This window comes from Odontesthes bonariensis, chromosome 19 (genome assembly GCF_027942865.1).
Source record: "Odontesthes bonariensis isolate fOdoBon6 chromosome 19, fOdoBon6.hap1, whole genome shotgun sequence".
NCBI lineage: Eukaryota > Metazoa > Chordata > Actinopteri > Atheriniformes > Atherinopsidae > Odontesthes > Odontesthes bonariensis.
Window position 1 is genome coordinate 4,219,351 of NC_134524.1, and position 144,179 is coordinate 4,363,529.

Here is a 144,179-nt window from a genome sequence, read left to right on the forward strand (position 1 = left end):
AGTTTTCCATCTCTGACCAGCTTTAAGCTGCAGCCTTTTGAAACCTTGATGTCAAAATGTGAAGTTTTCTAAGGGTTAAAGCAGCCAGAAACACTCTCAGTTTGATGGAAAACTCTGTGAGAGTCGGCGTGTTAGCGGATGAACCCCGAAGCCAGATATTCACACTTGGCTGGTGGCCCTGACGTGCAATCAGTCTTCTCACGAGCAAACTCGGGCTGGGAAACGTACGCACCGTGGTCGGCTGCCCACACACCTCATCAGTATGGACCCAGCTCATTTTCACTCCCCTCACAACCCGCCTCACTCCCAGTTTTTCACCACAGACCTATTCATAATGTATAAACGGCCCATCTAATATTGATAAATGGGTGATTAGAACTCAATGAATATTTCAGAGGGAGTGTATTTTTCATCTTCAGAGGTTTATGAAGAGAAAAACATCGCCTGTCAAACTAAATCATGCCACATTTCACTAAAAAGGTTACGATTGCATATCTTGTTGCGTTTTTGTTTAAATAGCAAAAACACTGTTGGTTTTATTGCTGGTAACTCTAATTGCATCTAAAGTTGTTTAAACACCGTCCTCACCCCTAAATCACAGATTAACTCATCATAATTATCTCTATTAACTATTGATTCAATATCAACTGTAGAACTCCAACAGAATTCCCAAAAAGGTGACTAAAAACAAGATACAATGATTTTCAAATCTCATAAACCAACATTTTAATCACATAAAACATATTTACAACACATAGAACAGTGATACTCACTATTTTTTTCACAAGAGCCACATCGGCAGAGCAAAATCAAGGGAAGAGCCACTTTTACGACAACATACTAAAGTCCGCTGTTGCAAATATGTAGTTCTACATATAAAAAAGAAACAACGCAGTCAATACATTTTCAATTCAGACCACATTTACTTTAATACTGGGATGAGTGGAAGCTGGCGTGCATGTCCTTGACTTTCTTCATGTTGTATTTGTAGTTTGTTGTTGTAATCATAGTGAGACATTCAGGATGAGCATGGTTTTTGTGCTGGTTTTTGCCCTTTTTTAATTAAAAACCGATCCATTGTGCCTGCGTCTCGCGCTGGCTAAAGGAGCTAGCGTGCTCTGCGGTCAAGTGTGAGGTGGTTTAGCAATTGTTAATAGAAAAAAAAGGACACTTAAATTGGAAGGTCGTAAATCTGATTCTCTATTTTGCATGCGATGACATCACTGCGTGGTATCACCTTGGACTCAACAAGTCCAAGTGAACATGGGATTTTGAAGACATTTCCAGGTGGTTTTATTCTATTTTTTCCAACCTAATAAGCACAAAACAGTCTCAGGAATCCTTCTGACCCTGGAAATCATCTGTTTGAACTGCTGTGGACGCTTTAGATCGCTAAAAGCAAAAATAAACATCCATCAACGCGCTTAACAAACCAAAATCAGTGTGTGATATCATTTACAGTTACAGCACCTGAGTGTCTGTGTAATGGGTGTTTGACTGATTTTTATAAGAGGCTAATCATTCGACATACTTATTTTATCTTAATTATTTAATTAATTTCCTTTCACTCGATATTTTGTTTACTTTTAGTGTGATTGTTGCGATTCAAAATTTCTGATGTTGCGCCAACTTTAGTGAAAACTGTCGCAGTCCCTGGGAAAGTGTCGCAGTCCCTGGGAAAGTGTCGCAGTCCTGGGAAAGTGTCGCAGTCCCTGGGAAAGTGTCGCAGTCCCTGGGAAAGTGTCGCAGTCCTGGGAAAGTGTCGCAGTCCTGGGAAAGTGTCGCAGTCCCTGGGAAAGTGTCGCAGTCCTGGGAAACTGTAGCAGTCCTGGGAAACTGTTGCAGTCCCTGGGAAAATGTCGCAGTCCTGGGAAAGTGTCGCAGTCCCTGGGAAAGTGTCGCAGTCCCTGGGAAAGTGTCGCAGTCCCTGGGAAAGTGTCGCAGTCCTGGGAAACTGTAGCAGTCCTGGGAAACTGTTGCAGTCCCTGGGAAAGTGTTGCAGTCCTGGGAAAGTGTCGCAGTCCTGGGAAAGTGTCGCAGTCCCTGGGAAAGTGTCGCAGTCCTGGGAAAGTGTCGCAGTCCCTGGGAAAGTGTCGCAGTCCCTGGGAAAGTGTCGCAGTCCTGGGAAAGTGTCGCAGTCCTGGGAAAGTGTCGCAGTCCTGGGAAAGTGTCGCAGTCCCTGGGAAAGTGTCGCAGTCCTGGGAAAGTGTCGCAGTCCTGGGAAAGTGTCGCAGTCCTGGGAAAGTGTCGCAGTCCCTGGGAAAGTGTCGCAGTCCTGGGAAAGTGTCGCAGTCCCTGGGAAAGTGTCGCAGTCCCTGGGAAAGTGTCGCAGTCCTGGGAAACTGTAGCAGTCCTGGGAAACTGTAGCAGTCCTGGGAAACTGTTGCAGTCCCTGGGAAACTGTTGCAGTCCCTGGGAAAGTGTTGCAGTCCTGGGAAACTGTAGCAGTCCTGGGAAACTGTTGCAGTCCCTGGGAAAGTGTTGCAGTCCTGGGAAAGTGTCGCAGTCCCTGGGAAAGTGTCGCAGTCCCTGGGAAAGTGTCGCAGTCCTGGGAAAGTGTCGCAGTCCTGGGAAAGTGTCGCAGTCCCTGGGAAAGTGTCGCAGTCCCTGGGAAAGTGTCGCAGTCCCTGGGAAAGTGTCGCAGTCCTGGGAAAGTGTCGCAGTCCCTGGGAAAGTGTCGCAGTCCCTGGGAAAGTGTTGCAGTCCCTGGGAAAGTGTCGCAGTCGAAACTATCGCAGTCCCTGGGAAAGTGTCGCAGTCCCTGGGAAACTGTAGCAGTCCTGGGAAAGTGTCGCTGTCCCTGGGAAAGTGTCGCAGTCGAAACTATCGCAGTCCCTGGGAAAGTGTCGCAGTCCCTGGGAAACTGTAGCAGTCCTGGGAAAGTGTCGCAGTCCCTGGGAAAGTGTCGCAGTCCTGGGAAAGTGTCGCAGTCGAAACTATCGCAGTCCCTGGGAAAGTGTCGCAGTCCCTGGGAAACTGTAGCAGTCCTGGGAAAGTGTCGCAGTCCCTGGGAAAGTGTCGCAGTCCCTGGGAAAGTGTCGCAGTCGAAACTATCGCAGTCCCTGGGAAAGTGTCGCAGTCCCTGGGAAACTGTAGCAGTCCTGGGAAAGTGTCGCAGTCCCTGGGAAAGTGTCGCAGTCCCTGGGAAAGTGTTGCAGTCCCTGGGAAACTGTTGCAGTCCCTGGGAAACTGTTGCAGTCCCTGGGAAAGTGTTGCAGTCCTGGGAAAGTGTCGCAGTCCTGGGAAAGTGTCGCAGTCCCTGGGAAAGTGTCGCAGTCCCTGGGAAAGTGTCGCAGTCCTGGGAAAGTGTCGCAGTCCTGGGAAAGTGTCGCAGTCCCTGGGAAAGTGTCGCAGTCCCTGGGAAAGTGTCGCAGTCCTGGGAAAGTGTCGCAGTCCCTGGGAAAGTGTCGCAGTCCTGGGAAAGTGTCGCAGTCCCTGGGAAAGTGTTGCAGTCCCTGGGAAAGTGTCGCAGTCGAAACTATCGCAGTCCCTGGGAAACTGTTGCAGTCCCTGGGAAACTGTTGCAGTCCCTGGGAAAGTGTCGCAGTCCCTGGGAAAGTGTCGCAGTCCCTGGGAAACTGTAGCAGTCCTGGGAAAGTGTCGCAGTCCCTGGGAAAGTGTCGCAGTCCCTGGGAAAGTGTCGCAGTCCCTGGGAAAGTGTCGCAGTCCTGGGAAAGTGTCGCAGTCCCTGGGAAAGTGTCGCAGTCCCTGGGAAAGTGTCGCAGTCCCTGGGAAAGTGTTGCAGTCGAAACTATCGCAGTCCTGGGAAACTGGGACTGGCTAAAGTTGCGTTGATAGTTCGCAGCATCACAAACTGATTCATATGATGACGAATAAAGATCTAATTCTATGAGCTGGTTGGGTTCTTCGACCATAATGTGGCACGTGTCAGCTGAAGCCATTTTTCGAGGCACGTTTCCGCCTCAGTCAACATATTTAAATTCATCGTGGTAATTCCAGATGGACAAAAGTCTATCTTATCATACCAATGTCAGTTGGGAAAACATGTGCATTCAAAAGTGAATTCAGACAAACCCGAGCGGAATACAAATGCACAGGAAGGCTTCGGTTGGCACAGCCTTTAATTGTGACCGTGCCTGAGTGTGTGCACGTCCCTAATTAATTATGCACAACTCTGACAAAAAGCAGCGAGGCGAATGCACCTAATAGGCCTTTGAATGAGGTCAACCTACAAAAACTCTTCAACAATCGATTGCAGTGCAACCATTTGGACGGATGTCCTGGCTGCATGAAGACAGAGTGTGTTTCTGTGGCTTTACAGGATGAGTAATGGCTGGGTTCAGTGACTAAAAACACCAACGCCTTGTTGTTCTGCTGATGCAGGTGTGTTTGCAACTTCACACACTGTCGATCTTTTATGCAACAACTCGTAAAAATGGTGCCAACAGGCCCCGAATCCCACTGTGCCAAGCTGTTATTCCCCAGACTGCTTTGTAAACTGAACTCCAAAGCTCCAATTCCAAAAAAAAGTTGGGACGCTGTGGAAAATGTGAATGAAATCTGAATAATGCAACAGTTTGCCAATCTCATAAACCAGTATTCTAGTCACAATAGATCCTAGAAAACTCTACAAATGTTTAGAGTTTTTTTTTTCCCCATTTCATGAACTATAGTAGCTCAGTGATTTCCAGGACAGAGAGCTGCCTGAGGGCCTGAGGGTCACAGAGATGTCTCCGGATCCTCTGAATATTCATTATGCAATATTCAACTTCTTCAAGGTTTTACATTATTCCGAAGTTTCCAAAATGCAGATGAGTGAAAGAGAAGATGTCAAGGGTTCAGAGCTGGAACAAAAATGGACAACAAGGAGGAGGAAGTGTGAGATCCCTGGTGGATAAAATTGGATGAGCTTGGACTCCTGATGAGGACGCAGCAGGAATAACAGCTCGACCATCTCAGCTGTAAGACTAAAGCCTCGTTTCCACTGTGCAGTCCGGTACGGGTCGGTTCAGAACGGCATCCATGAGACCGGTCCTGTGTGCTCGGTACCCCAAGCAAAAGGGTTACAACAATGGTAACGGGTTCCATGGGACCGGTACGCTTTGGTGGTGGTGGAAACACTGAAATAAGCGAACCGTTCCGACCCGACCCGTACCGGACTGCATAGTGGAAACACGCCGTATACGTGCAGCCATGCTTCCGTGACCGAATCTGATCTGTTTCTGATCAATGGCAACAATCATTTCTGATCCAGATTCTATGAATCTTTTGCAGATTGCTGACCCTCTGCCCATCTTTACTCCTGAGGGACTCTGCCTCTCTGAGGTGCTCTTTTCCTACCCAATCATGCCACTGACCCGTTGCTGATTAACCTCCTTAGTTTCCACATGTTTTCCAGCCTTTTTTCGCTCATGTTCCAAACTCCTTTTAAACATGTCGTCAGATTCAAAATGAGCTCAAATTTCTAAGATGGTCTTTTCTTCGTTTTTTACGTTCTATTTTGCACTTAATGTTGGTTTATGAAATATGCAAATCTTCTGGGTTATATAACGATGAGCAGTCGTGAACACTCATTCCTTATTTTTTACAACCAGAGAAGTATTAAATAAAACCTCAGACGGTGAGAGGCGTGCTGAGAGTGTTGATCCCGAACTCTCGGCTCAGTTCAACTTCAGAGCTGCTTCTTCATAACTGCCATGCAAGCGCCACACTTCACTTCACTTTGAATTAACGCTTTTCCAACACACACACACTCACACACACACTCTCCGGCCTGAGAAAACCTAACTCACACAAGCCACACCGTCATCACATCGCAGCAGAAACGCGCCGGGCCTCCCACAACGCTCACGCACGACTGCCCGATGTGAACCGTGACCGCTGGCGCCCGGCGGACACCACATTCCTAAAATTTCTCAACTCGCTCGCTTTTCAAGTGTCGCTCCGAGTTTCATCAGCAGCGGGGAGTTTTTCTGATGAAAAGGCAGCAGAAAGCAGCTCGTTCTTCTGTTAACTGCTTTATTAAAGTTCCTGCTGCTGTGTCTCGTTGCCTTGTTCTGGTGTCGAGGTGTCCCTTCGCCACGGCCTGTCTTCTCCTGTTCTGGTTTAATGGTTCCTGTGTTATGTTCTGTTTAGGGCTGGGCGAGTTAACTCGTTATTATTGCGTTATTATCGAGGTCCCCACCTGATGAGCCCAATGATATGTTGGTCAGCACTGCTCACTGGTCTATATAGGGAGTATAGGGAATTACTCACTGAGTCTGGTCCTTTTATTATTTTTTTCTTTAGCACAAGTTTCTTGTGTTTACCTTGAATTTATTTTACTATTGTAAAACTGTTGCTCACAGGATTTTATTATTGTAAAAGTCTGTTGCTCGAAGGCTTTTATTATTGTAAAAGTCTGTTGCTCACAGGCTTTTATTTTGTTAAAGTCTGCTGCTGTCTGCTGTGGAACAGGAAAAGAAAGTAATCTTTGGATCCACCAAACATGGAGAAGGGTACGGAACTTTTACTCGGCCATTTTAATTTTAAAGTTCTTCCAGACGGCGGAGTCGACAGAACCAAAGTCATCTGTAAACACTGCCAAGTTGAATTGTCTTCTCAGCGTAGTAGTTCCAGTCTAAAATATCACTTAAAGGCAAAACACACAACTGATAGCAGCAAGTCATTCAAGGAAACAGACAGTGGAGCGAGGCTTCTACATAAAAACTATAGAAAGATGCTGATGTTAAAAGTGTGTTTGCACAACAAATGTTATGGCACTTTCATTCATATGGCAGCACATTTAAAATAAAGCTAAATGCTAAAAGCTATACACTACTTTTGGATTCGTGTTTGGATTTTGCGTACAAATGCGATTAATCGTGATTAATCAGGGAAATCATGAGATTAATTAGATTAAACATGTTAATCGTTGCCCAGCCCTAGCTCTGTTTTCCAGTTCATTTCTGCCAGTTACTCATAATCTTGTGCATCAGTTTCCTCACTTCCTGCTTTATTTTGCCACCTGGTTGTCATCACTGATTAGCACTCACCTGTCTGAGCTTCGCTCCCTCGGTATATTCACGCCTTGGTTTCAGTTGTTCTCTGTCAGCTCGTTGCTATGTTTCACACACGTTTAAGTCTTCAGCCACGAGCTGCTTGTTTTTGGGTGAATAAAACATGATGATCTGCCAGCTGTGTTCAGCTCTCCTCTGTCTGCACCTTTCTTCCTGACATATTTGTTTGAAACTTGGGGCCTGAACCAGGGAACTTCAGCTTCAGCTGTGGAAGCTCAGTTTCGATAGAGCTAGTTCGCCTCACCTGGAAACCTGACCTACTCTGAAGCTTTTTCAGATTTCAGATAAGAGCTCAGCTGATGGAAAAGTGCCGCCTGCTGACCAGCCACTTCTCTTCCAACATGAAGAAATAAAACAGACGCTGGTGAGTTTACAGACGGAGGCCGTGTTCGAAACCGCATACTACATACTAGCATACTGCATACTCATCGATCAGACAGTATGTAGCGTTTACCCACAATGCATTTCGCTCCTGCCCGAGACGAAATCAGCCGATTTCGCTTAAGCTCTAAACTCTGTAAACTTTAGCAACATTTGAAACATTTTCAGGAGAGAAAGTAGTCCTTTAGATCCCCAACGTGTTGAAAACCTGACAAAATACCGGCTGTTTACAATTTTGTTCCCAAAAATTCGGCGCTACTAAAGCTAGCCGCAGTGAGCTAACGCACTTCCGGTTATTTTCACAAAATAAAATACCCGTTGTCTTTTATCATAGGGAAAGCCATTACGATACAATTGGTGCTTTTGTTTTGAAAACAGGAAGTGAACCTACCCTCGTTGTAGCTAGCTTGAAACTGCCGTTTTGACAGGAAATGACGATCGGCGACGTCACGTTACGTTGCATCTTGGGTAGTTTGAGTATGAGTAGTAACCTCATGATGCATACCCAACATTTCAGAGAATCTAGTATGCATCCGGGAACTTCTGCTTACTCAAACTCGCATACTAACTCAAAAAGTTAGTAGGAGTAGTAGGAGAAGTATGCGGTTTGGAACACAGCCAGAGTCTCGGTCCAACTCCGCCTGGAGTTAAAGACCAAAAACGCTGTTCCACTTCCACTCTTTACTTCGCTTTGGAACGCAGGCACATCCAGGGTTGGAACGTCTGGGTTAACTTCGCGTGTTGATAACCAGCATCGCAGTTACCGCTGAGCGAGATCTGCATTCTTCGGGTCAAGGTTCCCGTATGCTACTCCGTCGCTATCCGCCATTCCGTCTCCGTGGTCACGCAGAGGCTCATAAACCTTTCGAAGTTCTCCGTCGGGCTGTCGGATACTCAAGGCAGTTCACCTCCCGATCAGTAGGCGTCGCTACGCTAGACGATCCAATCTCGCGACGTCTATGGTGAAAGTCGTGGATTGATTGTTCACCTTCCGGCCAATCTCTCGCCAAGAATTGTTGGTCATTTGAGCGTTCTTTAGCCTTTACGGGACGTCACATAGAGGTTGTCTTACTTCTTCGATCAGTCGTTCCTTGATTTACTCCATTCTTTGAAATGTTGACCGGCACACAGTAGACTCTTTCAAAAATGGCGGTGTTGTTGTTCTGAGAGGAAGGAGCTAAACTGGAAAAGTTATTCAGGGAAATGATGTTGTTAGCCAACCAATCACAACTCTTGCGGTCTCCGCGAGTCTCCGTCTCCTTGGTGGATAGATAGGAATTTTGGCCGACTGAGAGCGTCTCCGGTAGGGTTTCCGACGACGGAGGAGGCTCTCCGTGGCCTTTCCTGGACGACTGAAAATTAGGCTTTGGTTAAACCACCCAAATAAATTCTGGATGTGTTGCACTTCTGCATTAGTTCCCTCAGTGTTTGTCCTCACTGGTTACTTTTTGCCTCTTTTGACATGAAGCTGTATGACATCCCATACTTGTTTTTAAATTAATTTGAATTATTTTATTTGTTTCTCTTTATATTCTTTTATGTATTTTAATGCTTCTTCCACTCCCTGCTCCAATGCTTTTATTCTATGTGAAGCACTTTAAATTGTTTGTACATGAAATGTGCTATACAAATAAATTTGACTTTGATTTAATATTAGCAACATCATTTCTGAACATCTTCTTACCCCCTGCTGTGTCCTGTGAGCAGAGTTCCAGCCTCGTTTTGTTGTTGATGAAGGTAGTCCGGCTAGTTGGCTGGGGTTTAAAAAATAAAGCGTTTTGCTTCTCAAAACAATATGCGTTCAACAGAGTAATACATTTACATCACAAAATGGTTCTCCAGGAAAAAGTCAGACCTCACAATCTCTTGGCCCGATTTTCTATCCCTTCGGGAGGGGGTAAGTCAATGTTCATAAATGATGTTGCTAATATGGGATGTCATACAGCTTCATGTCAAAAGAGGCGAACTGTCCCTTTAAGGATGCTGCCTGTTCATAAATATAAGGCGAGTTACACAGAATGATTTCTAATGAATGTTTGACAGTGAAGAAAAAGCCAGGCGTTCCTACCAAAGAACATGCAGCTCAGATACAACCAGTGGGCTTCATCTATTTCATCTTTATCTTCACCTCCTTTTAATTTGGCTGTCAGAAGCCAGGTGAGTCCTCAAAGCCTTTCAAAGCAAAGGTTGGAAATATATATAAAAAAAAAATCTACATTAAAAAGCTTTAACACAGACGCGGAATGTCTTTACTGTGTGAAAGCACTTCCAAAAGAAATGAAAAGTCCAGCTGAAGCACCATTTCACATCATAAATGTGTGCCTGAAAGACATTAACGCTGCCACTTTAATTAAACCAGCCAATCTAGCAGAACCTTCGCGTAACAGCGGACAAAAAAAACGAATAAAATGGAATATGTGCAAAGAAAAGGAAATTATTCAATTATTCCTCTTAATGAAATATGATTCGATAACTGCTTTAAACCATTTGGGAAATTTGTGAATTAATACAATCTCCAAAAATGCATATTTAATTAAATACTTTCAACAATATGACGTTAAACAGAAGGCTCCCAAGGACAAAGTAAACTTATATGCACATCAGTCTGAAACAATGCTTCATACGTGTGAAAGGAGGTCAGTTTTACATCTGTGCTATGAAAAGGATCTTTAAATTAAAGGTCAGTTTTACATCTATGCTATGAAAAGGATCTTTAAGTAAAAGGAGGACAAGTCTTGGAATGAAATGTGGAGAAATGGAAGATGGCGGCTGAAATTAGGGCTAAAAAACGATCTTACTCTCCATCACAGCGTGTAAAATGGGTAAAAGAGGGTATTTAAAGTGTCTTTCAGTTTGGGCTTTTTGTGCTTTCCTGCCTCTTTGGAGCTAAAACTCACAGTTTTCAGTTGTAATGAACAACAGAAAGATTTTACAGGAGTGTGAATCCATTTTCTAGTGAAACTCTCTGAATTAAACGGAACATTTGGCCTTCATCTCAATCTTTTTCTGAACTGCTGAACAAGATTTCTGTATTATAAAAGGCCCTCTTTTGTTTTTCTTTAAAGACATCATCACACACAGGCCAGTTTATTCGTAGAGCACAACTCAAAGAGCTTTACAGCTGCATGAAATCACAAGAAGGCAAATAAAATCATTCCATAAAACATGAAAATGATCATAAATTAATTAAATTAAAAGCAAAGAGTGCAGATAAACACTTTCGGCTGTTATATGCACAGCTAAATACAACTGTAAAAACTGTACATAGAACTAAAAAGTGGACTGATGTGGCCGTATTTCCCGGTTCTCGTCTAATGAATGTAAAACAAAAGAAGTTCTTTGAAAACAACACGGAGGTACAGATATTTCCTGAGCAGAGTGGCTCTGTGAGCTGCAGCAGACTTATTAAACATGACTGACAGCTTGTTAGTTAACCTGCTGCTTAGCATTTGGTTCAATGTGCCTGTCGGTAAATTTGCTGCTTGGCATGATGTCTTCATCCTGGCTTCCCCGCATGATGAGCAAAGATTACCTTCATGGATGAGTGACAGTTGTTGTACTGCACAGAAAAATGTACCCACTCAAGCTGAAAAAGGTTTATTTTATATCCACGAGTGGTATTAACTGGGGTATACTGTAGTGTGATGCTGCTGCTGCTGCTGCTGAGGTGAATAAGTAACTCGGGCATGAATTATAACAGAGTGCTTCTTCTTTTAGATTATAAACTCTTATTTTATGGATGTGCTCAGAGGCATATTTCATTGAGTCGCAGCAGCAACCATGGCTAAGTCGGTTTAGGACTTCGGACCAGAATGGTGGTGAACATCGGCAGCTTTTTGAGGTACTCGGAGTTCTCTTAAGGTTCTCCACATTGTAAATGGAAACATTTAATCTTTTACTTCTCTGCGTTTGAGAAGTAAACAGTAGACAGTTTGTCTGCTGAATCTGCTAGTGTGTCTTGTCTTGCCTCCACCTCTGGCACCCTCTATACTTTCATTACCCCCTACCCGAACCAGGGTTTGTATCCCACTCCTACTTATCTTTACCTCTTCTATTTCTACCCCCTACCCGAACCAGGGTTTGAATCCCATTCCTACTGATCTTTACCTCTTCTATTTCTACCCCCTACCCGAACCAGGGTTTGAATCCCATTCCTACTGATCTTTACCTCTTCTATTTCTACCCCCTACCCGAACCAGGGTCTGAATCCCATTCCTACTTATCTTTACCTCTTCTATTTCTACCCCCTACCCGAACCAGGGTTTGAATCCCATTCCTACTGATCTTTACCTCTTCTATTTCTACCCCCTACCCAAACCAGGGTCTGAATCCCATTCCTACTTATCTTTACCTCTTCTATTTCTACCCCCTACCCGAACCAGGGTTTGAATCCCCACCCCGCTGGGACTGGTGTGCAGTTTGTGAGGGGCTGAGGTAGCTTATGGTTGTGGAAAGATGTGAAAGATGGCTGTTGTGGTGTGAGGAGCAGTGATGGCTGGCATTAGGGGGGTGACTCTGGGACGCCAGTGATCACTCTCTAGCCTCCTGGAGGTGTCGTCGGCCCAACCAGACGAAATGCTGATGAAAGGAGGTTCCCACCTGATGACCCCAATGACATGTTGGTCAGCACTGCTCATTGATCTATATTATAGGGAATTATTCACTGAGTCTGGTCCATTTTTTTTTTCTTTAGCACAAGTTTTTTGTGTTTACCTTAAATCGTTTATCTGAAAGCTTTAGATTGTTCAGAAAAGGAAAGATTTTTGCACCGAGCCAGTAAAAGGGCGAAACTTCAGCGGACATCCAAACTGCTGCCACTGCTGTTCTGATTGGTCACCCAACCAATCAGCAGAAAGCGTCATGGTGATGTTCGACCAATCAGCGGAGGCCCGTGTAGCTCCAAACTTCAGTGTGCCTCCGAAATCCAAAAAACTGACAGCTTTTAGCTAACGATGAGTCGGCAGCGGCATAGGCCGAGCAGCCCACCAAACCCAGGAAGTCTGCACCAGGGCCAATTACCTGGAGCTAAACTTACCTGGAAAAGGCAGCTCTGACCAAGTCCCGGCACTCCTGCCGACATTGAAACCCCTTTTGTGTTATTTACAACAGACTTCACGACCTCAAAGGCCAAATATTTATGATGTATGAAATGTAGAGGCAGGTTTGATAAGTGAAATGTTCTAAAATAAGGTGTCTTTTTATTCATTTGTGTTTTTCTTGTATATTCTTCTATACAGTCTTTTTTTTAATCACAGGAACCACATATTCACTTTTTCCAATGTTTTCTTTAGCTTTCGCCACTTTGTGCCATTACGTGATGTTGAGCACTCCTTCTTTGGTTTGTGCACAAACTATTTCCACCAAAGGAGAATTTACTCACCGGCTGTGTTCGAAACCGCATACTTCTCCTACTTCTCCTACTAACTTTTTGAGTTAGTATGCGAGTTTGAGTAAGCGAGAAGTTCCCGGATGCATAATAGATTCTCCTAAATGTTGGGTATGCATCATGAGGTTACTACTCATACTCAAACTACCCAAGATGCAACGTAACGTGACGTCGCCGACCGTCATTTCCTGTCAAAACGGCAGTTTCAAGCTAGCTACAACGAGGGTAGGTTCACTTCCTGTTTTCAAAACAAAAGCACCAATTGTATGGTAATGGCTTTCCCTATGATAAAAGGCAACGGGTATTTTATTTTGTGAAAATAACCGGAAGTGCGTTGCTCACTGCGGCTAGCTTTAGTAGCGCCGAATTCGTGGGAACAAAATTGTAGATAGCCGGTATTTTGTCAGGTTTTCAACACGTTGGGGATCTAAACGACTACTTTCTCACCTGAAAATGTTTCAAATGTTGCTAAAGTTTACAGAGTTTGGAGCTTAAGGGAATTCAGCTTCAGGCCGGCTGATTTGGGCTCGGGCAGGAGCGAAATGCATTGTGGGTAAACAGTCTGCATACCGTCTGATCGATGAGTATGCAGTATGGAAGTATGTAGTATGCAGTATTTAGTGTGCGGTTTCGAACACAGGCACTGACCACGTTCACAGTGTTCTTCTTCTGTTTTCTTTAAACATGACGTTAATGTAGTTTTATCGCCACCTACAGGCCATGGTTATTTCAAGTTCTCCCCTGGATGGAAGTATACTTTTCATACGGAGGGAAAATTATCCATTTGAAGAAATATCTGGAGTTGCGTAGTTGAGGCTGAATTGAGCCAAAGTGATTTCACTCTGTTTCCTCAAGTCGTTTGTGCAGCAAAACTGATAATTTCCTTTAAAAGAAATACGTCTCAGTCAGGAGTCGATTTCTTTCATCATTTTAATCTCTGAATTTATCGGCATCTTTTCTCCGTTGGTCTTCTGCTTAAAGTTTGTTTTTAAAAAAAATATTTCTTAAAAATCTTCGCACTCATTTTCCTGCAAAGCTTTCTTTGACATCTCAGTGTAAAGATATCTTCAAAGCCTTAGTCAGGTTTTACAGAGTTTGTGGATTTTTGAACCCCTCTCATTGTTTCTTTTGTTTTGACTTTCTTGACCTTCGGGTTTCCAGTTTTTTCCCTGTAATCGTTTCTGAGTCTTTTGGTTCAGTGTTCTTGGTTAAGCGAACTCTTTCCCTGCTTTCAGTGCCGTTTTCAGATCTCATCATTAATCCTAATATCCTCAGTTTCCCAGTTTGGTCCTCAGCTCCACTTCCACACGTTACCAACTCAATCAACCACAGCTGCAGGCACTCCCTCAATTAGTTCCCTTCAGTATTTAAACTCCTTTGTTCAATTCAATTCAATTCAATTCAGTTTTATTTATTTATATAGCACCAAATTACAACAAATGTCATCTCAAGGCACTTAAATAATATAGTCCAATTCAAGCCAATTGGAGTTCAATTCATTGAAATTGTAATAATTTGTTGGGGGAGTGACTTATCCTGAAGGTCATTCTCTGTAGGCTGTTGTATTTGTACATGGAGAGTAAAAACAGCAGAGTGAGAGCTTCCCCTGTTCAAGTTTGAGCTTTAATTGTATCTCTTCCTCTCTGAAATGTACGGAGCCCGTCTGGTGACATGCGTGGAAAAAAAATAAGGTGTGGGTATGATTTGTTTAATTCGTGGGAAAGACTTGTATAATTCGTGGGAAAGACTTGTATAATCCGTGGGAACGATGTGTATATTTCGTGGGAACGATGTGTATAATTCGTGGGAACGATGTGTATAATTCGTGGGAACGATGTGTTTAATTCGTGGGAACGATGTGTTTAATTCGTTGGAATTGCTTGTTTAATTCGTGGGAATGATTTGTTTAATTCGTGGGAATGATTTGTTTAATTCGTGGGAATGACTTGTTTAATTCATGGGAACGAGATGATTACAAGAGTGCGACTGTTTGTTGCTTGGCAGTTGTTACCTCAGTAGCGTCAGCCGCTTGCAAACATAGATAATTCTGATCTAATTTTGGCTACAGGTGAAATGTTACATCTAACAGAATCAAACCAACATCTTCCTTTTTTTTTTTTTTGCACCGACGCCATTTTTCCAGCATTTGTTGAACATCCACCTGTAGACTTCCAGGTAGAGATGCTTAACTCGAATCTTTTGGGCAATCCGGGCTGATCGGATCATTTCGAGGAGGGGATCCGAGTTATACGGATCACTTGAATCACTTATTTAAAAAAAAAAAAAAAAAAAAGCCGTTTAGTGGCTAGGCTATGCGCCTCGCCTTTTTTTGTCCCATTTATCAATTCATTTTGATAAATCAAAGAGTAGCCTAGCCAACGGCTACAAGTTCATTCATTTATTTTTGTCAAGTAATAATTCAATGCCATTTTATCTGAAAGCCAGACACAACAGCTAGTGTGTGCATTTACACAGCGACAAATGTGGTAGCATTAGGTGAGGCAATGCTGAGTTTAGACCTACAAGTAAACAACATGGAATGATCTTGCCCTCCCTATATCACTAAATGATTATTTTTCAACGACTGTACAAGATGCATGAAGCCACGCTAACCGAGCCTGTAGCGAGCTACAGAGGCTTCAGCAGTCAGATGGGTTAACGAGTCGACAATCCTTGCTGCCGGCAGAATCGAAACTTAAAAAGATCCGAGTTGGCATGGATCCGCCACTTGCCCGTCTGACCGCTGAATCGCGGGCTCTGGGTGACTCAGCGGTCAGACGGGCAAGTAGCGAATCCCTGCCAACTCGGATCTTTTTAAGTTTCGATTATGTCTCGTGACTTGACGAGCGAGCGCCCGGTCGCGGCAGCAAGGATTTTCGCTGTCGGGCCGTGAGTCACCCAGGTGGTACGAGTCAGCGGGGATTCGTCCCTCAATGTAAGTAACGGACGGATCGCAAGTCAGGACGGATCAGTAGGGGGCATGGCTCACTCACGGGCTCGTGACAAACGGGGCGGGAGTTAGGTTTTGATTCACTCAGTGTGTGACTGTGTGTGACTGAACACCATGCTAGAGAATGACTGTAGCCTAGTAGGCAACTAAAGAGGGATATATATTCCGGTTTCATCATTTCTCTCACGACTAAGGTGCAAGAGCGCTGTAACTGCCATTTGTTGACATAATGAAATGCTGCCCGGGTGACGTATTTATCCGGGTTGAAAACCGGATAACCCGGATTTTGTTACAGCTCTACTTCCAGGTCCTTCTTCCAGCTGCTGCATGATGAAATGTATTGGAGCTTTTTGAGCAGCCAAATTAAGTATCTAACTAAGAATCACTCCACGCCAAACCGAAAGTGCCTGAACAATGTAATTGTAATTCATTCCTGGATTAAAATAAAACTAAATTAGATCAGAATCGTCCATGTTTGCAAGCGGCTGACACCGAGTCAAACAGTCTCACTCATGAAATCGTGTAGTTCCCACGAATTAAACAAATCGTTACCACGCCTTATTTTTTTTCCACTCGTCACCAGACGGGCTCCGTAGCATTACACCCTGATCTCTTAGTCTTCTTTTTTTCTCTTCACCTCTATTCCTTAATCATCTTTTTCTCGTTTTTATTCTCTCTCTCTATTTCGTTTTTTTATTGGCGGTTGGCAAACAACTTATAGAAGCATTACCGCCACCGACTGGTAAGGAGTGTGGATCACATGACAATTATATATTATATATACCTATATTTATATTTATATATATATATATATATATATATATATATATATATATATATATATATATATATACACCCATACACTCATATATACACCCTTATATCTACATATGCCTACACTTTTACATAGTCCCTACTCATATACACTCATTTATATACTTTATATAAATTCTATTATACAACCTACACTGTTTTAAATAATAAAAAATAACCCGATATCCTCTGTTTCCTGATTCTTTTTGCAATAAATCTACTATGTCCAATTTCATTTTCATCCTACTAAGATTTCTAATTAAATTATTTCTCTGAGCCTGATAATTCCTACAATATAAAATAATAATATGTTCAATTGTCTCATCTTCCCCACACTCACATTTCCCTGACTGATGTTTTCCTATCATATATAGGTTTTTATTTAATCTTGTTAAGTCTTGTTATAATCGTCTCTTCTCTTAACTCTGACAATGTTTAAATCCAGGCTGAAAACAGTTCTATTTAGCCGTGCATATGACACCTGAAAGTATTTTATCTTCACTTTTTAATTAATAAATGATTATTTTAATGTTTTTTTAATTTTAATTTTAATTTAATTTAATTTTTTTTAATGATTTTATTGCCTTCTTGTGATTTTATGTAGCTGTGAAGCACTTTGAATTGCCCTGTGTATGAATTGTGATCTATAAATAAAATTGCCTTGCCTTACTTCTTTCTGATCTTCTCATTTTCCCTATTTTCCTTTTGTATTTTATACAACCAACGTCCTTTTGTTCCTCCCATAACTTTTGCCATCTCTCCTCGTTTTTACTGACCACTCTTCTCCCATAAAAACTATTCCCACCTCCACCTCCCTCCCCCAGCGCCCCCTCCCTCCTCCGGTGCTCCGCTCGGCTCTGACGCGCCGTGCGTAAAGCTCCTCACTCCGGTGTCTGTGTCCGGAGCGCACGGACGGAACGGAGCCCGACGGAGCGGAGAAACTCTGAGATTAAACCCGCTTCTTTCCAGTTTCGCTCATTTGTCAGTTTGCGATGACCTCTGCTTGGATGTCAGCGCGATTCAGAGGCGAAACGGAGTGTTTTTCAACTCAGATTTCAGTTATTTTTCTGAAATGAAATAGACTTTGAGCCAGAAGCGCAGAAACCGGAGGATCCAGAGGATGTGGATTTAAACTCGCGGAAATCACCTCAACACCTCACTCGTTTTTATTCTAATTTCCTCCCCCATTTCCTGTCGTCCTTTGTATTTAATGGCAGCGGAGCCCCGTGCGGCTGTCCGCGGGGCTTCAGTCCGCGTTGCGGGGGAACCAGAGCGCAGAGCGCCGGGATCTGCGAGCGCCGCCGGGACCCGAGCTCCGCGCTGATCGCCCGGAGAGACGCTGAGGTCAGTGTGTCAGTCTCCCCACACGCACGCGCTATCTGTCTCCCTCGCGCAGTTTGCACGAACACGCGCACACGCGTGCCACTAAGCATTTATGGAATTATTAATATATGTTATTTGAAATATTTTTAATATCACACCTCAAACTTTGATCAAATTAGATTCACATTTCTCTGTATATTTATGTTTTTCCTCCAAATTAACTCTCTATATCACTTTTAAAATGGAGAAATTATTAGAATTTGAATGAATTGCCACGAAGTCAACATAAAGACCGAAAAAAGTGAGATAAAGTTATTAATTTTTACTGTTTAAATATGGTGATATTGGTGCTGTTGCGCTGTATTTTTTTTTATCAAATTAGATTCACATTTCTCTGTATATTTATGTTTTTCCTCCAAATTAACTCTTTATATTACTTTTAAAATGGAGAAATTATTAGAATTTGAAAGAATTGCCGCCAAGTCAACATTAAGACCCAAAAAAGTGTGATAAAGTTATTCATTTTCGACTGTTTAAATATGGTTTTATTGGTGCTGTTGCGCTTTGTTTTTGAGCTTAACAACAAAAAGCCTGTTAGAAAGTCTGTTTTAGTGCAACATGTGACTGTGAGGATGCTTCGTGGTGAAACTGAGCAACAATCCAACTGGTTTTTGTTCAGTTTCACCGCACGCTGTAAACTTTACGCTCCAGTTTCTACGCTCTCTTACCATCAAGCTCCAAAGACAAACAAACGGGCCCGTCCGGGATGCTTCACCCTCAGTGCTGATATGCTGTTAAATGAGAGAGAAACAACAGCCCGTGATTGCCTGAGATGTTTGCCTCGGCTCTTATCCACCCGACGATAAGAAGAGGCTGCGGGTTTAATTACTAAACCACCACTTACAGCCCAAATCTCTCCTCCCGACTTCTTCCGTGTTGCTCTGCTCATTCACCCACAATCGCACGAGATGGATGCTCGGATTATAAAGGTTCAGTTTGTCTGTGGCTGCTGGATTCGGCCCCTTATCTGATGAACATCCTGGCATCACGGGCCTAATGAGGCGCGGCGTTTCCCTCCCAGCTCACAGCTGGTGCTAATAACACACTCGGGCCAAAGTTTAACATGTTGAGCTGTCAAACGGCGTCCTTTTTCTTTCAAGTCGCAGCTCAGAGAAGAGGCGACGTTACGAACGAGGTCACGTTTTTTCACACGTGGGAAAATCTGCTCTGGAAAATGATTGATTGGGTCTGCTGATATCTGCACACAAGTTTAAAGGGACAGTTCGCCTCTTTTGACATGAAGCTGTGTAACATCCCATATCAGCAGCATCATTTCTGAACATCTTCTTACCCCCTGCTGCGTCCTGTGAGCAGAGTTCCAGCCTCGTTTTGGTGTTGATGAAAGTAGTTGCAGTAGTAGCAGGGGGTAAGAAGATGTTCATAAATGATGCTGCTGATATGGGATGTCATACAGCTTCATGTCTAAAGAGGCGAACTGTCCCTTTAAAAACTCCAAAGAGCAACATGTACACCGTGCAGAAGTGAGCTCAGTTTGGCTTTAATATGTTTGTCCTGCAGCAGCCGGGGAGTTAATTATTAAAAAAATTTTATTAACTGTCGTCTCGATGGTTTTATGGTTGCAGATGCACCGGGAGGGCAGATGTTTTTTATTTCTCGGCTGGATTTACAGGCTTTGGACTAATTTCCGTGATCCACAGATTATTTGGATGATTGCAAAGTTCCCCCGTTGAGACCAAAATCCTTTAATTTTAGACGCTATTCGCTTGTTCTACAGCTGCGGTAACGTTTTCCCAAGCATACCTTCAGTATGTGTCACACAAACCAGCATCTGGACCAACAATCTGACTTTTTTCATTTAGTATTTTTTTACAGTCTTATCCTGTATGTCAACCGTTGTCCAATTAAATTGAGTTCATGGTCTAATCAGGCCACTGAAGCTGACCAATCAGAGCAGAGGGGCTTATTTAAATCTTTACTGGTGGTGCTGAAATGTGAGTGATGGAGTGGCAGTACACTGTTTGGTAGAGATCTCACAATAAATCCTTTAAGTTTTGTAGTTATGTGTCAGGACAAGTGTGGATAATGTTGCTTGAAGAGATTTTAAGAAGAGGAATGTTAATGAAAATGAATGCTCATTGAAAGAAGCCACATTTATAGGTTATAGGGGAAGTTTTTTTTGGTCCCTAAAAGCCTCCCGTACACTAGACCAACGTTTTAGGTCAGAATAAAGATTCTGCAAAGACTTTGGCTGTGTTCGAAACCGCATACTACATACTGCATACTTCCATACTACATACTACATACTGCATACTGCAGAAGCGTTTACCCACAATGCATTTCGCTCCTGCCCGAGCCGAAATCAGCCGGCCTGAAGCTGATTTCTCTTAAGCTCTAAACTCTGTAAACTTTAGCAACATTTGAAACATTTTCAGGTGAGAAAGTAGTCGTTTAGATCCCCAACGTGTTGAAAACCTGACAAAATACCGGCTATTTACAATTTTGTTCCCACGAATTCGGCGCTACTAAAGCTAGCCGCAGTTAGCTACGCACTTCCAGTTATTTTCACAAAATAAAATACCCGTTGCCTTTTATCATAGGGAAAGCCATTACGGTACAATTGGTGCTTTTGTTTTGAAAACAGGAAGTGAAACTACCCTCGTTGTAGCTAGCTTGAAACTGCCGCTTTGACAGGAAATGACGATCGATGACGTCACGTTACGTTGCATCTTGGGTAGTTTGTGTATGAGTAGTAACCTCATGATGCATACCCAACGTTTCGGGGAATCTAGTATGCATCCAGGAACTTCTCGCATACTCAAACTCGCATACCAACTCAAAAAGTTAGTATGAGTAGTAGGAGAAGTATGCGGTTTCGAACACAGCCTTTGAGTCACTAGATTTATCTAAGATTTGCCGTATATCACCTGACGGAAGTCGACCAATAAGCAGCTTTTATCCACAGCTACAAGTGCTGAAAAAAACGTCCCAACGCAGCACAGTAGTCAGTATAATTATTTAAGCGTTCGTGGGGCTTTTTGCTTGTTTGTGCAGCAAAAACTGTGAGATCCAAAACGACTACACGGCCGAATTACTTGTAATTAATTTGAAGTTTTAAGAATTGACTTAAAAAATAAAAACGTAACTTCTTGAAAACCTTTCTTCTACGTTTAAAGGCCGATTTATGCCCTACGGAACCGGACGAAATTCGTCTGTCCGGTCCATACGTTGCTCCCGGAGCTTCTGTTTATGCCTCCGTCCGTATTGCGCACGTCCGTAAGAAATCCTCTAGAGGGCGGTATATATTGAGTCATTGTCGGCCGCGGGTTTGAGAAACATGGCGTCAATAGAGGAAGTTGCAGTTCTCTATCTATTATGGCAGACCATCTCACATCTCACATCTCCTCTCCTCCATCACCGCCATTTTTTAATCTCCTACTCTTCGTTCTTCTTCCTCCTCCATAACTTCCGCAGCCAACACGGTCCTGACTCTCTACTGCCCCCACGAATTCCTCTGGTATTGCTCCGTTTTGCCCGGAGCTCACCGGACTAAGCTCTTGACCTACGGACAAACTGACGGATGAAACGACCCCCGGAACCGGGTGAAAGCGTCCGTTTCCGTAATAGGAGGGTTTCACGTGACGTCACAGTGCTGCATCGCGAACGCGCGTAATCCAGATGGATGTCAGGAAGTGAATTCTGCTCTCGTTGAAGAGATGCCTCGGATTTCGGCTTAGTGGTTTCATAACCGAGCTTGACCGTCGGAGCCCAGTCTACCGACTCAGTGTCACCCCAAGTGCTACGGACGCCTAAAAATTCACAATGAAGCCCATATTAGACTACCGGAAACTTAATAATCATTACTAAGTAAATGAGTATTTAACAACACCCCAATGCTATATAAACAGAGCCACAAAAACAAAGTTAGCAGTTAGCTAACATACCTCTGACGAAGTGGTCGCTGCAGACATGAGTAAACAGACTCTGCTCCTCCCGACTGCAGACGGAGGTTTAAAATCCATTTTTTACGGCGTTGTTCTGTTAGCTTTTTATATTTCTCACCTTTGTGTACGACCACCTTTGGTATTCTAAAAAAACTTTGTCCTTTTCACGGGTAGAACGGTTGGAGCAGCCGTAAACAGCACAAAACACGGGCATCTTGCTTGCAGTTCTATGGGCAGAATTCACTTCCTGACAACCATCTGAAAACCGCGCCCCCTTACGACCACGTGACTGAAACCAAGCTATTACCGTAGGGCATAAATGGGCCTTTAGTCGGGTTTTACTCTGTCAGCCCATTTAGATTTCCATAGCCAATAATAAGGGTTTGTACGTTCTGTCACAGTAACGTAAATGCAGTTGGATGCTCCTCCTTTTGTTCGGTCAAATTGAACCGTACGTTATTTATTTATTTGCCTCATCGCCATGGTTACTCCCGAACACAGCTTCCCCTGTTTCGAATTTCAAAGTGACAACAGCGCACGTATTGGTGTAAAACGCAGAATGGATCACTGAACGACACAACTTGCATGAAACGAGACTAAAGACATACGATGATTTTAAAGACCCCCAGATGTGAGGCTTCCTTGGAACAGCCTGGATTGAGTTTTATGACCACCTTACACCAAAAGCGCGAGATCACGGGAGCACGCGGCAACTCTTGTTGACTCTGTCGAAGCTTATTTTGAGTAAAGCATCAGCTTATGTTGCCACTTCTTCCATGAAAGTTTTAGAAAAAAACAGTTATTTGTAGGATTAACGGCCTCGGCTGTGCAGCGATTTCTTGTTCCTCAAACCAACGACGTGTTTTATTAAAATTTGCACCTGAGGGATTTCTTTATTTCTACATGTGAATAATACCTTTAATCCCAGCTGGATCGCCCTCCTGGGACTCCTCAGGGGAGGAAAAAAATTGCTCTGAGGCCACGACTGGCTGCTGTTACGGGTTGCATTATTTCCCCAGAGACCCAGAAACAAACCAGGGGTGCGGAGATGAAGTCATTCATCACTTTTAAATGATCCAGCAGTAGGGAATGAAATGCTAAAATTAATTTATAAGCCTCTCAGATGTTAATATCTGTTAGTTTCCAACGTCTGTAAGTATTGCAGTGTTTTAAATTACACTTCAGTCTTTTTATTTTCACTGATTAATTTAAAGAAATGTACGCCGTTTCTTTGCTTGTGACTGGGTTTCAGTTCCAGCTTATTGGCTTTTGGGGCTTAGTTTGTCAACATCGATGAAAATACCACAAAAAAGATCGACACGTTTAGATTCTTATCTAAATTAGATTCCTTCCACGAGAAGGATTAATGACTGAACCTATCTGATCTCGTTCAGTGGAGCAAATTTTTACTGATAAATCAGACGTCGCAGCAACGGTATTATTCGTGCTTAGCATTAATGTTGATCAGCAGGCTGTAAGTTCACGCATCAGCAGGAAGCATGATTATTTACTCTGAAAAGTAAATAATACTACGCTGTGATGAGCTGCGGTGGATTTACGGTTCATTTAAACCGTAAATGTAAGTAATATAAAACAGTCAGTAAACCAATAACAGCGGAATGCTGTAATTTACCTGCATAAAGACACAATTTTATGACAAAGCCATGGCACGATGGGGAATGTCGTTTTAATGGAGAGTTAATCGTATTATTTTAGATTTCTTTTGTTTGAAATGTGACAATTGTTAAGAAAAAACTAGGTCTGGGCAACGATTACAATTTTTTATCTAATTAATCACATGATTTCCCTGACTAATCGCAATTAATCGCTTTTGTACGCAAAATCCAAAAATGAATCCAAAAGTAGCGTATAGCTTTTAGCATTTAGCTTTATTTTAAATGTGCTGCCATATGAATGAAAGTGCCATAACATTTGTTGTGCAAACACACTTTTAACATCAGCATCTTTCTGTAGTTCTTATGTAGAAGCCTCGCTCCACTGTCTGTTTCCTTGAATGACTTGCTGCTATCAGTTGTGTGTTTTGCCTTTAAGTGATATTTTAGACTGGAACTACTACGCTGAGAAGACAATTCAACTTGGCAGTGTTTACAGATGACTTTGGTTCTGTCGACTCCGCCGTCTGGAAGAACTTTAACATGAAAATGGCCGAGTAAAAGTTCCGTACCCTTCTCCATGTTTGGTGGATCCGCCGATTACTTTCTTTTCCTGTTCCACAGCAGACAGCAACAGACTTTTACAAAATAAAAGCCTGTGAGCAGCAGACTTTTACAAAATAAAAGCCTGTGAGCGACAGACTGTTACAAAAGCCAAAATAAAAACCCGGTTTGAGTCCCGCATCGGACGGCCCTGTGCTGCATGTCGTTCCCCCTCTTTCTGCCCCCTGCTTCCTGTCTTCCTACTTTCCTATCCATTTGAGGCACAAAAGCCTCAAAAAATAATAAATTAAAAAAACCTGCGTTAATACGCGATAAGATATTTATCGGCGTTAAATAATTAACGAGTTAACGCAATAATAACGAGTTAACTCGCCCAGTCCTAGAAAAAACCCACAAAGCATATTAAAAGCCATGTTACAAGTACTGTGCTGTTATATAAAACCTAAATCTACATTTTAGATGTGCTGTAAACCAAAGTAACGTTAAAAGACTGTTAAAATAAGACGTTTGTATCACAAGGTGTGAAATCCGTGCTCTGGATGACGGCGGGAGCTGAGCGTGGGACTGGAAACTTCCCGTCCTCCCAACTCTGCTGTCAGCTTGGTTCCCTGCTGGGATGGAAAGTTTTCAGTCAGACACAGCTGAGCTATTCGGACGATGACTGGAGACTTCGGGATATTTCCGTTTTCCCAAAGTGAAAACTTCCAGGGTTTAGATTTATTGATGTTTTAAGTCTTCAGAAGGAAATCAGCAGGGCTAAACATCGGAAAGCTTTTGGCTCCTTTTGTCCGTTGGACTGAACTCGTTAGCAGCGACACATGCAGGTATTCAGCCTGGTAAAATGTGGAAAAAAGATGGAAATCTTTGGCTGTGTTCAACACCGCATACTACATACTACATACTTATCGAGACAGTATGCAGAGCGTTTACCCACAATGCATTTCGCTCCTGCCCAAGCCGAAATCAGCCGGCCTGAAGCTGATTTCTCTTAAGCTCTAAACTCTGTAAACTTTAGCAACATTTGAAACATTTTCAGGTGAGAAAGTAGTCGTTTAGATCCCCAACGTGTTGAAAATCTGACAAAATACCGGCTATTTACAATTTTGTTCCTACGAATTCGGCGCTACTAAAGCTAGCCGCAGTGAGCAACGCACTTCCTGTTATTTTCACAAAATAAAATACCCGTTGCCTTTTATCATAGGGAAAGCCATTAGGATACAATTGGTGCTTTTGTTTTGAAAACAGGAAGTAGAGCTACCCTCGTTTTAGCTAGCTTGAAACTGCCGTTTTGACAGGTAATGACGATCGGCGACGTCACGTTACGTTGCATCTTGGGTAGTTTGAGTATGAGTAGTAACCTCATGATGCATACCCAACATTTCGGAGAATCTAGTATGCATCCGGGAACTTCTCGCTTACTCAAACTCGCATACTAACTCAAAAAGTTAGTATGAGTAGTAGGAGAAGTATGCGGTTTGGAACACAGCCAGAGACTTTTTCTGTGTTCCCCAGCACAGCTGTTGTGTCCAGCATCTTGCTGCTGTGAAATTAGTTTTTTCGAAGGCTTTAGTTGTTTTGGATGACTCTAGTCTAAGCTTCAGCTTTATGCACCATCACAAATCCTTTCTTATTTTCTGTGAGAGGAAATGTGATGATTGCTGTCTGCTGCAGTCAAAGATGCAGATGGCTTAGAAGTACTTCACAAAACCCCATTTCAAGAGGAAATATCCCTTTAAGCAAGTCATTTTTTATGACACCTCTCTCATTTCAAACCTGACCAAAAGGATCAAATCATATCATTAATGACAGAAAACACTGGATACTGTTCATTCAAACCTGCTGGACAGTACTGTGCAAAAGTCTGCCAGGAAAACAGGAGAATTATGAGCTCATTTACCCAACTTCTGCATCTGAAGATGCTCAGGTACGAGGACTGGACTGAAGATGAGTGAAGAAGCAGAAAATGTCCAAAGAGAAACTCTGAGAGAGCTTCAGGAAGCTGCAGAACTGCTGATCAGGACACTTTAAAGGTCACAGGAAGGAAACAGGAAGGACTGAAGGTTGATCAGGAGTTTAACTCAGAACTGATGATCAGAAATTACTCCTAAACTTTTGGCTTTTTGCTTCTGACAGTTTTTACGCCACCAGTTGTGCTCCCCCGAGGAGGAATCCGGCAGACTTTGGTGACCCATGTAATTTTCCTCACGTCACTTTGATTTATGTGTTTTTCAGAATAATCCGTTAGCGTAGCTTCGGAAAGTGAAATGAAGTCTGAAGGCTTTTTAAAGGAGGCGTCCACCATTTTCAGCTGTTTGTGACTTTAATTTTTTTAAATTTTCACAAAGAAGGAAAAGAACTGATGAGGAATCCAGGTGTTTCACCACCGCGGATCCAACAGTTAAACCATCAGACGCTGTCAAAGAGCGCGGCCGGCGTCGCGCTGGCGTACGGGAGCGGCGTCCTCTCTCTGAGCAGACACCCGTGAGCGACGAGTGCATCTGTTCCCATGCTTACATAACGGGAAAACGCCCGCAGTGCTTCTGCTGTGCCGGGGTCTCGCCGCCTCTAACATCCCCCCCGACTGCGGGTGCACGCTGTCAGATACCAGCGCACACACACGTCTGCACACATCTGCACACTGGAAAAAATGCCCCTCCAAAAATAAGTAAAAAAACAACAAATACAAGACGTTTTTGCTTGAAATAAGCAAAAAATCTGCCAATGGAACTAGTGAAAATCGGCTTGTCAAGATTTCTTGAAATACACTGGAAAAAATCTAAGTCTTACCAAGTATATCTGTCTCATTTCTAGTCCAAATATCTCATTACACTTAATATAAGACACAACTGCCTAACAAGTACTATTTCAGCCAGATATAGGGACTTGTTTGAAGACAATACATCTGGAATATATTGTTAAATGAAAAAGTCTTGAAAACTTCTTATTTCGAGTCATATTTCACATGAAACAAGCTTTTTTTTTCATTTGAAGAGGTTTTTAAACTAATTTCAAGATCACTTTTATCTCAAAAGTCCTAAATATCACATCTTATTTCAAGAAATCTTGAAATAACTTCTTCAAATGAAAAAAAAAGCTTGTTTCATGTGAAATATGACTCAAAACAAGATGTTTCCAAGACTTTCATATAACAAGATATTCAAGATGTATTGTCTTCAAACCAGTCCCTATATCTGGCTGAAATAGTACTTGTTAGGCAGTTGTGTCTTATATTAAGTGTAATGAGATCTTTGGACTAGAAATGAGACAAATATACTTGGTAAGACTTTGATTTTTTCCAGTGTGTTACACTGGAATAAATGCCCCTCCAAAAATAAGTAAAAAAACAACAAATACAAGATGTTTTTGCTTGAAATAAGCAAAAAAAAAAATCTGCCAATGGAACCAGTGAAAATCGGCTTGTTCATATTTCTTGAAATAAGATGTGATATTTAGGACTTTTGAGTTAAAAGTGATCTTGAAATTAGCTTAAAAACCTCTTCAAATGAAAAAAAAAGCTTGTTTCATGTGAAATCCGACTCAAAACAATTTGTTTTCAAGACTTTTTCATTTAACAAGATATTCCAGATGTCCAGATTGTTAGGCAGTTGTGTCTTATATCAAGTGTAATGAGATACTCAATGAGACAAATATACTTGGTAAGATTTAGATTTTTTCCAGTGCACACATCTGCACGCCATCGGAAACGTGGAGTCCACGGCGCTCTACGTTTCCCATCACCGTCTCTCCTTTCTAATGAATGAAACAGGGCTACAGATGTCGGGCAGTTAAAGTTGCAGGAGGCGGTGTGAGCGGTTCATCACCAGCCGTGCACACGTGCACATGCACACGTGCACACGCACACACACACAAACAGAGCCAGGGTGATCTAATGATTACTGGCAGCTGAGCCTCAACATGCAGCGCTTCCCCTTGAGGCAGCAAACGTTCCACTTTGGCCCCGCCCCCCCATCGCATTTTAGCTCCTGTCAATCATCCCGACGGTCGGCCTCGCTCCCCCGCCACGTCCTCCCCCCACATGTGTGTCAAACAGGCTGACGGCGAAGTCATGTCCCCCCGTCGGCCTGTGAGGGAAGGAAGTGTCATCAAAGTGTGAGTGAATTAGGTCTGAACAAACCTTCCTCCTGTTCTTGGATGTTTTATCCGACGGGCTGATTTGTGCACCGGATATTCGTGTTGTTGGGCGTTTCAGCCTTCAGTTTCACTGCTGTAGCTAAAGTGGACGTGACGCCATCATTTCCATTCATTTCATTCACCGGATCAATACAACAGTGAAACTGTCCCTATTGTATCTGTAGGAGTTCTTCTTTCTTTCTTTCTTATTCTTTGCAAAAGGTGCTCAAAGAATCTAAACTTTATATTTTTGGGAGTCGCTCATTGACTCTGTAGCGCCCCCTACGATGCTTAAAAATGGTCCTCGCAATGGGGTTAGTTTCGTGTGGGACAACAAAATTCGGTACACTCATTCATCGTGCCCAGACGCACAAAAAAGTCTCAGGCAGCCATGGTCCCACGTCCACAGGAAGGCGGCCATTTTGGATGGAAAGTGCGTTTTGGTGCCATTTTTGCCTGATTCCACGCCTTGCATAAGATCGAACTCGTCCTACAGATTTAATGCTACAAGCTTCAAACTTGGCCAGGTTACTCTTAAGACATGGTGGGAAAAATTCATGGAGAAACTTTTTCAAAACTTAAAGGGCGTGGCCGTGGCGACGCCTCAAAGTTTGATGACTCGCCATCACTCGCCACAAAAAATGAAGTCGCCTATAACTCCCACATACATTATCCAATCTGTCCCAAACTCCATACGGTGAATGCTGGACCCAGCCTGAACGCGTACATATTATCATAGTGACATCCACCTATAGCGCCACCTGCTGGGGGTTGGAAACGTCTTTTTTTTCCCACACCTCGCATTTGATCAAAGTCCTCCTACATATTTAATGGAAACAGCTTCAAACTTTGCCAGGTTACTCTTAAGACATGGGGGGAAAAATCATGGAGAAACTTTTCCAAACGGCGGTGAAAATCGTGTGATGGCGTTTGTGATTTGAAAGCCTTATCATCATCGCAAGGTCATGAAACTTGGCACACACGTCCATCCTGTCGACCTCGTACGTATGGAAAGGGTATCGTGTGTGGGCGGAGCCAAATGGCTCCTCCTAGAAGTATAATTTCTTCAAAAACTTACTCAGGTAAATGTAACTCGTTACTAACCCGCCTCTGCCTACGAATAAATGTTGCTGGAAAGTAATTTCGTCTGTAAACAGCCCGAGCTGCACTTTAAAATGGGAGCGTTGTTGTTGTTGTAAAATGGCATTTCTGTCCAGGAAGCGACCACTGAAAATGTGCAAAGTCGGGACTTTTTTTTCTTTGCATATGTCGATGAGAACATTAGCATTTTTATTTGGCAGCGATGAAGACGTTTCTTTCCAGTAATGAAAATCTATCCGTGTCAGAGAGGCTTTGACATGTTCGACCTTTTTCGTGTAATCCAGTTTATGGGAGAGCACATTTGATTAAATACAGGATGCACAGATTTATTTGTGCTCGCTGACATGGTTTTGACTGTTTGTTGTGCTCGTTGGAGCATGTTGTCAGTCTGAGCGAGGGGGAAAGAGGCAGACGGGTTCATTAAGGTCTCATTTAATATGTCGACTATCACAAAGCACACAGTTTCCTCACGCTCTGCTGCCTCTGCTTGTTGACGGATACATTTAGCCTCGTCTTTTTCATTACTGTAATAATTAAGTCTTTGATTTCTGTTTTTTTTTGTATGAATGACGGAACCAGAGGCCTAAAAGAGGATCAGTAATCCTCCCAATTGAGTTTTTTCAACCAGAATAGGTTGAACATTCAGCTTCTCGTTCACGTGACTCATCATTTCAGCTCTAAAAATTCTGGTCATTGTGAGTGGAAGACCGCACCTCCTTCCCCTCTTTTTGGATTTTTACATTAATCCTCTCTCCCTCACTGGCGCTATCGGGGGAATTAATTAAAGCTGACTTTATCATTTAGGTTACAGCGATTTGGTTGGAACATCCAGCCATAAAATGCAGTGTTTGTCTCTTATCAACAGCCCATTAACAGACTCAAAGGGACTGTGAGCGCTCTATTAGCCACATGCACACTGGCCTTATCTTACGTATTAATAAGTCTACATGTATTGAGCCTATTTTCATGTGTGTGAATGTTACTTAGAGCACTTTTCTCATGATTACAGCGGATATTATTCCACTTTTTCTGTTTTTTTTCCTTCTTGGGTTGTGAGCTGGGTGATCAATCGATCAATCATAAACTCAATAATTTGTGGTTCGGAATAGATATATTTGGATATTTTTAGAAGAAGATCAATTTTATCTCTCAACTTACACCGCACGTTGGTACAAAAGCCGTCTTTTATTTGCCAAAATGATCAGTTTGATCAAAGTTTATGTTCACAAACGTTGAGATTATCTATTTTTTTTAATGGCATCCAATGTACCTTGTTAACTTTAAGAAAACTTTAACATTTTGACAAGATTTCCAAAAGTTGCAGCTTAAAAATGGTCAGAGATAAAGATAAACAGTAGATGGGGGGGGAAAATACTTAATGTAGAGAAAAAATACGGTGTAGATTCAGATACAAAATGAACACAAATGATCAAAATCAGACACAAAACTGTTTGGAAGAGTCCTAGTTTTAAGAGCTGAGGCTTAATCGCAGGGTGCTGGAGCATTTTTCTTCTATGGTTGTTGTTTTCTAAAGCAGAAAATAAACTTTAATGGTCATATATGCATACATTGAAGAACAGGGGACCAATGATTGAGCCTTGGGGAACACCAGACACAACGTTTCCCATAATTTCCTCTTTGTTTGTGTACTTGTAGCTATTTCAACATTTATAAAAACACAGCTCATTTGTACCTTTTAAGCTAAGCTAACCAATTCTCACAGGTTGATTTATTTTTGTATTCTCATCAGTATTTTTACAGATGAGTTGAACAGATGTTCCAGAACATGGATCAACTCCCTCTGGTCATATGGGAGACTTGTAGAGTTTCTTGATGCAAATAGACTTTGGCTGTGTTCGAAACCGCATACTTCTCCCACTACTCATACTAACTTTTTGAGTTAGTATGCGAGTTTGAGTAAGCGAGAAGTTCCCGGATGCATACTAGATTCTCCGAAATGTTGGGTATGCATCATGAGGTTACTACTCATACTCAAACTACCCAAGATGCAACATAACGTGACATCGCCGATCGTCATTTCCTGTCAAAACGGCAGTTTCAAGCTAGCTACAACGAGGGTAGGTTCACTTCCTGTTTTCAAAACAAAAGCACCAATTGTACCGTAATGGCTTTCCCTATGACAAAAGGCAACGGGTATTTTATTTTGTGAAAATAACCGGAAGTGCGTTGCTCACTGCGGCTAGCTTTAGTAGCGCCGAATTCGTGGGAACAAAATTGTAAATAGCCGATATTTTGTCAGGTTTTCAACACGTTGGGGATCTAAACGACTACTTTCTCACCTGAAAATGTTTCAAATGTTGCTAAAGTTTACAGAGTTTAGAGCTTAAGAGAAATCAGCTTCAGGCCGGCTGATTTCAGCTCGGGCAGGAGCGAAATGCATTGTGGGTAAACAGTCTGCATACTGTCTGATCGATGAGTATGCAGGATGTAGTATGGAAGTATGCAATAATTAGGTATGGAAGTATGTAGTATGGAAGTATGTAGTATGGAAGTGTGGAAGTATGTAGTATGGAAGTATGTAGTATAGAAGTATGCAAGTATGTAGTATGGAAGTGTGGAAGTATGCAGTATGGAAGTATGTAGTATGGAAGTATGTAGTATAGCGGTATGTAGTATGGAAGAATGTAGTATGGAAGTGTGGAAGTATGTAGTATGGAAGTATGTAGTATGGAAGTATGTAGTATAGCGGTATGTAGTATGGAAGAATGTAGTATGGAAGTGTGGAAGTATGTAGTATGGAAGTATGCAGTATGGAAGTATGTAGTATGGAAGTATGTAGTATAGCGGTATGCAGTATGGAACTATGTAGTATGTAGTATAGCAGTATGGAAGTATGTAGTATGGAAGTATGTAGTATGGAACTATGTAGTATGTAGTATAGCAGTATGCAGTATGGAAGTATGTAGTATGGAACTATGTAGTATAGCAGTATGCAGTATGGAAGTATGTAGTATGGAAGTATGTAGTATGTACTATGTAGTATGTAGTATAGTATGGAAGTAAGAAGGGCCTTTGATATGCAAATCGTCGGTGTTCCCTTTAATCTTACCTTAGCAACCCTTCAAAGATATAATCCAAAAGTCTAACACCACTCAGCCTCATTGGTGTTAAAGGCTTTTAGCTGACATTAATCTGTCTCTCCGCTGGGTTTGAAGGCCGTCCCCTGGTGGGAAGTGTTGACGTTTGCATCCTGCAGCGTGACACGACGCTCCCGCCCCCTTGGTGTAATTTCCCTTCAGTCCATCGCGGCTCCGCTACGTCTCAGCGGCACAAACTAGCAGCCAGGTGGCCTGCAGGTGTGGCGTTCACCGGCAGCTGCAGAGCTCTAATCTCCTCACACGTCATCTGCTGTCGCTTTTTATTTCATTCAGTCTTCAGATATTTTTCTCCCACCTGCTCACCATCTCCTGTGATTATCCCCCGTTTAACGTTTTGTTTCTCCGCTCCCTTTACATCGTTTACTTCCCTTTATGTTCTCCAATTCATTCCTATTTATAGTTTGTATTCGTTACATTAACTGAGTTTCACACCTTTTCTGCTTCACTCTGTAAAACCTCCTGCATGTCGTACCATTCCTGCTGGTTCAGTTACATTTTATTCCTACATGAAATTGCCATTTCTTACCTTCTGTGTATAATTTTCTGAGGGTCATTTTGTATTTCGGGCTGCACTAATCAAATTTTAATCTTGAGCTCAGTTTGAACTTCCTCCAGTGTCAGAAGGTCGAGGTCAGGCTTCATTATTTGCTGGATTCAACCACAAAAACAGCTGTTTGGTTTCCTCCAAACGTGCTGCTGTGCATTATGAGCAAACATCTCCACTTTGCTCTGCTCTGTCCAAAGGACATTGTTCCAGAAGTCTTTGTGGTTTGTTCAGATGCAGCTTTGCAAACCTAAGCTGTGCTGCCATGTTCTTTTTAGAGAGAAGAGGCTTTCTCCTGCAGCCCTTCCACACAAGCCACACCTGTTCAGTCTGTTTCTAACTGTGCTGTCATGGCTAGCTTTAGTAGCACCGAATTCGTGGGAACAAAATTGTAAACAGCCGGTATTTTGTCAGGTTTTCAACACGTTGGGGATCTAAACGACTACTTTCTCGTCTGAAAATGTTTCAAATGTTGCTAAAGTTTACAGAGTTTAGAGCTTAAGAGAAATCAGCTTCAGGCCGGCTGATGTCGGCTCGGGCAGGAGCGAGATGCATTGTGGGTAAACGCTCTGCATACTGTCTGATCGATGAATATGCAGAATGTAGTATGGAAGTATGTAGTATGTAGGTATGGAAGTATGTAGTATGGAAGTATGTAGTATGGAAGTGTGGAAGTACGTAGTATGGAAGTATGTAGTATAGAAGTACGCAAGTATGTAGTATGGGTAAACGCTCTGCATACTGTCTGATTGATGAATATGCAGAATGTAGTATGCAGTTTCGAACACAGCCTTTGTGAAGTTCACGGAGCTAACCGGCGCTACTTCCTGTTTTACTTATACGTATGCTCTGCATACTGTCTGATCGATTAGTATGTAGTATAAAGTATGTAGTATATAGTATGCAGTATGCAGTATATAGTATGCAGTATGCAAGTATGTAGTATGTAGTATGCAGTATATAGTATATAGTATGTAGTATGCAGTATGCAGTATATAGTATATAGTATGTAGTATGCAGTATGCAGTATATAGTATGTAGTATATAGTATATAGTATGTAGTATGCAGTATGCAGTATATAGTATGTAGTATATAGTATATAGTATGTAGTATATAGTATGTAGTATGCAGTATGCAGTATATAGTATGTAGTATGCAGTATGCAGTATATAGTATGTAGTATATAGTATATAGTATGCAGTATATAGTATGTAGTATATAGTATGCAGTATATAGTATGTAGTATATAGTATGCAGTGTATAGTATGTAGTATATAGTATATATTATGCAGTATATAGTATGTAGTATATAGTATATAGTATGTAGTATGTAGTATATAGTATATATTATGCAGTATATAGTATGTAGTATATAGTATATATTATGCAGTATATAGTATGTAGTATATAGTATATAGTATGCAGTGTATAGTATGTAGTATATAGTATATATTATGCAGTATATAGTATGTAGTATATAGTATATAGTATGCAGTATATAGTATGTAGTATGCAGTATATAGTATGTAGTATATAGTATATAGTATATAGTATGCAGTATATAGTATGTAGTATGTAGTATGCAGTATATAGTATGTAGTATATAGTATATAGTATATATTATGCAGTATATAGTATGTAGTATATAGTATATAGTATGTAGTATGTAGTATATAGTATATATTATGCAGTATATAGTATGTAGTATATAGTATATATTATGCAGTATATAGTATGTAGTATATAGTATATAGTATGCAGTGTATAGTATGTAGTATATAGTATATATTATGCAGTATATAGTATGTAGTATATAGTATATAGTATGCAGTATATAGTATGTAGTATGCAGTATATAGTATGTAGTATATAGTATATAGTATATAGTATGCAGTATATAGTATATAGTATGTAGTATGCAGTATATAGTATATAGTATGCAGTATATAGTATGTAGTATATAGTATGCAGTATGCAGTATATAGTATATAGTATGCAGTATATAGTATGTAGTATATAGTATATAGTATGCAGTATGTAGTATGCAGTATATAGTATGTAGTATATAGTATATAGTATGCATTATATAGTATGTAGTATATAGTATGCAGTATATAGTATATAGTATGCAGTATGCAAGTATGCAGTATGTAGTATGCAGTATGCAGTATATAGTATATAGTATGCAGTATGTAGTATGCAGTATATAGTATGTAGTATATAGTATGCAGTATATAGTATGTAGTATATAGTATATAGTATGCAGTATGCAAGTATGCAGTATATAGTATGTAGTATATAGTATATAGTATGCAGTATGTAGTATGCAGTATGTAGTATGCAGTATGCAAGTATGCAGTATATAGTATGTAGTATATAGTATATAGTATGTAGTATATAGTATGCAGTATATAGTATGTAGTATGTAGTATATAGTATGCAGTATGTAGTATGCAGTATGCAGTATGCAGTATATAGTATATAGTATGCAGTATGCAGTATGTAGTATGCAGTATGTAGTATGGAAGTATGCAGTATGTAGTGTGCAGTATGCAGTATATAGTATATAGTATGCAGTATGTAGTATGCAGTATGTAGTATGCAGTATGTAGTATGGAAGTATGCGGTTTCGAACACAGCCGTAGTGTCCATGGCAGCGGTAATGCAGAGAAATGAAAAACGACACAAAAAAACATCCAAAGGATTTCTGAGGCCACCAGAGAGAAATGTTGAATTCCTTCATCGTACTGCTTCAGTGTTTGGTCTCAGTTTTGTTCAATAAATAAAGATTCAGCGTTCATCTGAGGTTGCATTTACCTGTTGAGGACCAGAGAGTTTTTTTGTTTAAGCTCAGAGTTAAGAAGCTTCTTCACTTGTTTATCCAGTGGAAACTGGCAACACATTAATTTTTCATCAGTTTTCTGACTCTTAAATCTCTGATTCTGACACCGACTTCAAGCCGGTATATAATTCTTCTCCAAACTTGGGTTTGCTTACTCTCAGTTGGACCTTCAATGCGGCTGCTGTTCATCAGGTGTCAAAGAGACTTGGAGGAAGTTATGGGCGTCAATTGGGTATGGCAGCTGCCAAACCTTGGCTCGAGGGGAAAATGGAAGTGTTCGTTTTACTTTTTTAGAAAAAAACTGAATGTATGGAATTACTCTGTGTCAATTTGTATTGATTATTCTATTATTTAATGCATATAAATTAACTACAATGGAAATTCTGAACAACACAATCAATGTATCTAAGTATCATCTTCCCCAACACTTGTATCACCTTTTGAAATGTGGTATCTCCTAGCCGATGTTATCTCAAAGCTGATGTTATTAGCGGGATTTGTTGTTTGCTAATTAATGTAAAATATGAAAAGGAAGCAGAAAACTTTAGATTTATTTATCACCAAAAAAAGAGTCCAATGTTGCCCCAGCGGCGGAGGAAGGAGGACCAGGTGGGGAAGGCGGGATTCAGGCTGTTAACGAGGCTGTCCACTTCAGCACCTCCGCCGCTAATGCTAATGCTAATACTAATGCTAATGCTAATGCTAATGCTAATGCTAATACTAATGCTAATGCTAGCAGGGAGACGAAGACGAGTCCATTGTTATGTTAGCGGCTATGTCAATTTAATATAATCGACGCCTTATTTTATTTATTTGCTAAATATTTTATTTTATTTTATTTTTTTTATATATTTTTTATTTTATTTTTATTTTTCATTATTTATTTTTTGTCACCCCCTTCTGTGTTTTATTTTCTTTATGATTCCATTTTCTTGTTCTTCTTTTAATGGGCCGCTCTTCCTTCGGGGATAAATAAAGTTTTTTCTGATTCTGATGTGAGTGAGACTGCATTTACACACAGATCAGCTACATAGCAGACTTTTGTGGTGATTATTTGCATGTATATTTATTGATTCATTGATACCGTAGTCATGTGACTACAGTGAGCTTGCCCTACCTTAGCTTTGGCTGAATTGACGCCGCTGGAGGAAGGCAGTGAATCTGACTGCTGTTCACCTTCTGGGAAAGTCTGTCCCAGAGGCCTTTGTCACATATTCTTACTACATAACAGGAAGTGTGGAAGCGTGGGGATTTCTTTACTTTAAAGGTTGAAAAGGCTTCTCTTTTCCTACGCTTATCAAAAAAAATACCAGAGATCTCATTGTCAGTTCAGCGCTTTTTGTCTTTACGGGCTTCCACGAACACACAGACGTTCATCCTCTCTCCGTCTGCAGACTTGTCTTCCCTCTAATGCTTTCTTTCACCATCCGCTGGTTTATTCATCATCCCATTTCCTCACTTGTCTGTGACTTGCAGCACCTCTATTTCTGTCCTCATCCCAGCGAGCGCGAGCAGAAAGCGACCTAACTGAGGGGTTTTGAAGGCATTTAAAACACTCGATTCACTCCTTTTGCAGCCCATTGATTGCGCTCCATTGAAAAGTTTTCAACTTTATATAAAACAATGAATACTTGGCACGATGTTTGGGCTGATTTGAACCCCTTAGAAATCATTAAATGTGATTTAAAGCAACTCTAGATAAGATTGTGAACCTTAAAACGATGTGTTTATGACTCATTTTGAAGTGCATTGACTTGTTATACACTGTTTGATCAAACTGATCATTTTGACAAATAAAAGACGGCTTTTGTACAGACGTGCGGTGGAAGTTAAGAGATAAAATTGATCTTCTTCTAAAAATATCCAAATCTATCTATTCCAAACCACGAATTATTGAGTGTATGATTGATCGATTGATCACCCAGCTCACAACCCAAGAAGGAAAAAAACAGAAAAAGTGGTTTAAAATCATTAATGTGATTTACAGAAACTCTAGATAAAATTTTGAACCTTAAAACGATGTGTTTATGGCTCATGCGTTGACGTTTATACACCTTCTGCGCCCTGAAACTGTTCGTGGGCTGAGATTCCGCAGTTCATAACTTTTTTGTTTTTTACGGTCGCTTCACATTTTGGTGAACTTTTGTGGTGTCTTTGTGGCTTCATCACCATGACAACAAACTCGTGTATGGCTGTACATGTGCAGGGCTCAGAGAGATTTGTTTTTCATGACAGTAGTGTTACATCCTACAACTGTAGGGGGAGCTAAAGAGCAATATGTTGGCCAAATTCTCTGGTGCTCCTTTAATCGCAGCTTAAATTGACACTAAACAGCAACTGTTTGAATACGCTGCACTTCAGACCTGGTTTTTCCTCACCTTTGTTGCTGAATAATGCTGAATTCAGTGTAACTCAGAAGTTGGGAGCTGGGAAACAGAAACCGATTGCCGACAAAGCTCGATTCAGAGGCAGATAATGTAGCTAATTAACTAGCTAACATTGGCTAGCCATCCTCCAAATGTACTTCTGTTCTCTAGAATGACTACTTTTACTTGAATACTATCATAAAATTTAGTTTGCAGTACACCATTGCTTACAAGCTGTTCAAAATGACGACATATTTCAAACCGGCCTCCTGGTTTTCTCATGTTTTCACCGACTGTATCCACAGGTATGTGTCAGGCTAATGGCTCAACGTTAAAAACGCAGATTTCTAAGCCTTCTGTCCGTCCTCTGCCTTCATTTTTGTGCATATTTTGGTACGTTTTTAAGAGAAATTGCGCGTGCGTACTAGGGCTGAGCAATTTTACCGATACTGCGATATATATTGATATTTCGTTTCCCGATAAAGTATCGATTTTATTTATTTATTTTTTAATTAATTAATTAATGAATTTAAATTCAAATTTTTTTTAAAGCAAAGTGTATCGAATCGTATCGAATTGTATCGAATCGAATCGTATCGTTGGCTGAATATCGCGTATCGTATCGTGAGATTAGTGTATCGCTACAGCCCTAATGCATACCCATTATTTATGTATTTATTTTGTTATTTACTGTTGTATTGATTAAAATATACAAAAAAATGTAATCTCCGATTTATTTTTTTATTTACTGTTGCATTGAGTAAAATATACAAAAAATTTAATCTCTGATTTATTTTTTTATTTACTGTTGCATTGAGTAAAATATACAAAAAATGTAATCTCCGATTTATTTTTATTTATTTTTTCATCCCCAAACTCAATTTTTCAATTTTACACGAATACATTAAAAACACCATTTGAACACATTAAAAAGGTAAACTAAAGTTTTCAGTGTCGGGGGATTTAAGGAAGAACTTTGTGGTGATTTTGTTTCTGTAAAAAGCAGAAATCGGATTGATTAGCTAATTAAAAAGCCGTCCTTCTGGTGCTTTTTGACGACCTTTCGATGCCTCCCTCTGGACATTCATCATTATAACGGACCGATGGAGCCCTGCAGTGACGGTTTGAGCCGTTTACCACCAACATGTTGAAAACGGAGTTGGAAAAGCAGATCGCAGCTGCCTCTACGTCTTGATGAGCAGCTGCTCCCCTGAATCTCCGTGCAGGGAGAGTCCGTCTATGCTTAACCGTCAGGCATGTCCTGTTGGTCGGGTTTCTGAGGAAATTTATTCTGAGCCAGAGCAGATAGAGCAGACTTCCTTCTGCCAGACAGCAGCTTGAGAGTCCATCTGTAATCGTCAGGTTGACGGTAATCCTCACACTAAGTCTCGAGTGGGAAACTCGCACCACAGCCCAAAAACTGGAGAGACGGAGCTTTTTTTTTCTTGCTGGCTTTTGCTCGGCCCAGTCAGGGAGGGATTTATACCTGGGCAACACTGCTGAGGTGAATGTGAATGTTGGACTGACAATCTGCAGCTCTTATTTGTGTTATCACGTCTCACAGAAGGCTGCTGTTTAGGAAAATAGAGCAAAATAAACTAAACTAGCAATCAAATTTCCCTTTAATAATCCTCATTACCTCATCATTACTGAATAAACCGTAAAAAAAAGTTAAACTTTCAGCATCCACAACTCTATAATGGGAAAAACTTGTTTCTATAGCCCTATTCGGACGGGACTAGTTTAATGGGGGGACCTGGGGTAAAGTAATAATAACCGGGAAATCTAGTCCCGTCCGAACGCGCCATGTCAGTAAAGATAGCGGAGTATGTCGGTAAACTTTGCCGAGAATTCTACCTCCTGTGAAACGGTCCGGAGTATCTACCATAGGTAATACTAATCCCGTGCGAATGCGACCTTCGGTAATAAGTACGGAATATATTGTCACATCCTTTTAAAGACAGAAACAATTAGGTGTAAAATAGAAAATGACACTTAAGTTTCGTTGTGCAATCCTTTTTTTAAACTATACTTTACATTCAGGTAAAATAAGTATCCTGAGCAAAACTTTTGGTGAGCAGTACTTTACATTAAGGTCAAAAATGAATAAATCTTCTGTTCTGTTATACTGTACAATACGTTTTGGTAATACTTATCATTCAGGTAAACAAACAAAAAAGTCTTCTGCGTTTGTATACAATAATTTTGGAGCAGAATGCTTTATATTCAAGAAAACCCCTCCCATGTTAGATGAATATTACAGGGATTTCTTGTCCCGTCCGAATAGGTCATTTCTTCTCCCTGGCGTCGTCTGGTTAACCAACATCACCATACGTCCCCCCATTGAACTAGTCCCGTCCGAATAGAGCTTAAGACAGACGAAAAGAGAGAGAGTAAACTGAGAGTGAAAAAGGCTGAAAGTCCCTCAGAAAACATCTTGTTTTTCCTCTCTACAACCGGATGGCCGGCATTTATTAGATGAATTATACCCTGAAAATTATCCTTTTATTTCTTCGACTTGGTCATGAATTTACTGAAAAATCCTCCACGGATCTTTAAAGTCGCCCGATTCCTCCTTAAAGGGATAGTTCGCCTCTTTTGACATGAAGCTGTATGACATCCCATATCAGCAGCATCATTCATGAACATCTTCTTACCCCCTGCTGCGTCCTGTGAGCAGAGTTCCAGCCTCGTTTTGGTGTTGATGAAGGTAGTCCGGCTAGTTGGCTGGGGTTTAAAAAATAAAGCGTTTTGCTTCTCAAAACAATATGCGTTCAACAGAGTAATACATTTGCATCACAAAATGGTTCTCCAGGAAAAAGTCAGACCTCACAACCTCTTGGCCCTATTTTCTCTTTCTTCGTATCACTGCCTGCTGTGTAGACCGAGCAGACCGAAGTGCAGACTGACCTTTTTTAATTAAAAACCGATCCATTGTGCCTGCATCTCGCGCTGGCTAAAGTGCGAGTGCGAGCCGCCAATTAAAGCTTGAGGAGCCGCACAATGAGTATCTCTGCTCTAAACTAAAGCTCAGAGGAGACGGAGCTTTTAGTGTTTAGCTACTAAACTATGGAACGATCTGCCGTTACGTATCAGAACTGCCCCTTTATCATCCACTTTTAATACTCATCTTAAGACACATTTTTATTCTTTGGCTTTTAACACATGTTGAGACTTTTGCTCTCACTTCTGTTATCGTGTTTTATTGTTTCTGTTTGTCTTTTCCATATTTTGCATGTTTATTGATTCTCGTCTGCACAGCTACTGTTGTTTTCTCAAATTAATTTTTTTTATTTATTTTTAAATTTATTTGTTTATTTAGTCATTTATTAATATTATTAATTAGTAGCATTTTTTAGTAGTATTGGTATTATTATTGTTGTTGTTAAGATACAATCATTGTAAATATTTAAAAAACGTTGAGCTACTTGACTAATTTGAATTTCCCCCATTGGGGGATGAATAAAGTATTTTTCTATTCTATTTTAAAGTGCTTTATAAATAAAGAAGTAGTAGTAGTGTTCAACTTTAACAAGCTCTTTCCGAGGGGCTGCTCCTCCTCAGCAGACACGATCGGCTGACGGGATCGGTTGTGTTTTTGTGGGTTTAACTGCTTTTCTTTCTGTTCCTGAGTCGTTTCCTCTCTGGTTTGTCTTCCCTTCCTTAGGGCTGTGTTTAACATGGAAATAATCCTCCTAAAGGACTTCAAAGCCGCGTCCCCACGGAAGAATTAGCAGTTTGCATTAAAGGAGGATTTTTATTTCTGTGTCTTTAAGTAGGAATGTGGCGTCTAACCAAAGGTGGATGAATTGTTGTCCATCATGCTGGCTGTGCACGTGGTTTCGGTTTGATCTCCGGCGTTTAGCTGCTAAGTGTTCTGCCCCCCCCCCCCCCCCCCCCGCCTCAACAGCTTGTCTCTAACTGTGTCCTTCTGCTGCTCGGCGCTGAGCTGGCTGGACAAAGTGGTGTTTCGGTGCACATTTCACGAAAAGAGCCGGGCTGCCGCTGTCACAAATGTGTCACAGAGACCAGAACGGGAGGTCAGAAGAGGCCAAAGAGCTCCGCAGATGCAGGCCGATGACCCACCTGGGCTTTTTTCCAGTTGTTTTTGACACTTTTTTTTTTGTTGTTTACTTTATTTTTATAGAATAAACAACATACAATATACAGAAAAACATAGAACAAACAGTTGGTCACCTACACATTCCTACAGACATTATGCTGATGATACAAGTCGGTTCATACAGTAATGGCTCAGTGAGCATCTCACAATCCATTTTTCCCAGTATTGCGAATACTTATCGCTCCGTAGACTTAGTGAAAAGGTCATCCTTTCCATATTTTGAATGTTTGTCACAACATCTATCCGGTGTGTCTCTGTTGGGGCTGAAAGCCTGCAGCCATTTCCGGGTTAAAGCTTTCTTGCCGGCTTGTTTTTGACACTTTAAAGCACTTTTTTTTTTTTTATACCCGTTCGACCCACATGGAGCTCAACAGATTACCAGAGGATGAACTCCTGTGTTTTAAGGCATCTCTGATAAAAAGGGTTTGTTTTAATTCAAGGACTATTGACCCTTCCCAGTCACGTGACTTTCGTAAAGCAACCACCATTTTGGACGTATAGAAGACAACGATTTGCGAGTAACGATAGTAACAGTAACGATACAGACAGACTGAAAATTGAATAAAAGAAGAAAGAACAAGATGCAGAAAAAAACTCCACTATCCAGCGAGGTCGGGCATTTAGTGGGCCAGCAGAGGGAGAGGTATTTGGCGAAGCTGAAAATTGGAGGTTTAGAAAACGACGTGTACTTGCTTCCACCGGGGCTGTTTACAGACGTCCGACAGCATGCCACCGCCTCGTCTTTACCCGACTTCGGCCCCCACGACCTTTATATTTATGTTGTAAAAAACCCATCGCCATACACGGGAAAGGATCTAAAGGCATCCAAGAGTTTGGATGCCTACAAATATTTTGTGTCGGGCTATGTGACCTGTGGATCGTCCCTGGAGCCGGTGGGCGCCATCTTTTTACAGCTAAGGTTTGTTTACATTTTTCATTTAAGGATAAGCGACATGTAAACCCGTTGACACGGTGTTATAATCTTGCTATTACGAGAATTGCAATGACCAAGTCGTAGTGCTTTACTAAAGGCGCTGTGTTATGTTTTATCTAGTAGAAAGGCAACCCTGAAATGGCACGGGGGAACACTAGTGTGCCGTGAGAGATCATCTGGTGTGCCGTGGAAAATCCCTCTCAGGCTTTATCTTTATTTTGCATGTATATGTATATGTTATATATCTTTATTCGACACTTACCTCCAACAAAGTGGTCACTACACAACCGCTGGTATACTGAAGGTTGCCGGTCTTTCCTATTGATCGCCACGACTCATCTTCTCCGTCGCTCAAGATCAGTGGGGATCCGGTAAAAAGACAAATCTTTCCTCGTCTGCTGACTGTTGGTACACCCAGGCGCGCAACAATATGCCGGCATGATGTAAACCTTACTGATCTAATCGATATTTTCCTTTGAATGTTCCTCGCTCCTCCGTTGTTGGCTGTGGTAGACTACTTGTTTTCACGTCCAAAATGGCTGACGCTTTTGTTGTGACGTCACGTGGGATGGGTCAATATTCTAACAGGACAGTTTTTAATGTAAAGTATAGCCACCTTAAGATGGGCTGCTCTTGGAGCTGGCACCTCCACGCCTGCACTGGATTAGAGCGGTGGTATTATGTGCATTAGATGTTTACACGCATCGGATTAGTGTGTCATGGAGCTGCGTGGTTTATCACTAAATCTCTCATCGCCGCTGCATTGCTGTGTGCTCGTGCCGGATGGTCAGACTTCTCTGCACTCTATCATTTGGATGCTGTTACAATCCAAGGCAGTTCTCGAACGGCTTTCTCTTAATCTGCGCTCCCGGAAAGCTTTGGAACCTCAGAATTTATTTGCTATTTATTCCCGTTCCTGGGAACAAAAGATAAGTATTTCTGTGACTTTGCTTTTAAGTGGAATCAGCTCAAAAACCATTTGAATCTGGGGTGGTCCTCGCTGCAGCTGGCCCCGGTTCGAGTCCCGCATCGGACGGCCCTGTGCTGCGTGTTGTTCCCCCTCTCTCTGCCCCCTGCTTCCTGTCTCTCTGAACTTTCCTATCCATTAAAGGCACAAAAGCCCCCAAAAAATATAAAAAAATGTCTTTATTTTTTTTAAATAAAGAAAAAATAAAACCTGCGTTAATGCGCAATAAAATATTTATCGGCGTTAAATAATTAACGAGTTAATGCGATAATAACGAGTTAACTCACCCACACTGTCCTATCTAATAAAGGCATAAAAAGGCCCAAAAAAATAATAAAAAAAACTAAAAACCATTTGAATCTAAAGACGCTGCGAGAAGAGGCGAGCGTAGACCAAATTTATTAAAAATATATCATTAATTTTTCAGCCTGGGGTGGGATGTGGTTCATGGTTCTGTGACCCTTTGGGCGGTGAAGGTGTAAAGAGGAAAGTGAGGGGTCCCTTTTGGGGATGAAACTGTTTTTCGGGTAAAAAAAATTGAATTATTCAAATCATTATTAAAATTAATATTTCAAAATGTGGCTTGGAATGGTAGACATAGGGTTAGGGCTTTAGACCCTGTGACCTTTAAGGTTACAGTATGTGGGGGGGGGGAGGTTATACCAAGGGAGGTACAATGCTCCAGCTCATCGAGGTCGCACCATTCGGGGGCGGCTGCTGGACACTGGGGCACCTCAGATGGAGGCCTCCACTTTCTCCAGACCTGAGTCCCATAGAAAACCTGCCGGATCAGCTGAGTCGCCCTGTAGGGGCTCCTAACTCTGTACCCCAGAACCTCAAAGACCTGAGGGCCGCCCTTCAAGAAGACTGGGACGCCACGCCTCGGCAGACGATAAGTCGACTCCTGAACACGTCGTTGTCAAGTTAAGGCCTCGGTATGCTTCTCCGTCGCTATCCGACTCCGTGGTCACGCAGAGGCTGTTAAACCTTTCGAAGTTCTCCGTCGGGATGTCGGATACGCAAGGCAGTTCACCTCCCGATCAGCAGGCGGCTCTACGTTAAACGACCGAATCTGGCGACGTCTATGGTGAAAGTGGCTGATTGGTTGTTCACCTTCCGGCTCCGTTCCACTCCTCACAGTGAACGATGGCGAACGACAGAGAAAGACTGTTGTTGGAGTTGGAGCTTGTTGATGTCGAAATGCAAATAATTTTGACCAAATGTCGACCGGCACACAGTAAACTCTTTCAAAAATGGCGGCGTTGTTGTTCTGAGAGGAAGGAGCTAAACTGGAAAAGTGATTCAGGAAATTATGTTGTCAGCCGACCAATCACAACCCTTGCGGTCTCTGCGAGTCTCCGTCTCCTCGACGGAGAGATAGGACGGAGAGCGTCTCCGGAGACAAACCATAAATCAGCCTTTACTGAGACTATTGACATGTTTTGTTGTGGTATAGCCACCATGAGATGAGGAAATCAGGAGTGCATGCTTCTACTTTCATGATATAATATCACTGCAGCGTGAACTTTTTTACATTCTCCATAAATTTCAACCCTAAACTTTGAGTATCACCAGTGTACTGACAAAAAAAGAGAAACATCTGGAAAAGTTTGACTATTTCTCGTGATTTTCCTCACTTTTGTAATTTATTGTAATTAAAATAAGTTAAAGTTACTTCATGTATTTGATTTCATGTTTATTGTGTGTGTGTATATATATATATATATATATATATATATATTTCTTAATAAATATTTAAATACTCTGAAGTTTTAGTGCATTTTAACACTTTTTACACTTGTATTTCAACCCATAAAATAACAAAGTACATTGTTCAACGATTGAATACTTTTTATTCATAGAAATGTGCCAAAAGCTTGACCGAACATAGTATTAATAGAATTAGAACATATTAATGACATATTGCCTTAATATTGGTGCCATTTTTTAAAGTAAGTGAACTTTATTTTACATGGCTGTGTGTGTACTACGTATTCTTTTATTTGTACCACTTAAGCTCACAAAAGTACAATAAAAACACTTAAAATTCCGCTTTTCTACTATTTAATAACAACAGAAACACACTGAGCACAAAACTAGTGGCTTCAAACTGAAAGTTAACTGATTATTACCACACTTTGTGCGCTCTGAAGTGCTGGGATTTAACGTATTTAGTGCATTTATGTTACATCGTGGAAGATGCAACGTAAAAGTTAAGAACCAAAGCAAACAGAAGTAGGAGTTTTGACATGTAATGGACCAGTCCGTTGTTTCATCTCTCGTCCGTCTCCAAAGCGCTTTGCTGGAATGATGCGAGTGGAAGTGGACCTCTGGCGTGCTCAGTGATGTGATTTCATTAAATCCTCTTAATGAGCAGCTCTCTGAGGGCTCAGGCTCCATGTTTCACGACTACAGCTGTGATTGTCTCCCGCTCCAAAACGACTCGACTCTATGAGTCGCCCTCGCGGTTCTGGGTGAGCTTCCCGGCCGCCGACGTGCGCGGTCTCTGAGTCGGAGGCCCGAGGTTCCGCCGGGCCGCTCCCCGGTGTCTTTTCCCACGTCAGATTTAACAGAAAGCGACCTTTGGACGCGTCGCTGGCCTGGATTCTCCGTCCCACTCGGCCGTGGCGTTTCCTGCTCGGCAGTGGCAGCGAATGGTGTGACTTCCTGTGTGGCCGCAGGGCGACAGATCTGTTGTCGCCTCCGTCTGACTCCTTTCTCCTTGCTCCAGCTCTTGTTCGGCCACATCGGGCACATTTGACACGGCGTTGCCGGCTTTTTGGGAATTCAAGGGACGCAGCTGTATTTTGTTTTTGTTGTATTTTCCAAAAGTCACAGTAGATTTATGTAAAAAGTGGGAAAGCAGCACCAAACTCCCAGGTCTTTGCACGCTTTTTGGTATTTTAAAGCTTATTCTTACTCCTGGAAGGATTAACTTTGATGTTTGAGTCCAAATGGACTCCATTTGCTTCCACTATTAAGAGTTTTACTACTCATTACTCTTTGCCTTTCTGGAGCTTAGGCTCAGAAGTGCACCAGAATTTAATATTAAAGTTATAGTTTTAGGGAACAATAACAGAATTGTTAGTCGTTTGTCTCTGTGTGGCCCTGTGATGGACTGGCGACCTGTCCAAGGCCTCTCGCCCAATGACGGCTGGGATAGGCTCCAGCTCCATATTTGTTGATTCTATATTTATGATAAATATATATATATATGGGCAACGATAAAAAGATGTTCACCTAATTAATCACGATTAATCGCATTTGTACGCAAAATCCAAAAATGAATCCAAAAGTAGCGTATAGCCTTTAGCATTTAGCTTTATTTTAAATGTGCTGCCATATGAATGAAAGTGCCATAACATTTGTTGTGCAAACACACTTTTAACATCAGCATCTTTCTGTAGTTTTTATGTAGAAGCCTCGCTCCACTGTCTGTTTCCTTGAATGACTTGCTGCTATCAGTTGTGTGTTTTGCCTTTAAGTGATATTTTAGACTGGAACTACTACGCTGAGAAGACAATTCAACTTGGCAGTGTTTACAGATGACTTTGGTTCTGTCGACTCCGCCGTCTGGAAGAACTTTAACATGAAAATGGCCGAGTAAAAGTTCCGTACCCTTCTCCATGTTTGGTGGATCCGCCGATTACTTTCTTTTCCTGTTCCACAGCAGACAGCAGCAGACTTTTACAAAATAAAAGCCTGTGAGCAACAGACTTTTACAAAATAAAAGCCTGTGAGCAGCAGACTTTTTACAAAATAAAATAAATAATAAAACAGGGGCGGTGGGCTGAGCAGGCGCCCCATGTACAGAGGCTATAGTCCTCACTGCCGCTGGCCCCGGTTCGAGTCCCACATCAGACGGCCCTGTGCTGCATATTGTTCCCCCTCTCTCTGCCCCCTGCTTCCTGTCTCTCTGAACTTTTCTTTCCATTAAAGGCACAATAGCCCTCAAAATATATATATTTTTTAATTTAAAAATTAAATAAATAAAACATGCGTTAATGCGCGATAAAATATTTATCGTGTTAAATAATTGATGCGTTAACGCGTTAATAACGAGTTAACTTGCCCAGCGCTAATATATATATATATATATATAAAGGGGTTCACATAAGATTTTTGGTTGTTGCTTTGTCCTCACAACAACAACCCTAGGTTCTCCCCTGAGAACAAGTCCAAAAATCTTATGTGAACCCCTGTGTGTGTGTGTGTGTGTGTGTGTGTATATATATATATATATATATATATATGTATATATGTATATATATATTTATACACATATATATATACATATGAACTGGATCAGCAGGGATAAAGCTCCATTATATACCAGTGAGAAGAAGAACCCTGTGTGTAGGGGCAATTAAGATCCTAATCAAGCAATTAGTCAGCTATTGACTGAGCATGTCACTCGGGGGATTAAGTTGTCACCCATCTGAGGAGCTGTTATCTCGGTCTCTGGTCCTCCAGCAGTCCCTGGGACACATGCCTCGCCCAGAGATCAGTTAGAAGGACAGGCGTCAGGTGACCTTTGGTATGCTAACGGTAGAGATGAGCTCCGGTCATGTGACCACCTTCCTCGTCCCAGTATATGTGCGTCCACATTCAAGGCCTCTAACAACAAGTCTTTAATACAGTTTCAAGATATTTTCGTGTGTCAACAAGTCTTCAGCCTTCAGGAGCTCCTAAATGCAGAGCCTTTCTTTTTATTAGGGTGTTTTTAACGCCTCTTCACACCAAAGTCTTCCAGTGGTAGTTGCCCAGAAAGTCTTTTGCTAATTTAAGGTGCTTTTAATGCCCGATATGTTCAAATGTGTGCCCACACTCTCTGGCCTTTGATGGATAAATGAGGAAAAACATTGAAAATGCAGCGCTGGCTGGTGATGTAGAGCAGCTTTTTTTTTTTAATCTTTATCCCTGTTTGAGCGCCTTGTTTCCAGCAGAAACCCACGAGAACCCTGCAGAATTCAATTTAAAGGCTTTTCCCACACTTTGTCGGCTCTGGAGTGGATACGTCGTCCTGTTAGTATTTCCACGTTGGGCCTCTTGATGCTTCCTAATAGGTGCGTCTGTTGGATTTGACCCGGCTAATCGCTCAGGACAGTTTGCACAGTAAATACAGTCGTCCACAGAGAGGTGGAGTTGAGCTGTGAGCGGAGCCACTTAATCAAAGTGTTGTTTGGTTCTGCTGGGCTGCGAATGGAGAAATAAAAAATAGGGCTGGGCAACGATTAAAATGTTTAATCTGATTAATCGCATGATTTCCCTGATTAATCACGATTAATCGCATTTGTGCGCAAAATCCAAAAATGAATCCAAAAGTAGTGTATAGCTTTTAGCATTTAGCTTTATTTTAAATGTGCTGCCATTTGAATGAAAGTGCCATAACATTTGTTGTGCAAACACACTTTTAACATCAGCATCTTTCTGTAGTTTTTATGTAGAAGCCTCGCTCCACTGTCTGTTTCCTTGAATGACTTGCTGCTATCAGTTGTGTGTTTTGCCTTTAAGTGATATTTTAGACTGGAACTACTACGCTGAGAAGACAATTCAACTTGGCAGTGTTTACAGATGACTTTGGTTCTGTCGACTTTGCCGTCTGGAAGAACTTTAACATGAAAATGGCCGAGTAAAAGTTCCGTACCCTTCTCCATGTTTGGTGGATCCGCTGATTACTTTCTTTTCCTGTTCCGCAGCAGACTTTTACAAAATAAAAGCCTGTGAGTAACAGACTTTTACAAAATAAAATAAATAATAAAACAGGGGGGGTCCGTGGCGTAGTGGGTTGAGCAGGCGCCCCATGTACAGAGGCTATAGTCCTCGCTGCAGCCCCGGTTCGAGTCCCGCATCAGACGGCCCTGTGCTGCATGTCGTTCCCCCTCTCTCTGCCCCCTGCTTCCTGTCTCTCTGAACTTTCCATTAAAGGCACAAAAGCCCCCCCCCAAAAAAATGATTATTTAATTTTTTAATTAATTTATTTTTTAGCCCCTTGTCCTGTCCAGCATTATGGCAGCAGAATTGTAATCTGAATACCGTTAAATAATTTAAATTTTTTTAAATAAATAAAACCTGCGCTAATGCTCAATAAAATATTTATCGGCGTTAAATAATTAGCGAGTTAACGCGATAAAAACGAGTTAACTCGCCCAGCCCTACTAAAAATGCAGCTAATCATAAACTAATCCGGCAGTTCTTTAAAGGACTGATTCTGTGGGGCCAACCGAGGACACATTAGTTTATATTAAAACCAGCTACTTAGCAGGAACACCAACATCAGTGTTTGTGTGTGAAGGATTACATGTTCAGCCGGGAGCTTGGTGAACGTAAACCGAAGAGCAGGCTTTGGCTTAGGAACAGCCAGCAAATTAAACACAGAGCGCCGTGAAATGATGATTTTTCTCCTGCTACAAACAGAATTTACAGTAGATTTAACTTGTATTTGTGTCCCTTTTATACGATGTGCCGGTTGGTGACACGTGTCAATGATAAATAAAGCAAACGATGTGTAACTTGCTGCGATCTGGAGCCACAGCAGAGAGATTTTAGATTTTTATCATGAAAAATGTTTAAATTTGGATTCTTACACTTTGCTCGAACAACTTGGTGGCATTAACTAACCCGGTTACTGAACAAAAGAAGCAAGACAACTTGGTGTTTAGATCGCTGTGGGTCTGATTTCGTACATTTTGCTCCGTATTTACCCCTAAAGCTCTACTTCTGGTGCTAAACTGCCAAATGAGCTGCTTCTTCTTCTTGTGTTATTTTTGTCAGGTCTCCGTCTTTGGCCAGTTTTCACTGTTTTTTTTTCCTACATATTCAGAAACAAAAGCCATCTCCAAGCTTAACCTGCGCAGCCAACATAATTAGTGTTATCTGATCGAGTTGATTCCTCCCCATTAGTGGCACATGAGGCTGCACTCCAGCACTCATCACATGAAGTCTGCAGCTTCCTAATGACATCGCCTCTACAGAAAAGCTAATGGATGTCACAGAGATGGCACTTTATACCATTCCTTTATGGAAAAAAGGAAATAATTCCATCAGTTTTTATAGTTACGCTCATATTATTGTTATGATGTTATCATACATTCTGTAACTGGATTATTTTCATCCAGTGTCATTGTTTTGTTTCCGAGAGACGTTTATTAGTGTATTTATTTATTTCCTGTGTATGTTGTTTGAGGGTTTAGTTCCTTTTGTGAGACTCTGGCTGTGTTCGAAACCGCATACTACATACTTCCACACTGCATACTACATTCTACATACTTGCATACTACATACTCATTGATCAGACAGGATGCAGTGTTTACCCACAATGCATTTCTCTCCTGCCTGAGCCGAAATCAGCCGGCCTGAAGCTGATTTCGCTCAAGCTCTAAACTCTGTAAACTTTAGCAACATTTGAAACATTATCAGGCGAGAAAGTAGTCGTTTAGATCCCCAACGTGTTGAAAACCCGACAAAATACCGGCTGTTTACAATTTTGTTCCCACGAATTCGGCGCTACTAAAGCTAGCCGCAGTGAGCAACGCACTTCCGGTTATTTTTACAAAAATAAAATACCCGTTGCCTTTTATCATAGGGAAAGCCATTACCATACAATTGGTGCTTTTGTTTTGAAAACAGGAAGTGAACCTACCCTCGTTGTAGCTAGCTTGAAACTGCCGTTTTGACAGGAAATGACGATCGGCGACGTCACGTTACGTTGCAGCTTGGGTAGTTTGAGTACGAGTAGTAACCTCATGATGCATACCCAACATTTCAGAGAATCTAGTATGCATCCGGGAACTTCTCGCTTACTCAAACTCGCATACTAACTCAAAAAGTTAGTAGGAGTAGTAGGAGTAGTATGCTGTTTCGAACACAGCCTCTGTTTTGGTTTCTCTCCCCATTTTAGCGTCATTTCTGCATTTTGTTTGGTATTTTTGTTCACGTTTTCTTCAGCTTGTATTCTGTGTGTTTAGTTTTCCTCCCCATTACTGTCACCATCCATCTTCTCCATAGTTCTGTTTCTCTCTCGTCTGGTCATCTCTGTGTCTGCTTGTTTGGTTCATGGTTTCCAGCTCAGCAGCACTTTTGGTTTCCTGTAAAATAGAGACTTTAGTGAATCGTTCGTTAGCCTCTGGCGGGCTGTCTCTGGCATTTGGGTCCACCATAGGCATGGGTCGGTTACCGGTTTCAAGGCATACCGCGGTATTAAAAAGCCAAGGTTTCAAAACCACTAAAATTTTCTGTCATACCGTCCCTGCAGTATGAGCGTTTTTTTATTTTTATTTTTCTTGTTTTTAAATACAGACATTCAAAATCATAATATCGTGACACCGTGATATTTTTGCCTACGGTTATCATACCGGCAGAATCTCATACCAGCCCATGCCTAGTCCACCATAACCCTCCACCACCAACATCGTAACAATAAAACTGCCTTAAATGGAGAATCTAAAGTAGTATTTGCTGGAAATGTTTTGAACATTTGAAGTTTCAGAGCTGCAGACCTACATCAGTGTCGGTCAGGCGCGTCATTTCCCCCGGGGACGGTGGGGACGCGTCCCCGGCACTTTGTCTGACGAGCAGATTTGTCCCCACCACTTTAAAAAAGTAGAGAAAGACAAACGTGGATGTATTGATTTGACTAGTCTGTGCATCATGCATGTAACAGACTACTCTGCTTTCCTAAAAACTATAATTTTACATCATGGCATTCTCCTAACCAAAGACTATTTGATCCGCTCTGCTTTCACTCTCCTTGTATGAATGCGCTTGCGATCAGCCCCCATTGCTGAATAGCAACTATGTTGAATCCGCTCCCACTCACTGCGCTGGCGGTCTGCAGTCTGTTACAGAATGAGCGATGAAAGACGTCGCTGGTGTTGCAGGTGAAGATTCGTCAGTGTTTATGATGAATATCAGGCGAGATAGACAATGAATGAAAACTTATTTCACAGAGGGGTTGCTGCTCGTTCACTCTTGCCCGTCGTTTCATAGCCTGGCAATGTTTGAAAACTGTGTCAGGGAGAGGGCTGTTTGTAGCCAGGCTACGTCTCCTGATGCGCTCTTGCTTGGTCGAGGTTTGTCTGAGATTTGTTGGTGTGTCAAGGGCTGTGCAATAACCGAAATCGTGTCTTGTACTAAAATGCGGATTTTGAAATACGAATAGGGCCTACTCTTAAAGGGGAACTGCGGTATTTTCAACATTAAGCCTCTTTTCTGAGTCGTCTGCAATGTTTTAGAACCCCCCTCACCGCTTTTTTGATGTTTACTGCTGTCTCCGGTATTTGCCTAATTTTGATTCTTCTCAACCTGCTTCAGAATGGCATGAAAGTCATGTGCATGCCCTAAAAGGTCCGTAAAAGCACCATAAACGTCCGTTTTCAAAATAATCAACTCACCGGAGTGATTACTGGTGTGCACTGGTAATCCATATCCAATTTCGTGGCTAAAAGTTGCTTCTGTCGTGTTTTATTTGGCAGCTCGTTCATGCTCGCACTATTTTCTTAGCCACCTCACAGCCGTGGATAAACTTCCGCTCAGCAGTTGAATCTGACTTGCGATACGAACATCCAGTCTTCAATAGAACTCAATGGGATTTACAAAATGTCAAATAAAGCACGACAGAAGCAACTTTTCGCCACGAAATTTGATATGGATTACCAGTGCACACCAGTAACCACTCCGGTGAGTTGATGATTTTGAAAACGGACGTTTATGGTGCTTTTACGGACCTTTCTGGACATGCGCATGACTTTCATGCCGTTCTGAAGCAGGTTGAGAAGAATCAAAATTAGGCAAATACCGGAGACAGCAGTAAACATCAAAAAAGCGGTGAGGGGGGTTCTAAAACATTGCAGACGACTCAGAAAAGAGGCTTAATGTTGAAAATACCGCAGTTCCCCTTTAAGTTTGTCCCAACCCAGGATGTTTCCGACGGCCTAAACAAGACCGCGCAGATGGCTTTTAACTTTTAATATGGGGACAATATCGCGTCAATACGCATCATCTAATGCAGGGGTTCTCAACCTTTTGCAAGCGGGGCCCCCCCTAAGATGGTTCATTGCAGTTGGGGCCCCCCCTCCTCCCGACACCACCCCTCCCCCTTCACGGCCCCACCCCCACGACACGACACGTTACGTGACGTTACGTGACGTGACGTGACGTTACGTGACGTGACGTTACGTGATGTTACGTTACGTGACGTTACGTTACGTGATGTTACGTTACGTTACGTGATGTTACGTTACGTGATGTTACGTTACGTGATGTTACGTTACGTGATGTTACGTTACGTTACGTGATGTTACGTTACGTGATGTTACGTTACGTGATGTTACGTTACGTTACGTGATGTTACGTTACGTGATGTTACGTTACGTGATGTTACGTTACGTGATGTTACGTCACGTCACGTCACGTCACGTTACGTTACGTTACGTTACGTTACGTTACGTCACAGGCTCAAAATACTACCCCCTGGTAAATTTGAAATGAAACTAGTCAAACAATAGTCCAACTTCTTGCTTGGAGGGAATTTTCGTGATTTTTTTTTTTTTTCCAAATTTTTTTTTTTTCCGATTTTTTTTATTTTTATTTTTTTTTTCGATTTTTTTTTTTTCTCATCCTGTAGTCTACTCGCGCCCCCCCCGGGAGAGTGTCCGCGCCCCCCCAGGGGGCGGGCCCCACCGGTTGAGAACCACTGATCTAATGCAATGCCTATTATTTATCATGAAACCTCAATTCGGAAGTAATGGGCCTAGCTTGTACCCAGAACTTTTCAAACCTTACTCAGGTTTATGGTAATTGTCCCCAAGCACTTCTGAAATCAAACGGACGCCCATGGTGTCGGTGAGGTTTACTGAACTCAGGAAAAGATGACAGAATCTTTTTGACCGTTTGACCAGAACCAAAGTCTTTGGCGCCTGGTCCTCGGTGTTAGTCCCAGTAAGTGGACGCCACCTCGGGGGACAGCTTCCAGTTGGTGCGCTCCTGATGTGCAGACTCACATTTAAACTGCGGTTCACAGGTGGGAGGATGTCACACCAGCTTTGAGAGAGCCTTCTTAACGCTCCCGTGCTCATGCAGCTGTGACCTCGGCGCACCGCCGCTCTGCGATGTAGGTCAGTCCAACAGCCTCCGGGGCAGATATCCGCACAGGAGCGCCAACACGCCAACACATCGCCACGAGAAACAAACCAACACGAGAACAAACCAACCCAACTGCCACTCCACACTCACAAAATCCACCCGAGAATAAACGTTTCCAGCGACACTCACACACTTCTGCACACTCCAGTGAGCTGATTCACTGAGCAAGTCGTCTGAGGGCGTTCATCTTCCTCCTGCTCTCACTTGGCTGGCAGGATCAGTGACGGGACGAACTGCACGAACTGCACAAAGTGCACGAAGCCAGAGATGAAAGGTCTCAGTCTTACATCCAACTGGCTTTTTATCAGAAACGGGGAGCACAATCGCCACAAAATGACCGCACACTGCACCCGTTTGCTTTAAAGTTGTGTGTCTGAATAGTTGTTTTGAGTCTTTTAAGCCACTTTGTCCTCACATCTGGAGACAGATTCTTCTACGGACAGAATGCTGTGGTTACTTTGGTCCTTTAGAGTCCCAGAGCACAAGTTTGTGTCTCTTTGTGGTCATCTTGGGTCACTTTCTGCTGTATTTGTGTTTCTTTTCGTGTCTTTTTGTATCTTTTTGTTGTGTCCTTTGGTCGTTTGTGTTTCTTTTGTGTTTCTTTTCGTATCTTTTTGTATCTTTTTGTTGTGTCCTTTGGTCGTTTGTAGTTGTTTTGTGTTTCTTTTTGTCTTTTTGTTGTGTCCTTTGGTCGTTTGTGGTTGTTTTGTGTTTCTTTTTGTCTTTTTGTCGTGTCCTTTGGTCGTTTGTGGTTGTTTTGTGTTTCTTTTCGTATCTTTTTGTCTTTTTGTTGTGTCCTTTGGTCGTTTGTGGTTGTTTTGTGTTTCTTTTCGTATCTTTTTGTCTTTTTGTTGTGTCCTTTGGTCGTTTGTGGTTGTTTTGTGTTTCTTTTTGTCTTTTTGACGTGTCCTTTGGTCGTTTGTGGTTGTTTTGTGTTTCTTTTCGTATCTTTTTGTCTTTTTGTCGTGTCCTTTGGTCGTTTGTGGTTGTTTTGTGTTTCTTTTTGTCTTTTTGTCGTGTCCTTTGGTCGTTTGTGGTTGTTTTGTGTTTCTTTTCGTATCTTTTTGTCTTTTTGTTGTGTCCTTTGGTCGTTTGTGGTTGTTTTGTGTTTCTTTTCGTATCTTTTTGTCTTTTTGTCGTGTCCTTTGGTCGTTTGTGGTTGTTTTGTGTTTCTTTTTGTCTTTTTGTTGTGTCCTTTGGTCGTTTGTGGTTGTTTTGTGTTTCTTTTCGTATCTTTTTGTCTTTTTGTTGTGTCCTTTGGTCGTTTGTGGTTGTTTTGTGTTTCTTTTCGTATCTTTTCGTATCTTTTTGTTGTGTCCTTTGGTCGTTTGTGGTTGTTTTGTGTTTCTTTTCGTATCTTTTTGTTGTGTCCTTTGGTCATTTGTGGTTGTTTTGTGTTTCTTTTCGTATCTTTTTGTCTTTTTGTTGTGTCCTTTGGTCGTTTTGTGTTTTTTTGTGTTTCTTTTCGTATCTTTTTGTCTTTTTGCTGTGTCCTTTGGTCGTTTGTGGTTGTTTTGTGTTTCTTTTCGTATCTTTTTGTCTTTTTGTTGTGTCCTTTGGTCGTTTGTGGTTGTTTTGTGTTTCTTTTCATATCTTTTTGTCTTTTTGTTGTGTCCTTTGGTCGTTTTGTGTTTTTTTGTGTTTCTTTTCGTATCTTTTTGTCTTTTTGCTGTGTCCTTTGGTCGTTTGTGGTTGTTTTGTGTTTCTTTTCGTATCTTTTTGTCTTTTTGTTGTGTCCTTTGGTCGTTTGTGGTTGTTTTGTGTTTCTTTTCGTATCTTTTTGTCTTTTTGTCGTGTCCTTTGGTCGTTTGTGGTTGTTTTGTGTTTCTTTTCGTATCTTTTTGTTGTGTCCTTTGGTCGTTTGTGGTTGTTTTGTGTTTCTTTTCGTATCTTTTTGTCTTTTTTTGTGTTTCTTTTCGTATCTTTTTATCTTTTTGTTGGGTCCTTTGGTCGTTTGTGGTTGTTTTGTGTTTCTTTTCGTATCTTTTTGTCTTTTTGCTGTGTCCTTTGGTCGTTTGTGGTTGTTTTGTGTTTCTTTTCGTATCTTTTTGTCTTTTTGTTGGGTCCTTTAGTCGTTTGTGGTTGTTTTGTGTTTCTTTCCATATCTTTTTGTCTTTTTGTCGTGTTCTTTGGTCGTTTGTGGTTGTTTTGTGTTTCTTTTCGTATCTTTTTGTCGTGTCCTTTGGTCGTTTGTGGTGTTTGTATCTGCGTTGTGTCTTTTTGCAGCAGTATTGACTCTGTAGTTTGGTCACTCTGTAAAAAATGGACGCCTTTGTAGCCATGTTGCATCTTTGTTGACATGTGACATTTCTTTTATTTTTGTGTTACCTTGGTAACATGGGTAATTGGCTCATTATGTAATAGTTTTGTTAATTTTCTTTTTACTTTGTGTGGTTGTTTTGAACCTAATTTAAGTCACTTTGTGGATCTTTTGGATTATAATTGTATCACAATGAACTGGAATGTAATTGGCTTGAATTGGACTGTTTCTTTAAATCGACTTGAGTTGTGATTTGGCACTTTAGAGATAAAACTGTCTTGATTTGAAGTGAATAATTTGAAGATGAAGACCAGGAACCCATCAAGCCTGGGGAGTAATCCATTCATGGTCTACTGATTAAAAAAAAATTGAATAAAATGATACTTTTTGCTAAATTCAAGCTCCACAAAATCGTCAAACTATCCAACATGATGCAGAGCAGCTGCCAGTGATACACTGAAGTTGGGAAACATTTGAGAAGAGCTCAGTTATTCCCACATTTCCTCAGTTGAAATTCAGTCAAATCACGACTAATTACTGTTTAAACACAGAACAACCTCAAGTTTAGGTGTGAAAAAGTAAATTAGGCATTCAGGTGTAAGTTTAAGATTTAAAAGAGCCGATGCTGAATTGTTTTTTTTAATCGACGAACAGACTTCAAACAGCTGGCGGACCTTCAGCGTCTTTCACTAAATGTTCCCGTTATGCCGCTTGTTAACTTCAAAAATTAGGCAGCGTTGCGTTTAAAACGCCGACACCTGCTCCCCTCTCCACGTTATGACTGCTGACCTAAAAATAAACCTCATCTACTGCGTTTCAAAAGAAACTATTTGCATCATTGCCATGTTTGTGTTAAACACAGAAGATGCTTCAGTCTCCACAAAAGTTACACGTTACACCTCAAGAGCTACATGTTGTGACACAAACACCATCAAGACGTGACGGTTTCTTCCTTTTCTTACTGCTGCAGACGTTGATTTTACATCTGAACCGGGGAACAGTTTCACAAAAGCTGTTTTCAAGATCCAGTTAGAGTTTCGTGTCAACTCCGAACTTTTATGTTTTTCGTACAAGCCTCCCCGTGTGCTGTTAATTCCCAAACCTCTGTCAACTTAAAGGTGGGGTAGGGGATCTTTTTCTGGAGCATTTTTTTACATATTGCTTGAAATACTCTTCACACCCCCATTGCAACCAATTAATTAAAAGTTTTGACACAAATATGAAAAGTTTTAGTGGCCTCTAGAACGTACAATCCAGGAAAAACAGTATCCAATCATATTGAACAGACCGTTCACAATGATTGGATACTGATGCGTCTATCAAACTGCAATCTGCTCCTCCCTCCCCCTCCTTCTCCCTGTGCGCGTACCCTGCTCCGTGAACGAATTACGCGTCCAGAAGCTTGGCAGGAAGCTAAACTAGAGCCAGCTTGGCTAGCACCTAGCATTATTAAACGTATAGTTAGCATAAACTAAATACTAAATACGACAACGATCGATGCTTGCTGTCAGAACAGCGCTTGTGCACCTTCGTGCACGTTCATGTACTCTAGAGGCGTGGCTTCGGGGGGAAAGTGAAGAAAAGGGTTGGGACTTTTTACCTGTGTATTTTCAAAATGCAGCTTCGCTGGACTCAAAATCCAGGATCTCCTACCCTACCTTTAAGGCTCTGGGAGAAATATATGTTAAAGAATAGCATAGTTTATGGAAACTAAGTGATTTCAATCCACCACCCTGAATAAAACGGGTTGAAAGTCCAACATAAAACATCAAATGTTGTTCCTACTCGCTACCACTAGATGGCAGACGTGTATTATTTGAACTCCCGAATTAAGGTGTCTTCCAGTTCAAAATGTTCAAATATGTTGATGAGGTGAATGAAATAAAACGATAAAAGATGTCCAGGTGAAATTTTGAGAAAATGTTTGAAGAGTCAGAGGGTGAGAATTTCTTTTAAAGGGATAGTTCGCCTCTTTTGACATGAAGCTGTATGACATCCCATATTAGCAACATCATTTATGAACATTTTCTTACCCCCTGCTGCGTCCTGTGAGCCGAGTTCCAGCCTCGTTTTGGTGTTGATGAAGGTAGTCCGGCTAGTTGGCTGGGGTTTAAAAAATAAAGCGTTTTGCTTCTCAGAACAATATGCGTTCAAAAGAGTAATACATTTGCATCACAAAATCTTGCATGAAAAAGTCAGACTTCGTATCGCTTGGCGCTATTTTTGCCTCCCTTGAAGTTAGCAGAGAACAAAAGGAAGCTAGCAGAGAACAAAAGGAAGTTTGCAGAGAACAGAAGGAAGTTAGTAGAGAACAGAAGGAAGCTAGCAGAGAACAGAAGGAAGCTAGCAGAGAACAGAAGGAAGCTAGTAGAGAACAGAAGGAAGCTAGCAGAGAACAGAAGGAAGCTAGTAGAGAACAGAAGGAAGTTAGTAGAGAACAAAAGGAAGCTAGTAGAGAACAGAAGGAAGCTAGTAGAGAACAGAAGGAAGCTAGTAGAGAACAGAAGGAAGTTAGCAGAGAACAGAAGGAAGTTAGCTGAGAACAGAGGGAAGCTAGCAGAGAACAAAAGGAAGTTAGCAGAGAACAAAAGGAAGTTAGCAGAGAACAGAAGGAAGCTAGTAGAGAACAGAAGGAAGCTGAGGCAACTTGTGTTTGTGTTGGACAAATAGTGTCTAATTTCTGTTGAAATGTCACCAGAACTACCCGCTAGCACAAGCACACCATCATATTGTCCTTAATGTGCCTGTACCCATCCGATCAGCTTCACCCTGGAAGCTGTTAATGTGAACTAATATTCTGAGTCACATCAAAGTCCAACCAGAATAAATACAGCTCATTTTATCAGACCATGTTGTATGTAGGCTGCTGGTTAAGGTTAAGGTTAAGGTTGACTGCTGTTATTCTGAGTCACCATGTTGTCTGATTACAGGATATAAAACAGGGAATAAGAGGCTTTATTAGGATTTCAGCAGGATTAAAATACAGTTTATGAAAGCAGAGACGGCAGGAGAGAAGCTAACAGATGTTAACACAGCTGGATGTTGGCTGGAAAGCTAATACCTGCTGTTCTATAGTCCTGTTGTCAGACATTTTTATAGATAAATAGTTTTTTTTGGCCATATATTTAAAGTTAAACTAGTTTTAATATGGAAAGTAAAGTGCACACATTTGTTTACTTAATTTTAGATGCAGTTCAGGAATTTGTTGCACTCCTTTTTTCCCCTTTTTGACTAGTTATAGTGAATAGAATTCCTCTAAAATAAGGCAAAAGTATTTCTTGGCAGATCACCTGAATAATTCTCTTGGTTAAAGTTGAGATGTGAAACTAATTTCTAATTGTTTTAATGATTCATTGAAAGATTTTGTTTGTTTTAATTCTACTTCTCAGCTTTGTGAAAAAGTACCATCTGTGGCTTCGCAGTTTTAAAATAGTTTTTGGCATCTGAAATGTCAAAGATTCGCTGGATGTTACTTATTCGCTCTGCCCACATGCTCTGACTCAGCACAAGCTCACAAAAAATATGCCTTGTTGTTAGTTTCTTTATGAACGTTAGCACCCTGAGGGTGTGTGACCACTGGGAGCTGCCCAGTATGGACACCATCTGCTGCTCTGTATCATCAAGGCTTCGGGGCTCCATGACTTTTTAAGAAAGTTAAGTATAAAAAACTGCTAAAAAGATGCTAAAAGAAATTTGCAAGTGTTTCTAATGTTGGGTAATATTTAAAAATCTACAGGCATCCCTCCAGATAGTGTTGGTTTTGCAGTTTGCAAACCAAATTGTTGTAAAATTTGATTGTGCAGAGGATCTCCAAATTGTCAATAAATGTGAGAAAACCATTTTCTCACGTAAATAGTTAGTAGATTGTTTGGTGTTTAGTGGATTCTGCCACTCATCTGTTGGGTAAATGTGACAAATATGATTGAAATCCCTGTCGTAGCGAATCCTTTTGACATTGATGAGGACAGTTATGAGGATAATTCAGGCCGTGAACTTTCTAAAAAAGCCTTTCCGGGTCTTTTTCTATCCCCACAGAGCAGATTACAAGGGGCCGTCAGGTTAAAGCAGGAAAATCATTTTAAACCGCAGTTTAATCAGCTGCCGGTTCACGCTGCCGTGAACGAGGACGGACTGCGGCGAATGCAAATGGGAAGTTATCATGCCCGTAAACAATAAGATGCAGCTTTTACATTTCAAGTAATCTTTAAAGCGTCTCTTTACCTCCTGACCTGAAACAAAAAGAATTCGGGTCACTCTCCCAAATCTACCTGTTCTGTTGGTAATCCCTTGACCTGGAAAAGATCATGGTCTGTGGATACGATCAGATTACTGCCAGCGGTGGATCGCCAGATAATCTGCAAAAGCACGGAGCGGTGATTGGAGATGAGATCGGCAAACCATGAGCTGCCCGGGTTGGAATGACTTTGCATTGAAAACGTGTTGGTCACCGAAAAAAAAAAAAAGTTTCAGTGCAATCTGTTGGTTTCCTTAGCTAGGAAATTGTTTTTGAATTGGCTCAATATGAATGAATTGGATTATTTTATGAATAATTATGATTACAATTAATTGAATTCCAATTGGCTTGAATTGGACTTTATTATTTAAGTGCCTTGAGATGACATTTGTTGTATTTGGTGCTATATAAATAAAAATTGAATTGAATTGAATTCGGGAGTTTTCTAAAAGTTGATTTTATTCAAGCGGCTGTTTTGAATAAAGTTTTTGTGCAGAAAGTTTCACAGAAATTAATCCAGATTCATCAGTGATGGACTATGGCTGTGTTCGAAACCGCATACTTCTCCTACTACTCCTACTACTCCTACTAACTGTTTGAGTTAGTATGCGAGTTTGAGTGAGCGAGAAGTTCCCGGATGCATACTAGATTCTCCGAAATGTTGGGTATGCATCATGAGGTTACTACTCATACTCAAACTACCCAAGATGCAACGTAACGTGACGTCGCCGATTGTCATTTCCTGTCAAAACGGCAGTTTCAAGCTAGCTACAACGAGGGTAGGTTCACTTCCTGTTTTCAAAACAAAAGCACCAATCGTATCGTAATGGCTTTCCCTATGATAAAAGGCAACGGGTATTTTATTTCGTGAAAATAACCGGAAGTGCGCTGCTCACTGCGGCTAGCTTTAGTAGCGCTGAAGTCGTAGGAACAAAATTGTAAACAGCCGGTATTTTGTCAGGTTTTCAACACGTTGGGGATCTAAACGACTACTTTCTCACCTGAAAATGTTTCAAATGTTGCTAAAGTTTACAGAGTTTAGAGCTTAAGAGAAATCAGCTTCAGGCCGGCTGATTTCGGCTCGGGTAGGAGCGAAATGCATTGTGAGTAAACGCTCTGCATACTGTCTGATCGATGAGTATGCAGTATGTAGTATGGAAGTATGCAGTTTGTAGTATGCAGTTTGTAGTATGTAGTTTGTAATATACGGTTTTGAACACAGCCTAAGTCTAAGCTGGCGTTCTTGGATTTATATTGACTATTGATGGCATTTCTTCGGCTTCTGGTCCTACAGTGAGGAACCTTTGGACTTATTTCTGACCAGGATCTGTCCTCTGACTCGCATATAAAACAGGTTTCTATGACTGCCTTCTTCCACCTTGGTAATATTGTTAAAATCGGGAACATCCTGTCTCAGAGTGATGCAGAAAAACTGCTCCATGCATCTGTTACTTCAGGATTGGACTGCTGTAATTCTTTATTATTGGACTCTCTGAAAAGCCTCCAGCTGATCCAAAATGCTGCAGCCAGAGTTTTTAATTGGCTTTGCATGAACTAGACTAATTTGGAATTTAATTAATTTAATTCGATTGGATTCTGATTGTATTACAATGAAATTGGACTGTATTGGGGCCCCATGTACAGAGGCTATAGTCCTCGATGCAGCGGGCCCCGGTTCGACTCCCGCACCGAGCGTCCCTTTGCTGCGTGTCTTCCCCCTCTCTCTGCCCCCTGCTTCCTGTCTCTCACACTGTCCTATCATTAAAGGCATAAAAAGCCCAAAAAAATACTTAAAAAAAAAGAAATTGGACTGTATCTTTAAAGTGCATTGACGTGACATTTGGCGCTTTATAAATAAAACTGAATTATGGTGAGGATTTTACAATAGAACGACCCTCCTAACTCCAGCTCAAAGGTTAAACTCCTTCTGTTTAACTTGTAAATGCTCCCTTTGGGTCAGATATTGCAGGACTTTAACATCAATTATCACAGTTACAGACGATACACAACTTTATGTGTCTGGAGCAAGTAAACACCTGGATGAGAGAGAATTTTCTACAGTTAAATGAAGACCAACCTGAGATCATTCTGTTTGGTAGCAAAGAGAAGAGGGTCAGCGTTGGTAAATATCTTGAGACTCGGGACCTTATAATCACTGACCAAGTTCGTAACCTCGGAGTGTTGATAGACTCAGATCTGACTATCAGCAGCCACATCAAAGCTGTCACCAAGGCAGCTTTTTACCACCTCAGAAACATCAACAGAATTAAAGGTTTCCTCTCCCAAACAGACCAGGAGAAACTCATCCATGCATTCATCTCCAGCAGACTCCATCACTGTAACGCTCTTTTAACTGGACTTCCCAAAAAGAGCATTAAACATCTGCAGCTCATCCAGAACGCTGCTGCTGGAGTTTTAACCCGGACTAAGAGATCTGAACACATCACAGCAGCTTTAAAATCTTTACTCTGGCTTCCAGTCAGTCACAGAATAGATTTTAAAAGTCTGCTGATGGTTTACAATCTGTGATCTGTTCAGAGAATATAAAGCCAGCAGAGCTCTTAGATCCAAGGACTCAGGTCAGCTGGTCCAGTCCAGAGTCCAGACTAAACATGGAGAAGCAGCATTTAGCTGTTATGCTGCAAACAAGTGGAACAAACTGCCAGTGGAGATTAAACTTTCACCAAATGGAGACATTTTTAAATCCAGGTTAAAAACATTTCTGTTCTCATGTGTCTATGCATGAAATCTGTACGATATCTTTGAACTTATCTGGACTGTTGCTGGTTTTTAAATTCATTTAAATCATTTCATTTGTTTCTCTTTATGTTCTTTTATGTATTTTTAATGCTTCTTCCACTCCCTGCTGCAATGCTTTTATTTTATATAAAGCACTTTGAACTGTTTTATACATGAAATGTGCTACAAATAAATTTGACTTGATTCAAACCGCCACCTCTCAGCTGATATTTACCCCTGCGTTTGCCTGTGTTTTTGCCCCCCCGCAGGCCGTGTGAGGGCGAAACCTGTCGGTAAAATGGAGCTGCCAGCTGGACGCGTATGATTGGACATGGAGGACGTCAGCGCAGCCAACAGCACACAGGACGAGCTCCGCCTCCTGCCCCTGCCTGACTCCGATAATCTTCTTTACCATGACTACGGCCCAAACGTCAGCACCCCGACCTCAGCCATACCCACAGGGTTAGAAGGGGTGAATTTTCCAGAGGACCCAATCAGACTCCTGAGCGTACAAGTACTGAAGCTCCTTTAACATCTTCTTATGGTTGTTGGGAAGCCCCTCCCCCTTTGTTAACCAGCTGTTAACAGCTGTTTTTGCTCTTGTTGTTTCTTTCAAGGTGGTGTTGATCTTGGCTTACAGCACCATCATCGTCTTGGGGGTTCTGGGGAATTCTTTGGTCATCTACGTCATCTATCGCTTCAAGACACTGCGAACCGTCACCAACTTCTTCATCGCTAATTTGGCCGTCGGTATGTTAACACGCTCACAAGCTGTGCTCTCTCATCTCGGATTGTGTCAATCATGGCAGCCATTAAACGCTCTATGACGTGTAAATACGGTGGCATATTTAGAGCTTATGTGCTGCCATGTGTGTGTTGTATTACTAAATCCATACCACGTTAAACGCTCAGTTTCAGGTTGGGTTTGATCCTGGTTAAGGTTATGGTTCATATACATTTGTATCCACAGGCAGTCCTGGCTAGATTTACGCCCTGGGCGAACCCCCCCCCCCAAAAAAAAAGACTTACCCTGGCACCAACACAACAACATATTATACTATTTGTATTATTTTATTATATATAATCTTAAATACAAAAAGGTACAAAAAGAACTGAGAAAAAGACTATAAATAAATGGAATACAGTATATAAATATCAATCACAAATCCTTTAATAACCTCAAAATCCTAAAAAATAACCGAAGAAAGCTAAAAAAATAAATAAAGGCTACTCTATGGAGCATTAAAAAAAAGATTCCTGCAGTTATGATACCAACAGAGCTCAGAGTGTAGCAATTAGCTGCATGACATGATGCCTCAATTCTAATTCTAGTTCAGCAAAACTAAAGATCAAACACACTTGTGGCTAATAGCAACATATTAGCAAGAGGCTAACAGATAGCCTATAGCCTACGTCACTCATAGAAATCTGCATCCCTTTATCTTTTGCCCGTTTCTCCTCTTCTTCTCTTTCTAAACTGGGCACCTGAAGGCTTCTTTGGTCTTTAACCATGATGATGATCCATGATGACTCCACATTATTACCTTTGCTTTTCCCATTAATGCCGTCCGTTCACCCGTCAATCAGCCGGAGTCACGCAACGTAAACAAATTCACGTAGATGACTGCACAGATTCTTTTTTTTTTTTTACATTTTTTATATAACCCAATTATTTACATGAAGGTATATGGGTCTACGTTCATTTTAGGAATGAAATACAGTTTAATTGGATTGGAAGTAATTTGTTTCATATAGAGTGCGCCCTGGGCGGTCGCCCACGTTGCCCATAGCAACAACCGGACCTGTTTGTATCTGGCTTTACGGTGATGAAAAAATGTGTATTTTAAATTTCCTGAAAAAAAGAATACTGGAAGCGTTCATTTGTATTTCACTAACACTAAAGACGGAAAAGAGACTTCAAAGTGTTCATGTTTGCACACGGAGGCTACGTTTCTATTTTTATTTGATGACAAACAATCACAATCATCTGTTTTATGAGGCAAATATATATTCAATGCCAGAAAGGGATGAGGAAGAGACGGATAGAAAATGATAATCTGATACATTTGATCGTGATTTCACTTTTTAATGCCCAAAATATCCAGTTTATGAAGGAGTTTGCTGCTCTTCTCATCTTTTCTGTTGATCTATTTAAGCACGCCACTTCAGATGTAGTTTCAAAAAGTCTTTGGGGACCAAAAAGATTGTTTATTAATGACATACTGTATGTTTTTGGGGTTTGCATTTGATGTTTTACAGACATTTACAACTTTCCTCATTTTTGTGTTGATGTGTACATATTAACTATAAATTAGACCCTACTTATTTTCCAGATTTTGGACCGGACACATAAAACACTGCATCTCAGGGATAAACCTGTCCATAATCATATCAAACATTGTGTTCTAACGTCCAGTATAGAGGATTTAGCTGCGATTCGGTGGCAAGTTTTCATCTTTTTAATGAGGCAGAGAACTTTCTCAGCCTCGACCCCCGAGTGTTAAATTGGCTTTAAAGGTCCAGTGAGTGGCAACAGAAACCGAGGCCAGCTTTTAACCATCTTTACAATCTTCTGTTTCAACCCACAGTGGGCCGTCTCACCTCAGCTTTATTTATTTTTAATAGGACAAGCGTGAACGGGCAAGATTCACACGTCCCCCGGCTGTGAAGTGATACACGACGCTCACTTGTGAAATTCCTGCTGGTGCATAACTAACCAAACTTGATGCAGTTATTAGAGTTCAGTTATTAAGTTTTTCTAAGGAGTAAAGAGATGTTGTGAGAAAACATTCTGAATAACTTTTACCCCGCAGGCCAGTAGGATGCTCTCAGAGTAAAATTACATAAATTTACCTCTGAACCTCAAAAAAATTCACTTATATTCAGAATATTTAAGGTAAGAAGATCTAATAAAGCCACAACACAAAATATATTCACAAATTAAAATGAAGATAACCAAAACTAATGAACGGCTGAATTAATGAGCACCGCAGGCTAATGTTAGCATAATAATGGGCAGGAATGGGGAGCTTTTGAGGCCTAAAGCAGAAAACATTTTTACGAAAACGATGAAATTTTATTGTTTTAACCATTTTACATGAAAGCTCGTGTAAAAGTTAAAGTAAAACCAAAGTAAACAAGTGCTAACAGATGGTAAAATGAGCCTCCTCGTAAATACAAGTAGAAATGTCAGCACCATGGACAGCTCCCGACTTAGAGCTGCTTCAGGACGACAGGCAGTTTCTAATTCTTTGTGTTTAGTAAATCTATTGTAAAACACGCAACTGAATCCCACTGATAAATATTATTTTTCCAAAGCTTCTTGTGTCTTTATTTATGTAATCTAACGGCAGAGCTCCGCTGTCCAAATATTGTCAAAAACACATCAAAGAGCCAAAAGATGGAGCAGAGCAGCGAAAACAGCAAACGATTACTGAGGTAATTGTGTATTCTTGCGAGTATTCCATTGAGTAATCAGATAAGAAATACTCTTGCAATAATTACTATTTAAAAGAGTACAATTTATATTATTTAGGGCTGGGCAACGATTAAACTTTTAATCTAATTAATCACATGATTTCCCTGATTAATCACAATTAATCGCATTTGTACGCAAAATCGAAAAATGAACCCAAAAGTAGCGTATAGCTTTTAGCATTTAGTTTTATTTTAAATGTGCTGCCATATGAATGAAAGTGCCATAACATTTGTTGTGCAAACACACTTTTAACATCAGCATCTTTCTGTAGTTTTTATGTAGAAGCCTCGCTCCACTGTCTGTTTCCTTGAATGACTTGCTGCTATCAGTTGTGTGTTTTGCCTTTAAGTGATATTTTAGACTGGAACTACTACGCTGAGAAGACAATTCAACTTGGCTGTGTTTACAGATGACTTTGGTTCTGTCGACTCCGCCGTCTGGAAGAACTTTAACATGAAAATGGCCGAGTAAAAGTTCCGTACCCTTCTCCATGTTTGGTGGATCCGCCGATTACTTTCTTTTCCTGTTCCACAGCAGACAGCAGCAGACTTTTACAAAATAAAAGCCTGTGAGCAACAGACTTTTACAAAATAAAAGCCTGTGGGCAACAGACTTTACAATAATAAAATCAATTAAAAAAAATTAAAACTTTTTTTTTTTAAAACTGCGTTAAATAATTAGCGAGTTAACTCACCCAGCCCTAATATTTTAGTAACTATTATTATTATTAGTAACATGTAGCCACAATTAGGCCTCGGCGATATGGCCTTTATGTTGCAGACATTTCTTTTAGAGCCCGATTGTTGTCGATAAAATGCACCAACAAGCACATGTATGGCTGCAGAGGTCCTTTATAGCAGAGTAAAAAGACCCCCCCCCCCCTCAGCTCTAGCGGTCTTTTCACATGTTCAGTTGTAGTGAAGCGAGGCAACTTCAGCAAAATACTTACGGCTTGGTAGCGCATACCTGGGGCTCAAAGTTTTTCCGGCTTTTCCAGGGTCTAAATGGGCAACATATCTTGGAAAACCAAACCGGTTCCAAACTTCAGAAGAGACTGGGGCCTTTTTTTTAGGAACAAGGTTTTCCAGGCATGCTGCTACGTTGTTGTTCGTGTCACTTTTGGAAGTAAATGCAGAGGGGAGGGCAACGCCTGAACTATGGGAGCCCAGAGGGAGCAGCATTGGTGGTTAAAGTTAAAGAGAAAACCGATTTTCTTTCAAAAGAAATGGTCCTAAACCTTAAAATCTGTGAGGTCAACACAAAAACTTGTCCGACAATTTACAATCCAACACCTGGAAATCATTTCGACTCTTTAACAACCAAGAAACATCAGACAGAAGTCTGTAGAACAACATTTAGACACAGCAGGACTGCTCCAGAACAGAAACTTGTGCCTGTTTGTCCCCTCTTTCCTGTCCTCTCAGCAGAGGCAGAAGGCCGGCCTTCCTGGTTCTGGTTCTGGTTCTGGTTCTGATGGAGGTTTCTTCCTGTTAAAAGGGAAAAGCGCCTCCTGGGCGCTCAGGACGGTGGATTGGATCATAGAAAAGTTTGAGTGCAATCTGTTGGTTTCCTTATCAATGCAACTTTTGATGAATTGGCTTTGAGTTAATTGGACATTAATGAATTTAAATAGATTACAGGGTGCTTGCGCAAGTCTTGAAAGTCTTAATAAGTATGGAATTTTGAAGCACTGTTTTCCAGACCTTGAAAAGTCTTGAATTTTGTGTGAAAGTCTTAATAAAGTATGGAAAATAAATGTATGGTAGAGTTTTACAGTATGCTGGCATTGTGAAATGAGAAATAGGAAGGTAGGCTATAAAACTATAATTTTACTAACTGGTCACGTACTGTATTAGCCTAATGGGATGAGATGTGAGTGAAGAGACTGAATTCTACATACATTCATCCATCCATTCATTTTTTTTATAGATAGTTTTTGTGACACTTGTTTGATGTGAAATTCATGTACTTGTGATTTTCATGTTTTGAAACGTTTTCATCAGTAAAAGCGTAATTTACTGTGAATAATGCATTTGTTCATTGAATACTAGCCTATAAAAATGGACATTTCTAATAAACACAGTTGGTACAATCTCAACCAATGAAGTAGGCACACAAGTTACAAGTACATACAGTTAAAGGTGTTGGGGAAAAAAGTATCAGTTTTAAAAAAAGTCTGGAATTTTAATTTGGAAAAAGAGCAAGCACCCTGGATTATGACTGTATTGTAATGAACTGAAGTGGACTGTACCTTTGAAGTTGACTGAACACACAATAAAGTACTCTTTAGAATGACTTAAGTCTGTCAGAAGGCTTTACGAAAACCAGCATCCTGGGTCGCATACGTGAGGAAATTCTTTTCAGCTGTTCCTATCAGTCTTTGATGTCAGTAGGTTTTGGACCGTGTTTACTCTCTAGAAGCAGAAACAGACGACTGTTCACGTCATTGCTCATCAGGGACTCGTAGTTTGTAGTTCTTCTCGAGTCCATCAGCTTTATTTGGTCCCAGGCCTGCCGTCTCCATCTGTCACAAACCGAACTAATGAGGTCGAGGAATGAATAATTAGACAAAGTGGAATTTGTTTGCCTGTGTGAGTGTTTAACTGTACAAGTGTGTGCTTAGCAGTGTGTGATGTGCACTCACATATTCGTGTAGCCCGAAGTGCCGCTTGTTCTGAGACGTGTTAAGAAAATTGGATGCAAAGTCAAACTTACCGCTGGCTATTATTAATAAGCACACGCTCACAAACACACACGTACTGCTTGTGTCCTGAAAAAACATGAACTCTTTATTGCCTTCAGTTGGTTAAATGAAGTCCTGGGAGCTCAGCTGAAGTTTTCCATGTTGGTTTTCCGACTATTTATTTTCAGTTTGTGCTGCTTTAAAACTGTGTTCAAAGGGATTAAAAAAGAATTACAGCTGAAACTGCACCAACAGTCAATCACTTCATGATTTATGGAAAGATACTAAAGCAACACAAGAGATGTTTGTGAACCTTTTAAACCATCTGCTCCTGGCGTGCACATTCGAGGCGCAGAGAGACCGCAGTTCACGACTTTGGTTTCCAGCCCGACACTTCCATGGAGCCCATTTCTGATGAGGCTTGGGCCAACAGCAGATGGATCAGCTGAAGGTCCAGATGCATCTCTCAGCTCCTGTGTCAGGTCTTTGCTGGATGTTTTCCTCTTTCTTAAGAACATCACTTTCAGATCCTGTTCATCTGCTGGAGATAGTTCTTTAGGCCTGACACTTCTTCTTCTGTCCTCCACTTGTCCAGTTTCCTCAAATGTTTTAAGGACACACAGCACACCATGCTGAGATATGCCAAGTTTTCAGCTAACAGCTCTTTGGGAATCACCTTGTTGCTGCAGAAATCCTGTTTTCTGTCTGTCACACTGTGTTATCTTTGCTGTTTTTCACACATGCAGCTAAAGAAATGGGAACAAATCTTAATTCCAGTCTAAAACCCACAAAGAGCTTCTAGATTATTCATTTCTGGTGGCATAAAACAGTTTAATCATTTAATTTATATTAATTGTTCCATAATTAGTCATTAGATTATATCTTATATTCCTTTTTTAAGCTTTAAAATGAATCTTATTTACTTTTTCTTGATGTTGAATAACATATAATTCTTATTATTTTCTGTTTTTTTCTACTTTTAGACATGATAACGTTCATTATTTTGGGATTAGGATTTTTTTTAAACTGAATTTCATATATTAATTTGACTCTTTTGGTAACTGAAAGCAGTTTTAAACGTAAATGTACAAAAAAGTTGAAACTATGAAGCTGGTTTTCACAGATGCAGCTAAAGAAATGGGAACAAATGATGTGTCTCTGTGACAGGCTGCTGGGAACAAAGTGCCTAAAGATCCTGTTTAAAATGGCTTCTTTGCTAAGTTGTCTGTTCTGTGTGGACACAACACTGGTTCATCCCTTGAGTTAGGAGCCTTTTTCCTGCCTGAATGCTTCATAGCGCAGAGTTAAGTGGCTTAACAAAGAAAAAACACATTCCTCTGAAGATGCTCAGGTACAGAAGCAGAAAATGTCAGACCTGGGCTTGAAAGAGGAATCAGATGCAGAGAATCCAATTAGGCAGATTTTATTATATAATTCCAACCACCAATACGCAGTGATGAAATAATCAGCTATGACAATGTTATTCTATATATAATATAAAACTTAATAAATAAAAGAGGAAAAAACAGAAACTCACTCTGCTAAGAGGAGGGCAATTAACTATGAACTATAAACCAAAAATCATTTCCTAAGGAGGAAAAACAACTTTGGACAAGAAACAAAAACAACTAAATTTACTCCTAAAGAAACCGGAGGCTCTACAAAATCTTTGAAACTTTATCTAAAACAAAAAAAAAATCACTCCTAAAGGAGGCTATCAAAAAATGGCTATGAAAACTTAAGACTGGATTACGTAATTTTTAAACAAAAAAATCACTCGCAAGGAGGCAAAGAATCGTGGCTTTGTGTTCGAACGAGCAAGGCAAGGATTACTGTGACTGTGGCAGGATCGACAGAAGGAAACAAGACAAAGGGAGATGCAGGCCAGGGCTGTGTTCGAAACCGCATACTTCTCCTACTACTCATACTAACTTTTTGAGTTAGTATGCGAGTTTGAGTAAGCGAGAAGTTCCCGGATGCATACTAGATTCTCTGAAATGTTGGGTATGCATCATGAGGTTACTACTCGTACTCAAACTACCCAAGATGCAACGTAACGTGACGTCACCGATCGTCATTTCCTGTCAAAACGTCAGTTTCAAGCTAGCTACAACGAGGGTAGGTTCACTTCCTGTTTTCAAAACAAAAGCACCAATCGTATCGTAATGGCTTTCCTTATGATAAAAGGCAACGGGTATTTTATTTTGTGAAAATAACCGGAAGTGCGTTGCTCACTATGGCTAGCTTTAGTAGCGCCGAATTCGTGGGAACAAAATTGTAAACAGCCGGTATTTTGTCAGGTTTTCAACACGTTGGGGATCTAAACGACTACTTTCTCACCTGAAAATGTTTCAAATGTTGCTAAAGTTTACAGAGTTTAGAGCTTAAGAGAAATCAGCTTCAGGCTGGCTGATTTCGGCTCGGGCAGGAGCGAAAAGCATTGTGGGTAAACGCTCTGCATACTGCCTGATCGATGAGTATGCAGTATGTAGTATGCGGTTTTGAACACAGCCTGTTCGAATAAAACAGGAAATGACAAAACATGGAGACAAAAACCCGACCTGACCTCACCGTGTGACAGAAAAACTCTGAAAGAGCTTCAGGAAGCTGGAGAACTATTGATCAGGACACCTTAAACGATTAAAGAAAGTCGGGATCATTGGAGGGAAACATAAAGAAATGAGGGCTGATCTGGACTTTTAATTTCTGAATTAATTTTATAGCCAGATTTGTTCAGTTTAAAAACCTTTTAGCTTTTATTTAATCAACCGTTTGATACAGATTTAACACTGTTACTCTTTTATGTGTAGTAATACATAGTGATGTCACTCCCTCGTGCCTCCATTATTTGTTGTAACTCTGAGGCTGTCTTAGTGGACACAAACTCCAGAGTAACGCAGCGTGATGCAATAATAATCATCTTTCATGACACTGTCAGCTTCTGCTGTGCCACTGTCCATCCATACTCACCTTCATCGCGTCCTCATAATGCCCATCACCACCTCCATCATCATCATCGTCAGCCAGGGGTGCTGAAGAGGCTCCTGCAGCAAACACGTCAGTGATTTTTGCACATTTGGCAGCATCTGCCTGAAGCACCTGGCTGTTTTTAGCTCTCTGTTTGTTCTTGTGTTTGGTCTTACGCATCCATCCTTGTTTTTTTCTTATGTCTGTGTGTGATTAAAGCTCTCTTACATTAGGGGGGTTAAACAGGTATTTAGGCCAATTTGCCAGCTCATTACTGGGTCAAATATGCTGGAAACTTGTAAAGTGCATCTTCTACCAAATTAAACTGTGCTCATATCTTGTTTTTGTATCGTTTTATTGTGCTGCAGCAGTTGCTGACATTTTTGAAAACTGTTTTTTTAAGCCTTTGATTATCTTATTCAATTCAGTTTGTATTTATTTATATTTAAAACCTCAAGGCACTTCAAAGATACAATCCAGTTCTTTGTAACACAATCATAATCCAATTTATTAAATTACAAATTAGTCAGATTCATGCAAAGCCAATTAAAAAAATGTTGCCCAGCTCAGGAAACCAGCAGATTGCATCAAAACTTCCCTTTGAGTGTGCGAGTCAAAGGTGGAAATATCTGAATTCTAAATGATTGTTTTGAATGTGCGATAGCCCACTTTTCAAGCCTCTTGCGTGTTCTTCAAACCCATCTCGGGTATTTCATGATGAACAAAAGCTTTGACTGCAGGAGCTGTTATCTCACATTCGAACATCACTTGGAACTGCAGTTACCCTTTAAAGTTCAAAATCTACAGCCTGCAGCCTCAGACCAGAGCCCATATAAGGATGCATCAGATTGTTACAAGCAGTTTGTCTCTTGACCCCGCAGAGGGCGCCCAAACATCCGCTTGACTGAATGCATGTCCTGTTGACCCTCCTCGTAAAATAACAATGGAGGAAACAACCGATCAAGGAAGGTCTTGAGAGTAGAGAGCCCTCCAGCTGGAACAGAAGGACGGTTACACTGGGCTTCTTTTCATTGACTTCAGCTCAGTATTTAACATGATTATCCCAATCAGACTGGTCACAAAATGAAACAACCTTGGCCTCCTACACTCCATCTGCTTCTGGATTAAAGACTTCCTCAGCGACCGTCCGGAGAGAGTCAAAATAGGGCCCCAACACCGGCTCCTACTGCACACTCTCTACAACCACAACGGGAGCACCACCCACCCATACCCACATACGGCAAGGATACCCACATACGGCAAGGATACCCACATACGGCAAGGATACCCACACATGGCAAGGATACCCACATACGGCAAGGATACTTACATACGGCAAGGATACCCATATACGGCAGGGATACCCACATACAGCAAGGATACCCGCATACGGCAGGGATACCCGCATACGGCAGGGATACCCGCATACGGCAGGGATACCCGCATACGGCAAGGATACCCACACATGGCAAGGATACCCACATACGGCAAGGATACTCACATACGGCTAGGATACCCACAAACGGCAAGGATACCCACACATGGCAAGAATACCCACAAACTGCAAGGATACCCACATACGGCAAGGATACTCACATACGGCAGGGATACCCACATACGGCAGGGATACCCACACATGGCAAGGATACCCACACATGGCAAGGATACCCACACATGGCAAGGATACCCACATATGGCAAGGATACTCACATATGGCTAGGATACCCACATACGGCAAGGATACCCACATACGGCAAGGATACCCACACATGGCAAGGATACCCACATACGGCAAGGATACCCATATACGGCAGGGATACCCACAAACTGCAAGGATACCCACATACGGCAGGGATACCCACATACAGCAAGGCTACCCACATACGGCAAGGATACCCACATACGGCAGGGATACCCACATACGGCAAGGATACCCACATACGGCAAGGATACCCATATACGGCAGGGATACCCACAAACTGCAAAGATACCCACATACGGCAAGGATACCCACATACGGCAAGGATACCCACACATGGCAAGGATACCCACATACGGCAAGAATACTCACATACGGCTAGGATACCCACATACGGCAAGGATACCCACATACGGCAAGGATACCCACACATGGCAAGAATACCCACAAACTGCAAGGATACCCACATACGGCAAGGATACTCACATACGGCAAGGATACCCACATACGGCAGGGATATCCGCATATGGCAGGGATACCCACACATGGCAAGGATACCCACATACGGCAAGGATACTCACATACGGCTAGGATACCCACAAACTGCAAGGATACCCACATAAAGTAAGGATAGGATACCCACACACTGCAGGGATATCCACATACGGCAGGGATACCCGCATACGGCAAGGATATCCACATACGGCAAGGATACCCACACACTGCAAGGATACCCACATACAATAAGGATCGGATACCCACACACTGCAGGGATACCCACACATGGCAAGGATACCCACATACGGCAAGGATACCCACATACGGCAAGGATACCCACATACTGCAAGGATACCCACATACAGCAAGGATACCCACATACGGCAAGGATACCCGCATATGGCAGGGATACCCACATCCAGTAAGGATACCCACATACAGCAAGGATACCCACATGCAGTAAGGATACCCACATACGGCAAGGATACCCGCATACGGCAGGGATACCCACATGCAGTCAGGATACCCACATACTGCAAGGATACCCACATATGGCAAGGATACCCACATGCGATAAGGATACCCACATACTGCAGGGATACCCACATACAGCAAGGATACCCACATACAGCAGGGAGACCCACATACAGCAAGGATACCCACATACTGCAGGGATACCCACATACAGCAAGGATACCCACATCTGGCAGGGATACCCACATACTGCAAGGATACCCACATACTGCAAGGATACCCACATCCGGCAGGGATACCCACACACGGCAAGGATACCCACATACAGTAAGGATACCCACATCCGGTAAGGATACCCACATACAGTAAGAATATCCACATACAGTAAGGATACCCACACGGCTAGGATACCCACATACGGCAAGGATACTCACATACGGCTAGGATACCCACATACGGCAAGGATACCCACACATGGCAAGAATACCCACAAACTGCAAGGATACCCACATACGGCAAGGATACTCACATACGGCAGGGATACCCACATACGGCAGGGATACCCACACATGGCAAGGATACCCACACATGGCAAGGATACCCACACATGGCAAGGATACCCACATATGGCAAGGATACTCACATATGGCTAGGATACCCACATACGGCAAGGATACCCACATACGGCAAGGATACCCACACATGGCAAGGATACCCACATACGGCAAGGATACCCATATACGGCAGGGATACCCACAAACTGCAAGGATACCCACATACGGCAGGGATACCCACATACAGCAAGGCTACCCACATACGGCAAGGATACCCACATACGGCAGGGATACCCACATACGGCAAGGATACCCACATACGGCAAGGATACCCATATACGGCAGGGATACCCACAAACTGCAAAGATACCCACATACGGCAAGGATACCCACATACGGCAAGGATACCCACACATGGCAAGGATACCCACATACGGCAAGAATACTCACATACGGCTAGGATACCCACATACGGCAAGGATACCCACATACGGCAAGGATACCCACACATGGCAAGAATACCCACAAACTGCAAGGATACCCACATACGGCAAGGATACTCACATACGGCAAGGATACCCACATACGGCAGGGATATCCGCATATGGCAGGGATACCCACACATGGCAAGGATACCCACATACGGCAAGGATACTCACATACGGCTAGGATACCCACAAACTGCAAGGATACCCACATAAAGTAAGGATAGGATACCCACACACTGCAGGGATATCCACATACGGCAGGGATACCCGCATACGGCAAGGATATCCACATACGGCAAGGATACCCACACACTGCAAGGATACCCACATACAATAAGGATCGGATACCCACACACTGCAGGGATACCCACACATGGCAAGGATACCCACATACGGCAAGGATACCCACATACGGCAAGGATACCCACATACTGCAAGGATACCCACATACAGCAAGGATACCCACATACGGCAAGGATACCCGCATATGGCAGGGATACCCACATCCAGTAAGGATACCCACATACAGCAAGGATACCCACATGCAGTAAGGATACCCACATACGGCAAGGATACCCGCATACGGCAGGGATACCCACATGCAGTCAGGATACCCACATACTGCAAGGATACCCACATATGGCAAGGATACCCACATGCGATAAGGATACCCACATACTGCAGGGATACCCACATACAGCAAGGATACCCACATACAGCAGGGAGACCCACATACAGCAAGGATACCCACATACTGCAGGGATACCCACATACAGCAAGGATACCCACATCTGGCAGGGATACCCACATACTGCAAGGATACCCACATACTGCAAGGATACCCACATCCGGCAGGGATACCCACACACGGCAAGGAGACCCACATACGGCAAGGATACCCACATACAGTAAGGATACCCACATCCGGTAAGGATACCCACATACAGTAAGAATATCCACATACAGTAAGGATACCCACACGGCTAGGATACCCACATACAGTAAGGATACCCACATACAGTAAGAATATCCACATACAGTAAGAATACCCACATACAGAAAGGATACCCACATCCGGTCCTTGAGGCCCGCTGTTCTGCAGGTTTTAGACGTTTCTCTGCTTCAACACACCTGATTTAAATCTATGCATCATTAGCAGGATTGTGTACATTTTAACAATCATTTGGAGAGATCCATTTAATCTGAATCTCTGGCATACAGGGACGAAGTGGAGAAACTGTCATCATGGTGCAGCAATAAGAGCGACTGGACAGTGTCGCGGTAAGATTGCTACCCTTCATGCAGATGACCAGGGTTTGAATCCTGAGGTAGTACCTCCAGTAGCTTACGCTTTGAGTGTAAGTCTCATGAATAAAAGCATCTGCCAAATGTATAAACATAAACATAACAACCTGGTCCTCAACGCCACAGAGCAAAAGAGATTAAAGTGGTTTTCAGGAGAAATGGGTCAGCCCATTTACATCAATTGGGGTAACCTGGAACACCAACGCCCAACTAAAGAGCTGCAGGTGTCCTTTTACAGAAGCTCAGTGGAAAGTGTGGCGACGTACTGCATCCCAGTGTGGTTTGTCAGCTGCACCGCCCAGGAAAAGTCAACGCTCCAGCGCTCGGCTGTGACCTCCTCTCCGTGGAGGAGCTGTACGAGTCCCACTGCCACAGTGAAGCCGACAGCGTCCTGATAGTCGCCATCATATCACCTGTTCCAGCTGTTACCCTCAGGAAGGCGGTACAGGACTATAAAAGCCTGAACAAACAGAAGGAAAAGCAGCACGTATCCCTGGGCTGTTGCAATCATCAACAAACACTGAAAGGACTTAATCCCTTTAACAAACCTGTGCAATTTCATCATTCTGTGCAATAAACTGTTTAAAACGTGAACAAAACATTACAGGAGCACACATTTCTTTATACATACTTGTATTTTTCTCTTTTTTTATATATATACTGCTCTATTTATTATAAATTTTTTTGTACAAAGAAAATGTGTTTTTATTGTCTTCGGTTACTTTTGGCACTTCATTGCTGCTCTTCTTTTAATTATAACTGGTTTTAATTTTGCTATTTTTGCACTGGAAAGTGACTGCGTACACTCTCGTTTTACTTTGTATTATGACTATAAAGATTCTGATCCTGATAATGTTTGGGACAATGTCTGTGCACCACATGTGAAACTCTAATTACCGATGAATTGTTTGATTTCAAAGTTACTTTAGTCTAAACTCGTGTTCATACATTTCAGTTACACCAGGTAGAAATTACAACACTTTTATATATGAGCTACCCCACATTTTGGGAATGCTACATATTATACATGTGAAGTCCTGAGCTCACAGAAACTCAGTAAAAACAGTTAAATCCAGTCAGTTTAACTGTGTTGCTTTTACTGCTGCATGAGAGGATCAAAGCAGACCCTTAAAGCCACTCACAGATATGCAATATTGCTTCCAAATCTACATTTTTTTACAGTCTTTTTGTTTAGTTTGGTTGTTTTGCGTCTGTATGCGATGCTTTTAGCTCGTATTTATGCACTGGAAACTCCACGGGGGTTACAGGCACCGCCCAGAGGTTACGTAAACCGAGACATGACACACCGATAGGTTGTTTTGTGTCTTGAAACCCCCACTCGTCTGGCAGAGCACATTCATGCTTTTTGAGGTCTTTACAGAGCGTCTGCTCTTTCATCTGAGGAAACCGAACTGTCGTGTTTTCCAGCTGAATAAACATAGGATCACATGAACCAAGAGGCAGACGTCCATTTTGTGCTTCTTTTTGTCCATATTACATTATGAGAAAAAGGAGGTATTATTCCATGGAAGTGCATAACTGCTGGGAGTCTTTTGTGCCAGATTTTGGCCAGTTCCGGTCAACCACAACCCCGTAACTGTGAAGCCGAAATGAACCACCGGAGGCTCCGTCTCTGAGAGATGCCTGAGAGAATCCGACATAAAACCCAGACCAAAGTCGGATTCTAAACACAAAAAAGTAATAACATATCTGTCACTTGGACTGCTCAGGTGTTAAAAACTGAAGCGGTGCGTTCGAGAAAGACTGACGTGTTGGAGGGGAAAAAAAAAAAAAAAGCTTTTACCTTCATGTATTCACGAGGGAACAAGAGTAGAGAAAGAGAAAAAGCCACAGAAAGGTTTGAATTTAAAGGGATGAAAGAAACTGAGCTAGAAAAATGACTGAAAAGGAAAATTCATCAACTTTTCTCCCTGTGCTGTAGAGCAAAACGAAAATAACTCAGTGTATTACACGTAAAGAGGAAGATCCAAGGTCGAACAGTTGAATAAAATCACAGTTTGTAGGTGTAATATTCAGAGCTGTAATCTAGCGGCTGTCGTCGAGTACAATGAGGAACTGTCTTATAAAATCATGATGTCATAATAATCTGTGGTAATAAATATAATTTTCATTGCATTTGAATCTTATTGTTTAATATATTTGTAGAACACACAGGTGTGACCTCTATGGAGAACTAAAACTGCCAAAATCAAATAACAAATGTATGTAAATCCCTCAAGAAATTAATCAATTTGCGAATAATAAATTGCTATGCAAGAGTTAATGTTTAGGATGTCAGGTAATATTTATAGTCATATTTCTACTTCAGTTTCCATTCTTTCAGGATTTATTTCCCTGTATTTTAAAGTAAGTTTACATTGTGTTTTTAAATTAAATCAATTTACCTTCCTTTAAGGGAACATAATATTGAAAAATGTCGAGTTGAACCGTTATGTTCAGTAATTCAGACAACCTGCAGCTGTGTGGGTAAGGTGTGTTTTCTTTCCACAGAGTCGGGTGCTCTCATCATAGTTTTAAATCTTTTTTTAATTGAAATTTTAATTGAAAGGGGGAATGAAAGGATGGACAGCGAGGGGAAAGAAAAAGGAGATTGAACCATGAAACGGACAAGCTGCTGCATCTGTGGAGGAAAAGAAAACGCACAACGGCTACGAGCAGGACCATCGAGAACACCTTCAACAAGATTAATGAAGAAAAACAAACAGCAACAATATAACCGGCAGCAAGCGCATGAGAACTTTACTAGGTCACTGAAAATTATTAAAGTCTCAAAGTGAGACTGGCAACTGTAGAATGAGCAGGTGTGTGTGCGTGTAAAATATATGACGAAAGCTTTACATAAATTGTGGTTAATAATGGGGGAAGGGAGCCACAACCACTCCAGAAATCAGGAGCAGACAGGAAGGGCCCCCAGACCCGGGCAACCAGCAGCCAAGAGAGAAACCAGGCAAGCCACGCTCCAGCCCAGAGGACAGCAGGGGTAGGCCCCAGGTAGAGCCCCCATGGCCATGGACCAAAGGAGCCAGGACCCGCCAGGACCCGCCAGGACCCGCCAGGACCCGCCAGGACCCGCCAGGACCCGCCAGGACCCGCCAGGACCCGCCAGGACCCGCCAGGACCCGCTAGGACCCGCCAGGCGTCAGTGGACAACCATTCAGGAACACAAAGACGCACACTCACACAGATACAAAGGCTGTGTTCGAAACCGCATACTACATACTGCATACTACATACTGCATACTACATACTGCATACTACATACTACATCAGTGTTCGAATTATCCACCGGGCTTCGGGGGGGTCGGACTTCTTGCGGATCAATTGATGACGTCACCCCCCCCCCCAAAAAAAAAAAAATCATGATAATATCATGATATGCAAACACAACAATACGTTATCATTTACAAACTCCCTGCTAGAGCCTCATATTGATCAAGTGACCACGTTCGCGGGAAGATCACATCAAAGCACTCGTCTCCGTAAACTCCGTGTTGCCAGATTGGACTGTTTTGGATGACCGTCTGCGGGTAAAAATGGGTAGGCCTATTGGGCGAGTTTTTCTGTATCTGTATATAGCTCTATGGCCATAGAAATAAATAGAATTCAGTTTAGACTGGTTTAGTTTAGATTTAGTGCCTCCAGGCGGGGTTTGAGCATGTTTGGAAATCATCTGGCAACCCTGCAAAATCCACGCTGCGCAGGTGAATTCAGCTCAACTCTGCACGCAGCACTGTCAAGTTCAACCACCTAGCCAAAGTTTGTCTCACACACGTTGCTGCAGCAGGACGTTGCTAACCTTCCAGTTAGCAACAAGCACAGCAGCAGAACCAACACATGCAGAATAATACATAAATATTAAACCTAGCAACGACCCAACTTCAAACAGCTGTATGGTTTACCAAAAGCCCACTAGCAAACTAGCAACTAGCCTACATTATGTAGTGCCCATGAGACGCAATCAAGAAATGTCAATCAGCAAAGTGAACCCAATGACGCATACAGAATCAAGCTGTAAATTATCAGACTACAACTGCCAAATGATATTATTCCAAGTGTGCTTTAAACACATGATAAGCCTTGTACTTTATTTTCTGACATCAAGTATGTTGGTTGGTGTATTCTGGATTAGAGCAGTCCGCCTCTGTCTTTGAACTGAGACTACTTGTGCATGTTGACTCGATGGAATTCCTCTGATGTAGTCCTAGGCTAACTTTTTTCTCATGGGAGAAAGGGAAGGGCGGTCACCTGTCTTGAGTGTTTGTAAGGTCAGTGCTTTAAAGTTGAAATAATATTAGTCTGATTTGTTAGTTTCATTTAACAAATCACAGGAAACCTCCACCTTGACACCTTAAATCCACGCGCTTGCATCTCAAACATCATTTTAACGGGCATCAACAGCCTGCATCTCAGTGCTACCGATGTTTTGGACTATGCGCGAGCTGCCTGCGAAGATGCGAAACGCCCGCTGGTGGTACAGTCCATTGAAGGGGTGTTCCAAAACGCATTTTATTTGGTTATTCATAGTACACATTGAAAAATACTTAGTAACAAGACATTTTCAACACCTGATTTCAATAATAGATCCATTTTTTCAGTACCCCCCAAAAGTGTAATTTAGTCCCATTTGGGGGGTATCAAGTCTCAATCGGGGGGGTCAGATCCCCCCAGTACCCCCCGTAATTCGAACACTGTACTACATACTTCCATACTGCATACTCACTATTTACAATTTTGTTCCCACGAATTCGGCGCTACTGAAGCTAGCCGCAGTGAGCAACGCACTTCCGGTTATTTTCACAAAATAAAATACCCGTTGCCTTTTATCATAGGGAAAGCCATTACGATACAATTGGTGCTTTTGTTTTGAAAACAGGAAGTGAAATTACCCTCGTTGTAGCTAGCTTGACACTGCCGTTTTGACAGGAAATGACGATCGGCGACGTCACATTACGTTGCATCTTGGGTAGTTTGAGTATGAGTAGTAACCTCATGATGCATACCCAACATTTCGGCGAATCTAGTATGCATCCGGGAACTTCTCGCTTACTCAAACTCGCATACTACCTCAAAAAGTTAGTAGGAGTAGTAGGAGAAGTATGCGGTTTTGAACACAGCCAAAGACATGGACATCCAGCCACACACTCGCAGGCCCCCAGGAGTCATGCGGCAGCCGGACCTAAGGAGCCCAGACCCAGAACCAGATGATCACTTCCTCCTCCTGGTCACCCTGACCCAGGAAACAGTGGTGTAGGAAGACCTCCCCCTCATCACTCCTGCTCCCCGATTAGGTGTGTTTCCAACACAACACCGGTCCTCTCCTCACTCTCGGTGTGCTAACGTTACATTATCGGCATGTTTCTGATAAAGATTTAATGAGGTTAATATATCTAAAATGTTTAAACGCAGTAACTAACGGTACACATGCAGTACTACGAGTTACGCTGTGTACATCTCCGGCTTGGTCCATCACTGTTGATGAGAAAGCATTGTGTGCTAGCATCTGCTGCTAGCATCTGCTGCTAGCTTACGGCTACGCTGCTAAAGTATTTCCCTCTGGGATCAATAACTATCCATGTATGAGTCTCCACCTTAAAAACAACAGGTTTCCGGATGCTTCAATTAAATTAGTTTGTGCAAAGTGTTGGGATGCAGGTCATGGGATGTGTAGAAGAGATTACTAGAAATATCATAATAGTGTGTAAACAACAACTTTCTCAAGTGCGTTATTCATTTTATTGTTATTATGAAGTGAAGCACTGCATTTAACTAATATACACGTATTATGAAAATGTGCGATACTGGGTAGATCATAGAAATATATACTAACCGATATACTAAGCAACCCAAAAACAAGCTTGAGAACAGCTTAAAACGGCCTGATACAGGTTGGAACTGGTTCTGGTTTCATCACTTCAGACTGAAGGAATTTGAGATGTTGGCTAAAAGCCAAACCAATCGGGGAGAAGTATTACATGTGATGTCATTGTTGCCGGGCAGAAGAGAAATACATTTTTTTTTTTTTTTTTTTTTTAGAAAAGGCAGGAAATGAATAAAAGCAATCCGACTGTAAAATCAGCCATTTTCGAAAACGGACTTGGGTTTATTCCTTTTTCCTGAATAGATACTATGACTACATTAGATTTTTTTAGTCTCTCCTGTGTTTTTTTTTTTGGCTGTTTTTCTCCAACAAACACTTATAAGGAAGAAAACTCTGTTTTTGCTCCCAGTATTGCTGTTATGAGGCATTTTTTATAAATGTTTATGTAGAAGCTGGACATTCTTTACACAAGAGACGCTGGTAAAATCTTTCATGAAATGTAAACGTTTTATATGGAACACGTAATGGAAGCGGAGATATTCGTTGATATAAAGAAGCAACGAATATATACGGGAACGTTATATAGCTCTGTTGGCACATTTGTTATATTGTGGTTTTGTTGTTGTGATGGAGCCTGAAAAGCTCCGTTGGATAAAAAAGAAAGAAAGAAAGAAATCCGAATCAAAAGCAGGAGGAGGAATAGAGCAGAGGAAAAGCTGGCAGGTGGCGTGAATGATGAGATGTGAGATGTGTGGAAAGGTAGACGGACGGCTGCCAGAAAGACGCTGGTTCAATTCCACCAGATCAATAAGAGTGGGCCGGCTGGCAGTTTGTGATAAAAAAAAAAAAAGCACACTCTCGTTATTATTCCTCTTTTGTCTCGTCGTCTTTGCAGGATTCTTTATTGTCCGAAAGATTTCTGATTCCACACATGAAAACAACCTCAAAGCTTCTGGTTGGCTGTAAAATTGAATCATGCCGATTTATTAATGAATGCTCAGAGCATTGATCGTATGGAAAACTTTTCCTGAATTTCAAAGACTTCTACAAAGCAAAGTGAAAAAGTATCCATATTTATATCCACAACCCAGTTGGTTCATAGATATGAGCTGTAGGAGTATGGGACACTGAAACTGCTTTATTCTCAAGTGTATAAATATATAAGTGAACCAGGGCTGGGCAACGATTAAAATGTTTAATCTAATTAATCACATGATTTCCCTGATTAATCACGATTAATCGCATTTGTACGCAAAATCCAAAAATGAATCCAAAAGTAGTGTATAGCTTTTAGCATTTAGCTTTATTTTAAATGTGCTGCCATATGAATGAAAGTGCCATAACATTTGTTGTGCAAACACACTTTTAACATCAGCATCTTTCTGTAGTTTTTATGTAGAAGCCTCGCTCCACTGTCTGTTTCCTTGAATGACTTGCTGCTATCAGTTGTGTGTTTTGCCTTTAAGTGATATTTTAGACTGGAACTACTACGCTGAGAAGACAATTCAACTTGGCAGTGTTTACAGATGACTTTGGTTCTGTCGACTCCGCCGTCTGGAAGAACTTTAACATGAAAATGGCCGAGTAAAAGTTCCGTACCCTTCTCCATGTTTGGTGGATCCGCCGATTACTTTCTTTTCCTGTTCCACAGCAGACAGCAACAGACTTTTACAAAATAAAAGCCTGTAAGCAACAAACTTTTACAAAATAAAAGCCTGTGAGCAGCAGACTTTTACAGAATAAAAGCCTGTGAGCAACGGACTTTTACAATAATAAAATAAATAATAAAACAGGGGTGGTCCGTGGCGTAGTGGGTTGAGCAGGCGCCCCATGTACAGAGGCTATAGTCGAGTCCAGCATCGGACGGCCCTGTGCTGCGTGTTGTTCCCCCTCTCTCTGCCGCCTGTTTCCTGTCTCTCTGAACTTTCCTATCCATTAAAGGCACAAGAGCCCAAAAAATTAATAATACTTTTTTTTTTTTAATCAAAATGCGTTAATGTGTGATAAAACATTTATCGGCGTTAAATAATTAACAAGTTAATAGTTAATGGTTTAATAAGTAAGGTTTTATGGTGATAAATGCATGTAAAATAGTGGAAAATTCATTGAAGTAGTAGTAATTGTATAGAATGTGAAATAGATCATTTTTTCTGCTTTATTTTTCAACGGTTATTCATTGAGATTCCCTGCGACGGGGCTTAACGGGTTTAGGAAACGTAATGATGTGGCTCTCTGGCTTCGGAACCAAACCAGTTCTTAGCTAGAACCAACTTGGAACCGGGTCGAGCACCAGCTCTGAACCAGCACTGGGACCACTTTGGTCGAAAAGGGGCTGTTATACAGTGTTGGAGTCTTTGGGGAGTCATACTCTGTGTCTCTGGGGAGAAGAGTCGCTGCCAAAGCTGATGGGATTTTGAACAAGGTTCTCTTACTTTCTTACATCCCATTAGATGTGACATGACGAAACAATTTCACCACATGAAAGACAATACCTCTCAGTATCAAAGCCCCTGTATTCATCTACATTTCTTTATTCTTTTATTTCCCACTTACCGTTTCATGTGGCTGATTCGTCTTTTTTTTTTTTCTCTTTGTCTGTCTTTTATCATTTGCTGTGTTTCTCCTTTTTCCTGCTGTTTCTGTCAGCCTCTCCCCCGAAGCCTCGCAAGAAACTGAAGAAAGCAAAAGACAGCAGAGGCAGGCAACATCAGACTCAGTGAACAGCTTTTCGTTTAAGACTAACATGCTCTGACACGATGCCCTTAACCAAAAACTTTAGTCATCTCAAACCAGTGCGGTTCGTGGGTTAGAGACTGGCCCTGACCTCCCTTATGGAGACAGCGATTCGGCGGCCCTCCTGTACCGGACGCAGTCAGATCTAATTGTATGTCAAATGGAAGATTTGGTTAAAACTGTTGCAGTGGCTGCTCGTGTCATTTTACACATTGACCCCAACGGATGACCAAGTGAGGTTTAGTAAGCAGTCAAATCAGAACACAGTCCACATTTTTAGATTTGTGCCGTTATAAGGCAGTCAGTAATCCAAATGAACGTATAAATCACCGAGTTAACATCTATTGAATTACCAAACTAGTTCAGTGTGTTGCACCTGTGCTGACGTTACCTTGAAGGAGAATTCCGGCCATTTTACAAACATATCCCATCTGTTGGAGACCCAGGAAAGTTGGCCAAAGGGAAAACCACGAGAAATTTTCATGCCCGCTGCGCAAAGTTGTCCAATTGCGCTGATTTCCATGAAAGCGGGCTCTATGGGGCAAGCTTTTAACCTTTCCTGAGGCTCTTAACGTGTATCAAAATACTTTTGACCGAATTGGCCGTGGTGTCAGTAGCAATACAATCCAACCCAGGGGCTAACCATACCATTAGCTAGCACAGACATGATACATTTTGAGATTTCAAAAACAGCACACCTAATTCTCTCAGCTTCTGTGTTCCACAGGCGTGCGCACAAATTGATCGCCGAAGTCATTCACTATAGTATTCCAAAATTGTCTTTTATGGTTAGCCCCTGGGTTGAAATGTATTGCTACTGACACCACGGCCAATTCGGTCAAAAGTATTTTGATACACGTTAGGAGCCTCAGGAAAGGTTAAAAGCTTGCCCCATAGAGCCCGCTTTCATGGAAATCAGCGCAATTGGACAACTTTGCGCAGCGGGCATGAAAATTTCTCGCGGTTTTCCCTTTGGCAAACTTCCCTGGGTCTCCAACAGATGGGATATGTTTGTAAAATGGCCGGAATTCTCCTTTAAGATAGAAGAGCAGCTTCCCAAAGGAACCTTCAGTAATTCAGTGGGTCTACATGAGGAGATTAATGGCTAAAAAGGATCACTTGCCCTTCCAGAGGGACATCAACTTCTACCACAAGTCAGCCCACGTTATTCTTCACCTTCAACGTCTACCTGCTAGCGTTGCACCTGTGGCCGGCCAAGCTAACGACCTCGTCAAAAAGGCGAAAATGTGCCACCACGTACTTGTGTGAGAGTGGATTCTCAGCCCTAACAATTCTGAAAACAAAATGGAGAGCGAGACTTTGTGTGGAGGATGATTTAAGCCCAATGTTGCAGACTTATAGACAGATTTACAACTGAATATGTTCTAGAAATTTAGAAATGTTTGGTATATTCATTTTTTTAAAAGTGAACTGGTGGAAAGTTTGGGAACCACTGAATTAGATCATAGCTATAGTTGGACTATGTTCCTTATTTGAGAAAGGGCAATTATCAGATAATTGACTAAATTACGATATGAATGAGTTGAGCAAGGGTAATTATCCTTGGATATATGGCGGTGAATTATTCGAATCATTGGCACAAAGCATGTATGATAGGGTGACTTTCAACTGAGTTATCTCAGGGTCTTAATCCGACTGCGGGTAATCTGATCCAATGTTTAGTCAGACTAAGGTGTATACATGAATTCAATAACTCAGTCTTATTGTGATTTAGCCCTTAATCCGATTCTTTACAGTGTCATGTAACCCTACTGATTGTTTGGAAATGTCCGGTCTTGTGCCGGGGGGCTCAAAGCGCCCGGGGTGAACAAAACGTGGTGTTGGTATCTCAGCTTCACGGGTTGGAAATTAAAGCAAAAATCTGACGAGATCTGTTTCAAGGGAGAGTTTCTTAACTTTCCAGACAAGCTTGTTTTCAAAACTTCCCAATATTTTTCATCCCTGCCGGACCTATGACCCTACATCCAATCAAATCTGGCCCCACACAGCCCCTACTGGTCACCTACATATTGCACTAACCATGCTCCAAACAAGCGCAGGATACAGGCAGTGATGATAAACACGCATATCCAGAGTTGATACCAAGTATATCCCTGGCTTTAGAGCAAAAGGGTCTCTCTTTTGCATTGAAAGGATCCAGTTAAGATGGCTTTGGCCTTCTTTTAGGATGCCTCTTGGACATCTCCCAGATCAGAGGTGTCTCTTGGTTTAAGAGCTAAGAGAAGTGGATTGACGGTTTTGAATAGACACCCATGATCTGGTACTACATTAAAGGAAGAGTATGGATGGATGGTAAACCAACAGGCATTAATTCAGCTTGGCTGCAAGGTGAGCTTGAGTAGAAACTCTGCATGTGAATTAAAAACGAGATTAAAATGAATTGTTTTGATCAAAACTTTTCCCAAACCTCAATAAGTTACCGTTTCCATTGTGCCTGAAGCTGCCAGTTTGTCCATTTGAATGGTTTGTTTCATTGAGTCTTGGATCATTTAAGGGTTTCTAATGTTACCTCCAAGCTCCATATCCCAGAGGATTAGTTTTATGATCTGCTTTGTTTAAAAAAAACAACTGCAGGGAACAAGAACTGCTTGTGTGCTCGGATTAAAGCTAGATTTTGGGTTGACTCGTGATTGGATTATTATAAACCGGAATGACAGAGATAGTACAAATAGTTCAGTCTTGGTCTGTTAAAATTGTAACATGATGACAGGGGAGGGATGCAAAACATGCGTTCTCTATTTATTTGTCCTGACTGGATGATATTTAGCATCAAATCGGCACTGATGTTCATTCATTCATACATACAAAGCTGCATCATGTGACCGGCTGTCTGTCGGCAGCTCTTTGGGCAGATGGTGTCACTATCTTTCTGATGACTTGGGGACAGCTCGGACGCTTGCCACTCGGTTTGCCTCTTCATGTGAACTCAGATGACACAGCCACTTCTGAACAACTAATCCCCCTCACTTATTGCATTAAAAATAAGACTAAAAGATTATCCTGGAAATGAATACCTCTGAAAAAACGTTTATCATTCTGATGTAAAAGTATATGATGGATATGATATCAGATAAATTACCATATAAAGTGATTGGAATTGGCTGTGTTTTAACTTTGGACGCTTTAATTAGAAGAGAAATAACACGAATGGACACGAAAGTGGTTCGATATATTAAATCTGAGCTCCTTTTGTGTTTCATTCGTTCAGGAAATCTCAGAGGTTTTTTTTAATTGAAAGGGAGCCGCAGAAAGAGATGAAAAGATAATATCTGAGACATAAAGATCAATTCAATTCAGATTTATTCATAACTGTTCTCTCAAAGCACTTCAAAGATGCAGTCCAGTCTAAGCCAATCCTAATCCAATCAAATCTAATTCATACCAATTCACACAGAGCCAATTAAAAACAAGTTCCATCCAGAGCATGGAAAGAAAAACTCTCTTTTAAACAGAACCAGGAAGGGCGGCCATCTGCCTCCACCAGCTGGGGGTTAAGGGATAGGCCAGGGACACCAGGGCAGGGATAGTTTAAGAGAATATACCCGTTATGAAATGTTGATCTAAATAATTTGGTCAAATATTTGGATATTATTTCCCAGAACACCTATCCACAGCGTACCCATTGGAGCTGCTCTAGAAACACACGGAGTAAATGCTTGAGTTTGGTCTCTTTTAATAGCTCACCTGTGGTCATAGGCTGTGGGTAGTGACCGAAAGAACGAGATCGCGGATACAAGTGGCCGAAATGGGCTTCCTCTGCATCGAGAGGAGTCAGATGAGGTGGCTCGGGCATCTGGTTAGGATGCCTCCTGGACGCCTCCCTGGTGAGGTGTTCCGGGCCCGTCCCACTGGGAGGAGGCCCCGGGGAAGACCCAGGACACGTTGGAGAGACTATTGCCCCTTTTCCACCGCCAAGCTAGCCCTACTCTACTCGGTTCGATATAGTGCCACACTACACGACACCAGTACCATTTCCTTTTCCACCCAAACCGTGACCTGGAGGTGGGCGGAGTCGGCCCATTCACCACTAACATGACGCCGGTTTTAGGAGAAGAGAAGAAGAGCCGAGACGAAATACACTTGAAAAAGAAAGGAAACTTTGGCAATACCTGCACCTCGCTCACTGTCCATGGGTTGGCTTTCCTTCTCTGGTCTTCCATCTTCGTAGTTCTGTTTATTCTCTGTTGCTCTCGCAGGTGTGTTTTCATACATGGCGGGTGATTATTTAAAGCTCCCTGAGCTTCGTGGCGTGTATGACGTAATTTCACCTGACCAATCAGTGGACAGCACTGATCACGTGACGTTTTAGCACCGGCTAGACTCACCTCTGAAGCAGGTACTAGCCGTAACGGGTCCCACCTTCAACCCGCGGTGGAAAAGCTCCCAATCAGGGTAGAGTCGTACCGTGTAGAGCTGTACTGGTACAAAAATGTTCGGTGGAAAAGGGGCATATGTGTCTCGGCTGGCCTGGGAACGCCTCGGGGTCCCCCCAGAAGAGCTGGAGGAAGTGGCCGGGGACAGGGACGTCTGGGTTTCTCTGCTCAAGCTGCTGCCCCCGCGACCCGGAGAAGCAGAAGATGATGGATGGATGGTTTGTGGACGGCCCCTTCCTGTTCCTACATGACTGCTGCACCAGTGCACAAAGTAAGCTCCATAAAGACATGGATGAGCCAGTTTGGTGTGGGAGAACCTGATCGGCCTGCACAGAGTCCTGACCTTAACCCGGTAGAACACCTTTGGGATGAATTAGAGCAGAGACCGTGAGCCGGGCCTTCTGTCCAACATCTTCTGGAAGAACGGTCAAAAACGGTCAAAATCTCCCATAAACACTCGTAAACCTTGTAGAAAGCTCGTCCAGAAAAGCTGAAGCTGTTATAGCTGCTAAGGGTGGGCCGACGTCATATTAAACCCAACGGATTAAGAATGGGATGCTACTGAAGTTGATATGCGCGTAAAGGAAGATGAACGAATACTTTTGGCGACATAGTGTATGTCGGCATAAAAACTTCCTTTAGATTATAAAAACACGTCTCCTTCTGACATCCTCCTTGCACGTGTTGGTCGTCTCGGTTTTCTGAAAACATTAAAAAAGACACCAAAGTGTGAAGCAGGCATAAAATGAGATTCTCTTTTCTTCTGTGAAGGGTCCTCACCGCTGCGAGCATCAAGCTGAGCTGTCAGTTTTTAGCACTAATTAACATAAATCGCAGACTTTTTAACAAGTGTAAAATGTGCTTAGCTTCTGCACACAAAGATAAAGACAGAACTAATAATAAAAAATGTTTTTTTTGTAGCAGCAAGTAAGTAAAACAGGGCTTTCTGGAGTTTTTCTCTCCTCAGGACTGATCATAAATTTTGAAAGAGCATTTCCATCTGTCTGAAAATGCTTTCCCACCTCAGACAAACACACAGGAAGTGGATGTGTTTGGATTGGTAGGTGTCTTCGCCTCCACCTTCATCTGGTTGCTTCCTGCTTATCATCAGGATAGAGACAGCTTGACAGCGTGTTTATGTATCAGTGTTACAGGAAAATATGCAGATCCCATGGCATTGTGTGGTGAAGGATTTGGGCTGCGCTCAAAGCTGAACTGTTTTATCTGCAGATTGGGAAGAAAAAAAACTGCGCTCAAAAGGAAGTCGGGGTGTTTGGGACGACATCAGGCAGAATTTCTTATGATTGTTTTCAAGCAATGTAGAAATCCACAAAAAAAGAAACATATTTGAGCTTTTATAACTTTTATAGAAATCAAAGAAAAGTATGTTCTGCTGTTTTTTCCCTGTAGAACTGTAGTTAAATTAAAATACCCCCTGAAAATCGTGTTTTTTAACCTTATTAACATGTTTAAATTTCAAGTCAAATGAGCCTTTTTGCCATTGAAATAAAGCACATCAATGACAGTCTAGATTATAGATCAAAATATGAGATTAATATGTAACAAGCCTATGAAATACTTCCTCAGACTTATAGGATGGGGCTTACTTTTCAGAATTGATGACTAATTGGCATTTAGCACACCGCTAAAAACGTGGTGCTAATTACTAACAGTTTGCATTTAGCACACAGCTATTAGTATGTTGCCAAATAATAACTGTTAGAATTTAGCATGCAGCTAAATTAAGTCCTTCAGACTTGTAGGATGGGGTAAACAAACAATATCCACAGTTGGCATTTACCACACTGCTAATAATGTAGGGCTAAATGCCAAAAGTTTGTCTATCCTTAGCATTTAGCATACAGCTGTTAATGTTTTGCTAAATATTTACAGTTAGCATTGAGCATACAACTGTTAGTGTTGCTAAATTCTAAGTGGGTTTATGCAATTAGCACTGTTTAAACTATGCTATATCCTTATGGTTCATACCATTAGTATTTATTAACATTATAAGCTTTGTGCTAGCATCACAAAATGGTTGGTGAACAAGATTGATCTACTGTTAGCATCTAGCACTCAGCGATTAATGTGTGGATAACTGAAAAACTGAAAAAAATAAACTCTGTCAAATAAGATTATATAACTATATGTACTAAATACTAGTGGTTTATATGATGATTTATATCATACCAGTTTATACATTAGTATTTTTTTTTTATAACTTTTTTATTTTTGGGGGCTTTTTATTCCTTTAGCATTTAGCATACAGCTGTTAATGTTTTGCTAAATATTTAGTTAGCATTGAGCATACAACTGTTAGTGTTGCTAAATGCTAAGAGGTTTATGCAATTAGCACTGTTTAAACTATGCTATATTCTTATGGTTTATACCATTAGTATTTATTAACATTATTAGCTTTGTGCTAACATCACAAAATGGTTGGTGAACAAGATTTATCTACTGTTAGCATCTAGCACTCAGCTATTAATGTGTGGCTAACTGAAAAACTGAAAAAAATAAACTCTGCAAAATAAGATTATATAACTATACAGGGTATGTACTAAATACTAGTGGTTTATATGATGATTTATATCATACCAGTTTAGCATTTAGCATTTATTAACACATTCTTTGCTGTTTGCTAACATTGTAAAATGGAAAGCCTTTGGCTGTGTTCGAAACCGCATACTACATACTGCATACTACATACTGCATACTACATACTGCATACTACATACTGCATACTACATACTACTCGATCAGACAGTATGCAGAGCGTTTACCCACAATGCATTTCGCTCCTGCCCGAGCCGAAATCAGCCGGCCTGAAGCTGATTTCTCTTAAGCTCTAAACTCTGTAAACTTTAGCAACATTTGAAACATTTTCAGGTGAGAAAGTAGTCGTTTAGATCCCCAACGTGTTGAAAACCTGACAAAATACCGGCTGTTTACCATTTTGTTCCCACGAATTCGGCGCTACTAAAGCTAGCCGCAGTGAGCAACGCACTTCCGGTTATTTTCACAAAATAAAATACCCGTTGCCTTTCATCATAGGGAAAGCCATTACCATACAATTAGTGCTTTTGTTTTGAAAACAGGAAGTGAACCTACCCTCGTTGTAGCTAGCTTGAAACTGCCGTTTTGACAGGAAATGACGATCGGCGACGTCACATTACGTTGCATCTTGGGTAGTTTGAGTACGAGTAGTAACCTCATGATGCATACCCAACATTTCGGCAAATCTAGTATGCATTCGGTTAAAAAGTCACTATGAGTAGCAGGAGTAGTAGGAGAATTATGCGGTTTCGAACACAGCCTTTGTCTTTTTTATTGGTGACCTAATTCACAGCTACACAGTTGAGTTTGTCACAGAGAAAATCAAATGTTAGTTGTATTTAATTATTTCAACAGAGAAAAAAACTACTGTTTTTGTGTGTTGGTGGGGATGATGAGACGTCTCTCCACCTGGCTGCAGATCAGACGCATCATCGGCACTTGGCATTGAAATTGTAAATCACAGAGAAGGTTAAATGTTCTTTCTGCCGGCCTCCTGGTGAGTGGACACCGGAGTTTTATGATGAAAACACGCAGCTCAGTACCTACAGCTTGCATCGCTCACGAGCCGCCAACACAGCGTGCGTCTGTTGTTCTGTGATGTTTCCTGAGAAGTTGTTGGGCATCACATGTCGGGTCGGATTTAATCAGCTTTTCTATCCTCTTTGCCTGCAGCCGACCTGCTGGTCAACACGCTGTGCCTCCCCTTCACCCTCGTCTACACGCTGCAGGGAGAGTGGAAGTTCGGCAGCACCCTCTGCTTCCTGCTGCCCTACGCCCAGGGGCTCGCCGTGCACGTCTCCACGGTGACGCTCAACGTCATCGCCCTGGACCGGCACAGGTGGGTGCCGCTTCCAGCGAGTGTCGGCCATGATTATGGCTGGTTTTAAACTTTATTTTAAATTGGTTATTACACAAAGGAAAAAGGGAATAAACACAAACGGAGCAAATCCAAGAACATGAGGAACACTGGGGACTGTTCTTATCCAGGTACTGGATTTCATTACTATGTATTAGGGCTGGGCAACGATTAAAATGTTTTAATTAATCACATGTAGGGATGGGAATTGATAAGATTTTTACGATTCCAATTCCATTTTCAATTCTGCTTAACGATTCGGTTCTTTGTCGGTTCCCTTATCGATTCTCATTTGGAGAAAAAGGACAACAAACCGGTCGATTAGCATCAACTTTGTTTAGTTTAGAAGTAACACGAGTCATGACCTCACAAATGGCAAATGGCGCTAACATGATAGGCAGTGTTTGTTAGTTAGTTAGTGACCTGCAGTGTTAGCCGAGGACATGCTAACGTTGCTAACGTTGCTGCTGCTGCTGGGTTCAGATTCACCAACGTTAGTCCGGAGCAGATCGAAAACGCGACATTCATTCATAGTTATTGCATGTTGGTAGTATTTCCTCCCTTTGGTGAAATATTCACTTTGCAAGTTGCCCTGTTGTCGTCTTTTTTAGGGATGTGTAACCAAACTTTCGAGCGTTTGTACCGCTTGGGCGCCATGTTTACTGTTGGCTGCTGGCTGTGCTGGACTCGCCACGCAACGTTGCGTGGTGACGTCGTTCGCGCCCACTGGAATCGATAAGGGAATCGTTTGCAAAAATCGCCAAACGATTCCAAGGAATTGAAACACTGGGAACAGGTTCTCAACAAGAACCGGTTCTCGATTCCCATCCCTAATCACATGATTTCCCTGATTAATCACGATTAACCGCATTTGTACGCAAAATCCAGAAATTAATTAAAAAGTAGTGTATAGTAGAAAAGGACACCATGTTTATGTCACCCTTGATTGATCAAATGAGATCAGGATCGATATCTAATGAGAATTTTACATCTAAACTCCATAAAACTTTTACTTCATGGCAGGTGGATTTATTTTCATTGTATTTCTAATTTGGTCTTCAAATGAATTCTGTAAAGATTTTTTTTAATTGAATTGTTTTCCTTTGTGGCTGTTCTGCATCTCTAATTTGTTTGGTTTGTTTTTATTTTTAATTCAGTACATAATCCTCAAGTGCTTTGGGCTTGGAGGCGGCTTCAAGCTGGGGTAGGATAGGGTGTGGGGGTTGGAAAATATTGGTTTTAGCTTACTTCTTTTTATAGTTTCTACAGTTTTCTGCTTTATATTCTATTCAGAAAACATTCAGTTTGTATGGAAAGTGTTACACAAATAATATCTGAATGGTTTAATGATCAAAAAGGAGTTTTAAGATGCTTGTTCATGAGTAGGTGAGTTGTGGTGGGGGGGCAGGCTTAAGTTGGTGGTGGCCAATGCCACCAATGTTGGATGAAAACAGGAAGAGTTTCTTCTGCTTTAGGCTTTACAATTAGAGAAGAAATGTTGAGAGCTTCTCAGGGAGAAAGTTATAAAAGCAACCTGTAGCTCTTTGACTTAAATGATGAGCATGTCCTGTTGTTCGTAAAGCAATAAAAGAAGCACTGGTACTGTAAGAGTACCCTGAATGAGATCCTTACAGACCAAACACCAGGGCTGAACTCAATTCAGACACCTAAACCTAAAAAGTGTGCAAGTACAAACTCTTTCAATTAGGGCTGGACAACGATTAACATGTTTAATCTAATTAATCACATGATTTCCCTGATTAATCATGATTAATCGCATTTCTACGCAAAATCCATTTAGCATTTAGTTTTATTTTAAATGTGCTGCCATATGAATGAAAGTGCCATAACATTTGTTGTGCAAACACACTTTTAACATCAGCATCTTTCTGTAGTTTTTATGTAGAAGCCTCGCTCCACTGTCTGTTTCCTTGAATGACTTGCTGCTATCAGTTGTGTGTTTTGCCTTTAAGTGATATTTTAGACTGGAACTACTACGCTGAGAAGACAATTCAACTTGGCAGTGTTTACAGATGACTTTGGTTCTGTCGACTCCGCCGTCTGGAAGAACTTTAACATGAAAATGGCCGAGTAAAAGTTCCGTACCCTTCTCCATGTTTGGTGGAGCCGCCGATTACTTTCTTTTCCTGTTCCTCAGCAGACAGCAGCAGACTTTTACAAAATAAAAGCCTGTGAGCAACAGACTTTTACAAAATAAAAGCCTGTGAGCAACAGACTTTTACAAAATAAAACCTGCGTTAATGCGCGATAAAATATTTATCGGCGTTAAATAATTGACAAGTTAACGCGATAACGAGTTAACGCGCCCAGCCTTACTATGTATGTTTATATATATATTCGGCTCATACCTTTTAGGCACATTTTTGTCCATTTATTCGAAATTGTGGGTGCTGAAAAAACTATGAAAATACATAAAATACTTGACGAAAACTTTACATTTTGACAACAGGATTTCAAAAGGCTGAAATTTATACATTAAGATCACAGTCAGGAGACGGATGCCATACACTGGAGCGGTGGGCAGCCAATCACGGCGCCCGGGGAGCATGGGGGTACGGTGCCTTGCTCACCTCGGCCGTGGCGAGGAGGTGGACTGCCACCCCTCCAGCTGTCAGTCCACCAATCGAAACGCCAACCTTCCGGTTATTGGACAACCCACTCTAACCCCTGAGCCACGGCTGCCCACGGTCAGAGATGAGGAGAAACTGTAAATGGGAAAAATACTGACATCACTATGACATCATTAATGACACCACTGCGTGGCGGCATCTAGGATTCCACGACTTTGGCTGTGTTCGAAACCGCCTACTACATACTACATACTGATCGATCAGACAGTATGCAGAGCGTTTACCCACAATGCATTTTGCTCCTGCCCGAGCCGAAATCAGCCGGCCTGAAGCTGATTCCTCTTAAGCTCTAAACTCTGTAAACTTTAGCAACATTTGAAACATTTTCAGGTGAGAAAGTAGTCGTTTAGATCCCCAACGTGTTGAAAACCTGACAAAATACCGGCTGTTTACCATTTTGTTCCCACGAATTCGGCGCTACTAAAGCTAGCCGCAGTGAGCAACGCAGTTCCGGTTATTTTCACAAAATAAAATACCCGTTGTCTTTTATCATAAGGAAAGTCATTACCATACAACTGGTGCTTTTGTTTTGAAAACAGGAAGTGAACCTACCCTCGTTGTAGCTAGCTTGAAACTGCCGTTTTGACAGGAAATGACGATCGGCGACGTCACGTTACGTTGCATCTTGGGTAGTTTGAGTATGAGTAGTAACCTCATGATGCATACCCAACATTTCGGACAATCTAGTATGCATCCGGGAACTTAAAAAAAGTTAAAGTTAGTATGAGTAGTAGGAGAAATAGGAGAAGTAGGCGGTTTCGAACACATTTAAAGGTTCTCTTCTTCCTTTTTGATCCTTTTCTGAAATCATGAACACAACTATGAACCAAGCTGTTCCACGTTATGATCTTTTGACATTTTTTTGGTCGTTTTATCCACAAAAAAACAACAGAAAATCAGTAAAAGGAACGTCAGTAACAAGCAGTAAAACGTCTTTCCATCAGATCTTGATTCTGGCTTCAGAGTTTGAGAGTTTTTAACGCGAAGGCCCCTTTATTCGGGGGTATAATTCAAATTACACATGCCTGCCATCTCGTGTTAGCGAGTAGAAACAAGATTTCGCATGTTGTCTGTGACCTTCAACCTGTTTTATTCAGCGGGGCATAAAACCGCCGGGCATGTTGCAGTTCTGCGTTAGTGGTGCTGAATGGGAGAAACCTTGGATGGTTTTCACAAAGTAAAATTAGTTTCTGTGTATCCGCTGACATAAACCTGCTCAATTTACTGTAATGACATCCTTTAAACGACAAAAGAGTGAAAATATGAAAGCTGTTTTCACTACTACTGCTGCTACAATGAGGATCCGCATGCAAATGAGGCCCATTTTATAGCTCCTGTCCGGCTTGGCTGCTGCTTTGTTGATTCAAGGGTACGTGCTAAGAGCAGTAATGTGGGAAGATTTCACCATGTATGACCCTGAGGAAAGATTTCAGGGATGATAAACTTGATAATTGAGCATTTGGTGATCTTCATATTCATTCATTTGAAGTTGTAAAGACAGCGTTTATGTCATGTAATCGACAGCAGGTCTGATTGTGTTACCGTGGGTTTGATGGAGAAACTCGCTCAGCCTCCTGTCTGAGGCAGTAAAATCTGCAGAGGACCTGACCTGATTCATGAAGACGGAGACTCGTGTTCCTCAGCTCAGACGTGGGGAATAATTAGGGCTGATCACAGATGAGAACGGCTGTCAGTTTGTGAATTAAACACAGCTAAAGTTCTGGTGAAGGCTGGAGGATACGAGAGAACATTACGAAGCACTTTCATCCATCCATTGTCTTCCACTTATCTGAGGTCAACAGGTCCAGGAGGGAAACCCATTCATCCCTCTCCAGCTCTTAAGGTGTTCCCAGGTCAGATGGGTGGCCCGGATGGTGGAGCTCCTCCCCCCGGATGGTGGGGCTCCTCCCCCTGGATGGTGGGGCTCCTCCCCCTGGATGGTGGGGCTCCTCCCCCCGGATGGTGGGGCTCCTCCCTCTGGATGTTGGAGCTCCTCCCTTTGGATGATGGAGCACCTCCCCCTGGATGATGGAGCTCCTCCCCGTGGATGATGGAGCTCCTCCCTCTGGATTATGGAGCTCCTCCCCCTGGATGGTGGGGCTCCTCCCCCCGGATGGTGGGGCTCCTCCCCCTGGATGATGGAGCCCCCCCCCAAATGGTGATGCTCCTCCTCCAGGATGATGTAGCTCCTCCCCGTGGATGATGGATCACCTCCCTCTGGATGTTGGAGCTCCTCCCACTGCATTATGGAGCTCTTCCCCCTGGATGATGGAGCTCCTCCCCCTGGATGATGGAGCTCCTCCCTCTGGATGTTGGAGCTCCTCCCCCTGGATGATGGATCACCTCCCTCTGGATGTTGGAGCTCCTCCCTTTGGATGATGGAGCACCTCCCTCTGGATGATGGAGCTCCTCCCCCTGGATGATGGAGCTCCTCCCCCTGGATGATGGAGCCCCTCCCTCTGGATGATGGAGCCCCTCCCTCCGGATGTTGGAGCTCCTCCCTCCGGATGATGGAGCTCCTCCCTCTGGATGTTGGAGCTCCTCCCTCCGGATGTTGGAGCTCCTCCCTCCGGATGTTGGAGCTCCTCCCTCCGGATGGTGGCTGAGCCCCGCCACCCTCTGATGGAAACTCATTTCAACCACGACCTCCTTCTTTGGGTCTCTAACCCCTCATCCCCAACTGGGAAGGTGGACCCCTACCTTTTTCCAGGTTAGAACTAGGGCCTCAGATCTGGAAGAGCTGACTTCCATCGCGGCTGCCTCACAATCAGCTGTGAAGCTGAAGGCCAACAGAACCACATCATCTGCAAAAAGCAGCGCTGTAATTCTGAGGTTCCCCAACCAGACGCCCTGAAGAGACAATCCTTCCCTGGCACATTGCACCTGAAATAGCGGTTCCTCCACCATCTGCTCCATCATCTGTTATTGAACCGTAACCATCATTAGCTTGTGTGAATCTCTAAAAAAAACAGACTCTGGACTCAGGCGTGTGTGTCGCTGTGTGTTTCAGATGCATCGTGTACCACCTGGAGACCAGGATGCGTAAGGACGTTTGTTTCGGGGTGATAGCGCTGACCTGGGTGCTGAGCGCGGTGCTGGCCAGCCCTCTGGCCATCTTCAGAGAGTACGGCCCCCTAACGCTGGAGCCCGGACACACCATACAGGTACATACATGACACACCATACAGGTACATACATGACACACCATACAGGTACATACATGTTCACGTGCCCGGACACACCATACAGGTACATACATGACACACCATACAGGTACATACATGACACACCATACAGGTACATACATGACACACCATACAGGTACTTACATGCTCACGTACCCGGACACACCATACAGGTACATACATGACACACCATACAGGTACATACATGTTCACGTGCCCGGACACACCATACAGGTACATACATGACACACCATACAGGTACATACATGCTCACGTACCCGGACACACCATACAGGTACATACATGACACACCATACAGGTACATACATGCTCACGTACCCGGACACACCATACAGGTACATACATGTTCACGTGTGCTTCCCCTCTATCTATCCATCCATCCAGATATGAAAATGGACCCTCCATCTCCATTTTCATTGAATTAGGTTAAAGATTGACTCTATATTCGGCCAGAAACCAATGGTCAATCAATCATGGTCATAGACGGGCTAAATAGTTGTTTTTTAAGTAAATCAGAACTATTCCTGAGATCCTCTAACATGTTGTATTTAAAGACACCGGCTGTGTTCCAAACCGCATACTTCTCCTACTTCTCCTACTAACTTTTTGAGTTAGTATGCGAGTTTGAGAACGGGTATTTTATTTTGTGAAAATAACCGGAAGTGCGTTGCTCACTGCGGCTAGCTTTAGTAGCGCCGAATTCGTGGGAACAAAATTGTAAATAGCCGGTATTTTGTCAGGTTTTCAACACGTTGGGGATCTAAACGATTACTTTCTCACCTGAAAATGTTTCAAATGTTGCGAAAGTTTACAGAGTTTAGAGCTTAAAGTGATAGTTTTGAGTAGATTCACCCTGGGGTCATTTGAACAGTGATATCCAGCCAAGTAGCCCACCCGCAGTTTTTTCGATATTGGCTGAACATCAGCTGAGTTACTGAGTTATCCTGAATAGCTTCGTACAAGGGTTAATGGATCCTGGCAGTATCTCCAAAATTACCACACTAAAATTACATGCCATGATACCAAACTTCTACAGTAGTACAAATATGGTCTGTACTCACCAAACGATGCATTTGGAAGTTTGAAAATAGTCCAGGAGTTTATTATTATCAACACAAGCCTAATAGCTTTTCTTTCTAAGCTGCGTCGACGTCACTTCCTTGATCTGGGAGCTTCAAAGTAAGATGAGGGTTGATCTACTACTGTAGACAAAAAGCAAGGCTGCTCAATTTCTCCATTGATAAAATAAATTCACAACTCTACAACATAAAAATTCATAAAAAAATTCATGTAGAATATTGCATGTACTTTGTTGTCTACAGTAGTAGATCAACCTTCATCTTACTTTGAAGCTCCCAGATCAAGGAAGTGACGTCGACGCAGCTTTAGCAGCAGAAAAGCTATTAGGCTTGTGTTGATAATTATAAACTCCTGGACTATGTACAAAGTTCCAAATGCATCGTTTTGTGAGTACAGACCATATTTGTACTACTGTAGAAGTTTGGTGTCATGGCATGTGATTTTGGTGTGGTAATTTTGGAGATACTGCCAGGATCCATTAACCCTTGTACGAAGCTATTCGGGATAACTCTGTAACTCAGCTGATGTTCAGCCAATATCGAAAAAACTGCGGGTGGGCTACTTGGCTGGATATCACGGTTCAAATGACCCCAGGGTGAATCTACTCGGAGTATCACTTTAAGCGAAATCAGCTTCAGGCAGGCTGATTTCGGCTCGGGCAGGAGCGAAATGCATTGTGGGTAAACCCTCTGCATACTGTCTGATCGATGAGTATGCAGTTTGCAAGTATGTAGTATGCGGTTTCGAACACAGCCACCATTTCTTTTCTTTTCTTCTGACTTATTACGATACCATTCCTTTGTCATTATGTACGGTGGCCCTGAAGTGCAAATCACAACTGCAAAAAAGAAAACACAACGACATTAACCAAAACGGAAAAGGTAGGTACCCTCTGGCGAAATGAATCGTCGCTGATTGGACTGGTGGTGGTCCGTGCTTTAAACCGGAAAGACTATGGTTTACATGTTTTCAAAATAATAAGCGCTGCTGGTGACAACGTACACGCTGCTATTAAAGAATACTATATTAAAAAATAAGTAAAATGAACTCATATGATGATGGTGGCCTTAACTTTTTAGACTTTTACACTTCAAATAATACTTTCAAAATAAATTGGTTTAAACAATTTATCAAGAACCCATCTTCAATTTGGAACTTCATACTAAATGTTATTTTCTCTAAATTAGAAGGCTTAAATTTATTTTTACTTTGTAATTATAATGTTGAAAAAAAAAAAAAATCAAAACTCTCCTTTCATAAACAGCTTCTTTCTTGGTCATTGATCTACAAAAAGATTTTTTTGCCCACATAGATACTATATATGGAACAATATTGGTATGAAGTTCCAAATTGAAGATGGGTTCTTGATACATTGTTTAAACCAATTTATTTTTAAAGTGTAAAAGTCTAAAATGTTAAGTCCACCATTATCATATAATCACATAATTATTAAATATTTTTTAATATAGTGGTTTTTGTTTGCCATATAAAGTTTAATAACATCTTTTTGTTAACATCAAGAGATAATGCAGCATGTAAGACGGGATATTTACATCTAAATATTCTTTAATAGCAGCGTGTACGTTGTCACTAGCAGTGCTTTTATTTTGAAAACATGTAAACCATAGTTGGAGCACCACCAGTCCAATCAGCAACGACTCATGTCGCCGAAGGTACCTACCTTTTCCGTTTTGGTTAATATCGTTGTGTTTTCTCTTTTGCCGTTGTGATTTGCACTTCAGGGCCACCGTAATTATGTCATGTGACTCGTTGCCGTGTCAACTAACCGGCGGCGTCCTTCCGTCTCAGGTGTGCACGGAGAAGTGGCCGGGCAAGAACACGGACGGCACCATCTACAGCATCTCCATGCTCATCCTGCAGTACTTCCTGCCGCTGTCCATCATCTCCTTCGCCTACGCCCGCATCTGGTCCAAGCTGCGCGGCCACGTCAGCCCGGCGGAAAGCGGCGGCGTCAGCAGCAGCAGCGCCAGCTCCGAGCGACACCGCCGCCGCCGCAAGACCACCAAGATGCTGGTGACCATGGTGGTGGTGTTCGCCGTCAGCTGGCTGCCCTTCCACGCCTTCCAGCTGGCCACCGACATCGACAGCACGGTGCTGGACATGCGCGACTTCCGCCTGCTCTACACCGTCTTCCACGTGGTCGCCATGTGCTCCACCTTCGCCAACCCGCTGCTGTACGGCTGGATGAACCGCAACTACCGCGCCGCCTTCCTCGCCGTCTTCAAATGCCGCAGGAGCGGCGAGAGGGGGAAGAGCGGCCGGCTGGACAGCATCCACCCCGTGGGTGGAGCGGGAGGCAGGGGGAAGAAGATCGTCCTGGAGACGCACGACACGGTGTCCGCGCACCTGAACGCCACCGACGTGTGAGAGTCGGTGGACGGCGGAGGAGACGGGAAGCGGGAGGAGGAAGTCTTTTCTTCCTCGGAAGACAATGCGAGGGGAGATAAAGACGAGAGCGGAAAAAGAAGCAGCCGGCGGGCGGGATTTAAGACTTTTTAGAAACCCAGAATAGCGGAGGAGGCGGAGACGACAGAGGATTCAGCAAATAGAACGACACCACAGAAGAAGAGGAGGATGTGACATCATCGCGCGTACGGAGGAGGCGTTCTTCGGTAAAACTCATCGAAAGCAGAAAAACTAAAAGAAAAGTTTGCTTAACGAAAGGAGTAAAAAAGGGATTCGCTTCGTCTTTCCAACGAGGAAAAAGACGTTCCGATCTTCTCTAAATAGGCCTTTATTCCAGAAGCCTTCAGCTCATACTTTGTACCCTGAGTGGCTTATAAAGACGTTTCTGTGGGCCGTCAGAGATGGAAAAGGGTTCCCGTTTGGATAGAAATCTCCCACGGAAGGCGGATGAGAACCAGGATGCAGGTGGATGTGGCAGAAAATGGGGCCGAGATGGTGGCTGAATTACAAAAAAAAGCTGCCGTTAGGAGGGAAAAAAATGACTCAAAGAGCAAAGGAATAAGAGAGGAGGGCAGAGGAGGATGAGGCGCTGAGGGAGGATGCGTGGGAGGAAAGAAGAGTGAAGTGTGGGATAATTAGGCTTCGTGTAACAGCGAGAGATATTTCAAATTAACTGGCTGCAGTTCGGTTTTTTTAAAAAAGCAGAGAGGATCTCTGCTTCCAAGTAAACACATGAATGTTTGAACAATTAAAAGCTTGAGTGATTGATTTGATCTGGAGTTTTTTCCTTTTTTCTGCTGTGACGTCGTCCCGCTGTGTTGGCATGGCGAACTCGACCGGATTTTAAACTTCATCGTAGAAGTTAGGCGGCACTGAGATAAAGATTTACCTTTTAAATTAGATTTAAGGATATTTGAAAAATGGATCTACGGAGCACCCAAGGGGACAGGGGGAAAAAAAAGAAAAAAGAAAAAAAAGCGCCGGACTTTTGCGAGATCTCGCAAAACTCTCTCAAGATCTTTTGCGAAGTTTTAGGACATTTAGGCGGAGGCGGACCTGGCTAGTCCCCTCCCCCCCCCCAAAAAAAGACTTAGCTTACAAAATGCCATGTCAATGTATATTAGAAGTTATTTAAGTTATTTAATTTAACATACAGCTCATAACAATTTGCACAAACACAAACCAGACCAGATTGCCTTTGAGTGAAATTAGCTGCATGACATGATGCCTCAATTCTAATTCTAGTTCAGCAAAACTAAAAATCAAACACAGTCGTGGCTAATAGCAACATATTAGCAAGAGGCTAACAGATAGCCTATAGCCTACGTCCCTCGTAGAAATCTGCATCCCTTTATCTTTTGGCCGTTTCTCCTCTTCTTCTCTTTCTAAACTGGGCACCTGATGGCTTCTTTGGTTTTTGACCATGATGATGATCCATGATCACTCCACATTATTAGGGACCGAGCAGTGAAACTGCAAGGACCCTATTCCATATGTATGAGTTATTTTTTTTTCTCCGTTATTCTTATTCTTTGCAAAAGGTGCTCGAAAACTCGTGAAATTTTGCGAGCGCCACCTGCCAGTCATGAAAGAATCTAAACTTTATATTTTTGGGAGTCGCTCATTGACTCCGTAGCGCCCCCTGTGATGCTTAAAAATGGTCCCCGCATTGGGGTTAGTTTCACGTGGGGCGACAAAATTTGGTACACTCATTCATCATGTCCAGACGCACAAAAAAGTCTCTTGCTGCCATGGTCCCACATCCACAGGAAGGCGGCCATTTTGGATGGAAGGTGCGTTTTCATGCCATTTTTGCCCAATTCCACGCCTTGCATATGATCGAACTCCTCCTACAGATTTAATGCTTAAAGATGAAAACTTGGCCAGGTTACTCTTAGTACTCTCAGTAAACTCTTAGCAGTGTAGAAAACTGGCGAGTTTTAAAAACTTATTTTTTTGAGGGTGCTGTTGCGCCTTCACATCGAGTGCGCCCTGGGCGGTCGCCCACATTGCCCATAGCAAAAACCGGCCCTGTATTTAGGGCAATGCACATCCGGTCACCTAGGCTAGGGATCAGGTTAGGTTAGGGAACTAAAACAAACACAGACATAAACATGGATTGGGAGAAATTTATTGAATTTTATTTTTATTTCAAAATAGTTTCTCAAGATCGAGCAAAAGTGTCTCGCAAAAGTCCGTCCTTCTTAAAAACAATTAATTCCACGTGTCCCCTAGGGGGCTCCGTACAATTATACTAAAAGTGGAGTCAATTTTTGGCCTACTTTTAAAAAAATCGAATCATATAAATTGATAGAAAATCCTAAATTTGCAGGATAATTCCAGCAGTTTTAATCCTTTATGACCAGTTGAACCAGTTCCCAACTGGTCTGGACCAAGAACCCGTTTGTTTGTTGTTGTAAAGTCTCATTAACAGGGTTAGTCGACATTAAAGCTTCGAATAACATAAATTTAAAGGGGAAGTACGAACGTTTTAAACATATCAGAGGTTCTTACCAAGGACTGTGAGGCTTCACCGGGGCCGCTTAGGTTACGAGATTAGAGATCAATACATGAAGACCACCACTGATCGATCATAGAGATTTAATTTGATTGTTTAGAATCACTGAAATAAAAACAGCCATCACCAAACGGCATCACATCCACCTTTATCCCAAGCTTAAAATTGATGGTAATCCCACTAACTATGCTTTTAATGGCTTTTCTGTTGCTACTTGATTCGGCCCAAAGAGCAGCTTTAACAGCCAGTTTTGCGTCTGACAGGAAAAGACTGAAACTTTACACATGCAGCTTCGCATTTCATTTAAAAATTCACAATTATAACAAGAAAAGGGTTCTTTTTTTGTCTTTTTTCCCGTCCTGTTTGGGCGGGAGCACCTGTTAATCTATGATAGTGATCATAACCCCAACCCTACCAACACTCGTCACAGCGGTGGAAATCTAATCCAGATCACCTAAAGATACTCTGAATATGTTGAACCTGCTTCTTAGAATCGGCCTCTAACATGTTACACTGAGTCATCATTTACTGCACAGAAACTAAGTGAACCCCTGATCCAGCAGCTGGTAGCAGCAGTGAGTGAGAAACTAAGTGAACCCCTGATCCAGGAGTTCATGGTGGACTCAATGGCTGCGAGGTGCCCAGGTCCTGTGGCTGCAGAACCAGCCCAGATCATCAGCCCTCCACCACCGTGCTTGACAGCTGGTGTGAGGTGTTTGTGCTGATATGCTGGGTTTGGTTTCCTCCAAACGTGCTGCTGTGCATTATGAGCAAACATCTCCACTTTGGTCTGGTCTGTCCAAAGGACATTGTTCCAGTAGTCTTGTGGTTTGTTCAGATGCAGCTTTGCAAACCTAAGCTGTGCTGCCATGTTCTTTTTAGAGAGAAGAGGCTTTCTCCTGCAGCCCTTCCACACAAGCCATACCTGTTCAGTCTGTTTCTCACTGTGCTGTCATGACCTTTAACCTTTAACATGCTAACTGAGGGCTGCAGAGTCTGAGATGTAGCTCTTGGGTTTCTGACCTTGGGGTGACCTTTAACCTTTAACATGCTAACTGAGGCCTGCAGAGTCTGAGATGTAGCTCTTGGGTTTCTGACCTTGGGGTGACCTTTAACCTTTAACATGCTAACTGAGGCCTGCAGAGTCTGAGATGTAGCTCTTGGGTTTCTGACCTTGGGGTGACCTTTAACCTTTAACATGCTAACTGAGGCCTGCAGAGTCTGAGACGTAGCTCTTGGGTTTCTGACCTTGGGGTGACCTTTAACCTTTAACATGCTAACTGAGACCCGCAGAGTCTGAGATGTAGCTCTTGGGTTTCTGACCTTGGGGTGACCTTTAACCTTTAACATGCTAACTGAGACCCGCAGAGTCTGAGATGTAGCTCTTGGGTTTCTGACCTTGGGGTGACCTTTAACCTTTAACATGCTAACTGAGGCCTGCAGAGTCTGAGATGTAGCTCTTCGGTTTCTGACCTTGGGGTGACCTTTAACCTTTAACATGCTAACTGAGGCCTGCAGAGTCTGAGATGTAGCTCTTGGGTTTCTGACCTTGGGGTGACCTTTAACCTTTAACATGCTAACTGAGGCCTGCAGAGTCTGAGATGTAGCTCTTGGGTTTCTGACCTTGGGGTGACCTTTAACCTTTAACATGCTAACAGAGGCCTGCAGAGTCTGAGATGTAGCTCTTGGGTTTCTGACCTTGGGGTGACCTTTAACCTTTAACATGCTAACTGAGGCCTGCAGAGTGTGAGATGTAGCTCTTGGGTTTCTGACCTTGGGGTGACCTTTAACCTTTAACATGCTAACTGAGGCCTGCAGAGTCTGAGACGTAGCTCTTGGGTTTCTGACCTTGGGGTGACCTTTAACCTTTAACATGCTAACTGAGGCCTGCAGAGTCTGAGACGTAGCTCTTGGGTTTCTGACCTTGGGGTGACCTTTAACCTTTAACATGCTAACTGAGGCCTGCAGAGTCTGAGATGTAGCTCTTGGGTTTCTGACCTTGGGGTGACCTTTAACCTTTAACATGCTAACTGAGGCCCGCAGAGTCTGAGATGTAGTTCTTGGGTTTCTGACCTTGGGGTGACCTTGCTGGGACGTCCACTCCTGGGAAGATTGACAGCTGTCCTGAATGTTTTCCACTTGTGAATAATCTTTCTCTCTGTGGAACGATGGACTCCAGATAGTTTGGAAACGGCCCTTTAACCCTTCCCAGGTTGACCGGCAGCAGCAGCTGCTGATGTCTTTCCTCCTTGGCATCGTGTTAACACACACCTGAACGCTGCAGAACTTCTGCTTTCATAGAGCTGCTCACACTGACTGATGATCAGTTAATCAGAGCATTGATCAGCAGCTCCTGGAAGGGTTCACTTACTTTTTAAACTCACTGCTTCTGGGTTTCATCTCAGTTTTTGTTCAATAAATAACGACTCAGTTTAATTTTTCAGGTGTTCGTCTGCGGTTCGATTCAGCTCATTTTAAAGATTATCTTTTTATTTTGTCCCTGATACATAAAGCCTCAGACCTTAAATAGGTCAATCGGTTAATATGCTTTTTTTTTTTTTTCTTCACAGCTGTAGTTCCAATCCCTGATTAGAAAGCTGTAAAAAATTATTCTCTGCCGCACTTACAAATGCTAAAGGGCGACCTTATGGGCTCACAGTGTTTGCCTGGCAGAGCAGTTGGATTTTTAGTGAGATTTGTGAGATCATGACGATGAGAGAATCCGTCTTTCCAGGCTCTAAATGTCCAGATGTTAATACATTACGGTCATTTACATTTTGCAGACGCTTTTATCCAAAGCAACTTACAATAAGTGTGTTCCACATCGGTAGGCGAAAAAACTTCTGCTCACAAGAAATCAGAAGTGCATTTCCTTCCAAAACCAAACAGCTAAGAGCATAACTAGTGCTAGAGTAAGTGCGGTAAGTTAGGTACTGAGACAAATGGGCAGAGATGGGACCAAGTCACACATGTGCAAGTCTCAAGTAAGTCCCAAGTCTTAGCTTTCAAGTCTCAAGTAAGTCCCAAGTCTTAGCTTTCAAGTCTCAAGTAAGTCCCAAGTCTTAGCTTTCAAGTCTCAAGTAAGTCCCAAGTCTTAGCTTTCAAGTCTCAAGTAAGTCCCAAGTCTTAGCTTTCAAGTCTCAAGTAAGTCCCAAGTCTTAGCTTTCAAGTCTCAAGTAAGTCCCAAGTCTTTGCTTTCAAGTCTCAAGTAAGTCTCAAGTCTTTGCTTTCAAGTCTCAAGTAAGTCCCAAGTCTTTGCTTTCAAGTCTCAAGTAATTCCCAAGTCTAAGCTTTCAAGTCCCAAGTAATTTTTTCTTGGGCAAGTCAAGTCAAAGTAAAGCCACCTTATTATTGCAATTTTACCTGCAGAATCTGATCTTAATAAAGTGAAAACACAAGATATAAGTAACTGTCAGTAAACATCATTGGCCAATGTGTCCAACCTGGCCACCCCGTATCATATCAAGCTAACGTTAGCTAACTACCGACTAGGCTAACAGGCTAATATTAGCTAATTTGACGAGCACTAACTGGTCAGAATGGATCTTCAAATGACGAACAAAGTTGGATGCTAGATGCTTAACACTCAAGTCATTCAATTCATCGTGTCTCAAGTCAAGTGCAAAGTCGAGTCTCGAGTCTTTTATTTTATGTCAAGTCAAGTCACAAGTCATCAAAACAGAGACTCAAGTCGACTTGAGTCCCCATCTCTGCAAATGGGAAGACAATTTAGAAAACAAAGACAATTTAGGAAACAAAGTGAGTTTAGGAAACAAAAACAATTTAGAAAGCAAAGACAATTGAGGAAACAAAGACAATTTAGAAAACAAAGACAATTTAGAAAGCAAAGACAATTTAGGAAACAAAGACAATTTAGAAAACAAAAACAATTTAGAAAACAAAGACAATTTAGAAAACAAAGACAATTTAGGAAACAAAAACAATTTAGAAAACAAAAACAATTTAGAAAACAAAGACAATTTAGAAAACAAAGACAATTTAGAAAACAAAAACAATTTAGAAAACAAAGACAATTTAGAAAACAAAGACAATTTAGGAAACAAAGACAGTTTAGAAAACAGACAATTTAGGAAACAAAGACAATTTAGGAAACAAAGACAATTTAGAAAACAAAGACAATTTAGGAAACAAAAACAATTTAGAAAACAAAGACAATTTAGAAAACAAAGACAATTTAGGAAACAAAGACAGTTTAGAAAACAGACAATTTAGGAAACAAAGACAATTTAGGAAACAAAGACAATTTAGAAAGCAAAGACAGTTTAGAAAACAGACAATTTAGGAAACAAAGACAATTTAGAAAACAAAGACAATTTAGAAAGCAAAGACAGTTTAGAAAACAGACAATTTAGGAAACAAAGACAATTTAGAAAACAAAGACAATTTAGAAAACAGGCAATTTAGGAAACAAAGACAATTTAGAAAACAAAGACAATTTAGAAAACAAAGACAATTTAGAAAACAAAGACAATTTAGGAAACAAAGACAATTTAGGAAACAAAGACAGTTTAGAAAACAGACAATTTAGGAAACAAAGACAATTTAGGAAACAAAGACAATTTAGGAAACAAAGACAATTTAGGAAACAGACAATTTAGGAAACAAAGACAATTTAGAAAACAAAGACAATTTAGGAAACAAAGACAGTTTAGAAAACAGACAATTTAGGAAACAAAGACAATTTAGGAAACAAAGACAATTTAGGAAACAAAGACAGTTTAGAAAACAGACAATTTAGGAAACAAAGACAATTTAGGAAACAAAGACAGTTTAGAAAACAGACAATTTAGGAAACAAAGACAATTTAGAAAACAAAGACAATTTAGAAAACAAAGACAATTTAGAAAACAAAGACAATTTAGAAAACAAAGACAGTTTAGGAAACAAAAACAATTTAGAAAACAAAGACAATTTAGAAAACAAAGACAATTTAGAAAACAAAGACAATTTAGGAAACAAAGACAATTTAGGAAACAAAGACAATTTAGGAAACAAAGACAATTTAGAAAACAAAGACAATTTAGGAAACAAAGACAGTTTAGAAAACAGACAATTTAGGAAACAAAGACAATTTAGGAAACAAAGACAATTTAGGAAACAAAGACAGTTTAGAAAACAGACAATTTAGGAAACAAAGACAATTTAGGAAACAAAGACAGTTTAGAAAACAGACAATTTAGGAAACAAAGACAATTTAGAAAACAAAGACAATTTAGAAAACAAAGACAATTTAGAAAACAAAGACAGTTTAGAAAACAAAGACAGTTTAGGAAACAAAAACAATTTAGAAAACAAAGACAATTTAGAAAACAAAGACAATTTAGAAAGCAAAGACAGTTTAGAAAACAGACAATTTAGGAAACAAAGACAATTTAGAAAACAAAGACAATTTAGGAAACAAAGACAGTTTAGAAAACAGACAATTTAGGAAACAAAGACAATTTAGGAAACAAAGACAATTTAGGAAACAAAGACAGTTTAGAAAACAGACAATTTAGGAAACAAAGACAATTTAGGAAACAAAGACAGTTTAGAAAACAGACAATTTAGGAAACAAAGACAATTTAGAAAACAAAGACAATTTAGAAAACAAAGACAATTTAGAAAACAAAGACAATTTAGAAAACAAAGACAGTTTAGGAAACAAAAACAATTTAGAAAACAAAGACAATTTAGAAAACAAAGACAATTTAGAAAACAAAGACAATTTAGGAAACAAAGACAATTTAGGAAACAGACAATTTAGGAAACAAAGACAATTTAGAAAACAAAGACAATTTAGGAAACAAAGACAGTTTAGAAAACAGACAATTTAGGAAACAAAGACAATTTAGGAAACAAAGACAATTTAGGAAACAAAGACAGTTTAGAAAACAGACAATTTAGGAAACAAAGACAATTTAGGAAACAAAGACAGTTTAGAAAACAGACAATTTAGGAAACAAAGACAATTTAGAAAACAAAGACAATTTAGAAAACAAAGACAATTTAGAAAACAAAGACAATTTAGAAAACAAAGACAGTTTAGGAAACAAAAACAATTTAGAAAACAAAGACAATTTAGAAAACAAAGAATTTAGAAAACAAAGACAATTTAGAAAACAAAGACAATTTAGAAAACAAAGACAGTTTAGGAAACAAAAACAATTTAGAAAACAAAGACAATTTAGAAAACAAAGACAATTTAGAAAGCAAAGACAGTTTAGAAAACAGACAATTTAGGAAACAAAGACAATTTAGAAAACAAAGACAATTTAGAAAACAGGCAATTTAGGAAACAAAGACAGTTTAGAAAACAGACAATTTAGGAAACAAAGACAATTTAGAAAACAAAGACAGTTTAGGAAACAAAGACAATTTAGAAAACAAAGACAGTTTAGGAAACAAAGACAGTTTAGGAAACAAAGACAGTTTAGGAAACAAAGACAGTTTAGGAAACAAAGACAGTTTAGAAAACAAAGACAATTTAGAAAACAAAGACAATTTAGAAAACAAAGACAATTTAGAAAACAGGCAATTTAGGAAACAAAGACAATTTAGAAAACAAAGACAATTTAGAAAACAAAGACAATTTAGAAAACAAAGACAGTTTAGGAAACAAAGACAGTTTAGGAAACAAAGACAGTTTAGGAAACAAAGACAATTTAGAAAACAAAGACAGTTTAGGAAACAAAGACAGTTTAGGAAACAAAGACAGTTTAGAAAACAAAGACAGTTTAGGAAACAAAGACAGTTTAGGAAACAAAGACCGTTTAGGAAACAAATAGGACGAAACAGGTAATGTCCTGCGGGGGGCGGATCAGGGTAGTGACGGTCTACAGTGGCGGCTCCGGTGCCCTGACTGGTTCTGCTTGGCTCATCTTATAGCTGAAGTTTGCTCGTGACTTTGATGGATATAAAACGCTTTAATCCGCCTCCTGCAGCCATCTTTTGAAGGTGCCTGCTCTTTTTTTTGGATGGATTAAACCATTTGCTTTAACTTGATGTCCATGCTAACGGTCAGAATTGCAAAGAACCGGTTCTCAGAGCAATACTTTAGCTGCACTGGTCAAAAAGGAGTAAGGATGAGGAGAAAAACTGTCATTTACACAAATCGGTTTAAAAGTCAATGACTAGAAGTGAAGAGGGATTATTAGGTGTCTCCATCTCGGACGCATGCAGTCTAATCTGGTTGAGATGACCTACAATGTAGCCCAGTAGCCACATCAGTGAGGGATGCATGCTTGGTTAAACTGTAATCGTCCTCTGGACTTAAAGGAACAGTTCGCCTCTTTTGACATGAAGCTGTAAGACATCCCATATCAGCAGCATCATTTCTGAACATCTTCTTACCCCCTGCTGCGTCCTGTGAGCAGAGTTCCAGCTGAGTTTTGGTGGTGATGAAGGTAGTCCGGCTGGGGTTTAAAAAATAAAGCGTTTTGCTTCTCAGAACAATATGCGTTCAACAGAGTAATACATTTGCATCACAAAATCGTTCTCCAGGAAAAAGTCAGACCTCACAATCGCTTGGTGCTATTTTCTCTCCCTCCTGATATTTAATTTAAAAAATAAAATAATATTGTTCAAAAATTCACACAAAATTAAATTAAAATAAAACTTTTTTATTTTGTTTCTGATTCTGAAAATATTCCAAATTCACGTCTCATTATGTTTTCAAGTTATTTCTCCAATAAAACATAATTATTTACATATCGAACATTTATTTTGAAATATCAGGACTTCATTTCTCAAGACGAAAGAACTTAGGATATTAGAGATATGTTCTTTATTTTGATATAAATAGATAGATCTCCATCTTTTTTATTCTCAAGAGTTAATTTATATTGTTATTAAAATATTATTATCATACTATTATTGTTACTATTTTATTTTTTAAATAAAATATCAGAAGGGAGAGAAAATAGGGCCAAGCGATTGTGAGGTCTGACTTTCCTGGAGAACCATTTTGTGATGCAAATGTTTTACTCTTTTGAACGCATATTGTTTTGAGAAGCAAAACGCTTTATTTTTTTAAGCCCCAGCCAACTAGCCGGACTACCTTCATCAGCACCAAAACGAGGCTGGAACTCGGCTCACAGGACGCAGCAGGGGGTAAGAAGATGTTCAGAAATGATGTTGCTGATATGGGATGTTACACAGCTTCATGTCAAAAGAGGCGAACTGTCCCTTTAATGTTGACAGTAATACGATTCTAGCCTGTTACCGAGGCTGATCTTGGGCTACTTCTGAGCCGAGTGGACCCACCTTCACTGATGTTTCCAGCACCAAAAAGAAGCTAAAGAGGCTGTACAGTTCCAAAAGATTCTGGTCTGCCCTGATTAGTCCAACCCCAGTGGCCTGAGCAGACACCACCAATCAGTCTGCGCTGCTTTAAAAAAAACAAACAAAAAAGAATTTAAACCGTATACAGCAGTAAGAAAACAGCACATAGTTCAAAACAAATATGAAAATGAAACTTTGTGGATGTTTTAATTACGTAAAAATGCTCCTTATATAATCTTATTCATTCTTTTCTGAGCTTCATTCATTCTCTTTGCTTTCAGAGGCCTGATTTCTGACATCTAAATGATGTTTACTTGCCGTGCAGGGATGAATGTGATGGTTTCCACCTCCTCCGAGTGGCCTTGGTTTGTTTGAACCGAACCACCCAAACCTTTTCAAGCTTCTTCAATATAAACGTCTGGTTTCCACTTTAATGTTCTACCTGTTGTGTGATGAAGAATAACGGCCCGCTGCCGTACTTTGTGCGGCACGTTTACCTTCATTAACCTTATCAGCACCACGCCAGCAGCTGCACTTTGGTGGGTCGTCACGCAACCGTACAAAGAAAGGGCAGCGGCGGCATAATTTACATCCATTGTTTGGAATATTCTCACCATAATGGTTTAGTTTCAGCTTTAATTGCCAAGCAGCAATGATTCTGGTTTAAAGTCTTTGGGCTTAAAGGAAAACAACCTGTAAAAAGTGAATGAATGCCGTCAGAAGTAAACTAAAGACGGGACACAATGGGGCACCAAACACCGAGCAGATAAAATCCTTTAATTTACCGACACGTCTCTCTCTGAGCGTAACTTCCTCACAACATCCGAAATCTCCCGATCCTCCTGTTCCTTCCCTGTGAAGCTTATCTCTGCCCTCACTTCCCCTCCTCCCCCCCCCGTCTCCTCTGTGTTGTCAGTCCCGATGAATGCATGCCTCAATAAGCAAAGATACTGAATAAAAGAAGAAACTTGTAACAAATGCCTGCTTTACGATGTTATGACTAAGTGCTGAGTTGCAAACATTGACTATATCCCTGCTATATTATCCAGAAACACAGCTTCCAAGGCCGAGTTGCTGAAACGTTCTTTATGATTACTTCAAATTTCTACCACAATGTGCTTTAGTTCAGTGAAATTAATTTCTAACAGCATCAAATTTAGATGGCAGTACGTTGGCAGTAAGGATGCCGTGAGTCCCCTAAAGCTTACGCTGGGGCGTCGATGCATTTACGCACCCTACTGTCACGAGAGCTTGGTAAGTTATTGTGACCAAGGTGCTTTTAAGGCATGGTGAGCATGAAAAGTCTTCTGGTGGGATAATTAGCACAAAAGTGTCGGATATGCTTCCTTTTTTTGGAAAGAAACGCAGCCTCCACTTACCAAGATTAAGATAAGAGTCGTTATACTCGGGTCAGCTCTATGTTCCCACGGCACATTGGTCCCACATTGCTAAGAATTTTTATTTTTTTCAAAATTAGGCCCAATGGTCCCACAGCCAATTGGTCCCACATTATAAAGACTTTTAACATTATTTTTTAGGCCCATTGGTCTAAAATTTTGAATTTACAGAATTTTTATGTGGGGTCTGCATGGGAATGTTCCTCAACTACATGAGGAACACATATATCCAATAAATACATTTTATTTTATGGCAGATTACCACCGGGTCATGAATGACACTGGTCAAGTGCGCCACCCCGGACTGTGATGATATTTTATAGGCCACTTTTTATTGTGTAAAGCCAATTTAGCCATGAAATACATATTATTATTGTTATTATTAGTAGTAGCAGTAGTATTAGTAGTACCAGTGCAGTTGTAGGTGTTTTTCTACTTTTGGAAATGAAGCCAAAAAAAACAGCTGAGGAAATAATAATAAAAAAAACAAATTAAAAAAAAGGTAAGCATGTGCAGGCCAAATGTCTCTACACCTTTTTCGTTATTAGTTTACTCAGAAATGTGAGAACATGGAGTTGTGGGACATAGGGCCTAAGCTGTGGGACCATTGGGCTGTGGGACCAATGGGCTGTGGGACCAGTGGGCTGTGGGACCAGTGGGCTGTGGGATCAATGGGCTGTGGGACCAGTGGGCTGTGGGATCAATGGGCTGTGGGACCAATGGGCCGTGGGAACAATGGGCTGTGGGAACATAGACACGCTCCCATTATACTCGCCTAAAAGTACCTTTTTACATCAACATAAACTATACTTTTTGACCAAATGTTTGGATGTTACTTGCTCGTTCATGTTCTAATTCAGGAGAATAATAAATCCAAGCTATTTCTGGACGGATCAGCATGCTTTTTTGGCAGCTGTTTTTTTGGTGAGATGACAGGAAAACGTCAGGTTACTGGTGTTACTTCCACAGAGTGGCAAAAAGACACTTGACCCAACAACCCGCAGACTGTTTGAGAAGAGAACCAAGTGGATTGCAGAAATTCAGAAATACATCTGGAATCCAGGTGTGGAAACTTGGATTTAAACACTGGTATGTTATATTTTTCATTTAAATGGACAAAGTTGTCACGATAATATTTTTAGTAGCGTTGACTGCTGAGTGACAGTTTTTCACGACAACGTTTTGATAAGATAGAAACCAATACAAGCCTGTCAGTATATAACCAGAATATCCACTTATGTCCTTGTTACCTTAATTTAATTGACAAATTGCTCTTTGAAGTCTACAAGGACCAACAGATAAGGACCCCCATGTAAGCTGGAGGAGGAAGCTCAGGAAAGTAATTTATCAGCAGATAAGGTGTCGTATACTGGACATCCATCGGAAATTAACGTTGAAACCAATGCTGCGCTGGCACCATTTTTTACTGGGCCAGAGCACAGAACCACTTACATCAGCAATCAGAAACATCGTACGTAAATCCCGTTTGTTTTTCCGTTCATTAATACCAGTCAGCATTTAGAAACACGAGCGGTGTTGCAGCGGGCGTTTAAAAAAAACACCAATTATGGTTTATAACGGCATTTAAAAACTGGACTGAAATGTAAATGTTTTGTACGGATTGTTCAAACAGAAGACTTTCGTGCTAATCAAGCTGTGAAAGTTCTCCAACTGTGAGTCCTGTATTAAAAATATTAATGGGGCAGTTATTTCTTGAGCCAGTCACATTCAAATAAACAAGCTAACATTCTTGCTAGCTCACTTGCTAACTACCGAGTTAGTTAGTGTCACAGTGCCTACTGAGTTACCAGTTTTTTGGGATGACTAAACATGTTGGTCAACAGTAAACTAACAAACAAGCAAGTAAACACGCTTGCAAACAAGCTGAGATGAACTAGTTTGATGCTGTTGCCAGGTTCTACGTCTCACTGAAAATGTTTATTTCCTTTCGCTAGTGATAACAACATTGACTTTTTCATGTCATTCCCAATTCATGCTGGGATTCTGGGAGAGCTTAGACGGGCAAAATAAAAACATGTTAAACTTTTATGAACTGCTGCTTTAAATGCTCCTGGTGTTTTGATCATTTTGGTGTTTTAAATGTCAAAATTTTTATTTTTTTCCTTCCTGAAACAAGTAAATAGTTTCACCTCCTCGCTGATACTGTTGTTAATTATTCTGAAGAAGTTTGTGTTGTTTTCCACAGATGCTGCTTGACCTTTATCAAACGTGAATGTAAACTGCTATGTAACATGGCTGTAACAATGTATATTGTAAAATTATGTGTAAATATCAACCGTGTGAACGACTGTAACCAAGCACAAACTGTTGGCCTTTAAGTATGTCCAACAAAAGTTGTACTATTGTCAAGCACAACCATGCCTCTGAGCTCTTTCTTAATGAGTGTGTTTTCTCGTTGATTGTCTCATTGGGACCTTTTTTTGGTATAACACCAACCTTGTTGGGACCACTGGTCATTATGGGGACCGAAGTCTAGGGATAGGGTTTGGGTTCTGTTGTAGAAACTGGACGTCTGTGTGTGTCCTAGGAAAAGTGGGCATAGATCTATTGAAAACTAAAGCCTACTACCTTAAAATGACATTTAATGACTCATAAGGTGGTGCTGATTACAGCAACTGGCAATAAACCAAAGTACGGTGAGACCTTTGAGATTTCCATGTTGAAACTGCCCTGCGTTGAACGCTCATCAGTAAAACTCATCAGAACCTAAGTCCACCAGCCCCAACTTCTAATTATCCTGTTACCGCTGACCTTTGAGTAATTAGAACATTCTCCGCTCCTTTACTTCTTCACATCTGAGTCGCTCACTGCTAAAGTCTGAGCTGGAAAAGAATGTCACACTTTATTGTTCTGCCTTGATGAAAATCACTTTAGAGCTCATTTTGTCTGTTAAACTGCCTCAATTTAGGGGAGCTGATCTTTAATATTCATGGATATCAATTACATAAACAATAGGCATGAAAAAACAAATCAGTCGATTTCTGGTGAAAATGTCATACCCCATTAGATTAACAAAGAAAAACGATGACACCTTCAGTTTGCCTGCTGTAGGTCTTGTTAAAGAAATAGGCCTGGGCAACGATTAAAGTTTTTAATCTAATTAATCACATGATTTCCCTGATTAATCGCGTTTGTACGCAAAATCCAAAAATGAAACCAAAAGTAGTGCAAAAACAAAAACACTTGGCATGGCATAGAATATATAAATACTTATCTTGGACAAAACTGGTAGCATGGGTGAGTAGACATGAAGGGAACGAAACGAAGGCAAAGATCCGACACACTGAGAGGGGAGACTGGAAACTAAATAGGGAGTGAGAGTGATTAGTGACAAGGTGCAGCTGGTGGGGAATAACACAGGTGAAGTGAGTGAACTAATTAACAGAGTGCAGGGAAACTAAAACATGGCAAAACTAAAAACTAAACATGGACTAAGAACCAAAACGTGACCTAAAACATGATAACTAAAACATTAAACTTAAAGCGATACTCCGGAGTAGATTCACCTTAGGGTCATTTGAACCGTGATATCCAGCCAAGTAGCCCACCCGCAGTTTTTTCGATATTGGCTGAACATCAGCTGAGTTACTGAGTTATCCTGAATAGCTTCGTACAAGCGCTAATGGAACCTGGCAGTATCTCCAAAATTACCACACTAAAATCACATGCCATGACACCAAACTTCTACAGTAGCACAAATATGGTCTGTACTCACAAAACGATGCATTTGGAAGTTTGTACATAGTCCAGGAGTTTATTATTATCAACACAAGCCTGATAGCTTCTCTGCTGCTAAAGCTGCGTCGACGTCACTTCAGGGAGCTGGGAGCTTCAAAGTAAGATGAGGGTTGATCTACTACTGTAGACAACAAAGCAAGGCTGCTCAATTTCTCCATTGATAAAATAAATTCACAACTCTACAACATAAAAATTCATAAAAATTCATGTAGAATATAGCATATACTTTGTTGTCTACAGTAGTAGATCAACCCTCATCTTACTTTGAAGCTCCCAGATCAAGGAAGTGACGTTGACGCAGCTTTAGCTGCAGAGAAGCTATCAGGCTTGTGTTGATAATAATAAACTCCTGGACTATGTACAAACTTCCAAATGCATCGTTTTGTGAGTACAGACCATATTTGTACTACTGTAGAAGTTTGGTGTCATGGCATGTGATTTTAGTGTGGTAATTTTGGAGATACTGCCAGGTTCCATTAACCCTTGTACGAAGCTATTCGGGATAACTCAGTAACTCAGCTGATGTTCAGCCAATATCGAAAAAACTTCAGGTGGGCTACTTGGCTGGATGTCACGGTTCAAATGACCCCAGGGTGAATCTACTCCGAACTATCACTTTAAACAGAGTCCCATGGCGTGACATGTTTCCTTGAATGACTTGCTGCTATCAGTTGTGTGTTTTGCCTTTAAGTGATATTTTAGACTGGAACTACTACGCTGAGAAGACAATTCAACTTGGCAGTGTTTACAGATGACTTTGGTTCTGTCGACTCCGCCGTCTGGAAGAACTTTAAAATGAAAATGGCCGAGTAAAAGTTCCGTACCCTTCTCTATGTTTGGTGGATCCGCCGATTACTTTCTTTTCCGGTTCCACAGCAGACAGCAACAAACTTTTACAAAATAAAAGCCTGTGAGCGACAGACTTTTACAAAATAAAAGCCTGTGAGCAGCAGACTTTTACAAAATAAAAGCCTGTGAGCAGCAGGTTTTTACAAAATAAAATAAACTAGAAAATTTCTGAAGAAATTTTGATGGGTGCCAATCTACTGCCGGCCCCATCAACAAACCCTTTTGTTCAGTTGAAGTTGAGTGTCTCCTGTCACATATAAACTTTCAATGACTTCTCTGTGATGTCGTATGGCTGAGTTATGAGGCCTAGGGTTATACTTTCACTTTTTTTTGTTCAGGGAAGAAAAACTGTCCTATCGGCCACAGAAGACTGAAGCGTAAGTGTTACTTCCTTTGAAATACAGGATAAATCAGTGTCTTCGGTTTATAACAGGACTATGACAACCTGCGTTTGGTGTGTCTGTTTGGGAAAAGTAATTAAAAAAGGAGGAGGAAGGATTCTCTGACTGAGCCACAAAGATTCTGTGTTAGCTTGGCATGCCGAACGGGACCCAGCGTCTCGCCTCGACAGCTACCTTTCTGATGCGAGCGTGCAGACACAAGTCATGAGCAGATAATACCGCTGAAGACGCAGCGGCTCCGTCTAAACGGGAGACAGGGATTTAGGGTGGGAAAAAATGTCTTTCTGAAGTGTGAAGATTGAGGAGTCGCTTAACGTAAAAGTTTCAAATTCTTTTATCAAAGTCGCTGAGATGGAAAAATGAAAATATTCTCACTTTACTGGCTGTGAAGAACGAGCTGTCCTGCCTGGAAAATAATCAACGATATAAGAACCAGCCGGCACACAGATGCTAATGGAAAACTAAATTATAAACATGAAAGAGAGTCTGTATAACTGCTCAGATTTCCATCCATTCAGCGTCTGGTGCTGAATATCAAACTTAAAAAGCTTTTTAAAAACAAACCTGTGAGCAGACAGGCTGGTGGCGTATTTAAATGACGTTAAGTATCCATCTGAGCCACACGTCGTGCATTTTGGGGGTTTAAATCATCAGTCTGTATGAGGAGGTCGTCTGGGTCTGATCCAGAACTTTCTACACCTTGTTTGACCCGGCTTTAACTCACTATTTGAGGTATAGGACACTGAACCACCAGTTGAGGTCGAAGCTTTAAACGACTTTCTTTACCTTAAAGGGACACTTTGTAATTTCTTCCCCCATCTAGTGGTGCAATTTTATTTTGCAAAGTTGAAAGAATTTGCTCTCTAGCGCCTCACGTTTTCAAATGTGCGCTGCAACTTCTTGAACTACGGCAAGCGGAATGTGTCAAGATTCAAGAAGCTATAGCTTCAGACTCAAGGTCCATACAAACAAAAAGACATTAAGACACACAGTACAAAGGATTACATAACACACATACAATAACACTATAAACACAGATGAGAGATAACATGTCAGATAACATAACATCTCCTTTGGTGTGCAAGCAATGCAATTAGTCATATTCCGGGAGTTACCGGAAGTGACGTCGACGCAGCGTTAGCGTTAGCAGCAGTGTGTAGTTGCTATCTGGAAAGTGTTCTTTTAAATAAACTCCCGGTAAACTTACAAACTTTCTAATGCCTCGTTTTGTGAGTTAAGAGCCTATGTGTACTACGGCAGAAGTTTGGTAACAATCAATGCATTATTAGTGGGATCATTTACGAGATAACATCTATTTAGCATTTTTTTTTTAAACTTTATTAGTAAATCAACAAAATAACAGTTTACAAATGTGAGCATAACGCCAAAAAGAAGATATCCAGGGGGAGCATAGGAATAATAATAAAAAGAAGAAGATGATGCACTTACAAAAAGAAAGCTAATGAACACAAAGACATATGTGCCAAGGAATAAAATCTATTTAGCATTAGTGGCTGTAATAAGCCATTTGGCGGAAATGACGTCACAATGACGTCATTTCTGCTTGTAGGCCTGGTGGGGAAATCGTGATTCGAAGTGCTTTATGTCCCTCTCGGCACTTCGTTGTTTTTCATAGAGCGGAAGGACATGGCAGCCTCCATAGAGCTTACCTGCTCTATGTAGATACAGACAAGTTATTCTTCACTCAGGAGGATAAGTGAGATTTTTGACAGAGATCATTTTACACCAATGAGGACTAATTTATGAATGAATATGTTGATTTGAGCTAATAAATTACTTAATTTATTACATAGTGTCCCTTTAAAATTAGGGCTGGGCTAATTAACTCGTTTTTATCGCATTAACTCGTTAATTATTTCACGTAATTATTTTACCCTTCATTTTTTGATAGAAAATGTTGCAAAATTACAATTTTCCACAAATCCTCAGTGGGTTGGGTAAGCTGTCAATAAATGCATTCCAGATGCACAAAACACATGTGGAGACAACATCCAATGAAATTACAACTCTTAAAATACATTTCTACATGATTTTGGCTCAATTTAATGCAAAGAAATCAGGCGTTTTTTCACTTTTTTCCAATATTTTCATCTTTACTTCATTGGCAATCAATTATTTCCCCAAATTATGACATCAGTCAATATGCCATTCTGTTCACCAAACAGTATAAAATTAGGGCAGGGCTAGTTAACTCGTTATTATCGCATTAACTTGTTAATTATTTCCCGCCGATAAATATTTTATCGCGCATTAACGCAGGTTTTATTTATTTATTTATTTTAAAAAAAATGATGTTGCTTTTATTTTGTAAAAGTCTGCTGCTGTCTGCTGTGGAACCGGAAAAGAAAGTAATCGGCGGATCCACCAAACCTGGAGAAGGGTACGGAACTTTTACTCGGCCATTTTCATTTTAAAGTTGGACATCACCGCTACAGGTCAACTGCAGCGAGGACTATAGCCTCTGTACATGGGGCGCCTGCTCAACCTACTATGCCACAAACCACCCGTTTTATTATTTATTTCATTTTTGTAAAGTCTGTTGCTCACAGGCTTTTATTTTGTAAAAGTCTGTTGCTCACAGGCTTTTATTTTGTAAAAGTCTGCTGCTGTCTGCTGTGGAACAGGAAAAGAAAGTAATCGGCGGATCCACCAAACATGGAGAAGGGTACGGAACTTTTACTCGGCCATTTTCATGTTAAAGTTCTTCCAGACGGCGGAGTCGACAGAACCAAAGTCATCTGTAAACACTGCCAAGTTGAATTGTCTTCTCAGCGTAGTAGTTCCAGTCTAAAATATCACTTAAAGGCAAAACACACAACTGATAGCAGCAAGTCATTCAAGGAAACAGACAGTGGAGCGAGGCTTCTACATAAAAACTACAGAAAGATGCTGATGTTAAAAGTGTGTTTGCACAACAAATGTTATGGCACTTTCATTCATATGGCAGCACATTTAAAATAAAGCTAAATGCTAAAAGCTATACGCTACTTTTGGATTCATTTTTGGATTTTGCGTACAAATGCGATTAATCATGATTAATCAGGGAAATCATGTGATTAATTAGATTAAACATGTTAATCGTTGTCCAGCCCTAATTGAAAGAGTTTGTACTTGCACACTTTTTAGGTTTAGGTGTCTGAATTGAGTTCAGCCCTGGTGTTTGGTCTGTAAGGATCTCATTCAGGGTACTCTTACAGTACCAGTGCTTCTTTTATTGCTTTACGAACAACAGGACATGCTCATCATTTAAGTAAAGAGCTACAGGTTGCTTTTATAACTTTCTCCCTGAGAAGCTCTCAACATTTCTTCTCTAATTGTAAAGCCTAAAGCAGAAGAAACTCTTCCTGTTCTCATCCAGCATTGGTGGCATTGGCCACCACCAACTTAAGCCTGCCCACCCACCACAACTCACCTACTCATGAACAAGCATCTTAAAACTCCTTTTTGATCATTAAACCATTCAGATATTATTTGTGTAACACTTTCCATACAAACTGAATGTTTTCTGAATAGAATATAAAGCAGAAAACTGTAGAAACTATAAAAAGAAGTAAGCTAAAACCAATATTTTCCAACCCCCACACCCTATCCTACCCCAGCTTGAAGCCGCCTCCAAGCCCAAAGCACTTGAGGATTATGTACTGAATTAAAAATAAAAACAAACCAAACAAATTAGAGATGCAGAACAGCCACAAAGGAAAACAATTCAATTAAAAAAATCTTTACAGAATTCATTTGAAGACCAAATTAGAAATACAATGAAAATAAATCCACCTGCCATGAAGTAAAAGTTTTATGGAGTTTAGATGTAAAATTCTCATTAGATATCGATCCTGATCTCATTTGATCAATCAAGGGTGACATAAACATGCACTGGAAAAAATGCCCCTCCAAAAATAAGTAAAAAAACAACAAATACGAGACGTTTTTGCTTGAAATAAGCAAAAAAATCTGTCAATGGAACTAGTGAAAATCGTCTTGTCAAGATTTCTTGAAATAAGATGTGATATTTAGGACTTTTGAGATAAAAGTGATCTTGAAATTAGCTTAAAAAAAACTCCTCAAATCAAAAAAGCTTGTTTCATGTGAAATATGACTCAAAACAATTTGTTTTCAAGACTTTTTCACTTAACAAGATATTCCAGATGTATTGTCTTCAAACAAGTCCCTATATCTGGCTGAAATGGTACTTGTTAGGCAGTTGTGTCTAATATTAAGTGTAATGAGATACTCAATGAGACAAAAATGCTTGGTAAGATTTAGATTTTTTCCAGTGTGGTGTCCTTCTCCATGGCAGCCATGCCTGCATTGGTAAAAACACACATCGTTTCTCTATTAAAATCTTCAGGGGTTGTTCATGTATCCCAAATATCATGCTGCATGATAGCACGATATCTATCATCTCAGCTTGGTTAATTTGCATAATAGCTCTGGCTTGAAGAACCCTGGGTATTTGTTCATAGTAAATATCATGATCAGAGAATGGCACTAGACTTGAGGAAGAATTGTAACTCATCTTGCAGAAAATTCAAATGTATTCGCCAAAGTTGATGGCAGTCAACCCATCACCTGCCATCACTGCTGTCCAATGAGCCGCTCCACTGCCCCCCCCCAATGCTATTTCAATGCCATCACCATTGACAACACAGCACGCATGGTTTGTTTGGGCTGCAAAAGCTAATAAACAAAGAGCCTTTTTTCCCCTCAACTGTTGTTTGAATACACCCACTCTTCACAGCAAACTGAATAAAAAGCACCAGGTTTTATTAAATAAATCCAATTCAAGTGGCAGAAAATGACTTACAAGAGCAAACTCCTCAAGCGTGTGGAAAAAAGGCTGAAATCAGTGACCAGTAGAAGAGTGATTGTGGCAGTGAGAGCCTCAGAGAGGAGAGCGTGATGGCATTAACCGAGAGGGAGGTTATAAAACGAATTCAAGACACGCTCGGGACAAACGTGGTCGAGGCCAAACGGGGAGAACTTCTCCAACCAAGTGGTGGTCAGCACAACCCTCTCGTTAGGCAATCAGCTGAACACTACGGGACGTTGGCCCGGATGAAGCCAAACTTAGAGAAGAAGCAGCTAACAACACAGGGACACACTGTCTCCTGTTGTTAGGGTGGCAAACTAAACTCTTGCAGTTCTACTTTTTTTATTTGATTTGATTTTTTAGATTTGATAACACTTTATTTGTCCCCGAGGGGGAATTTAAAAGGCATAAGAAGCAGCATCATTAAAGACAAACAACAATAACAACGTAAAAAACGAAAGTGCTACAGTCAGTACTCTGGTCAGTACCCTCTGACACAGTCAAAGTGCTCTGTGCTGTGAAATGAAAGTGCATTCAGTCAATTTGAAGAACTAGGGATGACTAGGGAGGAGAATTGTTAAAGGGACACTGTGTAATAAATTAAGTCATTTATTAGCTCAAATCAACATATTCATTCATAAGTTAGTCCTCATTGGTGTAAAATTATCTCTGTCAAAAATCTCACTTGTCCTCCTGAGTGAAGAATAACTTGTCTGTATCTGCATAGAGCGGGCAAGCTCTATGGAGGCTGCCATGTTCTTCCGCTCTATGAAAAACGACAAAGTGCAGAGAGGGACATAAAGCACTTCGAATGGCGTTTTCCCCAACGCCAGGCCTGCAAGCGGAAATGCCGTCATTTTGACGTCACGTCCGCCGAATGGCTTATTACTGGCGCCAGTGATGCGCGGGCTGACCCGAAGCCAGCGGGTGCCTGCAGGCATCATTTTTAGTGATATTCGGGTTGCAATCGGTCGGGTCGTTTTGTCGTTTGAGATAAACATTAAAAAATAACGTGGTAAACGTTATAGCCAATTGTTGAGGGAAGGCTACCTCTATTGTATTCTTTTAGATGCTGAGCGCTAATTTAACTTTTGAATGCTGAAGCGGGGCAAGTTTGTCAACATAAACTTACAAGCAATGCCATCTTACAATTTTAACACCTTAAAACGGAATGCAGGTAGGCTACATGAGGTCCGTTGTGCGTTGCCGATGACGCTAGGATGTTCATTAAGACCACTGGCTACTTTTTTAAAAAGCGGGTCGGGTCAACATTTTTTCATAAAATTCTTGCGGTCTGAGTTAACGGGCGGGTTAGTGGAAAAAGCGGTCGGTTGCGGGATGTTTTTTCGTCGACCTGCGCGTCACTGACTGGCGCTAATGGTAAATAGATTTTATCTCGTAAATTATCCCACTAATAATGCATTGATTGTTACCAAACTTCTGCCGTAGTACACATAGGCTCTTAACTCACAAAACGAGGCATTAGAAAGTGTGTAAGTTTACCGGGAGTTTATTTAAAAGAACACTTTCCAGATAGCAAATACACACTGCTGCAAACGCTACTGCTGCAAATGCTAACGCTGCTAATGCTACCACTGCTAACGCTACTGCTGCGTCGACGTCACTTCCGGTAACTCCCGGAATATGACTAATGGCATTGCTTGCACACCAAAGGCTATGTCAACTTATGTTATCTGTCATCTGTATTTATAGTGTTGTTGTATGTGTGTTATGTAATCCTTTGTACTGTGTGTCTTGATTTCTTTTTGTTTGTATGGAACTTGAGTCTGAAGCTATAGCTTCTTGAATCTTGACACATACCGCCTGCCGTAGCTCAAGAAGTTGCAACGCACATTTGAAAATGCGAGGCGCTAGAGAGCAAATTCATTCGACTTTGCAAAATGAAATTACACCACTAGATGGGGGAAGAAATTACAAAGTGTCCCTTTAAGAATTTAGCAATTCCAGTGCCATTATCGATATCGCTTATCGATTCGGTTCCGTGTCGATTCTCATCCAGTTATATGTGGTACGAATGGCTTTGGTTGCAGTAACACTTTAATTTCAAGTATGCACCAACATTTTATCTATTTTCACCTCCGTTATTTTCCTTTTTCCTGCCTCGATGAAAGGGGGAGCTACAGGTATGCAGGAGCCTCTGAGCCTGCCTCTTATTCTTGCATTCTTGCAGTCCTCGTCAACTAAATGTTAATTTCAGATGGAAATTATTCACACTGTATGTCGCTAACATGATCACAATCAACAGGACCTGGAAGTTACAGGGCTCTCAAGTTTTGAATGCAGGCGAGAGTGACATATCGATTCCCATCCCTAGTGATGACAGACGTTTCTGCTTTGTCCTATTTACCTTCTCTACGGTACAAATGCTCTTAAATAGTCTTATCACTTTTCAGCTGCTTGTTTGGCAGCAGCAGACTTCAGGGGTTTGTTAGTTGTTAGCAACAAAGTCCTCTAAGTCCATTTCTTTACACCTTTAAATGTGATCCATGAACCCATAACCACATCCTGTAAAGTATCGCCTCACAGGGAGTCATTCCAAGGAGTATACAAGGGGCCAATGGCGGGCTCTGGGTCATATTCCATCAATCACAACAACGTCACCGTTCTAAAACACTTCCGTCAAGTCCTGGTTGTGTTTGGGCAATAACTTGACATGGTTAGAGTTAAAAATCAAACTTCTTATTGACTCCTGTCAGGTTGTGGACTCATCAAAAGACCATTCATAGAAGTTAGAGGCTTGATTCTCGTAAGAAAGGGCCTCAGTAATTAAATCAGTCCAAACAGTCATCGTGGTGGATTGTAAGTAGACGGAAACCAGGTCATTTTGGAGTATTCAGATATCTTAAACCTCCTCTTTTTCAAAGAAGAGGATAAACCTTCATGTTGTTTTCAAATGCACGGCTCTGCAGCTCATCTGACAACCAGCCCGAGGCAACAGCTGGTCATCCAAAAGTTAATTAACCGACAACATTTGAAATACCCAGAGGGATGTCGAAAACCTCTCACCGTTTTTCTGATGACATTTGTACAATCCCCAAAAGGCCATTTGGACGTAATATAAACTGTTCCTTATTTTCCAAAGATGTGCCCCTTTTTCCGACCACTTATCTAAAAAAAAGACGAAGTTAAAAAAGCCCGTCTGCAGTTTGGAAAGCTTGATTTTTAGCTGTAAGATATTTTTCAGACGGTTGGAAGAGTCTGTAATGTTATAATGAATAGGTACTTAAATGACAATGTTTAACGAAGGTTTTACATGTTTGCAGAAACAGGACAGAAACTGAGTCTTGATGCTTCACACCGGAATTCACCATTCAAGTAACTTTAAGACATCTGGAGTTGATTCAGTCCTCCGTTTGAAATGAACAAAAGTCCATTTGTTGATATCCTTAAATGCAGAGGTGGGTAGTAATGAGTTACATTACAGTAGTAAGTTTTTGAAAAAAATTATACTTCTAGGAGTAGTTTTAAATCTCTATACTTTTTACTTTTACTTGAGTAGATGTGTGCAGCAGAAACTGTCCTCTTACTCCGCTACATTAGGCTACAATGAGCTGGTTACTTTTCTTCTTACCTCTTTGGTATTCTACGCCTCATTATTTTTATCCCCCCGCGTACGCCTCATTTTAGTCGGGGAGCCTCAAAAATGGGTTGAACCTGACATGGTCTGCCATACTTTTTATGTGTGTTTTTTATGTCCACTTTGACCCTAAGAAGCAATAACCAGAGAGTCTGCTCTGCCGAAAAAAAAATTGTGGCCATTTTAGTGTATGTACCCTTCATTTTTTGATAGAAAATGTTGGAAAATTACAATTTTCCACAAATCCTCAGTGGGTTGGGTAAACTGTCAATAAATGCATTCCAGATGCACAAAACACATGTGGAGACAACATCCAATTAAATTATAACTCTTAAAATAAATTTCTACATGATTTTGGCTCAGTTTAATGCAAAGAAATCAGGTGTTTTTTCACTTCTTTTCACTTTTTTTTCTGCTTTACTTCATTGGCAATCAATTATTCCCCCAAATTATGACATCAGTCAATATGCCATTCTGTTCACCAAACAGTATACTCATTCCATAGAAAAAAATTGAAAAATCCAACCAAAATCTTTGGATCTGTGATGATTTCACTGCTGGGCCTAGTTGGCGATCAACAGGCTCAGAACCTCAAAATTCCGAAAGACATACTGGATATTTTAGCATGGTTGTTAATGTCCATATTATTAAACATCATGGCCCTGGCAAATGAAACTCATTTTAATATAAACCTATTCTCCCAATGGAAATGTGTCACACAAGAAATATAATACAGCTAAATGAATTTATTGTTATATATTGATAACTATTACAACTTTAACTGGACAAAATAATTTAACATGACTTAATTAAGTAGGTTCCAGAATAATAAGGAGGGTGGGGCACACTGCAGATACCGCTCTGGGGACAGACCTTCACCCTCACCACCTGAGGTGAGGCACACTCACACACACGCACATGATCTTAGTCATTTGAATGAGTTTGAAACAACCAACCGACGTTTACCAACAGACTTCGAAGCTGCTGTATTTTAAGAGTTATAATTTAATTGGATGTTGTCTCCACATGTGTTCTGTGCATCTGGAATGCATTTATTGACAGCTTACCCAACCCACTGAGGATTTGTGAAAAATTGTAATTTTCCAACATTTTCTATCAAAAAATGAAGGGTACATACACTAAGATGTTTCCGGCAGAGCAGACCCTCTGATTATTGCTTCTTAGGGTCAAAGTGAACATAAAAAACACAAATAAAAAGTATGGCAGACCATGTCAGGTTCAACCCATTTTATTGGGCTTTTGAGACTTTGGCTCCCTGACTATTTTAATGTTTTATTCTGACAGAGAGAGAGACTTCCGCCAAAGGCTCTACCACCTGACTGTGTTCCACCAATCAGACGCAGCCGTGCAGTCTGGTCACGTGACCATACTTGATCTCAGCGGCGGGACGGGTTAGCTTTAGCATTAGCAGTCGTAGCAAACAAACAAAGAAACAGATGAAAAATGTCAGAACCAACGGTGGGAAATGAAGACGCAGACGAGGCCTCATACTGAAAGCATGTTTACCTTACAAAGAGTGAGAAACAGCAGCTACATTATGTGTCTTCTGTGTCAACCAAAACAAACGCACATTTCAGCAGAAACTCAACATCTAACTTGAGGAAACATGTAGCGCTAAGTTTCCTAAACTCGTTTTTTATTTCCCCCATGGATAGGTGAATGTTTGTTTTTTAGGTTACATATGGGTTACACATGTTTTAAACATTTCCTAAGTCTCTTTTATTTTTTATTGAAGTTCTTGAATTTACCTGGATTATTTTAATTTAAGCTATTTTGTAATTAATTCATTCATTTTAATTTATTTTATCAATTGGATGAACTCTAATTTGCCTAAAGATGATTATTTAGTATTTGTGTCTGTCTGATTGAATGCTTGTGTTAACAAATAAATCAGACGTTACTCAACAGTTACTCAGTACTTGAGTAGTTTTTTCACCAAAAGCACTTTTTTACTCTTACTCAAGTAATTATTTGGATGACTACTTTTTACTTTTACTTGAGTCATATTATTCTAAAGTAACAGTACTTTTACTTGAGTACATTTTTTGGCTGCTCTACCCACCTGTGTTTATAAGTATGTACAGTTTATAAATCTGGTTTGGCGTACCCGCTTCTTCAGCGCCTTTGATTGTTCTCTTGTTCTGAAAATTAATTTTTTGCCTCCTGACTCTACGTCCTGTTTAACTCAAAATAACTTTTAAAAGGTCCCTGAGATCTAAAAGCATCTGTGGAGGACAGAGTTTCCTCAGGGGTTACGTCAACAAACAATTAGATGAATATAACACCTCATTTTCAAGGGTATAAAGTAGGGCAGCGAAGTAAAAATCAAATTAACAGCAGATTCAGAACTTGTGGGAGTCCTTCGACTGCACCAACATCCAAGCTGCATCATGAAATTAATCTCCTCCATTTTTACCCCCAACATCTTTCATACCCCGAAGCGAGTTTCGGGCTCCTCTAATTGGTTATGGACGCCGTCAAGCTGTGGCAGTAATAGCCATAATGCTCCGCTGGCAGCACCTTATTAAACACAAAATAGCTTTTTAAACTAGATAACATTGACGGGCTGTGGGGATAATGCGGCACAAATCTTGTTTTGTCCTGTTTCATGTCTTCCATGTATCACTGGGGGGGGGGGGGGGGGGGGGGCAGTTTTCAGATCAAAAGACCTTCAAGAGGCACTTGGGGGTCCTTTCAAATCTGTGTAAACAGTCTCAAAAGAAAGCCGCGTACACACTGAATTACTGAGGTGCTGGGAATTATTATTCATGAAACAAGCAGAACCCTGGCTGGTTGGTCCGTTTATCCATTAAGACTTTTATTAATAAACACGGTTTGCTGCTTTTTTGTGCTGATTGTTTTTTCCTCTACCTTCAGTAACGAAGCAGCCGTGCTCACTTCTGATTGGCTGAGGATATTTAATCCCATGGGGCCACCTGAAGCCAGTTCGCCTCTCGCTTCTGTGTTTTCAAAGCGTTTTGTGCGTCTCTCTGAGGGTTTGTGTGTTAATATGCAAATAAATTCTACCTGCATGAAAGAAGTTTCAATGGCACAGATTCAAAGTACATAGAAACAGACGCGAGTTTGACATTGAGGCCGCGAGCGGGAGGCTGTTGGGAGGTAAGAGGAGAGAAAGTAAACAGGGTTCTGATTGTATAAAATAAACCTGTACTGGACAGTATCGTAGGAAATAAAGAAAGTTAAAAATATTGCCGTGATAGACCCAAATTTATTCAAGTTAATTGACACAAATCGTGCCGTTTTTACTGGTTTTTACCCATGTACATCAGGTGGGAATCACCTTTTATGGCAAAGAGAGGAGCTTTGTAATGTTTGGTCCATTTTTTTGTTAAGACTTTAACTTTATGTTAAAGACACAACTTTATGTGTCTCTGTCACCATGGCGACTGCAGCCCGGCAGACGCACTGTGTCAGGAGGAAGTAAACACCTAGATGAGAGAGACTTTTCTACAATTAAATGAAGACAAAACCGAGATCAGCGCTGCGTTTGATACTGTAGATCACAGAATCCTGTTGGAAAACTGGGTTGGACTTTCTGGAGCGGTCCTTAACTGGTTCAGGTCCTACTTAGAAGGCCGGAGTTATTTTGTTACAATTGGGAGCTATGAATCTGAGCGAGTGGCTATGACTTGTGGAGTCCCCCAGGGGTCAATTCTTGGACCTCTTCTGTTTAACTTGTATATGCTCCCTTTGGGTCAGATATTGCAGAATTTTAACATCAATTATCACAGTTATGCCGACGATACACAACTTTATGTGTCTCTGTCACCAGACGACTGCAGAATTAAAGGTTTCCTCTCCCAAAAACACCAGGAGAAACTCCTCCATGCATTCATCTCCAGCAGACTCCATCACTGTAACGCTCTTTTAACTGGACTTCCCACAAAGAGCATTAAACATCTGCAGCTCATCCAGAACGCTGCTGCTGGAGTTTTAACCCGGACTAAGAGATCTGAACACATCACAGCAGCTTTAAAATCTTTACTCTGGCTTCCAGTCAGTCACAGAATAGAGTTTAAAAGCCTGCTGATGGTTTACAGTCTGTGATCTGTTCAGAGAATATAAAGCCAGCAGAGCTCTTAGATCCAAGGACTCAGGTCAGCTGGTCCAGTCCAGAGTCCAGACTAAACATGGAGAAGCAGCATTTAGCTGTTATGCTGCAAACAAGTGGAACAAACTGCCAGTGGAGATTAAACTTTCACCAAATGGAGACATTTTTAAATCCAGGTTAAAAACATTTCTGTTCTCATGTGTCTATGCATGAAATCTGCACGATATCTTTGAATTTATCTGGACTGTTGCTGGTTTTATTAATTTGAATTATATTATTTGTTCTTTTATGTGTTTTTAATGCTTCTTACACTCCCTGCTGCAATGCTTTTATTTTATGTGAAGCACTTTGAATTGTTTTGTAAAATTCAATGACACTTTATCAATCCTTGACTCTTGTATGTATTTTTTTTATCAAATACATGCTTTTGTTATAGAAAGATATGATAAACAGAATAAAAACCAGCTTACAAACATGTAGAAAGATGAAGTGTAGCAGAGAGGAAGGTGTGGTAGAAACCTTCAGAGGTCTCCATCAGTGGGTTGGGCTGTCGTTTCTGTAGCTTAGCAAAAGCTCAGCTGATGATGTCACACACAGCGTTAGCAGGTAACTCAGGTGAGCTCTGTGATCCTCCTCCTTTCCTGTTAGCACTCTGTCTGCGGTCTCTGTCTGCCCGGATAGTCTTTAAGCTTTGCAGAGAGCTGTCAGAGCTGTTCCTGCAGCCAGGTCTCTGCCTGATATTCCTGCTGTGTCCTCATCAGGGCTCCAAGCTCGTCCATTTTATCCTCCAGTGATCTCACATTTCCCCTGATGATCGAGGGAAGAAATGTTTTAAACTTGCTCCTCATTTTCCTTCATTTTGTTCTCGCTCTGCATCCTAGACATCTCCTCTCCAACTCATCTGGATTTGGAGTGTTTTTTCAAGCATTACTTGGGCTTTGGAAAGCTCAGCTGCTCCCCAATGTAAACAGATTTCCAGTTGTTGTGTTCATGCATCCAACCAAAGGCCCTCTACATCAGTGGTTCCCAAACTGTGGTACGCGTACCCCCAGGGGTACGCAACGTGACGTAGGGGGTACACGAAAAAAATGCATAAAAACATGGTTTGCATAGAGCCTGATTACATTTTTAAACTGGCATATACTGGAGTACCTGTTCACAGTGCCAAAAACACAAGATACTGTCATGCATAGATGGGCTATCCTCTAGTGGTCAGCGAATTAATTGCACTACCGAAAGGCTAGCCCCGAGGCTAACCGCCGTAAATGGATAAATGGCTAAAAAGGATAAATTGCTCTTCCAGAGGGACATCAACTTCTACCACAAGTCAGCCCACAGTCAAAGGTGCACCTTCCAGCGCCAACAACCCACGTTATTCTTCACCTTCAACGTCCACCTTTGACCGGGATGCTAGCGTTGCACCTGTGGCCGGCCAAGCTAACAACCTCGTCAAAAAGGCGAAAATGTGCCACCACGTACTTGTGTGAGAGTGGATTCTCAGCCCTAACAATTATGAAAACAAAATGGAGAGCAAGACTTTGTGTGGAGCATGATTTAAGACTCAGACTTTCTGAAATTCAGCCCAATGTTGCAGACTTATAGACAGATTTACAACTGAATATGTTCTAGAAATGTAGAAAAGTTTGGTAGATTCATTTTTTCAAAAGTGAACTGGTGTTGCTCACTGAAAATGCTGGTAGTAATTTACCTATTTTGGTGAAGAATAAAATAATAATTTAAGTGATCTCTGGTGTGTTAAAAATGCTGTGTGTGTAGTGATGGTGGTGGTGGGGGCTTACAGAATGTGTGTGCAGGAGTAGGGGGTACATGGCTGGAGGTCATATGTCTGAAGGGGTACGTGGCTGTGGAAAGTTTGGGAACCACTGCCCTACATGATGGAGATTATGTCCTCAACGCTTAATTGACATCTATTAAAACATTGTTGGATTCACACTGAAATAGCTCAGCTTCTGAGCCTCCCGTCATTATCTCATATCCACTGATGTGAGTCTGAGGAAGTGGGCGGCAGATACGACCGATTGCAGCTGTCATTATTTTTCAATCTATTTCACAAAGTGTTGCAAATTTTGCAGATGATACGGGCGATGATCGCACAGATCGGTTAAACGGCTGGTTACCGCCTGTAATTATGCTCAGTGGCTTCTCAAGAAGGAAACCAATCAAACGCAAACAGCTCCTCCACAGAGTGATCTCTGCCGACCTGTGACCTGTTCGCTGGATGGTTGACGGTTGTAATCCTTCATCCACTTGGAAATACTGGTGTGAGTGGGTGAACTGATGTGACTACAGGCTTCTTCTTTGATTCAAACGGCAGCCCTGTGGGGGGTCGTCAGCGTGAACCGTCTGCAGTTTGTATGATTGGAGACAATCGTTATGTGCAATGTAGGTTCATTTTTCTATCGGGGCAGCTTTCAGCCGACACAGAGTTAGGACCTAAGGGAGTTCAAACAACTTAGAAGCTGAGGAGACTGCAGAGATGATGCTGTGACCATCATAGGAATTAACGGCCTAGGTTTACCTTCAAAGAATATGCGAGTGGTTGCATGTGACATAGTAGAAATATTCCAATATTACCAGTTATCCCTCTGAATCAGTAAAACACTGTGCCAATAGTAAATGAAAGAAGGAAAACTTTATTCTGCAGTTCTGGCTTAGGAGTGGTAGGAGAATAGCACATTTACCATTTGTTCTCGGGTTTGTTGCGCTGCTGTAGAATGGATTTTGATGGAACTACAACAATCTAACCCCTGAAGATCCTAAAACTTAAGCACAGTGTTTTGTTCCCATCCCAAGAGGAAGCTGGCAGAGAGCGTAATAAGCAGACATCCCTGGGAAACCGAAGGTCAGCACTGGCTGACACTGAGAGTCCTGAGTACTTTCTGTATCTCTCTTCTCAAGAGAACTGAGAGGGGAAGTCATTAAAGTTGGAGCTCCAGCAGATTTGAATAATCTATCCAAGAAGGAACTTGATCTGCGTTGGTTTATGGACATTATTTACAAAATCCACACCAAATATTTAAGCTATTTTTCACTGCTGTCAGCTTCAGAAGCAGCTGAATGTGTTCGAGGAAGACACTGATCAAGAAAAACAACAATTACACCAAGTTAACGTTGTAGAACGAAACACGTTTTCAACTCAAAAAATGTTTTCATCTCAAGCTCGGCTTGTTCCTGAGCTTTGGAGTTAAAATACAAACATATTTCCTCCACCGAGACTCATTAAAGGGATAGTTCGCCTCTTTTGACATGAAGCTGTCTGACATCCCATATCAGCAACATCATTTATAAACATTTTCTTACCCCCTGCTGCATCCTGTGAGCCGAGTTCCAGACCGAAGTGCAGACCGAGCAGCAAACACCGTAACAGGCGCGGCTGTCGGCAGGCGGCAGCAGGCAGTGATACGAAGGGAGAGAAAATAGGGCCAAGAGATTGTGAGGTCTGACTTTCTCCTGGAGAACCATTTTGTGATGCAAATGTATTACTCTGTTGAACGCATATTGTTTTGAGAAGCAAAACGCTTTATTTTTTAAACCCCAGCCAACTAGCCGGACTACCTTCATCAACACCAAAACGAGGCTGGAACTCTGCTCACAGGACGCAGCAGGGGGTAAGAAGATGTTCATAAATGATGTTGCTGATATGGGATGTCATACAGCTTCATGTCAAAAGAGGCGAACTATCCCTTTAAACTGCACACCAAACTAGATCAGGTGCTGCTTTTATTGACTTTAAGAGCATTCATCAAGTCCTTCATTCTCGTGTCTCTGCAGTTTACATCGAATCTCTTACCGTCGGAGTTATCTTCCATCTCTCATCCTTCCCTGAGTCTGCAGCAACAAGATAAACTTTGTTCAAGCTCGTGTTTTTATCAGGAACAAGCTGTGGATGACTGATAGATAGATAGATAGATAGATAGATAGATAGATAGATAGATAGATAGATAGATAGATAGATAGATAGATAGATAAATAGATAGATAGATAGATAGATAGATAGATAGATAGATAGATAGATAGATAGATAGATAAATAGATAGATAGATAGATAGATAGATAGATAGATAGATAGATAGATAGATAGATAGATAGATAGATAGATAGATAAATAAGTACTTTATTCATCCCAATCTGGGAAATTATTGTGTTGCAGCAGCAGCGTACATTTAACAAGCAAATAGAATAAATAGAATAGAAATAGAATAAAAATAGAGAATAAACATTAGCTATATACAAATCTACAGTATGAAGAGTAGGGTAAATAATAATAATAGTAATAATAATAATAATAATAATAATAATAATAATAATGAACATCAGTAAACTAAATAGAATAGAATAAATCAAATAAAAAAACAGATTTGTACATTTAACAATAAAGGTAAAAATAAATTTAACTGAGCAGACTGAACCAATAACAAATATAGGGTATATGGATAAAATATGGGGTATATGGATCAAATATGGGGTACATGGATAAAATATGGGGTATATGGATAAAATATGGGGTATATGGATAAAATACAGGGTATATGGATAAAATATGGGGTATATGGATAAAATATAGGGTATATGGATAAAATACGGGGTATATGGATAAAATACAGGGTATATGGATAAAATACGGGGTATATGGATAAAATACGGGGTATATGGATAATTTACATTTACAAAATTTACTCTACTTCCCTCAGTGCACGGCTTTCTAACACAAGCTGCAGACTCCTAGCTGTTTCTTTCATAGGGTTGATTTTTTAGCCAATCATTTGAGTGTGTTTGTCACTTACTAACCATCAGAGGTCACCGGTGGGTCATAGTTAATCTGATCTAAACAAAGAAAACGGTTCGCAGTGTATCGCTGAACAGATTAACTGTGTGGAGACGGCATACGTTTGGGTTACGAGTGTGTGTGTGTGTGTTTGTGTTGGGTAACGAATTATTAATGCTCTCTTGGTCACCGCTGCGTAGCGCTGACTGACAAGTTCCACATGGAGCCGAGCCTGAGGGGATAGTTGTGAGGCCTCAAATCTGACAGACTCACAGCAGCAGAAAAGCACTCGCTAAAGGAAAACAAGGCGAGGTGGGGCTTGTTGTTGGAGCTGTTGGGGGGAAGCGATACTACAGGAAGCTGCGGAAACCGTGGAAACAGTCGGATGGTGGAAGGGATAGATCAGGGTCCACCTTCAGCAGTTACGTTTATCCTTTAATTCTTTATTTTATATGAAATTAATCTAGATGAATTAGAAAGTAAAAATATTAGGGCTGGGCAACGATTAAAATGTTTAATCTAATTAATCACATGATTTCCCTGATTAATCGCGATTAATCGCATTTGTACGCAAAATCCATAAATTAATCCAAAAGTAGTGTATAGCCTTTAGCATTTAGCTTTATTTTAAATGTGCTGCCATATGAATGAAAGTGCCATAACATTTGTTGTGCAAACACACTTTTAACATCAGCATCTTTCTGTAGTTTTTATGTAGAAGCCTCGCTCCACTGTCTGTTTCCTTGAATGACTTGCTGCTATCAGTTGTGTGTTTTGCCTTTAAGTGATATTTTAGACTGGAACTACTACGCTGAGAAGACAATTCAACTTGGCAGAGTTTACAGATGACTTTGGTTCTGTCGACTCCGCCGTCTGGAAGAACTTTAAAATGAAAATGGCCGAGTAAAAGTTCCGTACCCTTCTCCATGTTTGGTGGATCCGCCGATTACTTTCTTTTCCTGTTCCACAGCAGACAGCAACAGACTTTTACAAAATAAAAGCCTGTGAGCAACAGACTTTTTAAAATAATAAAATAAATAATAAAACAGGGGGGGTCTGTGGCGTAGTGGGTTGAGCAGGTGCACCATGTACAGAGGCTATAGTCCTCGCAGCAGCTGGCCCCGGTTCGAGTCCCGTATCGGACGGCCCTGTGCTGCGTGTTGTTCCCCCTCTTTCTGGCAAAATGTTTAAAAAAAATAAAATTGATTAAAAATAAAAAAAATTAAAAAAATTAATAAATAAATAAAACTTGCGTTAATGCGCGATAAAATATTTATCGGCGTTAAATAATTAACGAGTTCACTCGCCCAGCCCTAATATGAACTGAGGCTGAGATTTACAGAAACCTTGATGTAGAAGTTGGAGAATGAGCAAACTATGTCACCTTGGATTCTCCTCTCTGTGTTTCCATGCTTTGTTGCTTATTGTGTTTTCTGTTTTGGTTTGTCAGGGATGGACTCTGGATCTGGACATGGCCGTGGGTCAGTAATTGCCTGCTCTCAGCCTCCATGTCGTCACCGTTCAATAATCGGGGGCCAAAGTGAGGCCAGTTAGCAGGTTGGGTTGTTGTTGTGTTTGTGTCCTCTCTGTGCCAGAAGCTATTCGACTTTTTGGTGCTCTTTGTCACCATGTTGGATTTGTTAGCTGCTCGTAGCATCTCTCAGTATGTATCCCATAGAGGTGGTTGAGATTTTCCAAGAAAATTTCAGTATTTTTCAAACCCAAACCCAACAAGTGACTGCAAAATGACATTTCATGAGCAAGGAACATGATTTTATGATTGCTTGTTGACTGTGTTACAACTGTTATTATTCAAATTTGTTTTTGTTTTTGTGCACAGACAGTCTGTGCCAACATGTGGTAACTGATACATGTTATTCTGTAGGCAAGTCAGGAGTAAACCATATATGAAAACTATGTGATTCTGTTCCATAGCCGTTGGATATGAATGGATGTCTCATCATATCCTGTGAACAAAGGATCATTTTTAAAGAATCGTCCCTTTGACAGCCCTCATTTCTGTCCGTTTCCCTCCAATGATCCAGACTTTCTTCTCACCTTTAAGGCTTCTTGACAGCCACCCTTCCATTGAAACTCTAACTATTTAACCCGTCTATGACCAAAACTTGGTTTCTGTCCTCATATAGAGTCAATCTTTGACCTCATTCTCTGAAAATGGAGATTTTTGCCAAATTTCCATCCAAAGGTCCATTTTCTGAGACCATTTTAAAATCAAAACTGAAGAAGAGATGGAAGAAAATGGAAAATGAAAGGGGCCAACTGTCAAACAAACCATGAATGGATAAGCTAACATGATGCTAACCTGGAGTGAGGACATATTGAACAACTAACTTTACAACTGGGTCACTACATCAATATTTATATGCTGAGCACTTTAAAATTGGTTTTTGGGCTTGAAAGAGATGGAAAAACTCTACTGATGACCCTGTTTCCCTTCCTTAAAGGGGAACTCCGGGGCATTTGAAGCGTGTTTCCATTGCTAGAGGTTGTCAAATACTGATAGTAGGACACAGAGAGGTGCAAATCTGTGCTCCCTGTGTGGAGATCGCGCTGTTCGCTCAGCCTGTCATGCGAGGCTAATACGTGGTGGCTAAGGGGCAAGAGCTAACCCTTCCACGTAAAACAACAACTTGCACACAGCAGAAACGTCACACCACTTTATAACCCATCCGACAATAAAGTCACAAGCCTTACCATCAAAACCATATGCATGGTTCTCACATTACTGGCATGGGGACGTTACAAAACAACTTTATAAACAGCATGTCACTCACCGGCTGGTTGTAGGCTCGCGCATGTGAAAGCCCAAAAGAGTCGATGGAGAATAATCCCATTTACAAAACAATTATATTCTCTAGAAAAACTGCGTTCAAGTATTTAAAACATTACAACAATATTACTGGGCATGTATTGTTGTAATGTTTTAAATACTTGAACGCAGTTTTTCTAGAGAATATAATTGTTTTGTAAATGGGATTATTCTCCATCGACTCTTTTGGGCTTTCACATGCGCGAGCCTACAACCAGCCGGCGAGTTACATGCTGTTTATAAAGTTGTTTTGTAACGTCCCCATGCCAGTAATGTGAGAACCATGCATTTGGTTTTGATGGTAAGGCTTGTGACTTTATTGTCGGATGGGTTATAAAGTGGTGTGACGTTTCTGCAGTGTGCAAGTTGTTGTTTTACGTGGAAGGGTTAGCGCTTGTCCCTAGCCACCACGTATTAGCCTCGCATGACAGGCTGAGCGAACAGCGCTATCTCCACACAGGGAGCACAGATTTGCACCTGTCTGTGTCCTACTATCAGTATTTGACAACCTCTAGCAATGGAAATGCGCTTCAAATGCCCCGGAGTTCCCCTTTAAGAACGGCTTCTTGACAGCCACCCTTCCATGGAGCCCATTTCTGATTTTCTTAAGGACATCACTTTCAGATCCTGTTCATCTGCTGTAGATAGTTCTTTAGGCCTGACACTTCTTTTGTCCTCCACTTGTCCAGTTTCCTCAAATGTTTTAAGGACACACTGCACGCATAAAACAGTTTAATCCTTTAATTTATATTAATTGTTGCATAATTAGCCATTAGATTATATCTTATATTCCTTTTTTAAGCTTTAAATTGAATCTTATTTACTTTTTCTTGATGTTGAATAACATATAATTCTTAATATTTTCAGTTTTTTCCTACTTTTAGACGTGATAACATTAATTTTTTGGGATTAGGATTTTTTTAAACTGAATTTCTTATATTAATTTGACTCTTTTGGTAACTGAAAGCAGTTTTAAACGTAAATGTACAAAAAAGTTGAGACTATGAAGCTGTTTTTCACAGATGCAGCTAAAGAAATGGGAACAAAAGATGTGTCTCTGTGACAGGCTGCTGGAAACAAAGTGCCTAAAGATCCAGTTTAAAACGGCTTCTTTGCTGAGTTGTCTGTTCTGTGTGGACACAACACTGGTTCATCCCTTGAGTTAGGAGCCTTTTTCCTGCCTGAATGGTTCTGAACTGCTCAGAACTGAACAAACTCTGTTTAAATGTCTCATATTCTGTATTTACATTGATGTTAGAACAGGTTTTAATTAGTACCTGCCCCAATATCCGGGTTTCCTGGACTAAAATAATAACTGAGGGGTGTCTCAATATATTTTCACTGAACTAGATATTACTTTGAAAGGCCAGTTTGGTTCCATCTGCAGGAATATAAACAATATAAAGTCCTTCAACACACCCTCCAGCCTCCACATGTGAGCCTTTCACCTGCTGAAATTGGAAAAACCATCCCGCCATAACTTTTTCTGATGCGTCATCATTTTAGAGGTTAGCATGCACTAAACAAAAAATAAAGAACATTGTGTACAACAAGAACAAATCAGTGTGTTTTATTCCATCAACTAAAAGCTGGTAAAATCTGTCAAGATTTTCCTCGAAAATCTAGAAGTAAATCAAAGTTTAAGAATTACAACTTTAGAAGCGAGCCGTAGCCTTTAATCATAGTGAGGATTTCTTTTGTATTTTACAAGGTTTTGCCTTCTTTTACCTTGTTGCAACATGAAGAATGTGCAGGTTAACGCTCTGTGGGAATTACGACAAGCCTCCGACTGAACTGCATTGTCCTTGTAGCAGGAGTTTAGGTGAATAATGGAAGTGCAGCATCATTTCTGTGGCTTCAGCACAGAAAGTTGCCTTTTATTTTTTATTTTATTCCATTTTGGCTCTTGTTTATCTGCTTCTCTTCAAGGA

General features: G+C 41.2%; 1 protein-coding gene across 1 annotated transcript; it reads left to right on the plus strand.

The window, feature by feature from the left end:
- Nucleotides 1-17,449: 17,449 nt before the first annotated feature.
- npy2rl (neuropeptide Y receptor Y2, like) lies at nucleotides 17,450-105,676 on the plus strand. Its single transcript, XM_075450945.1, has 6 exons — nucleotides 17,450-17,893; nucleotides 64,784-65,028; nucleotides 65,132-65,264; nucleotides 95,356-95,521; nucleotides 101,201-101,354; nucleotides 104,286-105,676. Exons 2-6 carry the CDS (start codon nucleotides 64,846-64,848, stop codon nucleotides 104,862-104,864), a joined length of 1,215 nt encoding a protein of 404 aa, XP_075307060.1. The 5' UTR covers nucleotides 17,450-17,893; nucleotides 64,784-64,845; the 3' UTR covers nucleotides 104,865-105,676.
- The last annotated feature ends 38,503 nt before the right edge of the window (nucleotides 105,677-144,179 follow it).

What these genes read in the sequence shown, in the direction of transcription:
- npy2rl (XM_075450945.1), top strand. Translation starts at nt 64,846, where the DNA reads ATGGAGGACGTCAGCGCAGCCAACAGCACACAGGACGAGCTCCGCCTC. An exon ending in TCAGACTCCTGAGCGTACAA is followed by an intron (nt 65,029 to 65,131) that starts GTACTGAAGCTC and finishes GTTTCTTTCAAG; the next exon opens with GTGGTGTTGATCTTGGCTTA. An exon ending in AGCCCGGACACACCATACAG is followed by an intron (nt 101,355 to 104,285) that starts GTACATACATGA and finishes CTTCCGTCTCAG; the next exon opens with GTGTGCACGGAGAAGTGGCC.